This window comes from Cyprinodon tularosa, unplaced genomic scaffold (genome assembly GCF_016077235.1).
Source record: "Cyprinodon tularosa strain WSP-4 unplaced genomic scaffold, ASM1607723v1 ctg66, whole genome shotgun sequence".
NCBI lineage: Eukaryota > Metazoa > Chordata > Actinopteri > Cyprinodontiformes > Cyprinodontidae > Cyprinodon > Cyprinodon tularosa.
Window position 1 is genome coordinate 1,185,136 of NW_024039407.1, and position 144,179 is coordinate 1,329,314.

At 38.7% G+C, this 144,179-nt stretch overlaps 5 protein-coding genes across 10 annotated transcripts; 3 read left to right on the top strand and 2 right to left on the bottom strand.

Annotated features, from left to right (window-relative positions):
* Positions 1-1,411: 1,411 nt before the first annotated feature.
* Positions 1,412-7,988, bottom strand: LOC119799377 (zinc finger and BTB domain-containing protein 39). Its single transcript, XM_038309226.1, has 4 exons — positions 7,872-7,988; positions 5,763-6,992; positions 3,829-4,188; positions 1,412-3,405 (listed from the first exon to the last, which is right to left on the bottom strand). The coding sequence occupies exons 2-4, from the start codon at positions 6,957-6,959 to the stop codon at positions 2,470-2,472; spliced, it is 2,493 nt and encodes an 830-aa protein (XP_038165154.1). The 5' UTR covers positions 6,960-6,992; positions 7,872-7,988; the 3' UTR covers positions 1,412-2,469.
* Positions 7,989-10,666: 2,678 nt separating this feature from the next.
* On the bottom strand, positions 10,667-49,743 carry agap2 (ArfGAP with GTPase domain, ankyrin repeat and PH domain 2). Of its 5 annotated transcripts, none has more exons than XM_038309224.1 (19): positions 49,382-49,742; positions 26,282-26,340; positions 23,100-23,187; positions 22,827-22,912; positions 22,613-22,748; positions 21,681-21,815; positions 21,421-21,539; positions 19,121-19,264; positions 18,931-19,005; positions 18,514-18,618; positions 17,282-17,462; positions 16,553-16,678; positions 16,324-16,458; positions 16,023-16,082; positions 15,636-15,787; positions 14,696-14,786; positions 14,370-14,592; positions 13,730-13,994; positions 10,667-11,749 (listed from the first exon to the last, which is right to left on the bottom strand). In XM_038309224.1, the coding sequence occupies exons 1-19, from the start codon at positions 49,542-49,544 to the stop codon at positions 11,543-11,545; spliced, it is 2,550 nt and encodes an 849-aa protein (XP_038165152.1). In that variant the 5' UTR covers positions 49,545-49,742; the 3' UTR covers positions 10,667-11,542. The 5 variants fall into 5 exon arrangements, with proteins under 5 accessions (XP_038165152.1, XP_038165149.1, XP_038165153.1 ...); XM_038309221.1 differs by lacking the exon at positions 49,382-49,742 and adding an exon at positions 31,027-32,479; XM_038309225.1 differs by lacking the exon at positions 16,023-16,082 and having other exon boundaries at positions 49,382-49,743.
* Positions 49,744-56,389: 6,646 nt separating this feature from the next.
* tspan31 (tetraspanin 31) lies at positions 56,390-63,273 on the top strand. The gene is made up of 6 exons (XM_038309369.1): positions 56,390-56,568; positions 59,244-59,411; positions 59,543-59,623; positions 59,722-59,862; positions 59,996-60,106; positions 61,734-63,273. The coding sequence occupies exons 1-6, from the start codon at positions 56,506-56,508 to the stop codon at positions 61,806-61,808; spliced, it is 639 nt and encodes a 212-aa protein (XP_038165297.1). The 5' UTR covers positions 56,390-56,505; the 3' UTR covers positions 61,809-63,273.
* Positions 63,274-73,806: 10,533 nt separating this feature from the next.
* Positions 73,807-106,354, top strand: march9 (membrane-associated ring finger (C3HC4) 9). The gene is made up of 4 exons (XM_038309426.1): positions 73,807-75,334; positions 99,861-100,016; positions 104,224-104,416; positions 105,038-106,354. The coding sequence occupies exons 1-4, from the start codon at positions 75,002-75,004 to the stop codon at positions 105,358-105,360; spliced, it is 1,005 nt and encodes a 334-aa protein (XP_038165354.1). The 5' UTR covers positions 73,807-75,001; the 3' UTR covers positions 105,361-106,354.
* A 6,361-nt stretch (positions 106,355-112,715) lies between these two features.
* On the top strand, positions 112,716-143,037 carry LOC119799516 (natural resistance-associated macrophage protein 2-like). 2 transcript variants are annotated; one of them, XM_038309454.1, is made up of 17 exons: positions 112,716-112,905; positions 117,033-117,122; positions 119,849-120,030; positions 120,119-120,241; positions 123,379-123,498; positions 126,281-126,387; positions 126,490-126,560; positions 126,658-126,725; positions 128,810-128,965; positions 129,042-129,200; positions 129,291-129,377; positions 129,492-129,611; positions 130,641-130,790; positions 133,535-133,608; positions 133,693-133,846; positions 137,311-137,425; positions 142,531-143,037. In XM_038309454.1, exons 1-16 carry the CDS (start codon positions 112,884-112,886, stop codon positions 137,416-137,418), a joined length of 1,791 nt encoding a protein of 596 aa, XP_038165382.1. In that variant the 5' UTR covers positions 112,716-112,883; the 3' UTR covers positions 137,419-137,425; positions 142,531-143,037. The 2 variants fall into 2 exon arrangements, with proteins under 2 accessions (XP_038165382.1, XP_038165381.1); XM_038309453.1 differs by lacking the exon at positions 142,531-143,037 and having other exon boundaries at positions 112,717-112,905; positions 137,311-138,925.
* The last annotated feature ends 1,142 nt before the right edge of the window (positions 143,038-144,179 follow it).

Consider the following 144,179-nt stretch of genomic DNA (forward strand, 5'->3'; position numbering starts at 1 on the left):
AACCAAAAGCTCAGTGGCAAAAATCTGAGAATCATGGAATCAATATTCAACAGTCCTCTGATGATGTTAGTAACGAACTCTGGTTCGTTAAAAAATTATGAGTCTTACAAAAGCAATGGAAACATTACCATTAATTAAATCAAAATTAATCAGAATAAAAAATTCACAGACCATTGTCGTCTCTGAAGATCACATTTTCAGCATTTATCTAAAATTTTGGGTTTATCTAATAACATGAAGGCTGTTTTAGGTTCCTTTGAGCACACTAGATAAGATTTCTAAATTCTAATATGGTTGAATATGGCTTTAAATTAACCTTTATATTTTATTGCATTAAACCACAGATAGGAAAAGAGACAACATCACTGGATCTGTCACAAGCAATATTACTGATGGTCGCTATTTACTGTGTACCTAGTAGCTACCTACATGACAGAAGAGACAACTCACAGAAGCACTCAGTTAATTTTAGACTTTGATCTAAAAAAATAGAAATGCCACAGAAAAAGCCGTTCGTTAAACATACTTTGAGCTGTTGTTTCTAAAGCTATAACAAGCTTTATTTCAGTAAGGGTTTAAACACTAACATTAACCTCCATGTGTTTCCTCATCTTATTTGATTACCAAAATATGACCAAAAAGGTCATTTTAAGATGAATCCCCTCATGTCTGCTAGCTATTAGCTCAATCAATGTTAAAATAACTGAATTTTATTGGTTTTTGATTAAGCAAACCATTTAACTAAAGACCATTTTGCCAAATAGTGTTTTATTTACCTTTTGTATTATAAATTGGTTTGAAAACATTCTAATAGCTCTAAATAATTAAATAGCTGATTTGACCACAATACAAATTCAAGATAAACTTTGGTTCTGAAACATAAAATCTATACTGAACTATGATAGAACTGGTTAATTTGATCGATTATGGTTTCCAAACATTTGTCTTTCTTTAGCTGAGTTTCACAAGTACAGTCGAGTTTTTAACTGAAATATGTTCGACTTGGAGTTGAAAAATTTCTGTCAAATTGTTACAATTTGAATGGAAGGTGAAATTATTCCATATATGAGCAGAGTCATCCGTTTGATCATGATTTGAGCTCGGTTCACAACTTTACTTGTTGTTCTAAGACATAACCAGTTGGGCTAGTGTTCACAGAACAATGAGTCTGAATATTGTTTGATTAAACAATGTGTTTGCCATCCCTACTGGGGTTAGCATTGAATATATCATAACTTCAAAACAAGAGGAAGGGGGGGTCATCAGTTCATGTTTGGCATAATAGCAGGAAAGCATCTAGCTTTAGGGCAGATGGCAGGAGAGACTGACTTTAAGCACAAGTTTACAGAAGTTCATTTTTAATGACTGACTGGATTTAATCATGCAGGAAATCAGTTAGAGGAAATGTGCATTCCTAGAGGCAGTTCATTTATTTTCATAATGATATGGAAAGATACAAAGACATAAAAACAATAAATAGTTATAAATATAAGTTAAGACAAGTGTATCCCACAGCAACGTGTTCACGGGCACTTCAACATGACAGCCCTACAATATAAACAGGTTCAGTGTTACAAAAGGTGCAACTAGCAGGTAAATAACGGCTTTCATCCTGCAAAGTCAGAAAAATATATAAGAAAGACATTCTCTCATGTTTACTCTGACGTTTAAAGAATTTTACAACAGCATGTTGCACCATAACACGAATAATGTGAAACCATTCACCATGGATGCTACAGGGTGACGCTACACTGAGGACAGTGTCATCAGGTTAATTAAAACCCAACTTTTATAAAGTAGAGATTAATGTTAGAGTAGATGTCTGGTAACAACAGCTTCCCGTTCAGCAGGATGTTACCACCATCTGAGATAAAACCTCCAAGTTGAACCTGATTGGCTTTCTGGAAGGTCACATGTTCACCAGTTAAACCAAAAAATCTAACTCTTACATAGAGCTCAGTGATTTGTTACCATAAATATAAAAAATGTGTTTCTCTTTTACAGGCACATGAGAAATTAGATATTCTGGATGCATCTGACGGCTTTAAACCTCCACTAGTTATTAAAAAATGCAACTTTTCTAAAAAAAAAAAAAAACATCCCACAGAACACATGTACAGAACATAACCAAACAATGTAGTGTCTCTGATTATATCTTATTATTTCTGAATGTTGTGTGTTTTACATCATTTTGCTGTCAAAATATTTGTATTATGAACATAAGATCCAATTAGAAATTATTTTAATTTATTACCAAAATGATTAATTGCTCAAAAATCATTTTGCCAATTTATCATCGTTTCAAAAGTCCTTACTTTTCCCGGCGTAAACATAAATGGAGACATGTTGAAAATGATTAGGATTTGAAGCAGAACAATATAAAGACTGAACGCAGTCTTGAGCTGCTGCAGTAGTTTATGATGAGTTCTTTCAGTACCCAGACATAGAGTGGCGTATTGGGTGAGCCCCTCAGGTGTCCGCCGTTGGGAGCGGCTCTTTGGAGTGATCATTGTACATGAAGGTCTGCTCGATGTTAAAATCAGGCGGCAGGTGGTCCTTGTGAAGCTCCATGTGTGACGACACCAGCTTCAGGGTGGAGAAGTAAAGGCCGCACACGGTGCAGCGGTACATGAGCGCGCCAGCGTGCGTCTTCAGGTGGCAGATCATGGTGGAGCGGCCCCTGAAGAAGCGCAGACACACCTTGCACTGGTAGGGCTTTTCCCCGGTGTGGATCCGGAGGTGGTAGGTGAACTCCCCAGAGTGGGCGAAGCGTTTTCCACAGTAGCGACACCGGTACCACTTCCCGCGAACGCCGGCTGCACCTTCCTGATCCGAGCTGCCGTTGGTAAGGCCCCCAGAGGGAAAACCGTGCGCTTGCCCCTGGAAGAACTTCTCTGACATGTTGAAGCCCATCCCCAGACCCAGGTTGATCTTGGACTGGCTCCCCAAGTCCCGTGGGGATGAGGAAGAGGAAGATGGGGGACACTCCAGCGACTGGTCGGCTTTCCGCTTGCCTAAGCAACCCTGCCCTCCCAAGCCGCCGCCATCGCTCATGGATTCCGTAGTGTGCAGACTGAGGTGGTACTGGAAGGCCGATGAGGAGCGGAACGTCTGTGGGCACAGGAAGCAATGCATCTCCTCCACTCCTCCCGTGGCTTTCTGAGCCCCCAGCGCCAACCGCTCCCTCTCCTTAGCTGCTGCCTCATCAGCATGAGTGGCAATGTGCCTATCCAGCAGGGGGCGCTCTACGAAGCAGCGGGCACAGTGTGGGCAGGTGAAAACCGGCAGAGAGAGATGGGAGAGGGTGTGCCACAGGAGGGAGCACAAGGAGAGCTGAGAGAGGTGACAGACTCCACAGTTCAGGGTCTGCAGACACACATGGCTCAGCAGGTGGTCTCTAAGGGTCTGGGAAAAATGCAAAAAAGAAAAACGATAAAACCTTCATCTCTCGTTATTATTCACAGAATTAAAAGTAAAACATCGCTCCAGAAACAACTTTGAAAGAGGAACACCCAGATTGGACCATAGCTTCCAATAAACATTAAATCGTTAAACACTTTGAGAAAACAGCCTCGGATCACATGCATCCTGGTAATTAGACTGAGAAACAACCTCAGACAATAAGCCGTCTGCTACAAAGGTAAGGCGTCTGCTTCCTCTTGGCCAAACCTGTTGACATATTTCTCTTAAAGATTGTCCATCATCTTTTGGAGAAAATTAATGAAGGGATATATATATATATATATATATATATATATATTTTAGTCTGTGCAGCTTGATTCAAAGTGGGCATAGTTAAGCTAAACTAAGCAGTAAAACCACATTTACCTGGAAGTCTTTGCTGAGGGTTTTGGTACACACCGCACACCTCAGCTCAGAGCCCAGACCTTGGCTGTTGCAGACCAGCGCCCCCTGGGGTATGCTGTAGGTGGAGGCCGTCTGGTGATGGTGACGCAGCAGTTTGCTTTGGCTGCAGAACTCCTGATGACACATTTCACAGGCGAATAGCTGGACGTTGACGTGGGAGAGGGAGTGAGCGACGGCAGCGACGCGGTCCGGGAAGGAGGCCCCGCACAGCCTGCAGAGCCCCAGCTCCGTCAGGTGGCCCTCGGCGTGCCTCTTCACAGCAAGCGGGTTTGCGGGGAGCAGCGCTGCACAGGCTTTACATGACAGCGTCTTTCTGCTCACCTGCAGGAACCAAAAACATTTGTGCTCAGTGGACCAATTACACCAGTCAGACGTCTTCAAACTCTGAATTCTGCTGTGGATGTGATTAAGATTCAGACTTCAACAAGTTTCAAGTCTTTTCAAGATTTGCTAAAAATAAAATTATAGAAGTAAATTGAATGATTTAAGAGATTAATTTTAATATCAGTCTAACGGATCTCGGTATGCGCAACTGATTTTTTTGGGGTTTGATCTTTAAAACAGATATTACTTTTTTTTTTCCTCCATTCAAATGATAAAAATGACTCAATGACAACAAAAGTTACACAATTCTCAATTAAAACAGAAAAGAAACATTAACAAATCAAAAGCAGCAACACAAATAACAGATTCATCTGATCTCAAAGCTTGGCTGCTGGATACACAGATGAATCACTGAACACACACAAGAAAACATTTTTCAACTGGCTCACACGGCTGCCTATCTCTAGGCCAAATGTCTCAATCTTCCTCTCGTCGGATCATAAAACTTTTCTGCGTGGAAATTTCGGTCCAGCCTGAAGGAGTCGATCATAAGCTACAGTCTTACATTTCAGAGCAACAGTTTTGCTCAGATAGTTGGAACTTGGACTCGACTACGTGTTCAACACAGTTCTAAGCAGAAGCTGGAAGAATTAAACACATCCAATGCTGAGTATCTAGAGGAGCTGGTTTGGGTTAAACTAAGGTCAGCAGCTGGTTCTATATGAGGAAACCAACTGATACAAATGGACTGTTTTGATCAGATTTCATCTGAAATCCTGAGGCTGGTTGAATTCTGCTAAAGCTATCTGCCCATTTTATTAGGCACTCCTGTTCTGTTTGGTTGTCAAAGCAAATATGAAATCAGCCAGATGCATTTAGGAAACTAAAGGCTGAAGATAGAGAAAAAAACAGGAATTACGGTAAGTAACTTTGCATGGTTGTCAGTGTCAGACAGGCTGGACTGAGTGCTTCAGAAACTACTGATCTGCTGTGATTTTCACACACGTCCATGTGGCTGGCATTCAGAGCCCGACCAGAAACCAGTGAAAGGTAGTTGTGAGGATAGAAATGCCTTGTTTGCTTCGATTGGAGAAAAGGCAGATGGTATAAAGGTTATAGAAGCTCTAATAAACCCGGTGATGTAGAACACCAGCTCTGAAGTAATACCTTAAAGTAAACGATCTTCAGCAGCAAATATATTGCGTGTCATGTGATGCTTTAGGTATATATTTTTTTCCCAACAATTTGAGCCAATCAACACAACCTGAGCATTGTTTTAAGCCCACTGCCTATCAGGGTATTGGTCCAGACCATGTCCGTCCCTTTATGATCCCAGTGTATCGCGACAGTGATGGCAACATCCAGCAGCATGTTATGTTAAACCTACCTCACCACAAAGTGTCCTTAATAAAGTGGACAATTGAAGCCTAAATTGATAAAATAATCTAAAGCTGTGCAGAAAATTCTTAATAAAATCTATCGTAGCTATGTATTTATTCTCACTCATCATTATGACATTAATCCTAATGGAAGAAAAAAACCAACCTGCTTCACAAACAAAGTATGTTTACCTCGTCACTTGTGCCACCATTCTCCACATACACCAGATCATCTTCATCATCATCGTCCTCCTCCATGTAGGTCTCCTCATCACTCAGCTCAATGATCTCTGCTCCCAGCTGAGGCCACTGCTCCTCCTCTGTTCCCTCCTCCTCTGCTCGGTTACCCTGCAGGTCCTCCGTCTCGTCCTTTCTCAGTCTTGTCTCGACCTCCTCAAACATCAGCGAGGCCTCCCTCTCCTTACTCATGGTTTCCCCCAACGGCGCCACCTGCAGGCTGCCCGGAGCCCCCTCTGATGAGGATGTCGGAGCGCAGGACTCGACTGGCTGTGCGGAGGAGTCTGGGACGGAGCAGGAGTCAGAAGGTGGAGGATTGCTGCGGTCTGTGCTTTCAGAAAGGATCTGACCATGTGTGGAGCAGTCCTCACAGCCTCCTCCTGTCCCTCTGTTATCCAGACTCTGCTCGGTTTTCAGCTGAAGCGCAGGGCGGCTGCTTGTTGGAAGAGAGGCTGCCTGTAGCTGAAGATCTGCAGCCATCTGTCCGTAGCCGATGTGGGACTGGAAATCTTCAGCCTTCAGGTCCAGGATGAGGGTATCAGCATGGGTTTCGCGGTCTATCCTGCCAGTCCTGGTTTGGAACAGAGGTGAAGACGCTGCACCGGGGGTCGGGGCAGCAGACTGACCCACTGATGAGGACAGAGAAGAGCAGGAGGCTGCAGAGGAACAGATAGACGAAGCAGAGGCTGTACAGATAGCTGCCACCGTGGGGGCAGCAGCCACCATCCCCGAGTCCAGGGGGAGGTCTCCATCTTCGCCTGCTTTCGCAGAAACAGACGCCTGCAGGTCTGGAAAGGTTGCATGGCAGGCCCTGACCAGCTCGCCGACGCCGAGCCTCTCAGCCAGCTCGTACAGCACCCCCACGTCTATGAGATCGATCAAAATCTCCCCCGTGTAGACAAAAGTCAGCACCTTCTCAAAATTGGCTGCTGAAACGAACTCCAGTGAAAACACAGGAGGGGATGTGGGTGGAGCCCGGCTGAACAGGTTGCGAAAGTAACTCCCAGCACAGGCCAAAACCACCCGGTGTGCTGCGAAAGTCCGGCTGCCGACCTGCAGGAAGACATCGCAGTATTGACGCGTCTGCCGGCAGCGGTTGAGCTCTGCGAGCAGCTTGGCAGAGTGGCCAGGACCCTTCAGCTGGATCCTCATCCCTGCTGCTGCAGCTTTAATCTTACAGACGACCTGCAGGGAAGAAATACAGAGAAATGGAGACAAAAGCGCTTCTCAAAAAGTTAGATCATCCTTTCAGACATTCCTACCAAAAAGCTGACTTAGTGCAGAATCAGCAGGTGTAACAGAGGACTATATAGAAACGCTTATTGGACAGTTTGAGGGAGATTTATCATCCAGGGGAAGCAGCTGGAGCTTCGAGAGCCATTTAAGAGGAAACAGAAAAGTATGACCTTCAATGTATTAATTGATTAGAGGTCCTTTAGGCTGATTTAATGTATCAGTATAGTCTGGGAAAGAGCTGACTGTGGTGATGCCATGATAATCAACCCATATTTGTTCTTTCTGCAGTGCGGAGAAAAGTTCTGTTATTTCAACACATTTTGCCCATTTCTTTTCCAGAAACAAGAACTCATCTGGAAAACAAACATACAGTACAGCACAACCTAAACCTGCTTCTCTTTTATATAAAGCACGCACTGTAAGCCCTGTCCTGCTCTTGTATGTTTTTTATACTTTTATTTTAAAGTATTAAGTATTTAAAATCATGCTGGAGAGAAGCCATGAATCAATACAAGACATATGCTTCCCTTTTTGAACGAAATGTTGCATAAAATTTACAGAATAACGCAATTGGTTAAAGCGAATGAGCAAAAAGATAATAATATTAACTATCTTGAAATGTATCAAACAACGAATCAAGCAGTGGGGAGGATATAGTGACTATTCGTGCTCTGATTAGCATCAGTACACCATAAATAAAGCTGATATGCAGCTATTTCTATAAAACTATAGGAGCGACAACTTTGCTGAGAAATAAGCTAAAACCAGCAGGTGACGCCGAGTTATTCACGCTTATAAAACCTCCTCTTCGTCATTATCAGGACTCACCCATTAAAAGTGGTTGCAGAGCTAAGAAATGTCGTCTGTTTCAGTTTGTTTTCGTACTCAGGTGGTTCCTCACAATAATCACATTTTGTTGACCGTCGCTTCTTTGTGACGCATGACACCAATGTTTGTCATGTCGCCCCCTACAGTTTGGAGGTGATTCTGCAGAAAAGGGGAAACGCAAGAGATGCAGAACACAAGACAAAAAGAAGCTTGCAGATACACACAAATGTAAAAAAAAAAAAAAAAAAAAAAAAAAAAAAAAGAAGAAAGTTAAAAGAAATATAAAAAAACACAATAAATACGTGTCTAGGCCTACAGTGAGAAATAGTTCAAATAGAAATAAAAACATGTAAAATTATTAAGAGAAGTTGCTCAACATAACGACTTGCATATGTATGGAGTGGCTAAAAACGTAAACAAAACATGCATTTGGTGTAGGAATAATAATTAAAAAAGCAATAACAGGAAATTTAAACTAAATGAAAATGGTTCTCCAACTCTGCAATAAACTTCCAGATATTGTGGAAGAGTGATTTTTTTTTATTTTAACAAATTAACTAACTACCTCACTAATTAACAAACTAACTTTACTAAAGAATGAAAGAAACAAAAAAGAAACAAATAATTGATAAAATGAATGAAGAATGTCTTTTAATTTGAACTGTTTTTAAAATATCAATCATCATCTGTTTCGTTATAATCTAGGCTTTAAATTATTAAATTATTTATTTTTAATTAGAAGTAAATTCTTCAGTTAAGTAAATTATATTGTGGAAGTTTCTTATAGCATTTTTAACTAAAAGAATTAAAACTACAATAATAACCAAAACAAAATTAAATAAAATATATACACCAACCTCATTATTACAATGAAATTGTTTTGATTTTTTTTTATTTCAATTGCATGTGGCTGTTTTACTTTCTTGTTTCTCCATAATGGGTGCATCTTTAAAAGTAAAGGGGGAGGGGGGTGGGGGGGTGACAAATATGGCCCAAAGACTGCCTTAGATAGACACCAAACCTTGACCTTGACCTCATTAGGGGGACATGTGGGGCCACACATGTTTGTAGCACACCTTGTTATCAGACAAGTAAGACAAATAAGGCATGTAAATAATGTTATTTTCAACACCTGAATACAAAAACGAAAAAGAAGTTATCATTTTATGAAAATACATAGAAATGAAAGAACCAATTATTCTAACAGGCATTCACATTTTTTTACACATTTACAGAAATGCTGATATGCCACAAAATAGGAAGTACTGCACAGTGCACAAAAAATGCCTACAAACCACAGGGCCTGATAAGCAGATGGCCTTTTAAAAAGGAAAAAAATATATAAGTATAAGATTTAGACAGTTTGATTAGTGTGATTAGCCATAAACACTGAACGCCCTGAATATCATGCAAATTATGTTAAGATTTTTCTAAACTAATCTGAGTTCCTTGAAAGGAATGGATGTTCGTAAAAAGAGGTAAAACAGTAAAGTTCACTGTAAACTACTGAACTCATTGTTCTGTTTTTAAAGTGCTTAGGAACCTAAATGGCTTAGTTTGACCATCAGAATATAAAACCAAGCCAAAGGTTTTCCCATATGAGTTTGAGAGGTTAGAAAAGGAACACAAACAGATAACCGGTATGTGATTAAAAACTTTCAATACCCTTTAAATTTAAGAATAAAAGTGCATCTTCAGACATTTTCTGATAAAAGGCCAAAGGCTGATGAGTTTGTTAGGATAAAAAATATTTAAGACAGCAAAGGGCATATTTTGGATAAAGAAGGCAGTTCAAATCAGCTCATCAGTCGGAGGCCGTGGTTCTCAAGCAGAACCACTTTGGGTTTGAGGTGGGAATCTGCCTCAAGTTGAAGAAAATCTTGGCTTTAATTTTGGTTGAAGAAGCAATAAAGATAACAATGGAAGATTGCTTAATTTGCTGTAATATAAGAGCTAAACCATGGTATCCTTTTATCGGGAAGCATGAACTCAGCTGAAAGGCTGAACTCTCTTGTTTACAGTCTTCACTTGTGGACAGATTTGGATCAAGACTGAAAAAAACAAGATCTGTGATGTGAATAGTTGAGATAATCCTCCCCCAAAGGGTCATCAGTCTTTGAGACAAAATTAGGAGTTTGGAAAAGAGATGCTGCTTCTCTGTATCATTGAATTATCTTTGGGAATTAGGGGAACTAGTTAGTGTTCACATGGAGGTTTTTGAAGGCAACTAACCTGAACTAACTAAAACCCCTTGAGAGCACCTCAGTATGAGGAACATACAAGAACATATGCTTTGGTAAGGGTACATTTCTTTGTTAAATGGAAAAGCAATTATCCAAAGACTATAAAGAGCCCACATCAATTAAGAAAAATAACCTCATGGTGGTGTGATGGTGTAGGACGGAACCTGAAGAATCGTCAGATTCCTTCCCTCTCCTGTTCGCACACAGGTCCCACAGTGCTGCACACAAATCCCAAGTTACTCCATCAACCAACATCCACCTCGTCCAGATGTCTGGCATTCCCTTTATAAACTCCTCAACCTTCTTTGACCAAGTAAGACATAGTAAAAAACATTCATTTTTTAATCTCATAAATATTAATAAAAAATCCCACAAGTTTCATCTGCTAACTGTCATCTCTTCTTCATGTCCTCACATTTCACTCTACAAAACATAATCGTCAAAACTGCTTTAAACCACTTACCGACTCTGCAAAAACAAAATGACAGATATAACAGCAAGTCGCACACAAGCAGAATTCCAAAACAAAGTAGACATACAAACAAAACAATCTTTATATTGCTAATAAAAAACTTTAATTTTCATTTAAGTCATGAGGAATTCACACGATCCACAAAGTGTCCAAACTGCTTCATACTTTACTTTTAAATCATCAATACACAACAGTGATATAAATGTGGATAGCATCTTCATGTAGTCTCTCAACGATCCCGAATAAATGTTTCAACACATGGTTACATACTGCATGTTCACATCTGCTCACTGCTTCATGGAATGTACGGCAAGAAGAAATTATAAAAGACAAGGAAAAACAAACCTGACTTATTTTTAACAAATTGTTTTTTACAAAGCTGAGTCCTTTTGCTTGAACTTCGCGGGCATTTCATGGATTCTGCATCTGGATCGAGCTGTGTTTTCGCTGCTGAAACTGTTTATTTCTGCTGAACTGAGTGAGATTGCGCCATTTTAGAGGTTCAAGTTTCATTCTTAAAGCATGAGAAAAAACAACAACAAAAATTTGGTCCAGTCACAACAAAATTGGAAGAGAATCATTGGATGTTGAGCGCACTTTCTGCTGCCACAGTCCACACCTTAAACTGTTGCTCTTCATCGTCACAGATGGATTATTGCACTTCATCAGGAGGAAGTGACAAGCAGACAGACGGGCTGTGCTAAGAATGACAGAAGACATTTCTACAGGACAGTATTTCAGCAATATGCTTGTGATGGAATCACTGGATGAATATTGCTTTCGTGTTTGATATGTTCAGTCTTTAGTCTATTTATTTTTTTTTTTTTATTATATTCTTTGTATTATGTTCTTTTAGTCCCGCCGTGTTGTGGCACCACAGCTTGCTCCACTTTTTAACAAAAATCTCTAAACTCTGGCCATCCTCCAGGCTGTTAAAGCGCCGTCATCAGTCCGGGCTACGATACCCACTTCCTGGAGCCGGTTCGCCCCAGGCTGGCAGTGCTGGAACGGCGGGAGAGGACCGGAGTGGCGGCATTGGGGGATGTCTCATTGGAGCATCCGTGTTGGAGCAAAATATCCATGCAGCCTTTGCTTCCTGTTTTTCTGGCAATCATCATTGGCGTCTGGCCTTGGCTGTCCTTTGCTTTCACATCAATTCCATACTGTTAGAGAAGAGAAGAAGGAGATAATGTTTAAACGATCTTATAACAATATCAAACAAAGAATAAAAAGATGAGCAGGGCATACACAGCTCAGCTAAAAATCCACCAAAATGTTTTTGGTTCTCTATATAACTTGATTATTTACATCATCAGTCAAAATCAGTCTGAAAAACATCAACAAACAGCAAAATATTACCAACATTACTTTAATTAATGCACCCTTAGTTAAGAGGAATTTGTTTGTATATGGTCTAATATTGTAAAAAATAAATTAAGAAAACACATTAAATGAGAACCAAAATCTCAGACTTTTAATGAAAATCTAAATTAACATTGGTGTGTTTACCTAAGACTAACATCATAACTGTCACTGTTTTGGTTATGATGTGCTTTACTTTGCTCCTTGTTTTCTAGTTTTATTCGTTTAATTCCTATTTTGTTGTAGTTTCTAGATTTATGTTAGTTCTCAGGTTTTTCTGTTGTCCTCTTTTTCTGTTGTCCTCTTGTGTGTGTTCCTTTCCCCTTGGCCTCCTCGTTGTCTCCACTCACATCTCCTCCTTTTCCGCTCGTTAACCCTGCCTTTGTCTCAGTCAGCTAAATATACTCTCCCTTTCCCTGGCTCCTTGTGTTTGGTTTCCTCTGATGTCTAAATAGTTCTGGTTTGATTTACATAATTAATTGGATTTTTGGATTCCTGCCTTCGTTTACTGTTTTTTTCCCATTAAACTCCAAGAAATCACTTCAGCCTCTCTGCATATAGGTCCTCAACCTCAACCCGAACCCTGACAATAACCATATGGAAAAAGAAAATAGAGCCACTTAAACTCAAAATGTTTATGTTGAACTATTCTGTTGCCTTAAAATATTTTTTATTGCACCACAAGTCCAAAACAAGCCAAAATATACGTAGTATTTAAAAATAGTTTTGTTCAACAAACAAAACAGCACTCAGCGAAACTTAGCTTGGATAAAAAAATAAAAAATAAAAAGCAGTAGTTGCAGAAACATCTGTTGGCCAAATTATTTATTATTTCTTTTTATTGTTCCATAGTGCTTCAGTCTGGGAGATATAACTACAGAGACAATTAGCTTCAAAGACTGAAATAAACTTTCATACTTTAAATGTAAAACAGAGGACCTTGTTTTTTAGGAAAACAGACCAGAAATCTTAATGTTTTCATGTTGATATTTAGTTTTGGGGGAGGAACTATGAGCATGAAAGAAGCTTTAACATAAATATTTATAAATTTTTCAGTCGAAACTAGATTGTGTGCTGAAATTCAAAATTACGAAATATTACATGTAAAAATCCAAATAAATCATAAAGAACTTCAAAATACCAATGATATCAGATAAAATCTAATTGTTCATTCCAACTCTTAATCCAGTTTTGCCTATTGCATGTTTTATGTTAGAGATGGATTAAGTCAACTGGGTTGTCAATATATTTTTGTTTTGTAAGTGAAAGCTGTTAGCTCATAGCAAAGATTTCTGATTGAGGCACATGTGTTCCTGGAAGTAAAGCAAATAAAAAAGCAAAAGGAAGAAATGCATTGATTTAAATTTAGCGGCCTTAATGAGACAAATACTTGGAATTTCTCAAAGGTTACCAACTTAGAAGAAGCTTTCTGTTTTTACTCTACGACTAACATGACCTGAATGAACCATTATAGTTCATTTCTATTTTATTTAATTTGTCTCTCTGTAACAATTTTGATAAGTTAAATGTCCTGAAAATAAATACATGTTAGAGCAGGCAACCCTAAATTTGGTTCTGGAGGGCCACTGTCCTGCAGGTTTTAGAGGTTTCCCTGCTTTGGCACAGCTGATTTTAATTGAAAGCTTATTAACAGGCTTTTGCTCAACTGCAATCATAATCAGCTGTGCTAAAGCAGGGAAACCTCTGAAACCTGCAGGACAGTTGCCCTCGAGGACCGACTTTGGGGATGCCTGTGTTAGAGCAATGGATAGAAAACCCACCCAGACGAGCAGCTGTGTCATGACCACATCTCCCAGGTGGCAGGCAGCGTGCAGAGCCGTGCGAGGAGGCGACGGCGTTGCGGCCAGCTGGGTGTTGATTTGCTCCTTGGTGCTGTGGGCCAGGAGAAGCAGCAGCCGGGGCAGATCCCTGTCGGTCACTGCAGACAGAAGCGAAGCCGGCCTGCTGTCCTCTGAGGCGAGCTGAAGGGGCGCCACAAAGGCCCGTTGCTCATACTTCGCTCGGATCCAGGACTCTCTTTCCTCTCTAGTGACATAAACGAAATCCAGTGTAAGAGTAAATAGATCCACAATAGGAAAAACATCAATGTTTATTTTGTAAGATAAACATACAGGTTTTAAAGGATAAATTTTAAGTGTGTTTAAGAAACTAAGGCTCAGTTTTAAGGTATTAAAACAGACAATAAAATTTGTGAACATATCCAGAATATCTTGTTAAGTCCCACTATATATTTCCCAAACTATCCATTTGACACAATGCTGTGAGGCAAGAGGAAACTGCCACACCAGCTTTAAAAGTAGAAAACTTTAAACCTCTTTAGTTTTCAAAGTTTCTCTATTATAATTAAACTAGACCCTGAATCCATTGATTATAAGGAAGTGTTGGTTTGGTTAGACGCACCGCGTTGCCACCGGTGTGGGTTTGGTTCGGCCCTGGGTGCAGCTCTCCCACACGCTGTTTGCCATGTGGTTTCCAATGGCAGCCAGAACCTGCGTGAGCTCCCCTGGCCAGTCGTCCAGGTCCAGAGAGCGAACGCGGGACAGATGAGTCCCAAGGTTCCGGTGGATCCCCGAGCACTCAATGCAGATGAGGGCCCCCAGGTTGAGACTGGCCCAGGTGGGATCTGCAGAGCAATGAGAGGTGAGTGTATTTGCAGCACAGAAACAGTAAGATAACATGGGAATCATCCACTGTGGATTATTGTGCACAGTTTAAACTGAACTTACTCGATGCTTCGCAGTCCACACACAGGTTGTTTCCTTTGGTGTTCCGGATGGCCTGCAGGGCCACAGCCTCGCTCTGACTACTCCGCCGTGCCTGCCCATACAAAGTATTATATATTTAGAAATTCATCATGTTTATAACCAGGGGATATTTGACCTTTCCTGGTTTAACACAAAAATAATCAAAGCCAAGTTCTTTCAACCAAGCATAAGAACACCTCAGCTTTTACCAGACCTTAACATAAACATAAAGCTGACATTAAATTATTCTCGAGTCCCTATTTATCTGTGCTTAATTGTTGCACAAAGTCACAGGTAAAAACTATTATTATTGCTGACCTCATGTATACTTAGATTTTTTTTTTCCCCATGGAAAGTACTCCTTGTCAGGTGCTTTTGTGTTCCTAGAATCAGCTAATGGACTTCTTCGCTTCTGTGCCTCTCTGTAACATTCCTTCTTTCCTATTTATACACAGAGTACTAACGCTGCAGTGCTTCTTCATTTTCATGCGTCTGTTTGGTCCTGTGTGGCATGCAGGGTAGATTGGAGGACTTCCTCTCTATTGTTAAGTGCTTTCTCAGATTGCACGGAGTTGGCTTTGGCACAATATGACTAATAAGACTTTATGATTCTGATTGTGAAACTGATTATCATAATATTCCGTAATGGGATGAATTCACCTGATTTAAACTGAAGTCTAACATAATTGTGTTGAACTGGGAGTAAATTGGACCTTTGAGTTTGATACGGTGCCTTAAGAAGTCACTCATTGCAACTTGTGATGTATGAATAAATGTATCCAAATAAACAGTAATCTAAAGCTAACCTCCTGTTGACTATAATCCGCTGTTTTTTTAAGTCTACATTGATTTTACTGCCTTTTTTCTGGATAGTTTTGACTAAACAATTGAAATCTGTCTGAAAATAAAAACAGAATTGTACCTTATTTCTGCCGCTCTCACAGGACTGCAGGCTGGCCAGGATCTGGCTCTCTATAGCCGTCACCCATGAGTCCCTCTCCTCCAGGCTCTGAGCCTCAAAGTGCCATGTTTGGCCAGTGAAGGAAACTATAATAAAGTCTGCATTCTCCTCCTCTGCAGGTAAAAGAAAATACATGAAACTGTGGTCAGATATGCACAATTTGTACAAATTTAATGAGGGATAATCTGATCAGCGTGTTAAACAAAAACGACAAACATAAAATGGTACAAAGCATAACTTTGAGAGATGAAGAAAGGGAAATGTTGGGGTTATGTGGATGGAAAAAGGTCCAATGAACACATGCTTGGGAAGGTTAAAATTGCATGATTCTGAACCCTCATGTGTTACCTGTCTTATTAATGTTTCTCAAGCTACCAAAGCTCTTTAATTTCCACATTTTGCGTTTGGCTGCAGAACGAGAGATACGCACAGGAGAAGGAAAAGAGAAACAGAGACGGACGGTTGAGCTGTCAAGAAAGCTTTAAAGAGTAACAGAGATATTTGATCATCCATTTTTAGACTGAAGAGTCAGACAGCAACTCCAACTCTAGGAATAAGATGTTTGAAGTAAAACAAGTCTCTGCTGAGAGCAGTAAAGCACAACATTCCCAGAATATTTGGATAATTTCCCAGTAAAAAGCAGCATTACCCTCAGCTTGGCCAACAGCTGCATCCCCTTTCTGATTCATGCTTTTCTTCCTCCTGTTTTTCTTCCTGTCACTCATGGGAGACGCTTGGCCAGGATCTTTTCCGGCAAATGGACCGGCGGTCCCTTCAAGGCCATCTAACATTTGGAAAAAAAGTAGTCATTAACGCAGAAAAGCACTGTTTTTGGTGGTAGCAGGGGTTCCTAGTTTAATTTGATGTGATACACTTGCCAACACTTTGTGCTTTAGCGGACAGTGATGAAGGGCAGCGCTGAAGTCCTTTCTCGCCCCCTTGAGGAGACAAAGCGCCAGGCCGGTCATCGGCAACAGACAGAGTGGAAGGACACAACTGAGGAACTGCCAACCAGAGAGGAGAGAGAAACAAAGGATTATATAAAGCAGATCTTATGTTATTTGTCAATAAACAGACACTTTCATAACGATCCAAAAGTCTCTCTTGAGAAATAACAAATAAGACAAGAGTAACACCTTTCCCATAGAAAGTACCCTTAGCTCTATTTCTCTCCTGGACATGGTCTCTAATGGACTATTTTAATTCCTGGACGGTATCACAGAACAAACTTCTGCTGTTTGGTTTCAAATTGTTTTCTTCTCCCATAGAAAGAAACCTGAGATTCTTTGTTTAATCACTGATAGAGTTATGGCAGCCATAGAAAGTACTGCTGTAACAATGCTTCTGAGAGGTCATCAGGAGAGGGCATCAGTTCTATAGGTTAATTTTTAGTATTTGTCCCCATTGAAAGTTTTCTTAATCATATTCTGTTAATTCTCCTTTTAAAGGAGATAGCTAAAAAAAAAAAAAAGGAGATAAACATTGAGCTGATTTAAGGTCAAACCTAGTATGCTGTTAAACTCAGCATGGTAGGTTAAAATAGGGGAACCAGTTTTGTGAAAGATTCAATGATGAGGGAACTTTCCATGCGCAGTCAGCAGGTATACCTGTACTGGTGCCATCAGCTGCTGCCGGTTCCTTGCTAAGCCCGTTAACTCCAGGTAAAGCCGCTGGGGGCACAGGTGAGGGGCCGGCAGGTGCCACGGCTCTGGGAGGACGTTTCCCTGGAACTTTGACCGTCACACGCAGTAGGTCGATCTCCTTCCCATGGATATTCTGGGTGTAGTCCTGAGATGAGTGAGAGGTAGCCAAATATTACCTCTACATGTCATGCTTAGGTTCTGTTGAATAGTCCCTACATGGCATTCTAGGAAAAAAGTCATAGTCACATTTTTTAGAGCACATTGAAGAATTCTTTTATTGTCATTTTGTATACGCAAAGTGTATACAAAACAAAATTTTGTTTTGTACAGTTTTCATGATATTTCCATTTCTTAAAGTGCAGCAGTGATCAAATGTAAACAGAGTGGGAGAACAAACATGGTGCGAAAAAAACGAAGTTCAGAGCATTAAATATATAATCATATTTTGTTAATTTTCCTACTAAATAAAAAAACTAAAAAAAGGACTGATTTAAGGTCAAACCTAGCATCCTGTTAAACTCAGCATGGTAGGTTAAAATAGGGGAACCGGTTTAAATGAAAAAAATGGGTGAAAACTTCAACGATGAGGAACAGCCTGAGGAACATTTATTGGGGCTATTTCTATTCGTAATTTTGCTAAATCTTTGTCATTTTTATGAAATTTGCACAAAAAAAATTTTTTTTTAGTACAATACATTTCGTACAAGACTTTCACAGCCCTATTAGATCAGAGTAATGGCTTCGGGACTTTTTACCTATGGTCCAGATAATCAATTTAAAAGTGCTTTAAGGCCAGAACTATGTGCTGCAATATTAAAGCACTGAATAAATTGCAAAAAACTTTTTTCAATATATATATATATATATATATATATATATATATATATATATATATATATATATATATATATATATATATATATTTTTTATTTTTTTTTTTTTACCATAAAATCAGTATGAAGTGTTTTATTTATATGAATGACAAAAAGGACTCTCCCTCCAGTGTTTATGAGAAGAGCCACTTTAGAGCAGCAGCAGAGGAAAAATCTGGAGCTTGACAAACAGAAATGAGAACTGTCCTCTAATGTGTTATAACGTCTGTAAATCTGCAGATAACCCCTCCCCAGTAAGCACTCTGCAGGGCTTTTGCCTCCGCTTTACGGACGTATTGATCAGTGCATGGCTGTTTTTCTTACACTGGAGCTGGAGTGATAAGACAGCGTGCCATTGTTGGACAGGGTGACGTATTTCTTCTTCCACTCCTTATTCAGAGAGTTGCCACTTCTCTTGAACAGGACGCCCTGATGAAAACAGCAGAAGACATTTGCAGTTTTATTATTGGAGACATTCTGCCTACAATTAGAGAGAGAACAACAGACCCTTCAAAGCGCTGCAGCTCAGAGCTCCTATATTAATACAACACCCCGGAGAAAGGTTAGAAAAGATAAAACAATAAACTGATGCTTAGGTAACAATCAAATCAGATCCATTTTGTTCCCTTCTGCCATCTGAAAAGGGAACTGTCAGATATATATATATTTTTTTTATTGCAGTTGCCTGTTCATAACAGTTTTTGTGACTTCTGCATTTTATTTTAACAGAGAAACACAAACCTGTTTTAGAGCAACACCCCGTGCGCTGCTCTGGTCCCCCTTCGAATCACCTGATTTTTTATCTGTGTCCCGGTTCTGAAACAAAACCAATAACAAGTGTTTTTAAAGTTCGACAGAGATGATGCGAGAGAGCAGGAGGGAGTGAAAATGAAAGTGAAATGACATGAGACCAAACAGGGCAGGGACTGACCTTAAACAGGGAGGGCCGCCTGGGGATGGTCCTCAGACGCGAGCTGCCACCCCCATCCGCCTGAGTGGGCCTCAGATCTCTGTGACCCACCACAGGGGTGGAGGGGAGGGAGCAGGCGTAGCTGCTACTGGGGCCATTACTGGCCTGAGAGGACAGGTTGGGAGTGTGGGTCAGGAGGTCAAGATGGGAATAGAGATGGGAGGAGATGAAGAGAATGAAGATGAGTTTGGGATCGCTGTGAATGAGGGCGACTGTGATGAAGGATGTAATAAATCGTGTCTCAGATGTAAAACCAGACTTAGTTCGCTGCTTCCCTTCTAATGAAAATATTTGTTTTAAAAACCAAAACTGTGAATGACATTCATATAATTCTCTTCTACAGATCTTTATCATAAAAGTTCACCAAACGGTGCAACAAAGACGTCTTACAGATCTTTTAGCGCATGTTGTTGTGCTAAAAAAAAAAGTTGTGTTTGCAACTGAGAGTAGAGTGAGGAAATGCATCGTTATTAACAAAAACCTGATTAGTTTAAAGAAATCTCTTGTTTCCTGAATCCTACTAAAATCCTACTAAAAGCACTCCAGCAGAATAAATGGAATTTACTTGAGAGGAAAAAGAAACAACTTCAATATTACTGGCCTTATACTTTAGTTAATTTAGATTTTTATTTAAAAAAAACAATAAGAATGAGACGAGGCAAAAGTCTTCCTAACAAACTGGGAGGATTTTTTTTATTAAACATGTTTTAAAAAGTGGGGCTTTTAAGTTGATTTTCACTTTTCTATACATTTGGCATTGAACCTTAACAGCATTTCTGAAAAAGAACTGTATAGCTAGAGTCAAACATTAGTGTGGATCTGTTTCGCTGCTTTTAGTTGGATCCTTAAATTCTGCTCTCTATAAAAAAGGTGATGTGAAGTGACCCAAAACTCAAGAACATGTTGGGTAACGCAGGATGACAATGATCCAAATGCCACAAGCCTGTTGAAATTAAAATATATCTTGGTCTAGTCAAAGTCCAGATTTGAATCCCATTAGATATTGTAGCATGTTCTTGTGGCTGAACTAAAACAATTCTGCAGAGAGAGCTGGGTTTACAATCCCCTTCAGTGATGAGAAACACCAAAGTTATTGGTTTCAGGTCCGATAACTGTTTCAACACAGAACTAGATTCCTTGGTTTGCTGTTTTACACCTAATAATTAAAATAATTACAGAAAGTTGTGTTTCTATTTTTGTGGATGGGGGGATTATAGTTGTGATCAAACCTGTTGGATTAAATCAGTTTAAAAAAATGAATTTAGCTTCTACCTAAATTGATTTTATTGGTAAAAAGTGACTAGATTAAGAAAGTTTTAGTTTAACAGTTGTCAATTTAAACTATCAAAACAAAATTAAAGCTAAAAAGCTTAAACTTGTTCATTAAAACGATTCATACAAAAACTAAATTCATCTATAAATCAATTAGAATGATGCAGAATATAAGTATTAGTTGATTTTTGATCAAGCTTTACACAAGAATATATATATTGTATATATATATATAATATATATATATATATGTATATAATGTTTTGTAAATCTTGATGTGTCCAAATTATCTAAATATTTACTGGTTAAGATATAATTGACACGAATAGATTCTGCACCCATAAGAATAGTTGGATGAAGTCATGTGAGTTCCCAGAGCCTAGTAGGTCCATGGTGGAACCGAGAAACTGCTTCTCTGCATTGAAATTCTTAGATTAAAGACAAGAACAACAAAGAAGCAAAACGAGGATGAATATTGGCCATGCTGTGAAGCGTTGGTGCTGACTTAAGGAAGCAAAGAGACTCATCTTTCACACAGAGGTCGCTGCTTTCCTTCTGGATGGATAGTTTTTATAATTGTGGTGATTGTGGTAAAATGATTTTTTTATTTTTTTTATTTACATATTTATTTGTTTTTGGATGGGTAAATTAAATATTTGCTAAAGTTAGCATTAGAATTAGCAAACCTGTGGAATGGTTGGTAAATAGTATGGAAAGAGAGTGTGAGTATAAGAGGATTTTAACTTATTGCTACCACTTTTCATTTAATTACTTGTTACTAACTGTAGAAATGTATTTAATTCGGTGCTATATTTTTGCATTAGGGTTAGAAAATATTCAAAAGTTGAAGTTACATAACTTCTCCCTACTCTTCCTAGAGTGATTTTGGTATCATTCTTGCCATTTTCTGCCTGAAGCAGAGAGTTGAGGAAGATGCAATGAATTGAGAATAATGTTAGAAACCACTCTGTATTGATGGGGGGTGGTACCTGTCCAGGAAGTGATGCAGATCCAGGTGTGGAGCCTCCAGAGTGACTTGGAGAGTTGGGCAGAGATTTACAGGCCAGCAGCGCTGCCTGTTTCTTCAGGGCTACGATTTTCTGGGCAGCTGAAAACCACACAGAGCTATGATTAAATCATCCTGCTCCGATTCAGAGCATCATGTAGGTTTTTTGTATAATATTCCTCATCGCTTTTAATCGATCAGTTAAAGGTTTTCTGAAAGTGCTGGTAAAATAAATTGACTCACCCTCTGAAAAGACTCTGTCGACGTTGAACCCATAGGTGGCACAGGTCTCATAAAACAGCGAGTGTTTGACATCGATGCACAGCTGCCTGGCTCTCTGATCCTCGATCACTCGAGGGTTGGTGCTGCTTATTTTATCTTTAAAAAATACAGGACAGAAATAAACAAAACGGCACTAAACAGTCAAGCTTAACATGAACATCAGAATCAGAATCAGAAATACTTTAATAATCACAGAGGGAAATTACTTTTGTTACACGCTCCAGTTGCAGTTTTAGATGATATATACACACATCCAACTATACAATATAATAAAGATAAAATACAATATAATAAAGATAAAAATATAAAAATAAAACATATTTTATTCATCACCATATTTTGCTTGTCTCTACATGGACTGAGGTAATGAGACATGTATGGTTATACAGAAATTAAATGATAGCAGAACTATTATTATAATTTATGTATAAATTATGTAAGTAACCAGACTCTTCTGAGTCTACCATTTATGGTAGAGCAACAACAGGTCACTATGGACGGATGGATTGCACCCCATTCAACCGTTATTCATGATAAAATGTCTTTTCCCTCTTAATAAACCATTTTCTCCACTTTACTGAAAAGCAAAGTAGCTGAAAGCAGTGTCAGGTCGCCTTTAAGTGTTTCCCCACAAACAGTAATTAGTTTAAAAGAGAGGAAAAAACAACTTTGACATCAGATGGAAGCTTGTTATAATTATAGCTCTGGTACAAAGTGCTTCCTTAAGCAGATAGAGGGTGTCTTTGTGCCAAATGAAGAACTGTCTCTTAAAGCTAAACAACAGATATCAGTGCAGTCAGTTTTAACTATGGAGCAGTTATTTATCTCAAATCCATGTAGTGTTTTGAGCTACATTGAGTTAAGCTTCAGGATATGACATTTTTTAGGGGTACCTTGGGTTCCAACAACAATGACTGGGATGTCAGAGCGGTGTGCGCTGAGCTGACTGTAGAGCTGGTAAAGCTCCTGGAAACTAGCTTCATTCTCCAAGCTGAACACCATGATCACTGCATCCACCCAGCTACAGAACTGAAGGAGCAAAGCCAGGGGAGACGTTAACTCCTAACAAACAGTTAAAGGTGAAACAAACGGCAAACAAAGGAGCACCTGTGCATCAGGAGCTCCAGCTTCCTCCCGGATCAATAACAGATGACTCTGACCGTCCACCAGAACTTCCTTTTTATACCTTCCCCCTGACGGGAACAATGAAAGTGACAGACAGGTTATTCAACAGCGTGACAGATGGGGGATGTTGACATGATCGCATGTCATCCTCAACAATGAACACAACACATCTCTGAGGAGAGGAATATAACGGCCAATCAGATAACTCCTTTATGCTTTTCTAAATACACTGAAAAGAATGGAAAAAATAATTACCATCAGGCTTCTCAATAGCAGCATAACTGCCTGTGATGTATTTGTTCACCAGGGCCGACTTTCCACTTTTTAGGCTGCCTAGAATACCCTGAGACAGAAAAGGGAAGGAAACACAACAAGAACAAGTTCCACTGTTTTAGTGATGGGATCATGTTAAACCGAACTAGATTTAATTAAAACATTTGATAGACACTTCCACTTCCTTTCCCACATTTCTTTAGTGTCTTAGTAAATCTGTGTTTTGCTGCATTATATCATTCACATAAGATGTGCAGATGACACAATTGTGTGACCAATGTCTTCTATTGCAGGCATGTTACCTGCTCTCATAGCGGTCTAACATAAAAAATGTTATATTACTGATGTCCATAGAAAATTAAAATATTCACAAAAAAGTGGTTTGAAAAATATTGGAAACTCTTGTTTCACGATCTTGGCACTGGTTTCTCCCGGTTTCTCATTACTGCTCATCTTATCCACCTGCTCCTAACTCTATTTAAGCTGCTTGGTCCCAGCCATCAGTGCCAGATTATTCTTGGGCCTTTTGTGAGACTTTTTTTGGGCATAACTCATTGTGTTCTGTTTACCTGACCTGACCTGTTTCTGTATTCGGACCTTTGAGCCTGCCTGTCCCTGTTCTGATCTGTTTGCCTGACCTGTCTTCAGACATCTGCTGGATTCTTCTTGTGGACTGAACCTTGATCTACCTTATGACTTTGACATGGATTATCCTGCCTTCCGTCATCTGCTTGGATCTCTCCCCCTGCCATTTCTGCAGCCTTCAAGGCTTCAGTGCGTGGAACTCTCTGGCGGCGTGCGCTGCATCCTGTCAGCTGACCAGCTCGATCCTACCATGTTCTCTAGGCAAAAGCCTGAACTGTAAAACCAGGTTAGTGACTCACGCGTTCATGATCATCCTTCGTCAGGTTATCGTGGTCACTAACCTTTGTTTCTCTCCTGTAGAGGTTCCGGGTTTGGACGCCCTAGCCGCTGCTACTGCAGATTCGCAGATCCAGTTTTAAATAAATGCTTTTGAAGTTATCCCACAGTCTGTCTTGCCTCAATACTGGGTTCCTCTCTTCTGAGTCATTACACAAATGCCTGAAAATATTTCCTAAGCCTCTAAATTATTTCCCAGTGTGTGTCAGTATTCAGACAATAATCATACACAGCCCCCCACAAGGAGGGTAAGCTACAAAATATCTTTGTTTCAACTGGTGGCAGTAAAGAGTGAACCAGCAACAGTGATGGGTGACCACAGTCCTAAGAGGATTGTCAAGCAAAATTCAACCAAGGATTTAGGAAAGCTTCACAAGGTGTTTACTGAGGCTGGAGTTAATGTTTTAAGAGCCACTAAGCATAGATTGACCTACATGTTGTAGACACGATGTCAAATGTGCAACTAACTTTTTTAATAATTCATAATTTTATGAAATGATCATTTTATGGAAATGTTGTATTTTTGATCTGTTTATAAGGAATTTAAGATGTAGACATTTCAAAGTTTTAAGATGAAAAGAATCAAACTTTTGCCTATAAGCTTTTAGCCTCACAATTTTACTTATTTGGCGAAAGATTTGGACAGTTCTAATGTTAAGAGATAAGAGATAGAAGACTAAGTCCTCTCCTACTTGCAAAATAGGATGTATAGACTGCAGGTTCACCAACATTTATGGCGGTGTAAAATGTATTCAGATTTTTTCCTTCACTTAAGGATCATACTTTTACACTACCTTACAGAACGACTGGTTTAAGTATTTTTTTACACCTTTTTCAGGGTTTTCAGCTAATGTTTGTATGTGCAAGATTTACAGCAGGATACGTTTTCTCCTCAAATCACTTGCAGGAACAATACAGTATTTAAATGAATGCTAAGATTCAAAGGAAGTCTAACTGAGTAACTTTCAGTTCAAAAGTGGGGTTGCTTGGAGTTTTACATGTAATTATCATTTTTCATTAAGGAAATCTAGGTCTTCAACAATCCCCTGGTTGCCATCAAAACAGCACAGATTATTAATTAGGGCTGAAACAATTAATCGGATTCTTCGTGATTAATTGATTATTGAAACAATCGTTATCTAATTTAGAAATCGATTAATCATTAACTGGAGTGTAGAGCCTCTAAAACATGCTTTTAGTTGACAGAGTCAAATACTACAGCAGTAATTATACCAAAATTAACCAAAAAATATGCTAACATTTTGGATTTGAGATACAAAAGGTTTTTTCATCTGTCAATATCCTCGATCTAGAACTCCTCAAGTGGAAAATTTTTAGTTTCACCTGGTTTATTTGGCAAAAAATCTTCTGTAAGGAACCTTTGGCTTTTCAGTTATTAATCGAAAAAATAATCGACTGATGAATCGATTTGCAAAATAATCGTTACTTACAGCCCTATTATTTATAACATCTCACACAGTCCATACACAAAAATCATCCATGACAAAATCTCTTAATATGTTACTTCCCAAATTCTGGGGCAAAAAGAAAACATTGCAAATCTATAATTATTTATCTTAGATATATTAACTGTTTAAGAGAAACCATATTTCATTGAAAGGAACCTGTTTAAGGCTTTAGCATATTTACCTGTATGTATGTGTATGTATTGTGAAAAATAAATAAATTATTTTATCGCAGGAAGTTTTCTTTTCATGTCTTTTGAACCACACTGTAAAAATGTAGGAATATGAGATCTATTTTTCTCTATATTCATGTTGCTAACCTGTGCAACACACCCCACACAAACAATATTTTTTATTACAAAATTATAATTCAGTAAATTTTTATCTATTATTTTTTAGTTTTGTGTTTTTTGAATTACTGGTGTGAATGCATTATTTTCTTTAATTGGAAGGCATTTTATTAAAAATGCTGCGGCTAGACTTGATAATTAAAGCTAACTTTGGATAAGAATAAGAAAGCAGAACACATTGAATTTGTTCTTAAGGTATTACAAAACGAAATTTTCCCAGAAACTGGCTTCTCCAAACACATACACCTCACCAGAAGACTAACATCATCTTTTTAAATATATTAACTGTTCTGTTACACTGCTTACAAAAAACTTTCCTTTTTTTTGCCGTTGTTGTTTTTCTGCAGCTTTACTCCACAGAACCAGTTCATCATGAAAGAACTGTGAGCTAAAGGTGTGATCTATCATTGCAGTAATGGACACTCACCAGTCTCAGCTCCGGGATGGATCGGCTCAGCATCCACTCCTGACTGTTGGCGATATTTACTATAAAGACAGACAGAGAAAAACGATCAGCGAACTGCAGACACAAGAAGGGATTCATCATGTTGGTTATATGCAGTGAGTAAGGCAGCCATCTTAACTGCCTGTTGAAAGAGGGGAATAAATCACACATCTGCAGTATGGGTTGCACGGGTGGTCCTGCAGGTCACTGTAATGAATATAACCTTTCCTTCACAGCAAGGACTCCAGTACGATGCAACCAAACTGCTCTTCATCTGTTTAGCTTTTGCTATAAAGAGGGGGCAGCTGCGGCAGTACTTAGGTTTTAATGGATTTCTTAAGTGATCTCTCAGAAATGTTTCAGATTTTCACACAATATCCCCTCTTAAGTAAAATAAAACAGAGGCCTGACTTGTAATTTTAACTATAATCTCATCTGATGAACGGAATAACACTGAGTCACTGCAAAGTGACAGACAGGCAGAACTGAAACAGACTATAAAAATGTTTGAAATCTACTTCCTCTTGACAGAAAAAAAATTATCTGCAAAGCTTGGAAGGTCCCTCTGTTTTTTAAAAGATAGAAAGGCAGATTTAGATGCAGTCAATGCCATATCATTATCAATGCACATTCTAGCTTTGAGCTTTTAATCTCAGTTTGCATATATCTTTCAATCCCAAAATGAGAACGGATATTTAAATCCTGCTGCCACCATTCGGTAAAGCTCGCTGCTAATCTACAACATAACAACTGAAATCTAATTTCACAAATTACTGAGTAGAATTGAATAAATAGGCTTATTCATAAATTATGAAACCTGAAAATGCATTACAAACCAACCTTGAGTATGCTTATTTACACTCACACATAAACATGCTACAACTCTGTGCAAAACTGTTGAAAGAATTGTCCAGATGTGACATTTATGACTATGTTAGTCATTTTCATTAGTTTTTCAGGAATCATTTAAATACATATTGTGTTAAAGTTAATGACATTTTCATCTGAGCACAAATGACGACCAGTTTTTCATAAAAGAAAAGATTGGCCTTAAGCACTCTACTTTGTACCACATAAATCTCTGGTTAAGTTTTGTCTGTCCTCTAAAATGAAGTAAAAAAACAGTTTTTAAAATGCTAGATTCTAATTTACCCAATGGCTGTCTAAAGACCTGTGGCAAAAACAAAGAAGAAGGTGAGCAGATATGGGTTAATTAAGCCTGGAGCAGCTTAAAATGGATCATGCTTTAGTTTTATTTAAAGTAAATATTTACAGAATGTTTTTGTTTTTCCAAAATAAAATTTGGATGCTAATTTTCAGTGTTATCACTTGAAAGAATAATCATGTTTATCCACTTTGAGCTAAATAAAGATTAGTTGGAGAGAACCTTCACATCTACTTGTAGAACACGCAATCTCTATGCAGATCAAAAACTTTGTGTGGATTAGAAGCAGGGAAACGAGTGGCAGTGTTTGCTGTGCAGCCTCGTAGCCAAACCGTTACCATCTGTCTTTGTTAAGTTAATTAACTCACCATTGACTCTTTGTTGTGCATGAATGCACCTGGATGTGCCATACCCATGTTATCACCAAAGGGACTGAAAACAGTCTGCTTAAGGTCAGGAGCTTTTTAAATGGAAGTGAACACCAGTTATTAAATTTTGTTACCATGAGATTTCAAGCTGTTTTGAATTGCAGACTAAATACAGAAAATATAATAACTGGCTAATGCAAACATGACGATGGGTTAAATTAGCATAAAAACTTCTGCATAGTTTTATTAGTTTTGTCCTTGCTCTACTAAACATATCTGTATTTACCAGCATGGGTCATTTATTTCCATTTACTACTATAAAGCTGTATATAAACTCTGTTTTTAAAATAAAAGATTTATTCAGCAGTGTCTTAAAAATCTACTTGCACGATACAATGAGAATTATTGGATGTAGACCTTTGGGAGAAAAAAAACAACACCATATATGGAGGGATAATGTGTGTGATCTAGTACGTTTCTATCTAAATTAAAAAACCTTTTAAACTTTGTCACTGCTAGCAAATGCATTTTTCCCATTTTTTTCTGACCTATTCAGGTAGAGACAGTTTAGGTTAGTTGAAATCAGTTTGATTCATTTTCCATTACAGTAGAACATATATCAGTAGAGACGGGGTCTTTAAATCCAAGGCAGCCAGCAGTCCAAAGTGATGTGATTTGCATAGACTTCACAACAACAGCCTTGTCTGTTGCTCCGCTTGTCAGACTCAGAGTAAAAGAGGATTTCTAGAGAAGGCTGTGGGCAGCGAGATGAGACACTCTGGGTATGCACAGGATAGGGAGACAAGCCATACAGTATCAAATGGGAGGATATGAACCAGTGCTTATATGAATGTAAGCTAATGCTACTCTATGGTAATGCTACCTCATGCTTAGTTGCTGTGGCAGTGCTCATAAACAATAACACCAATTTAAACCAATTTAATGGTCAAAGTTATTATTTAGATATTATTCAAATATGCTGTAACTTGTGACACCACCACCAAACCAATCAGTGACCGATGGTCCTCTGAGATGTTATCACTGCAACTCGGAACAGATGGAAAACCAAAGGAAACAGGGACTAACTATAGTAACCAATCCATGTCACTGTTACTATTGGAAATGATAAAATCTTGAGTAACTTTTTCAAAATAATAGAGACTTATTTCAATAGGCATTTATTTGTTTTGAGCTGAATGCAATGAGATTCAAATCCTGGACAAGGCCCCAATATTTACCCCCTGGCTCTATGCTACATGTGCAAACACATGTGAAAACACAACTGCAAAATGTGTTTAATGGATTGAATATAGCTATTTACTTCAGCCTTTCATAAATGTAAATATGCAAAGAGAAACATCAACTATGTTTAGGGTATTTACTGGTCATATGTGCCAGGGACATGATTTTTCTTGTGCCGAGTTTTTTTTCTTTAAACCATCACCTAGGGTAGTGATGTCCTCAAGTGTCCTGCATGATTATGGATTTTTCCTGATTCAACACACTTTCATCAAACTACAGATGGACACCCCTGATCTGCTGGCTATCAGTGGTTTGGTATCTCAAAGAGAATCCACATTCTTCCATGTTAACTAATAGACAGGAACAATGACATAGGCCTTCTGCATAATATATAGAAAACCTTCTGAATCCAAGCACAGTGTGGTGAGTTTTGACTAGCTACATTATGTCTTGCTAACTTTGAGGAGCTTTCAGTATAAAGAGATTTAGAATAATTACTAAAGTACCTTTTTCAGGCTAGAGATCTGGTTAGAAGAAATAAAACATACAAGGTCTGATGTGCTTTTTGTTTGGATTCAGCTTTGAACAATGATTAAAACTGTGGCTGGATCTAATTCTGTAGAGATGCCAGATAAATCCATCCAGGGAAAATGGGATTTTATATGAGCTGTTGCTGCATGTTTCCTCTTTGCATAATAAAGGGCACTTCTTACCCTAAAGATACACTAACACATTGATAGTCTGTCTCGTTGTGTCTCTCTGACTGAAAGCCCTTTTTATGGTCTGATGCTGGAGCCAGAAGTGATTAGACAGTGAGGTCCTTCAGCTGCTATGGTGCACACATTTCCAAAGACAGCCAATTACCTCCACTTCAGCCATCCAGCAGAAAAGTACCCTGTGGTTGACTTTCAGATTCCTAACTCTTTTTTTTTCTTTCTTTCTTTTTGATAAAAAAATGTTCACTTCTTTGAATGCACTACATCTACTCTAACACAGGCTTACACTTCCCTCTGTCTCATCAGGCGCTGCATCTGTAGCAGCAGCGGCACAAGGCAGGCCTTACGGTAACCATGGCAACACTTCCTCCTGCCAGGAGCATGTGCGTGCATATATATGCGTGCATGAAGGGCTAGCCTCGTTACTTGTTCGTGTGCATGTCATACTGCGTGAATACACAATGGGCGAATGAATACTTAAAAAGACGTCTGTAAAAGGCATGCTCTGTTGGACACTACAGCTGCATGAATAAATCTTAAAATCTTTTTATTTCAAATACTTGTAAACCCATGTGTGCCTCTGCAGTATATTTTAAATAAATCCCAACTGAAACAAAGAGGTAGAGAGGGGAGCAATGAAGCTCCAGCTGCAGAAGGTGCAGTGGGTGGAATATCAAAGACTGGATTAGAAACGTTCTCAACTGGATGTGGAGCCAGTAAATATTCTTTGATAGTGAGACTTGCTTGTCTGTTGTATGCCTCCCTTATGAGATTTAAACCCACACAAGGAGAAAGCTGCTGAGGTGCATCTATTTGAGGTGTCAGTGTCAGTGAGTGTGTGGGGGCTGATTACCCCTGTAGCAGTGTGAAATCAGCCCCCGCTCTGAAGGGAATTAGATTAAGACCATTCAAGACGATTCTTTTCTTTTGCACATTATCACAGAAAAGAGTGTTTCATATATCATCGGGATCCAGTGGCACATGGCGGTAGAAAAATGTTTCTCAGCCACGTGATAGAATTACAGCCTGTAAGAGTGTTCTGTATCAGGTTCTTAAAAAAGACCAACCCCACCCAATTCCAGCCTGACTCATTTGAAATGGATTCCTCTGCACAGTGGAAATGAGATGTTCTGATGATTTAATGCAGTAAACCCTGCGTTTTATACCCTAATGGAGGTTGATGACAGGTTGGTTTAGAGCTGTACAGGTGACAGTGATGCGTTCGTGACCTCCTACCTTCCTCCTCACTGGAATCTCTCTGTATGTAGACAGGGGGTGCTGTGGATGTTGGCCCTGCTGCACCTGAACTGCTCTTTGTAAAAATGCCACTGATGAATTTGAGCATTTTTCTGTCCTTAGCCGAGCCCCGTTGGCCCTGCTGCACTTGCTGACAGTCCCTGGCCAGAGCCAGGTCCTCGGAAAGGCTGTTCAAGTCGCTGTTGTCCAGCGTGCGGCTTTTACCTTTGCGTGCTGGTTTAGGGACTTGGTTAGCAGGGGCAGGTAAGGAGGCTGATCCAGTCTTCAGTCGATCCTTCCTAGGGAAGTCTCTCATCACTGCAGTCCCACCCCCGCCAATGTCCAGAGACATCCCAGTCTCGTCCCTTAGATCTCTCCAAGCTTCGGGCCTACTTGTCTCAGCCCATGAGGCCCTGCAAGGGCCTGGTGACCGTGTCGTCACACGGCAGTCCTTGCGATCGAGGCTCTGGGCCGAGGTTGGGCTGCGCTCTCGACCATCCCTGGAGTCTCGGCCTCGTGTGGCCACGCTGCTGTGAGACTTTAGCAGGCTCACAGGTCGCTGTCCTACTGGACGGATGGGTAGGCTTGTCCTGGTTGGAGTGCGGCAGGGTTCGACCAGTTCTGTTGGCGTCGTGTTCAGTGATGGAGACCGGCATTGCATTGAAACAGTTGCATCTGCAGATTTTGTTTGCTGAATTGTCCCCCTCTCAGCAGGTAAGGGAATCGAGAGGTTTGTGGATCGTGGTGGTTTTTCTGGAGCTTTACCTGCAGCATCTATGACATCTCTCCGAGGACTGAGAGGCTTTCTCTCTTTACCCTTAGATTCATCAATCTTTGTCTCCTGATTTCTTTGTGGTTCCCCTTCAACCACACTTGCTCCATTCTGAGCTGGTATTGAAACTTCAGCTTCAGACTCGACCTCTTCCCCAGAGCTTCTCTCCCGGCTGGCTTCCACCTCCTTTTCCTGGGTGCTCTTCTTGGCCTCCCCTCCATTCTCCTCTACAGCCTCTACCTTAACCAAGGTGAGGGAGATGAGGTAGGTGGTGCGCTGCTGCAGGGTGCCTCCTCCACTCATGTGGTCAGGCTTCAGTAGATTCCAAGAAAATGAATGAAACTAGACAGAAGAGCATGAAGAAGATGGCCAATTTGTTGAGGTATGAAGGATTCCCAAAGCACAACAGAGACAAAAAAAAACTTACATTGAGGAAGAGAAAGTTTCTCCTTGGAAGACTCAACAGCAGTTTCATCCATTCCCCAAAATTCCTGATTCAAAGTTTTTTTTTTATTATTTTAGCTCCAGATTTTTTTGCTAAGCTTCATCTTTCTTCGATGTTTGAATGAAACTCTATCCTCTCTCTGGCAGCACAGCCCAAGCAGCTCTTTTGTTCCTGGAAACAGCTAATTTAAAGCTATCACTGCAGATGCAAACCGCTTCTCAGGCACACATCTTCATCTTCATTAGCACTTGATGGCAGTTCTCTGCCCAGCCTCGTTTTCATTTTCTGCATCCCATACTTGAGTGCTGATCAGTCCATCCTTTTGAGTCCATTTAATTGCAGCAAACAAAAAAAAACCTTGATTCATATTAGAATAAGAAGTGCCCTGAAGATTACGTCATCAAGAATGAGAGGAAGAGCTGCTCTTTAATGGGCAGGTGAAAATTCATTAGCAGCATGGCATGGGAACCCAAAACCATAATGCAGTCAAGCCAAAATCAAGGGAGAGCCTCACATGCGTATGGACGGCACCATCCGTTCAGAGAGCACAGCCTCGCTGATGAGGAGGGCTGGAGGGGATCAGGAGGAGAAGCAAGCAGGAGCCCGGGTGGATATGAGGAAATGTCCATCACGCCCCTGTCTCTGACTCCTGGGGCACCTCTGTCCTCCAAGCGCATCAGGCATCTCTGCTAAGCATGGCAACACAGAGGAAGCACTGAGACGAGTCACCTCTCCAAAGCCCTAAAACCAAAGCGCCGTCACTCAGGTTCAGTGGATCCTCCGCACATCACACACCCACCCTCCTCCTGTCTCCTCTCCCTCACTCTCTCTGTATTTCACCAGGAGTCTCCAGTGCCCCTCCCTCATCAAGCCCCTCCTTGAGCCAATATGGAATCCATACAATGCAGAAGGAGCCTGCTTCTCTTTGCTTTCCCCACTTTTATTTTCTCTCCCTATCTCTCTGTTTCTCTTGCTTCCCTCAGACCATCCCCGTTTTTTATTGCTCATCCTATCTCCATCCCCTCCCTTCTGTCTTCCTCCCTGCCTGCCAGGGAGGAGGGGGGACGTGGCGGGTAACGGCTGGTGGTAAAACAGCAGTGCACACATCCACTCACACACACATAGAGAGAGGCTGGAAAAGCTGCTAAATGAGGGGACACAACGGGAGGAAGCATCGGTGACAGGGAGAGGAAAGCAGGCAAGGTTAAACGAGAATGACAGAAAGAAACAGGAAACCATGCATAGGGTTTTTTGGAGGAAAAAAACAAAGTGTGTGTTTTTATTTTCTTTGTGCTGCAAAAAATGTTTTATCACCATCCTTCATATGTCTACAGTTGCCTCTCTGCGTTTGTGTGAATAAGTGTGTGTATTATTCTGCCTTTGGCTCTACGTGGCTCCTCCTCAGTGGGAGGCTTGGCTTATTTGTTGCTAAGGTGTTACAATCTTCCTGGCTCTGGTGGCACAATCATCTTCTCCGTGTCCTTCATCCTCCTCCTGCTCCTCATCATCAGGCTCCTCCTCTCCACCCTGCAGTCGGTAGACTGGGTTCTGATTTCTCCCAGGGTGGAAAAATGGTGTTTGTGTCTGTGAGCGAGTTGCGCTGCATTGGTGAATGAAAGAGCTTTCCGGAGAGGTTATTGATCTGTAGTCTGTTGCTTACTACGGCATGTGTTTGCTAGCCAAAGTCGGTAAGCTGTGGGCTCTCAGCGTGGGCTGGGCAGCATGAACTGTGAGACAATCACAACATATTGAACCTAATTTTAAATCTACATGATGCAAAATGATGGTAATAAAGCTGCATATTTCATCCTGTTTGCTTTCTCAAAACTAATTTGTTTAAATCAGTGTATGTGAACTTTTCATACCACACTTAGCAAAAGTATATTTCCCCCTTTAAGATTCTTCCACTTTTCTCACTTTGCAACCAAATAGTTCAGTTTGTTTCATTAAAAGGTGTGGCAGGCATTTTTATGGAGCCTATACCTGCTGTGAGAGCCCCGAATGAAATTCTATGCAATCACTCTCCTTTAGAAAACATGTATTTTCAAAGTAGGTATAGATAATTTTATTTCAGAAAAAATGTAGCCTCTGAGGAGGTTTTCCAAAGTGTTGCCCATGCACCGTCTTTGGCCTTTGGCAAACATTTTATTGTTACTTATAATAGATTCAAAAAAAAAAAACAATCAACCTTAAAAAACTTTGGAAACTACTCTGTTCATTTATTGTCAAGTAGTTTTAGTAAATAAAAAAAAACAAAAAAAATGAAAATGTTAATTTGATGTTAATCAAAACCGCATTTATTTTTGGACTCTGAATATGTTCAACCAGCCAGTTTTAGCTTCCATGATATTAAAATTGTTTTGGATTTTTCATTCTAGCTTTGTTTATTTAACTATAGCATTGATTTGGTTCATTTTCATTCACTTTATGAATTGCTTTACTAATTTTGGTTAGTTACTATAATTTTAATGATGTTTGATGTTACTTTAACACTGAGTCTGGTGCTGCTGGAGGTTTACCTTGTTAAAAGGGAGTTTTTTTCTTTCCACTGTTGCTGCATGCATGGCCAGTTGAGGGATTGCTGTAGAGTCAAGACACAATATAGGCAAAAATCTACTGTTTTAACAGTAGATACTGTTTTAACTCCTGTAAAATCAATGAGTCCATGCGATCAGCTCGTTTCCCTTAGATAGAAATCTTTGAACAAATCTAAAGTGCCTTGAGATGACATGTGTTGTGAATTGGTGCTATAAAAATAAACTGAATTAAATTGATTCATTGTTTTATTGCTTTGTACTTTGGTTAATTTTTAGGGACATGATTCTAAAGAATTTCCATATATACGTAAGAAAAACTAAACTTAAAATACCATTTAAAAAGAAGGGATCAGTTAGAGCTCACTTTAACAGAGCCCTGTTAAAAAATAGCAACAAACATTTAACATTGGTTTGCAAAACCAAGGGTAAATACCTCTATAATTTTAGTATGTTTTATTTGGTTTACCACAATACACTTTCAGTTGTCTGGGCTGCTCAGTGGCGCAGTGGGTAGCATTGCTGCCTTGCAGCAAGAAGGTTCTGGGTTTCGATTCCCAGCCCGGGGTCTTTCTGCATGGAGTTTGCATGTTCTCCCTGAGCATGCGTGGGTTCTCTCCGGGTACTCTGGCTTCCTCCCACAGTCCAAAAACATGACTGTTAGGTTAATTGGCTTCTCTAAATTCTCCTTAGGTGTGGGTGAATGGTTGTATGTCTTGTTTGTCTCTGTGTTGACCCTGATGAACTGGCGACCTGTCCAGGGTGTACCCCGCCTCTCACCCATAGACAGCTGGAGATAGGCACCAACACCCCTTGGGAGTGCTGGTGCCTGTGGTGTCAGATAATGGATGGATGGCATTTTCAGTTGTTGTAGTGTCTTCCTTTTAATTCAAGTTGATATCTATGCCACATAAAAATATTGTCTCATTTTTAGTTGTTTTTTTTTCACTCTTTGTTGATCTTCCAAAAGATGGCACAGGATTAACCAGAGAATTAGCTAAAAGACCCATGGTTACTCTGGAGGAGCAGTAGACAAACACAGCTCAGTGATATCAATCTGTTAAAAGAAAAACTAATTTAAACCTTTTCATCTACTCGATGTAAGACTATAAACTAATGCTGCACATCACCATGAACACCCTGATGCAGCCGTCGGCATAGTAGTGGCATTATTATGGCTGAGGCAGGAAAGCTGCTCAGACTTTATGGACGTTAGAATAGAATTAAATACAGAACAAGCCTGAAAGAAAGCTCCTCCTCTGCTAGAGGCAGAGAGAGTTGAGACTGGGGCGGAGGTTCAAATAGACCTACAATGGACTGGTTTAGATGGAAGAATATTCATATGTTAATACGCTCCACTCAAAGTACAGGTTGAATCCAGCTCACACACTGCAGCTTAAAAATTGATATTTAAAGTTGCTGCCTCAATCAGGCTGAGCTTTAGTATTTGACAAATACAAACAGGAAAATATGTCCATCTCTGCAGAAGATATAACCTAAATACGAGAAGCTGGAATTGAAGCTTAAGGTTGTTTTGCCGTTTTATCACCTAAAGTTGTAGAATACAGACGAGAAAAAGAAATCAAACCATGATTAATTTTCCTTCTGGTTCACATTTAAGTTTGTGTCTGTCACACTGTAGTACTGTAAAATACTTAGAGGGTTTTGGTTTTTATGATGAAAACAAAGTTATAAGCTCAGAATATGTGACAATACTAAATAAAGGATTATTCAATATTCTTTCATAAAATCATGCATAATAGGTAGAAATTCAAAAAATAAACAGACCAAATACTTGTCTTTTATAGAGCTGAAATTATGCAGCCATTTTTAGATTCCTTTTAATGATTGAACAAATATTTGAAAGGTTGTTTTTTTTAAAACTTAATATAATTACACAAGAGGAACTGCTGCGATTATGCACTGTGCAACAGCAGACACACAGCAGCAAACAGGATCACACACCCATCACTTGAGTTATTACCGGCGGTAAGTTCATGCTAATTACTCTCAAGGGAAGAAAAGAAAACATTTGATGTGAAATATTTCCTACACACCAGGGTACACCAGCCCCAGCCTCCTGCCATCTCCTCATAATACAGGATGTGGCTGTCCACCTGCTCAGCCTGATCCCCCTCCCTCCCTCAGTCAGGGAGGGCATAACTACTACCACAGAATACAAAAGAGCTCTGAAAAACTGTCTGTGGCTCAAGGGGAAAACACACATTCTCAGAGGAAAAGAGCTGCGAGTGAAAAGAAAGCAAAACTGCATTTCTTGTTTTCAAAAATCCCCAAACACTTTCAGGGTAGTTGTATTTCCCAGTGTGTAAAAAAATAAACGGTTTTAATAGGGGGTGAGAACATGTCGTGCATGCTGTAGGTTCTCCTAATTGTGACACTCATCACTACATCATGCACACAGGCTATCCCTTGCATCCAAGCAAAGCTGCCTTCCCAGCACACGTTTGCACGTTTGGTTGGGAGCTGTCAGATGGCTAGTGGCCAGAGACTCTGGTCATGCTGGGTGATTTTTCATTTCTCCTTCACTGTGAGCTGTCCACGCCATATTTCTCCACTCTCACCAAGCCGCCATGCTGCAGTAAGCAGCTCACCACTCAGATTCACATTTAAATCTCTTCATATAGATCCCAGGAGAACCTTATTTAATATCTACTATCTCCATCTTTTTTTCACCCTACCTTTGACATTTAGCCGCTTCACAGCATCTAAGAGAGCAGTGGTTGTCTTTTTAGCACCGGTGAAAGATGAATGCACAGAGCAAAGTCCCATTGAGGATAATCCAGCTTTGATCACAGAGTGCTGACACTCCAGCAGTCTAATTATACAAAAACAGCTTTTTTACATAGGGGAAGTGGGGACTTTTACAAAGTATAATGATCAGCCAGATCCTAAATAAAACCTCAAAGATAGCTACAGCTGACCTTAATTTAAAGCAGACAAGTAGAACAACTTAGAAAGAAAAGAAAATCATTGTTTTGACAAAGCAAGCAGTGTATTAAGCTTCTTAGGCCCAAGCACAAGTCTTGATATTGGGACTGACTCTTTTAAAGGAAATGCGATGAGAAGAACCTGCTAACTTATTTTATTATCTTTCTTGGAAACATCACCTCCCTTTAACTGCTTTAAAATGCTAACTCTTGAGATTCAACTTTAAACATCAAAGGAATCACTCTAATGTTTCTAATGTTTTTGTTTTAATTGTTGTCCTTTTTCCCCACCATGATGTGTGTTGCTGCCATTGCTGGTGACACTGATTTAAAAGAGCGATCTCAATGGATCTATCTGGTTCAATAAGGTTTGATGAACATCAGTTCATTTGTTTCTGTTTTATGCAGCCTGATTTAAATCACAGTGTTTTATTTGGCTTTCCTTCAATAGCCTTCTAAGAAACCAGGGGTAATTTTGATTTTCTAGAAAACACTGACAAACTTGCTGCTGAGTACTGTATCATCCTGTTAAGGACCTGCCCTTTTAACAGTTATTAAGCTAGCTGATTCGGTTATCCTTACATGTATGTGTGGACTCTAAGAGGAGCCCATGCATAAATTAACTGACCATGCAAACGCCATAAAAAAAGGCTTCAGTCTGGAAAATACTGGTCTTGCTTTATTTGCTTGAAAATCTACTGCTGCCAAATAAAAACATATTATTTCTTTGTTGTATATCTATGTTTGGTTCTTTGGTTCTGCAAAGAGTTTGATATTTCTTTTAAATCTGATGTTATAATTATCTACATAATGTTATGATAAATCATTTATTAAAAATAAAACAAGTTATCTGCATGAGTGGAAAACACAAAGGAGACGTAAAAAAGTATGGAGAACAAAATGAGCAACCGAAAGCTGACACAACGTGACAACAGAGTTAAAACAGGAAAAAAACCAACAGACAGAACTGGCTTAGCAAAGGAGTATTATAATGCAGGGAAGTGATCACTGGGATCAGATGAGTCTGGTTACAATGAATGCACTGAAGCATTGTTGGGATATGAACTGAGGAGCTGTTTGAAAACATTTAGTTAAATAGGAAAACAGAACATAATGAAAAAAAAATGATCAAAAATGGTCCCAGTTAATATTATTAAAATTATAACGGACCGATTAGATTTAGCCTAAAAAACAACATCTATAAGATGTCTGGTGTTTGGGGGGTTGCTCCTTATTTCACTAGTGCCTAACATACAGTATGGAAGAATACAGCAACAATTAGAAAAATTCAATACAGCCACTGGTTTTAATGCAGAAAAGGACAATATGAATTATGCACAAGGCTGGTTATCTTCACCATACAAATCATTTGTCTTAAATCGAAAATGACTACAAATGCATGATCTTTTTAATTTTTTAAGTGTACAACTCCTGTTCAAAGCATTTCTTTCTCAATAACCTGCAAAAATTTCAAATCTTTGATTTGAAAGAGATAAGTTGTATAGTTTGAAAGGTGTTGGGAACTTGTAAATGTAAACCACCAGCATAGTTTTTAGAGTCAGTTTGTGGCTTTAAATGGTGGAAAAAGTTATGGTGTTAACTAATGTAATGTTATAAACAGTGTATCTTGTAACATATAGAAATTGTGAGGTAATTAGCATCAGTGTAGCATGAGCATTTAGATTGTTTTCTACCTGAGGGTTATTTCCCTAACCATTGTTGGTATCTGAAAATAACTTGTGGTATGTTCTCAGCTATTGTTGGTATGTATTTATAAAACTTTGTTACCTGAGGAAAAAAATCACTGTACAAGTGTGTGCACATATGTATGTGTGGTTTCAAAAGCGCTTGCACTTCCTGCAGAGGATGAGGAGAGCACACCTGCCCCCACCCATCCTCACCACCTTCTACAGAAGCACCATAGAGAGCGTTCTGACCAGCTGTCTCACTGTATGATGTAGAGGCTGCAGCGCCTCAGACTGGAAGAACGTGAGAAGAGTGGTGAGAACAGCAGAGAGGATAATTGGGGCTCCTCTTCCCTCCATAAAAGACATTTCACCACAGCGCTGTGTCCTGAGCCCGTAACATCATCAATGACCTCTCTAAATCATGTCACAGACTCCCACTGATATCCCACTGATAACACCAAACCAAAAATACTGCATATTTTCACCATTTTTATTTAATGCTCTGAAATTCCATATCAATGCATTTTTTGCACCATGTTTTTTTTCTCCCACACCGTTAACATTTAATCACTGCTGCACTTTATGCAATGGAAATATTCATTTAGTGTCTGGAAAGCTGTACTAAACAAAATTCTGTTTTGTATACACTCTGTGTATACAATAAAAGAGTTCTAAGTCTTACACTAAGTCTTCTCTGTGAAAAATATTTTCCATATAAAATAAGTAAATAAATGAATTATTGAAAATAATTTTTTTTTTATATTATTAATAACGTGTCACTATTCTTGGAGTCACCTTTATGAATATATCTGTTTATTTAACTTCTGCTTTAAATGGCGAAGTTTCTGTGTATATTGTGTTTCCTCTTAGTGACTGACTAAATGCCAGTTTCTTCATTTTGAAATTGTGTAAGAATCCACATTTTTAAAAAAACCCATAAACAAACTCTTTAGCTAGGTGATGATCTAAAAAGCTTCGCTATAAAGTATCCTGTCAGCGCTGTTATTTTCCTGTTTCTATGTGGTTGAAAAGCTTTTAGTAATATTCTTTTTATTACTATTTAAGCCCCTTAATGTTGCTATTGCTGAAAGTTATGTTGTGTTAAGTGCTAAAAATAAGTTGTTGTTTTTTTATATTGCAAAAGCATTTTGTGTTGGGAGCTGGAGAAATACACCTTTTCTCCAGCAGAGTCCGCCCTGGATCCTCCCTGCTGAGCTGCTCTGCACACCTGCAGCTGATGATCTCATCTGGAGGACCTGGACTACTTAAGCTGCCTTCAGACCTTGCCTCGACGCCGCAGTGTCTTAATCAGTTGGTTAGCACTTAAGCCATAGATCCCTAGTGAACCAAGTCTCCTTTGAGTCCAACCTGGATTCTAACCCTTTTGTCTCTGCTTCCAGGTTTCCTGTTCTTTCTCCTGTGAAGCTCTGGAAGAGCTTAACCTGCCGAGCCAGCCCTCCGAGCCAAACCTGAAGACTCACTCTCTGGATTTCCTAGCAGCTCTGGATACCGAGCTGGAAACACAAGCCAAGGTCAAAACAGCCTTTAGAATTAAGACGCTGAAACAGCTTAAGGACTCTGCCAACCCAAGCTTTCTCCGGACCCAACAGTTCCGCTCCCAAAGCCACCTCTACGTTCATCAAGGTACAAACCTGAACACAATCAGTCAAGTCTCAACCAAGCCTTCGCTAACCAAACTGTCTTTCTCACAGACGCCAGTGAACCGGTCCCAGCCCAGAACCATTGCATCAGTCTTTATTATATGTGTGAATTTGCCAATAAACTCTGTTAAACTTTCCAACCGTGTCGTCAGTGTTCTGCATATTGGGCCTCCCTGATACCCATCATGACAGAACACTGCGGCCAAACACAAGGCCCAGCAGATGATCTCCTCCGCCGATTGCAAGAACAAGATGTCCAAATACAAGGACAAACTCAGACCCTCCGTGAGTTGTACCGTCTGGTTGATATGCATAATCATATGCTTCAAAACTACGCTAATTACGTGGGTAATGCTAATCCCGCTCCAGTAACCCAACCATCCAGTTCCTCCGCCGAGGTCACCGGCTGTGACGTCATCCGAGCTCCGCCCAAGTCTCCCAGAGAAGTTTTCTGGTAACGTAACTGATTGTAAGGGATTTTTATTTCAATGTCGTCTCATTTTTCACAACTCTCCTGCCAGTTTTCCCACGGACCACAAGAAAATAACGTTTATCCTTTCCCAGTTAACAGGAAGAGCTCTGGCTTGGGCTCAAGCCAGATTTGCCTCAGATGAAAGCTTAAGCTGTCACTATTCAGATTTCGTTTCTGAATTTTCCCAGGTATTCAACCAAGAAACTGACCAAACCCTTGATTCTCGAGCACTGCTTCATTTAAAACAGGGAAATTCTTCTGTGGCCGAATTTTCTATAAATTTCCGGGTTAAAGCAGCTGCTTCCGGATGGAACCAGGGTGCATTAAAGAGTGCTTATTTCGAGGCATTAAACGAAAATATTAAGGATGAGTTGGCTACCCGTGATGAACCGGCTACACTCGAAGAACTAATCCAATTAACTATAAAACTGGACAACCGGATTCGGGCCAGAAACAGCCGCAAACATAAGAGTTTGGCGTTATTTTCCTCTGCCCCCGCCTCTAATAACGTGACTGTTGTTTCTGCCCCCACAGAACAGTTATCCAGACCAAAGCCAAAGAGCCAGCCTCTCCCTTTGCCTGTTCAGGCTACTCATCCTGGAGAAACTGAGATGGAGCCGATGCAGGTTGGACACACAAGGTTGTCTCCTGAGGAAAGGCAAAGGAGATTTTTGGGCAGACTTTGCATTTATTGTGGTGAGAGTGGACACTTCATTGCTTCCTGTCCAGAAAGATCTAAAGCCGGGGCCCGTCAGAGGTTTTGAGGAGTCTGACGGGCCATGAAGAAAATGAAAAACCTCCTCGTCTTTTGCTTCCTGCCACGTTGTTTTTCCTCGACCAGAGCCTCTCTCTTTCAGCCTTCATTGATTCTGGATGTGAACGTAATTTAATAGACTCTGATCTCGTCCAACAGCTCCAAATTGCTACGGTTCCTTTAACCCAGCCTCTCAGAGTCTCTGCGATTGATGGGAAAAAACTTCATCAAGTCACCCACCAAACTCAACCCCTTGAACTTCTAATCTCAGGTAACCATCGAGAGTCCATAACCTTCTTTGTTTTTTCATCCGCATGTTCCCCACTGGTACTGGGTTATGAATGGCTGGAGAAGCATAATCCCCATATTAATTGGGCCGATCGTCATGTGGAGTCCTGGTCCACATTGTGTCACGAGACCTGCCTCCGTTCTGCAGCTCCCGCTGTGGGGTCCCCTAGAGGTGGGGGGGAGATGGACGTCCCTGACCTTACTCCGGTACCCCCTGATTACCATGATTTGGCTCCTGTTTTCAGTAAGGTCAGTGCTTCGTCCCTTCCACCACACAGACCATACGACTGTGCCATCGAGTTATTACCCGGTGCTCCGTTACCCAGCAGTAGACTTTATAACATTTCCAAACCAGAACGTGAAACAATGGAAAGATACATTAACGAGTCGCTAGCTGCAGGACTTATTCGCCCTTCTTCATCCCCGTTGGGCGCAGGATTTTTCTTTGTTGGAAAAAAGGATGGTTCTTTGAGACCCTGTATAGATTATAGAGGCCTGAACCAAATCACTATCAAAAACAAATATCCTCTTCCTCTTCTCACCTCAGCCTTTGAGCCTGTACAAGGAGCTACCGTTTTCACAAAGCTCGATTTAAGAAATGCCTATCATCTCCTTAGGATACGTGAAGGAGATGAATGGAAAACGGCATTTAAGACTCCTTTGGGCCAGTTCGAGTATTTGGTCATGCCTTTCGGCTTAACAAATGCCCCCGCATGTTTTCAGGCCCTAGTGAACGACGTCCTCAGAGACTTTCTCAATGTGTTTGTATTCGTATACATTGATGATATCCTGATCTACTCCAAGAATCTATCTGAACATAAGAGACATGTCCGCCTGGTTCTTCAGAGACTTCTAGAGAATAAACTTTTTGTAAAGGCTGAAAAATGTGAGTTTCACCAATCTTCAGTTACCTTTTTGGGGTTTGAGCTCGAGGGCGGGCAGGTTAAGCCTTCTGAAGAGAAGATAAAAGCTGTTTTAGAATGGCCCGTTCCAGAAAGCCGTAAGCAGCTACAAAGATTTTTGGGCTTCGCTAATTTCTACCGGAGGTTCATCAGAAATTATAGCCAAACCGCCCTCCCATTAACTGCATTAACTTCTTCCAAGAGAGTTTTTCGATGGTCCCCCGAGGCACAAGCAGCTTTTGACAAACTCAAAACCTTGTTTTCCAGAGCTCCAGTCCTAATCCAACCAGATCCATCTAAGCAATTTATCCTAGAGGTTGATGCTTCTGACTCCGGTGTAGGGGCAGTTTTGTCTCAGAAACTCGACTCTGATCAATGAATCCATCCCTGTGCCTTCTTTTCCCGTAAACTCTCTCCCGCAGAACACAACTACGACGTTGGGGACCGAGAACTTTTGGCCATTAAGTTGGCTTTGGAAGAGTGGAGACACTGGCTCGAAGGAGCAGAGCATCCAGTCCTGGTGTGAACTGACCACAAGAATCTCGCCTACATCCAGTCCGCTAAACAAGCTACTCCTCGACAGTCAAGGTGGTCTCTCTTCTTTTCACGTTTTAATCTCATTATCTCCTACAGACCTGGATCTAAGAACACCAAGCCCGATTCTCTCTCTCGTCTCTACGCTGTGGATCAACCTGAGTCACCCCAACCTGTCCTCCCTGCCTCATGTACCGTTGGAATGGTCACTTGGGAGATAACAGATTTAATCAACGCTGCCCTGGCCACTGAACCTGACCCAGGTAATGGACCACCTAACCGTACCTATGTCCCCTCGTCTGTTAGGTCTCGTCTCATTCATTGGATGCACTCGGCAAGATTCTCTGCTCATCCGGGAGTGAGCCGAACAGTTTCACTGATAACTAGACGGTTTTGGTGGCCCACTTTGCATCGAGATGTAAAGGAATATGTGTCTGCCTGCTCCACCTGTGCACGGAACAAAGCCTCTCATCAGCCACCCTCCGGTTTGCTGCAACCACTCCCTGTGCCCTCACGTCCTTGGTCCCATATTGCCATCGATTTCGTCACTGGTCTCCCAGAGTCTCGAGGTATGTCAACTATTTTAACCATCGTAGATCGTTTCTCCAAATCTTGTCATCTGATCCCTCTCAGAAAGCTTCCTACGGCCTATCAAACCGCCCAGTTGCTGATCAAGCACGTCTTTCGCCTCCATGGTATTCCCCAGGACATCCTCTCAGATCGTGGTCCCCAATTTGTCTCACAGGTTTGGAAGGCTTTCTGTTCTGCTCTAAATTGTAAAGTGGCTATCATCCCCAGTCAAATGATCAAACTGAGAGGATGAACCAACACCTCGAATCCACCCTCCGCTGTCTCACCTCCAATAATCCCACCGATTGGAGTCAATATCTCACCTGGATAGAATACGCCCATAACTCACTCAAGTCTGCATCTACCGGTCAGTCTCCCTTCCAAGTTAGCCTCGGCTACCAACCACCTCTCTTCCCTGCTAACGAGAGAGAGATATCGGTGAAGACTGTCAATCACCACATCCGTCGTTGCCAGCGTGTTTGGAGAGAGACCATCCAAGCACTCAACCGTTCCTCTGAGTCCTCTAAGAGGTTCACTGACCCCAAGAGACGTCCAGCCCCCGAGTACAAGGTCGGCCAGGAGGTCTGGCTGTCCACCCGGGACATCCCCCTGTCCCGCAAATTATCCCCGAGATTCATCGGCCCATACAAGATCACTCGAGTCATCAACCCCTCCGCCGTCCGTCTTCAACTTCCCCCGACACTCAGGATTCACCCTACGTTCCACGTCTCCCAGGTTAAACCAGTCATCTCTAGTCCCATTTGCCCTCCATCCGACTCCCCTCCACCCGCCCTGGAAGTCGATGGACATCCGGCCTTCACCGTTCGCCGGATCGTGGACTCCCGTCGGCGAGGTCGCGGTTGGCAGTACCTCGTCGACTGGGAGGGCTACGGTCCGGAGGACCGACAATGGGTTCCTGGTTCATACATCCTCGACCCTTCTCTCATCAAGGAGTATGAGCGTTCCCTCCCGTCTACCTCTTCCGCACCGCCAAGGGGCGGTCGTTGAGGGGGGGGTACTGTTGGGAGCTGGAGAAATACACCTTTTCTCCAGCAGAGTCCACCCTGGATCCTCCCTGCTGAGCTGCTCTGCACACCTGCAGCTGATGATCTCATCTGGAGGACCTGGACTACTTAAGCTGCCTTCAGACCTTGCCTCGATGCCGCAGTGTCTTAATCAGTTGGTTAGCACTTAAGCCATAGATCCCTAGTGAACCAAGTCTCCTTTGAGTCCAACCTGGATTCTAACCCTTTTGTCTCTGCTTCCAGGTTTCCTGTTCTTTCTCCTGTGAAGCTCTGGAAGAGCTTAACCTTAATCACTCTCTGGATTTCCTAGCAGCTCTGGATACCAAGCTGGAAACACAAGCCAAGGTCAAAACAGCCTTTAGAAGTAAGACGCTGAAACAGCTTAAGGACTCTGCCAACCCAAGCTTTCTCCAGACCCAACAGTTCCGCTCCCAAAGCCTCCTCTACGTTCATCAAGGTACAAACCTGAACACAATCAGTCAAGTCTCAACCAAGCCTTCGCTAACCAAACTGTCTTTCTCACAGACGCCAGTGAACCGGTCCCAGCCCAGAACCATTGCATCAGTCTTTATTATATGTGTGAATTTGCCAATAAACTCTGTTAAACTTTCCATCCGTGTTGTCAGTGTTCTGCATATTGGGCCTCCCTGATACCCATCAAGACATTTTGAAATTAAGATCCCTGCTTTTTTTTCTTTTTAAGAGCTGTAGGCTCAATATGACTTTTCAAGTAACATGAGTTAATATAAAGCTCTTCTGCAACTTATTCCAGTTTCAAATTATAGTCTACAGCCTGTGTCATGAGTCACTGCATTGATAGTTTCAGTCTTGAAAGATTAACAACACCAAGGTCTGTTGGATTTCTCATTCTTGTGATATGTCACATTCCTTTGGAGAAACTTTCAAAAATAAATTAAAGTTGATAGCATGGTTGGTCAGATAAAGATATTCTTATGAAAGGTCAGCATTAAAGTGTAAAAAAAATCAAAAGTTGAAGTATAGCACACAGTCAACTTACAGTTGTAAAAGGCCTTTACACGTGTTTACACCAACTGTAGCAGCCTGATTTACTAATACATTTCAAAACCAAGTATAATAAGTATTTTGAGTATGTGTTTTGAAATGCTAACATCAAAGCTGGCTTTTTAACAATAACCCCATAAAAACTGGCTAATATATCTCTGACCAGTTAAATATGATACAAAATATTAGCCTAGCTAGCTAAATTAGCTTTCTTGTCCTGGTAGTCTCTTCCAACAGACTTTGGTTTTGTTTATGTTTCACTTTTTATGAATTTTTCTGTTTTAAATTACTTATTAGGTTTAAATTTCCTTGGCGTTTCTCTAATTACCATTTTATTTAGAATTCTTGTGTGTTATTCTGTAGTAGCTCTAGTTTTTTGTCATCCTTTGTTGCTCTCCTTGTCCCCTCAGTTTCCTTCTAGTCCCTTCTCCGCCAACCTGCTCCCAGTTATCTCATTACTCCATTCATTGCTTCAACATTCTCCTCAACAGTATTTAAGCCCACCTCATTCTTTCACTCATTGTTGGTTCCTACTCTTTGTTTCCCTGTTTGTAACCTGAGGTCTGTACCATGAAGTGAGCCCAACCTAGTGGGATTACTCCAAGCCTATTCAGTTTCACCAATCCACAACAATAGCAATCAGGATCAGCCGTATCTCCAACACTGGTTATTAACTCATTAACTCAATCCAGCTTGAATTTATCATGATTCTGTGAACACAGTTGTATGAAATGACGGGTTTAAGGGAGCAAACCAATCAAAATAATGAGCTCAGAAGGGAGAGTGCCATACTTCTCCCATTAAATACAAAAGCTCATCTTACAGAAGTACAAAGAGGAAAAAAATGTCTCAATAAAAAGTCAAAGATGGAGGTAGCATGAAAGAGACGCCAAATATCATAGCAAATGGGTTCCTGACTGGGTTAATGAGCAAGATAAACATCAATGTAAATTAATACAGCCTGCACCCCAATAACTGCTGCATAATAATCACATTTCCCCTCTGGAGTAAAAAGGAATTGGGGGCAGATAAAAACAAAACACAAAAACATAACTTCATCTGCTTAGTTGGACTTTATGCTTCAATAATGTCTATGTAACAGTAAAGCTGGACGCTGATGTCTGAATTAATTCACATTAACACAAAAGGTGATCAGTCTGAGGGAAAAAAAGAACCTTCTTTTTTTACCTGCCATTTTACCATTAATCCCTAATGGGAGCATCTTTAGAGTAACATCTACCCTTCTCGTTTATACTGCAACAAACAAGAAAATGGTTTTGGGCTTCTTTAAATCGTCATCTGCTTGACAAATTCATGTAAGTAAGGGAATCCTAAATTCTACTTTTCTACTCCTGTAGAAACTCCTTATGGAGAACATCCACACATCTCTTTGTTACATGAAGTCCAAACACACTTGAGTAAGGCAGCAGGACTATGGTTGAAAACAAAACAGCAAGTCCACATTTAAACGACTAAAAATAAATGATAAATAAGGCTTTCTGGGACTTTTGAAAATTCTGATGTTGAAATCAGTTTTGGCTGCTTTGGCATGAACTTAAACAGAATTCCTATCATTGAAAACCTTCAATCTGGACAAATTTAACCACTTATCCAAAGAATTACTTTCAAAATGTAGTTTTGCATCTCCAATAATAAGCTTTGACACAAAAAACAAAAACTGATTTATTTAAGGAGTAAAACACATTTTGCAGAACTAAGGTGCTATAAAAGATAAGAAGATTATAGTAAATCTTTAAAACATCGCATTATAAAGTTGTTCCACCAAATCCTGCTGTTGAAATGACATTAAAATGAACAAGAAAACTATTTTCTTTAAGAAGAATTTCATCCCATTTTCTAGGATTTCTAGGATTGTAAAGTCCAAATTAAAGTGAACTAAAGCTTAAAGAAATTGAAAATTACAGCCAACGATAAATGCTTATGAAATGCAGAAGATACGATGACACCAGATAGCCCCGAGACCTTTTCAAACAAATACTCTAAGCTAATTTTTTCATCTTTACTGTATAAATTTAGCTTTGTGCTCTGAGAACCTTTCTCATCTGTAATTCACACATATGCTGCCTCTTTACGCAAATAACTGACATTCAGTTCTTAAGAAGCCGCCTTTCTCGCATCTTGTCACTTTAACAAGAAAAGTAGGAAGTAGCGATGCAAGGATGTGATGTAAAACTGATCAGCTTCGAGTAAAAGCCCTGCATGTATGAGAGGAAGTGGCTTTGAGGGCAGTTGCAGATTGGCAGACAGGAAGTAGGCCACACAGCAGGTTTCATCTGGCAGCCATAGTGATGACAGCAAAAGGATGTTGCCGTTGGTTTGTCTATGTCCAGAGCCCGACTGATGTCTAACACCACTGCCTGACAGGTACCAAGACCCTGCTTTTTTTACCGACATGGGGTTATGAGCACCAAAATGAACACCTTAACCTCAGGAAAAAACACGCAGTGATACAGAGGCTGACAGGAAGCTGAAAGGAAGATATCAATCACCCACACAGTCTTATTTCCTTGCAGCATACCAAGAAAGCTTTTTAAAAGAACAATTAATTTAAGTTATGCATGACATTTTTCTCTGATATTGTGTCAGGTAATAAAACCAATGAAATTCTCAAGTAGTCAGAACAGCTCTTAATGTTCTTCATTAGAATGGGATACATGTTACTATGTATTTCATACACAGGATAAAAGTGAGACAGAGACCCATTAAATATGAACTCACCCTGAATGCTGTGGAGGTAAACTTTAAGGCCCGAGCGCAGCTTTGGATCCTCCACCCTTTCAAACTGCTTGAAGAGCCTGTTGATTGCATTCTGGAGGGTTTCATACCTCTTGATCTCTGCTTTTATCGCAGAGGAGAAAACCGATTTACTGTTGCTGGTCATCCTCACGCACAGATAAGTCGTGAACTGAAGCAAAGAGATGCTTCAGCCCATTTGAACTCCTGGTTGCTGGTTCCACATGAAGAACTCGAACTTGAGACAAAGAGGCGCAAGAAGTAGAGGTGAAGGCAACTCAGGGTGTCGCTCTCGCTGTCTCTCTTGCTAAACCACAAAAGTCACATCACGACAACGTGCTCAGTTTCCTCTGCAGGTCTGAGCTGAACTGAAATCACTTCCCTGTTTGAAAAAAAGTGTTGTTCACTGCACGCCATCCCTGACTGCAGTCAGTCAGTAATGAGTCTGCAAAAAAGAAGAAAATAAAACAAAATAGTACACTTGGAAGATAAGTCTAAAACTGAATTATTTGAACACCAGAACAAAGGATATGTTTTATGTAAAAAATGCAACTTAAAAAGAAAATAAACGTCATATCCCCCGTCAAGCATGCCGGTGGAAGAGTCATGGTTTCGAGATGATTTGCTGTAACAGCATCTCATTATTGAATCCACCATGATTTTTACTATGTATAAGAGGGTACCTCTAAAAAACGTGTGACCTTCTGTAAAAAAAAATAAAAAATACAACTGAAATAAATTTAAAACTAAAATACACATGATGAGATTATCAGTCTTTCACATCATAGGGAAAATTTCAACCAGATTTTATATTTATTATATAGCTTCGGCATAATGATATTCAGAAAACCTCTTTCCATAAAGTCTTAAAATCAGCTTGCTTCAGTACACTTGTGCATTATAAAATCATATCTTTTTTTTCTGTTAGGTTGCAAGTAAATATGCAAATATATTAGATTTAAGGTTAACTATCAATAACCTAGTGGGTGAAAAGGTTTCTGTATCAGCAAAAGTTATAAATCCATCTTTGCTTGACCTTCCATGCTACTTTCTCAGGTATTACATCCACTTGTGGCACCACATCTTCACAATTAATTGCACTGACTCCATGGACTATATGAAGGGTCATTCAAAGCATTTTTCCAGGCGCATGATTTCCAATTAGAGATATTGATTAAAATCTGTCTTAATAAAATTCATATTGTTTCTCCAAACTTATTGCTTCATGCCAGAGAGACTCTAATCCTGATCAAAAAACATAACCTTGGTAAAAAATATTTTTTAAATAAAATAGAAAAACAGACTAACTAACATCAAGCATAGACCCAGTTATCCTTCTTTATACCATAATTTGTCACATAAGATCACATAACGGTTGACCTTTGTTTCACTGATCATAACTGATGATGCAAACAACTTTCACATTGCACAGACACAGAGTGATTTCTCTTAGCGTTAAGGAAACGTAGCTCTACATAGTTTCGAACATATCAGAAAGAGAGAAACTACCAAAGAGGGTGCTCTGTGATGAAAAGGTCACTTAAGGTAAAGCTGAATGAATCTGCACACATAGAAGCTTTTTTCAATCTTGATTTAACCAGGGCTACCAACTAAAATTGTGGCATACATTCATGTATTAATTGCTTAAATGTTTATGGCAATTTTAATTTGCACAAGCACTGGACTGTTTACTAGCCAAGCTGCATAATATTTAAACTACCCATCTTATTTATGTTTTTCTTGGTATCCCATTGGTAGTAAGTGGTGGAAAGGAATACATAGATTTTCTTGGTCAGTACATCCACTGACTGTGAAATTAGCTGTGAAACGTCTTCCCACAGTCCCCGGCCGCCATATTGGGACTCCCCACTCTGTTGTTTTCAAAAAACAGTTGCTAAATATCTCAGACACCTTCATCCTAGGTAGCCATGTTTGTTGTGACTGTGGCCGGTGGCTGCTAACCAACCAATGGGCAGAAGGTGACCCTCTAAAACACACCCCTCATCATTTGCATAATGAGGCAGAAATGTAAAAACGACAGGCAGAAATAAATAGCATAACATGCACATAAATAAATACTTAAAAAAATAAGTAATAAATAAATAAAGTTGAATTGTTGTTTGGCTGTGACGTCATCCAGGAAAGAAACATCAGCTGTGCTGCTTCCATCAACATCCTTGTTTGTAGATGTTGGAGATCGTCCTGTTTTCCAGTGTGGTCCTGTTTCTCTGGCCGTGGCTGGGTGGATGTGCTCTCTTCATCCTCTGGCATGGGAGCTGCCTTGGAGCTCGTCTGCCTGGCTGTGTGTTTCCTGGACGGGGCCGCCTTTTACAGCTGCTTTTTGTATCTCTGCTTCTGTCTCCTTGAACCCCAGTCGGCCTCGGCAGATGGCCGCTCACACTGAGCCTGGTTCTGCTGGAGGTTTCTTCCTGTTAAAAGGGAGTTTTTCCTCTCCACTGTCGCTACAAGCATGCTTAGTGTGAGGGATTGTATTTGAGTCAATGAGTCAATGCAATCAACTGGTTTTCCTTAGATAGAAAACTTTGTATCAATTTGACTGTATGATCTGGTTGAACTGTAAAGTGCCTTGAGATGACATGTGTTGTGAATTTGGCGCTATATAAATAAACTGAATTGAATTGAATTGAATATTATAGCGGGCAATAAATAAATTAGGTTATTATTACAAAGGCAAAAAAACAAAGAAGCTAATTAAAAGAGATATATACATGAATGTCTCACTGTGTAATCTAATTTCTATCTACATTTATTTGTTTATTGTATTTTTAGGGGGGAATTAATTGTATGCTTATTTATTTTTGGAGAATTTATTTATTTCTGTATGTATTTTTAATTATGGCAGGTTTGGTCCTCCATAAAAGCCTGTTAATCAACTAGCAATGCAAATCTGGAGGACAGATTCCTATTTCTTCAATGCTTTCTGGAACAAAGTGGGCTGAAAGTTACTGCCGTGTTGTTTTTCTGCCCACGGAAGGCAGTTTGGAGTACAAGTATTTCAGACTGGAGTTTTATATAGGCAACATTTTCCAGGAATTGGGAATAACCTCACACTTTCTGAAAAAAAAAATAAAAAATGGAACCGAGCATTAAGACCTGCAGTAGGAAGGTAGCCTTTGTGAAAAGAAACAGGCTTCCAACACCACTGGCCTTCCAGCACCCGTGAACGGATTCATTACTTCTCCATAGTAAAGGCCAGAGGGTCCTTCCTACAAAAGCATGCACAGTTTGTTGCACGAAAAGAGCCACTTCAGGTAAAAGCTAATAGAGAATTTAAACTGTGAATTTATTAGATGAAGGAACAGTCCCTCACTCCCTTACCAGCAGTCTGTCATGGTGGAAAAATTGCAAATCTTCTTTTAGAAAGTTAGCTTGTATGAGCGATGCAAACAGCAACTTTTAAACAGAGCGTGAACAAGGAGAAATGGGCTCGTGCACGCTCTTGCACGTGTTTAATAGGCGTTCCCTCTGGGTACAGGGTTGTGCATGTGCATTTTTTTTTTTTAGTGGAGGGGCGGGTCTTTTCAAAAATTCGCCAAAAACCTCACTATACCTCTCATAAAACGGTCAAACCATCATCAGAATCTCGTTTTTTGTATTTTATCTATTTATTTATTATTAATGTAATTATTAATGTCGCTTTACCTGCCATCTGCTGGTAAAGCGATGAATTTCGGCGGCCGTTAAAAATAAAAACGGGTTTTGCAGATAGTTGAAGGCAGTAGCTTCATATATCACTGTCCAAATCAGTCCATTTAACAACACTTCAAAGTTAATCCGCAGCAGTGCTTCAGTAAACATGAATGTACAAGTCAGTTACTAAAAACACAAGGATTGCAGAGCTAAATGTTCTTGGCAGAACATGCCAATTTTACAGACCCCCTAGTGCCAATCAAAATGATTCGCGAGGCGGGAGGCTTACATAGGAGGGAAAAGAGAAATATGTGAGGGACCGTACCTTCATCTAATAAATACAGTTTCAATTTTCTATTAGCTTTTACCTGAAGAGGATGACGGCAAACACGTTCCGCTTTGTTTAAAAAATATATAAATATAAAAAATATAACCACAGATGTCTGGGGGACAGTGATTGGCCTACATGTTATGAATGCTGGCGTACCATAAATAATAAATTATGAACAGTTCAGTTTGTGCCTTTAACTCATTGCCCATAGGAAGACGTTACTTGGATATAACCTAACGGAATATCTTCAGAACAGCTCCAAATGATACAAAACTAATATGGGTGAGTAGAACATGATGTTATAACGTAAAATCAAGGGGCCAATGTAAAAAAAAAACGGTGTTCCCCTTTAAAACACAGAGAGCACCACGGTTTGGTGCTCCACATGAGAAGGTATCTATACCAAGGCCTTGTTTTGCCTGATGTACTGGCAATTCAGTGTCTGGAGGTGATGCTCCTTGGCTCAGTGTGCAGCATTCAAGGGTAAGATGTTTGGTCATTTAAAATTCTACAATAATAGTTCCACTTACAGTATTGGTATTCATAGTCAATTGCACACTGCAGTGACAGTTGCAAGTCCTTAGTGGTTTTCTCTACTAATTTTGCACTGAAATTCTGCCATTCTTCTTTGCATAAACTCTCAGACTCAGTCCGATTGGATTACAATGAATGATAAAAACTTATCAAAGCATGCATTTAGCTCTATTCATCTGCCAACAATAGTGGCTAGCTTCTGTAATTATTTGACTCTTGGTTTTCCTCTAGCAAATTCTTACTGCTACTGTTCCATCAGGGATAAATTATGAATATGGAAGGCACAACTTAATGTTATCCTGTCTACAAATGTTCCAGTATGAGATGTGGATTTCTGCGGGTCCTATAGAGTTATGATGAGCCTCCTCTCTGCTTCTCTAATGAAAGCTCTCCCTAACTGACCAGTCACTTCAAGTAGAATGCTGCACTTTTGTATTTCTGCACACAGTGCATGCTTTTTCTATTTTCTGATGATGGAATGAAAGTTGCTAATGTGAAATGTTAAAAATGTTAAAGCACTTTATTTTTCTTTTTAGGAATTCTTTACATTTCTCCACAGCATTATCTTTGACTTGCTTTGTTTGTTTGCCTTATTCTATTTTTGTACACTTATCTTCTCAACTGACCTAAAGGCAAACAGAGAACACCTGGATTTAAACCGACTCTTGATTGATCACAGAAAAATGATTTTCATTAAAGAGGGAACCTCTGAAGGTTGAAGATTTAATATTACCAGAGAAAATGGAACTTCCCTTGGATGAATGCCACTCTGTTTCTTATTTTTTTGAGAGAAAATAAATTGAAAAACACGTAGAATTTTCCTTTGATTTCACTGCTTTTTGTTGGTCCTAAACATAAAATCCAGATAAAGCAAATTGAAGTTTGTGATAGTGAAATGACAAAATCAAGAAAAAAAGGTCAAGGTGTATTAATAGTTTTGCAAGGTTTTTGTTTTTAATTCAGTAGGAAAAAATGTCTGACTTCATTAATGTTTCAGGTATGTTCTGGATGGCTTTCCAGTGACTCTTAAGCAGGCAAAACTCATGAAGTCTCAGAGTATTATCCCAATGATAGTATTTGAGCTTAATGTCAATACAGTGAAGGTTCTTAAGAGAAGTTGTGTTAATAAGATGAACCCCAGAACATAAAAAAACCTTCATTAATATGAGTAGTTTTGTTTAGACACTGTAACTGAAACCATAACAAACCCTGCTTCTGCTTTTTTTTTTTTTTTTTTACATTATCTTAGGCCCTAAGATCTTACATTGTTGGTTTTTTTTCTTACAAGAAATAGACTGGACATGTAAGGCAATTCTTTCAAGAGTCAGCATCAGAATTGGTTGGTCATTGATGGCTTGAAAAGCAAATGGTGGATCTGGAATAATATTTTGAAGGAAGTTAACATCAGTATGAAATGCATGCATTCCTACCTGGACAGAGCACAAAGTGGTAACTGTTGGAAAAACTAGAAGAAAATTACTAACATAAAAAAAATTGTTGATTTTTGTTGTTGTTGTTTACAAACCTTTTAATGGCATGCATTGTTGTTTAACAGGGAAAGCTGCCCTCATTAACAAGTTTTGCATCACACCCAAAGGGCATAATTGCCACCTAGGAGAGTTTGGTCACTACTGTCCTGTTTGTCTCGCTCCACTACACCGCTTGGTGGATTGCTAAGAAACCGCAGCCTTGACTCATGCTGCTGAGTACAAAAGGAAGTATTATCGAATATGTGGCGAAAGCCATCTATAGGTTAGTGTTCTATCATCATTGATTACGGACTCTTGGTTACATTCTTGTTTACATATATTTTTTTAACAAATTGCATGAATGATTGAAAGCTTCCAGAATAGTTGCATTATGTTCATATAAACATTCATCTATTAATTGTTTAAAGGTTTATGACAAACTTAATTTGCACAATACTGTTTACTGGCCAAGCCGCATAATATTTAAACTCCCGATCTTATCTATGTTTCACTTGATATCCCATTTATAGTACGAGGTGGAGGGATATATGGATTTCTTGGTCAGTACATCCACTGACTGTGGAATGTCAGTGTGAAACGCCTTCCCAGTCACTGGTCCGCCATATTGGGACTCCCCACGGAGCACTTTTTCCGGGGATATTAGCTATATTCTCGCGATGTTTCGTTGAAATAGCGCGAATTCGACAGGCGCCGGGTTTGCTCTTCCAGCTACTTCAACCAGGTAAGAAGTGGTTTCATAAGCTATTTTCTTTATTCTGTCAGTCACTTTTAATAATATAGAGCCAACCATAACCTTTATGGCTTCTAATTGAAATCCCAAATCTCATTTTGATCAAAGATCTGTTTTGATAAAAAAAAGAAAAAAAAAAGCAACAAATAACAAGAAACATCTAATTGCGATCCCTCCTGCAGTAATGAAGCCTCACAAAGAAGGAAGGAGCTCAGAATGGGCGTCGAAGTGAGAGCCTTGACGTCAGTCGTCAGTTTGACGTAACCGGTTACGCCCTCTCCACCAATCGAGTCCAGTAAACGTCGGCGTAGCTCATAGCCGGGATAGTGGACAATATTCTTCAGGTCATCTGAAATCAGTAGTGTTTTCTAATATGGTTTGTGGCGGATTCACCTGTTCGAAAAATGCCCTCTGTTCCCTGAATGTTGTTTACATGGTGAGTGGTGATACAGATGCTAAGTTTTAGCCAAATGCTAAGCAGCAGCCGCTGAATGTAGTGGCGTAATGCTTAGATAAGGCTAGCTAGCTACTTATTCTAGCTAACAGCGCAACTGAAAGTACTCATGTTGTAAACATTTTGTTCACATGCACTCTGCTTCTATTTCACAAAGGAACGGTATGTATTTAACTCCTAGACGCCAGATGGTTTATATCTCGGGCTTCTGAATAGCACTGTAGAATAGCGGCTAACGTTAGCACGTTAGCTTTAGCCGTTATGTGAATTAAAGCTACCGTTAGCTGCGAGGCCATCAGCTGAGCGAAATACTGAAACTGGTCATGTAAAATCTGTTATCTCTATTTCTACAGTGCTTACAGTCACACTGGTTGATCTAGATCTACTCATGTGACAGCTTTGTTTACTAAACGGAGTGTTATGCTCAGCTGATGATCCTCACTTTAATCATTTCGATGTGTAGGAGTTACAATGTCAACAAACAATTACAGCAAATAGATGAAAAATTTACAAATCAGCATTGAAATTGTGATAAGATTCTGGTAGAAAAAGATATAGTGTCGATTTCGTATTCAGACAGCCAAGATTAAATAAATGTATCCCTAAATAAGCCGAGGTATGGCCAAAGTAAGGTTATTCTCGTGTAAATTAATAATATATATTATTTATATCAGATGTATTTAAGGTCAACAAGTAAATTGTGAAAGTTATATTTAAAAAAATTTAATGATCCGATCCATTACTTCTATTTTGGAGCATCCTTCAGTTTAGATATCACTCGACTCAGCTTTATGTACAAACAGGCATACCCAAATGTAATCGAAAAGGTCACATGCAGAGCCAACCCTTCAACAGCACCTAAGATAAAGTTCCTATTTCTGAGAAGATTTACTTCAATAAGAATTAAAACTTCAATAAACGTTCAGGAAACAATTATTTAGCTATGGCCTGCTTTTTTTGCTGCAAAAAGGCAAAGCTAATTGTCTTTTAATCATTCTTAAATCAGCCATAATGCCCTGTTCATGACTAAATAATATGGTATTTTAATGAAAGTACTATGAAATTAAATAATTAAATACTTTTAATCCTGTAATAGCGATAGTAAGTATATTGGCAATTATTCAAAACTACTGTATGTAAAAAAAAAAAAAAAAAAAAAAAAAAAAATACTATCTAATCTAAAAGAGCAAATCATATTTATTAAGAAACCAACGTGATATATAGTTCCCAAGAGCTGGTGTTCTGTGGTATAATGCAGGGCCTAATTGGAGCTACATCCAAAAGAAGTTGAATAAGGTTTCTGCACAGAAAAAGCATAAGAGCACATCCGAATTGAGAAAATCTGTAGCACTTGTTTAGCCAAAGCAAAAAATGTCAGCGATCACCATGAGTTCTGTCCTAATGACGCTGACAGATAGGAAGCTAAATGCTGAATTAAGTAGCTTAGGGACCACCGGATATTCCTATAGGCTTAGGCCACCTCACGGAGTGAAATAAAAATAAATATCTTCACATGTATTCTGTGTGACTCATGCTTATGTAGTCATATTTCTATGTTTTGAGTTGGAAAATAGAGAGATTCAGCCATCCACATTTGTTTCTCCCTTTTATGTGCTTCATTTCTTGAAAGTTCTAGTCCTAATTTACACATTAGTGTTGCATAATAATCTCTTCTTTAATTTGATGAATTTGGATGGAGCCTAAATTTAAAGATGAACCTACTTGAAGCTAAAAATGTTGTAATAAATGTGTCATACTTATGCAACTCTAGTGGGTGGCATGCTAGTGCTTCCACAGCAGAAAAGAAGGTAGAAGAAGTGAATTGTAGGATTTAAACAATGAATTTAGAAGAGGGGAAATAAAAGGCTGAGTGACTGAAGAGCAGCAAAAAAATTGTGAGTGTAAAGTGCACAATAGATTTAATAGTTTCTCATTAAAAAAATGTCTAAAATGCCATGGCTGTCATGTAACAGTCACGACATCCATGATTGCATACTAACATAAAACGTGACAGTCAATCTTAGACTGTGACTATATTTTTGTTGACCCTACATCCTTGTTATTCAACCCCATAGGTTCTGTTAGCCATTTAGATATTACAAATTGGAGCCAAGTTACCTATAAATGCAGCATAACGCTTGTTACTAATCTGGTTTTGCGTAACTAATGCACATTTCAACAGCAGATCTGCATCGAGCTGGATGTTGCATTGCATCCCAGAAAAAAAAAAACTCTGACACGGTGAGACACGTGTTTAACTCAAGCATGTTGTTGATGACTGAGTCACTGAACAGCTAGCTGACTGAGTCACCACTGATGTGTTCAGAAGCCACAAACTTGCTTCCTGATGATACCTCAGCTAATTCCTCCGAGGAATTTTTGAACAGAAATCATTTGGTTATGTTATCTTAGAAAGGCCTATGTACTGTATGTGTTTGTACAAGAAAAATGTACACCATCAAGGCTAAATGAAACTGATCTTTGTGTGACTTTGTGTTAAATATTGACCTTATGTTTAGCTGTTCTGACAGCTTAACTTTGAAAAGGCTCAATAAAGGCTGAAGTGCGGTTTGTAAGATAAGTTGTAGGGTAACTGTAGTTCCAATGCACAGAGCCTCAGCTGATCGTTGTTAACTTCTTTCCTTTTGTCCCTCCAGCTGGTTGGGCTCCTGCTCATTGGAGTTGCAGCATGGGGGAAGGGTTTCGGCTTGGTGTCGAGCATCCATATCATCGGAGGAGTCATAGCAGTGGGCGTCTTCCTGCTGCTTATCGCCATTGTTGGACTCATAGGAGCGATACACCACCACCAAGTCATGCTTTTCTTTGTATCCTTTCTTTGATTGGCATTAACTCAGACTCACAGGGAGGTCCCGGATTTTTCCACAAATCTCAGTTGAATGTTTGGTGTAATTCAGATATTTGTCAGGGCTGCTTTGATTCTTTAACTTGTTGCCAGTACATGGTGATCCTGTTTATTGTTTTCCTCTTCCAATTTGGAGTTTCCTGTTCCTGCTTGGCAATGAACCGAGGACAACAGGTTAGCTAACGGCTCGTTTTATTTAGATGATTTATCTCTGTGCGAATTGATCCAAATCGTGAGGTGGAATCCTTATTTTTATTTTATTTTTTTTCCAGGTGGCTCTTCTCAACTCCACCTGGGGGATTATGCTGAATGACACAAAGACCGACCTGGAGAGTCAACTCAACTGCTGCGGGCTGCTGAACACCACTGACAGCAGGCAAATGTTTGAAGCTGACGTGGAAAACTGCCGCGCTGTGAGTCTGAAGTATCATTTTATTGATGTTTTCATTTATATTTTTTATTATTCTCTTCTAGTGTTAGTGTCAAATTTCCTTCTACAAAAGAAAGCTGTGTCAGGCTCATTTTTTTTTCTATGTTTCACTCCAGCCATGCAAAAAGGAAGACCGCTGTCAGTCCTGCGGGGATAAGATGCTGAATCATGCAACAGAGGCTCTGAAGATCCTTGGGGGCGTGGGGCTCTTCTTCAGCTTCTCAGAGGTGAGAATCTGATTCCAAAACACTCAGTGGTTGCTGTTCAAAGATACCCTGTCTCCACTGCTGTGTATAATTAGATGAATGGATTTGTAGCTTTTTCTGTAGATCTGCCCTGTAGTGTATTGGGCTGCTAAAAGCTTAAATGTTGGAGTTCATTTGGTAAAACTACGAGATGACTTTTTTTTCCTCTCCTAAATGTGTATGAGATTATTACATTAGTTGTTAAAGAGGGAATAGATGCTTTCAGTTTTTCAGAAGGCTGATTTATGTAGGTTTTTTTTTTTTTGGGTCATCTTTTTGATTGTTTCTCTGTGCTTTTTGCTAAAGCAAAAGTTATTTTTGTGTTTTTTATTAAATTTGAGGAAAAAATCGATCTTAAGGGGGAAAATCTTTTTCTTAGTGAAATAAATATATTGGAGAGAAAATGTTCACACTAATAGCAAAATCTGATGTTATTTTCTCGAAGTGAAAACTGTCATAGGCGAGCCTGTGTTCCTATTGGCCAGTCTAAACAGAATGGACAGCTGGGTGGTGGTATTTAGTGCATTCAAGTTTAACAGCGCCTCGGCTGAAATGTAGACGAGAGCTCATGGGTGCTATGATGGGCGGGGCTTAAAGTCTGTTGTGAAGCTGGAAGAGCTGCCTGCAACTAAACCAGATGGCTGGCATCTTGTTTTTTTAATATGTAACTTAGTGTTCAACTCAAACACACCTGCTGGTGGAGCGAAGCAGCCATGGCAAGCGAGTGTTTCTATTTAAAGTTGTATACACTCATTAATAATGTGAAGGGGAATAGCGTTTAAGCTATTTTCATTCTAATTTGCTATGATATTTTAGTTTCTCACATGTGCTTTTAAATGCATCAATTGAATGTTTTCAATTGAATACAGAAACAAAAAAAGCTGGCCAATGGGAATTTTGAGAATAGCTAAATTAATAGAAAAGACTTTGTTTAAGAAAGAACACGATTCTAATCCATTAGGCATGGCTTCAGGTGTCAGTTGTTTTTACTTTATATTCTTTAATGGATGTTAGGTAAAGCCGTCTCTAAATAATAAAGATGTGATCTCATTTGATCTTCACGTCATGTAGGATTTTGGGTCTTTCCAGATGGGTGAAATTAGCTGCGTTTCCATTAGCCATAGATTTTTGCAAATTGTAATTACAAAAATAAATTTGCGAAAACAAGACACTGCAATTTGAAAAAGAAAAAAAAAGTTTAATGAATAGTTTTTATGATTCAATGAGTTTTTATTTTTTTTCTTTCGCACCTAAATTCTTATATTTTACAAAACTGCAATGGAAACCAGTTTCGTTTCACACTGGTCACATGATCTGCAACCAGAACTTTCGACCTTATCAAAGAAGACTGAAAGTAGTTGGAGGATTATGTGGATGTGCAACTTGAAATAAATTTATTTTATTTCTTATTTGATGGAAATATATGAATTTCTAGAATTAGCATGTTGGAAATTAGCAGAATATTGAACGTTATTCATGTTTTAATGGAAATGCATCCATTGTCCAAAAGCTCCATCTATTCATCCTTCCCTGATCTTACATCTGTACTGTAGAAGTATTTGTCATAAAATCATAGAGGTGCATTAAAGCATCTGATGTTTAATCACAGATCCTGGGAGTGTGGCTCGCCGTGCGCTACAGGAACCAGAAGGATCCTCGAGCGAATCCGAGCGCTTTCCTATAGTCTGTCCTACACATCCCGCAGCCGACACTTTTCTTCTTCAGACACACTGGTCCAACACAGATCACCGCACACACCCAGAGGCAGACATTGAAAACCACACAGAATGGATGAGGGCACCCAGCACCTGGCCTACACTGAGAACCAAACTGCACGGTCGTATATCAGCAACCACAACAACCCTTCTCAGAGCTGGATGCTCGTGCATGAACGGATGACTGGTAACACCGGTGAGTTTTACTAGTTCAGCCTTGATTTGAGTCCCAGCGCTTCTGAATGCAGCCTGTTAATAAAAGGTCATGAGAGATTTCTGCATGTGCGCCCACATAAAAATCTCATCCGCACACCAACCAAGGACTCCATATCTACTAACCTGTATGCACCTTGAAATGTTCCTCTTGTCTCTAGTTTAGTGACGCCGTGTAACAGCTGTTTCCCTCTGCTCACTGCTGTCAGTAATATGCACCCAACATGTTCATCGTGATCAGGAGAAACAAGGCACTGTATTGAAATGGTGATGTTAAGTAGTTTTTGTTTTCTTTATGAATTATTTTGCTCCCCACGCTTTGCAGATATTGGGAGTTTAGAAGGTAGATTTTAGGTAACAGTTGCTAGTCATTCAGTTAGTTTCTAATGTTTGTGAACTGTAACTGAGCCAGCTAACTTATGAGTCTGCGACATCCACATGCCACAGACTGCAGCCTCGATGTTGTACATATTCTTATTTAAAAATAGCTCAGAAATCGCTGTGTGGATTTGCAGAAGTAGTCGCCGCCACGCTTCCCTGTGTTTGCCCCGTTCCTCCGTGTGGCACAGTGTTGATTTGTAGTAGAGAAGTGGATTCCGGTACGATCCGTGAGCTCCGCTGCAACCGTAAGAAATCACACAGTAAAGCCTTTTCACGTGCCGTTTGTTTCAGAAAAGAAAAAGAATATTGCCGAAGCGGCTTGTTATAATTTTTTTTTATTGTGTTAATTGTGATTCTCTCCCTGTTGCAATTTTAAAACCTTCATAAACAGCGACTCTTATTAGTTATGTTTGTTGCTCCATCAAGCTTGTATTCATCAGTGTTAAATGCTTTGTGAAAAAAATAGAAATAATGCTTGTTAAATATTTTAGACTCTATTTAAGTTTAGTGCACATTAAGTGGAAGTTGATATAATTTTTCTCTGTATTTGACATTTCCTGTTGATGGATACTCAACTGCTCATGAGTTTTAATTTTCTCCTATGAATGGATTTTAACCTAAAGGACTAACTCAAGCTGTAATGAATCGTCTTACTTGAAGCCGTCTTCTTTGCTGATGTGGAATTCTCGCTGCTGGTTTGGACTTCTTGTCGATGTAAACATTCAGACAGATCTTAATTCCAGATATTACATGTATTGACTTTGAATTTGTGTGCACATGTTATTGAAATGTATGACTTTTTGAGACTTAATTTTCCAAATAATAAAACTTCAAATTGGACAACTGTTTCCCGTTTTCTGTGTTCATATATAGTTTTTAAAGACTCAGAAAAAAGATCACTGCAATATTTTTGAAGTGGACAATTTTCAAGCATTTGGATTGAACCAATCAGTCAGGTTTTAGTCAAACCAACTGTAGGACCTGCTCTAGTACTTTATTTTCCAACGTTTTCACATATACAGGTCAGACACTTTGTCGGTTGTCTTCAATGTATCCTAAACTCTTTCCGACTGGATGGAGGAATAGTGAAATGGATGGATCCTCACTGATTTTGGCATGGACTTTGACAAGACCATTCTGTTTTTATGTAAACTAGTGGTTTTTATGTAAACTAGTGGTGTCCAAAATCTTGTTTTTTAAGTAGATCATAATTGAGAGGAATTTCAGACAAAAGCTCAAATGAATTAAAAGTTTTATCTGCTCAACAATGAATTAAACATGCAATATTTTATATGAAATAATATTTTTTTCTTTTTGTAGAAACCTGTTTATTATTGATGTATGTCGGGTATGTTTGCCTTTAGTCGAGGGATTTACAAAGTCTTTACTTTTTTCTTCTGTCAATATCGGGTTTGAGCAACTTATTCTTAATAGGAAGCGTAGCTGAATGTTTGGTTTGGACAGAGACATTTAAAGCTTTGGCAATTATTTTATAACTTGATTTCCTAAAACATCTTCCCTGACTTGTTGGTGTCCCTTTATGTTCATGATGCTGTTTGTCCACTGCTGAGGTAAAATTTCACACACTCAGTTTACTCATTAGACTTCCTGGTGGTAAATATTAAACTATAGATATAAAAACAAATGTGGGCTTTAGAAGTCTATCATTTTAATCAGTTTCCACAACATAATGACACAAAATTAAGTTTTTAACTGTTAAGTAGAAAATTTATTTACTTGTTTTTTATATAATTTGTTATTCTTAAGAATTGATCTAGATCCTTAAATCCTATCGTAGGTTTTTATCAAAAATTTTAATATCTCTTTTTTAGTTACCTTTTTCAAAAACTGGTTAGTTTCTTAAGATGGACTGAGGGTAAAAAGGGCTTTTTAAAAACTGCAGACCTCTGACATAATTCACATATAACAAACATTATTATGTTTAAAAGTTAGACATTCTGTAAACACTTAATGGATTGAACATATAGAAGTTATTTTAAATATTCTCTATACATTTGGGGAAGAACATCAAATAGCACAAGAATTCCTGTTTCCTAAATCCAAATTTCGCAGACATTTACATAAAAGAAATGGCACAGTCTCATTTTTGTCAGAATAAAGCAATTGGACAACAATAAACCACAAGATGCTCTTTATTATTTGGTCTATTTGCTTTACAATTAAATGCAGTTCAGCACGGAAGATGTGAAACATTAAATCAAAAACAATCCTAGATAGAAATGAAAAATGTAGTTCTAGACAAATCTGTGTTTTAGACTGGAAACATGGCCAACATCTGACATTTCCCCCCTTTGCCCACATGGTGGCAGCAGAGGGCATCCATCTGGCATGTGCTTGGACTTTGGCTAAATACCCACAGAGACACAAAGTACACTATATTGCCAAAAGTATTTGCTCACCTGCCTTGACTCACATATGAGCTTAAGTGACATCCCGTTCCTAATCCATAGGGTTCAATATGACGTCGGTCCACCCTTTGCAGCTAGAACAGCTTCAACTCTTCTGGGAAGGCTGTCCACAAGGTTTAGGAGTGTGTTTATGGGAATTTTTGACCATTCTTCCAGAAGCGCATTTGTGAGGTCGCACACTGATGTTGGACGAGAAGGCCTGGCTCTCAGTCTCCGCTCTAATTCATCCCAAAGGTGTTCTATCGGGTTGAGGTCAGGACTCTGTGCAGGCCAGTCAAGTTCATCCACACCAGACTCTGTCATCCATGTCTTTATGGACCTTTCTTTGTGCACTGGTGCACAGTCATGTTGGAAGAGGAAGGGGCCAGCTCCAAACTGTTCCCACAAAGTTGGGAGCATGGAATTGTCCAAAATGTCTTGGTATGCTGAAGCATTCAGAGTTCCTTTCACTGGAACTAAGGGGCCAAGCCCAGCTCCTGAAAAACAACCCCACACCATAATCCCCCCTCCACCAAACTTTACACTTGGCACAATGCAGTCAGACAAGTACCGTTCTCCTGGCAACCGCCAAACCCAGACCCGTCCATCAGATTGCCAGATGGAGAAGCGCGATTCGTCACTCCAGAGAACGCGTCTCCACTGCTCTAGAGTCCAGTGGCGGCGTGCTTTACACCACCGCATCCGACGCTTTGCATTGCACTTGGTGATGTATGGCTTGGATGCAGCTGCTCGCCCATGGAAACCCATTCCATGAAGCTCTCTGCGCACTGTTCTTGAGCTACATGAAGTTTGGAGGTCTGTAGTGATTGACTCTGCAGAAAGTTGGCGACCTCTTCGCACTATGCTCGTCAGCATCCGCTGACCCCGCTCCGTCAGTTTACGTGGCCTACCACTTCGTGGCTGAGTTGCTGTCGTTCCCAAACACTTCCATTTTCTTATAATACAGCTGACAGTTGACTGTGGAATATTTAGGAGCGAGGAAATTTCACGACTGGATTTGTTGCACAGGTGGCATCCTATCACAGTTCCACGCTGGAATTCACTAAGCTCCTGAGAGCGACCCATTCTTTCACAAATGTTTGTAAAAACAGTCTGCATGCCTAGGTGCTTAAATTTATACACCTGTGGCCATGGAAGTGATTGGAACACCTGATTCCAATAATTTGGATGGGTGAGCAAATACTTTTGGCAATATAGTGTATTTATATGCACAGGTGCCTTTTTTTCCTCTGACCTATATCATCCCAGCTGAGGTGTGGATTCTATCGACATGCGAGGCGTAGAATGAATCTACTCTGTATTCCCTGTGATTTTCTTTTTGAGAGGCCATTAATCCTCTCAGCTGGGATGGGTCCAGGAATGTGTGGAGTCGACAGAAGGAGAGCTCAAGTGCACTCTGATAGGAGGATAGAGACGACGGCAGGGAAATTATCTTGATACCTTTCAGCTAAGGTTGTTCTGAATAAGGATAAACCGCCACTGAGACGCTCTGCACCTTTAGAAACGGCCTAATCTCTGCTGTTGCATCCACCCTGCCAAACTGAAGGTTTGTCTGAGTGAAATGTGCCAGCTAGAGCTGTAAGTCGTCTGTGTTTCCGGTGATATGGACCAGCTCTTATCCCCTGTGCTGTCAGCATGCCCACCTGAGGGCCTGATGCCCATCCACACCTTGTGATGCATGCCCATATGCCGGGTGTATTAGTTTGGAGGAGCTGCGGAGAGACACACCGACAGGGATGGCCATCTGTCCTTTCACCAATATAGCTTGAGTTCTGGAAGCACATGAAGACAGGATCTTAAAACATTTGGTCTCTTATATCACAGTGATGGAACGAATAGGCTGGTTCCTATAGGCTGTATTAATTATGCATCGCTGGTTAACAAGCAAGATTCAAATCTGCAAGGACAAGCAGGATGTTTTCTGGGACAGATAGTTAGGTTCCTTACAAAGCATTTAAATATTGAACTGCAACTGAAGTGCTACTCAGATAATTGTCATTCACTAACACCCGCCTGCACTCTGCAATTAACACTAGAAATCAATATGTGTGCTAAACTTGCAAATATAAACAGAAATGTAAAGTTTAAAAACGATAGGTATCTAGATGACTGAAGCACCAGGCTTAAAACGATTACGTTTTCAAGCTAGTTCAAAAGTATTCTCTGGCCTTAGATATATAACTGTATGCTTTATATAGATTTTTGTGTGATTATCCTGCAGAATGTTGGACATTTCAACCTGGGGAAACTCACACAGAGAAAAGCTGCAATTAGAAATGTTTTATTCAATTCAGTTTATATAGAAACACAGACATATTGGTCAAAAATGTTCTATCTAAGCAAAACCAACTGATTGCAGTTGGTTTTCTCTATCCAATCCGTCACACCAAGCATTCTTGTAGTGACAGTGGAAAGAAAAACTCAGTTTTAACAGGAAGCACCTCCAGCAGAACCAGGCTCGGTGTGAGCGGCCATCTACCGAGGCCGACTGGGGTTTATGAAGACAGAAGCAGATGAAGACATAAATGAAATAAGTTATTTGGCGCTCAGAAAACTTTAATGCTGTAAATCAACATTCCATTTAGTGAATAGCCTAGAAAAAGAATTGGAGTAATTTTATCCCAGGGCCCAGACACTGATGGTCGAATAAGCCAGACGGTGAGAGGGACTAAGAACAGTCTGAGAGTGAGGGAGGAGATGGGGTGGAGTTATGTGAAAGTTTGCTTACATGCTGGAGAGAGGCTAGAACAGGAAGGGGATCTTGAAAGATGATCGGCTTCAGAGAAGATGTGGTCCTGATGTTGATTGGCTCAAGCTGAACAAGGGACATCACAGATGGTTCAGTTGAAGTTGACAAGAATCTTCCAGATTGAATTTTCAGCGTAAGCTTCATAATGGTAAAATGAAGGAAAAAGAAACATATAGTTTTATTGCTTTTCTGTATATTAGAGAATCATGGCCTGTATTGGTATTTACATTCCTTAAATCAATACTCTGGATCCTTCTGTTATCATTACAGCTGCTGGTCTGTTTAATTATCTGTTCATTTTTTTCCCATTCAGTTAGACTTGATGGAAAGCATCTTTCAGAGTAAATCGTCAAGAAGTAAGATAATAAGTTTAAGTAAAATGCTGCCACCATTCAGGAGAAAAATAAAGTTTTACTTTATAAAATCATAACACATTCATTAACAAAACATTTCAATAGTAGTTAGAGTTAAAATAACACAGAAAGAAAAACAAAGAAAACTGAAGTCTCAGTGAAGCACACAAAAAAGAAAATGAAATAAAAACAATATGGTCACCTGAGGTTTGCTTTTTTGTTATGTTTCAGCTACAGGCATGTTGTGGTTGTTGCCCCATCTCTTCTATGATGCATCTTTCCATCACATTATGCATGAGGAAATAATTTGCTTAAAACAGGCAAATATTCAAGCCTATTTGTTAGACAAAGTGTTTTATTTTGTAGCTGTTGTTATAGCCGATATGTTTTTTTTTTTTTGTTTAATGGTCGTTCTGCTCGTATGAGACTTTAATCGGCTGAAAAAAGGTCCCAGTTAAGATCATCCTGAACTTCTAACACCTGGTTGGTGTTTAGCTTATCTCTTTCTTAGACCTCCAAACATTAAATGAAAGTTTCATTAGAAAAAAAAAACTTTACACCAATCTCCTTTCACTTCTGTCCTCAAGCATCCTGCAGAAACTCTGTCTGTTTTAAATGTTCTCAGTTGGATGTAGCGTCTTTTCTGCAATCTTGGTCTAAAGTGCTTATTTTATTTGCAGGCAGATTTACTCATATCAACCTGCTGCCATAAGACTCCCCATGGATTTTCTAGAATGTCCCAAAAATGTCCTCATGGCAACCAAACATCTCCATTTCTATCCTCCACCAATCAGAAGAATTTTTTCTGAACTTTGCACCTATCTTCTGCTGTTTGTTCTTTGGGAGAAATTCTTGTTTTCACACCCAGTTGCCTCCAAAGTAGAGCCAGCTCTGCACTGGCGGTAAAAGGAATCTTACAAAGAGATTTTCCTGTAGGCCGGCTGGACGATCTAAACCCAGCAAAACATTCTTTCTACTGCATGTTTGTGCAACATCTGTTCCTTAATTACATAGAAATGATTGAATAACCTTTAGCAGCTGTCTCTCAGACCTGTTAAACTGTTCTTTTAACAATCTAAGGTTGTCCTCTTTACTGCCAGTGTTTTAGTCCCAACCACAAACATCTGTTTTCTCACTTGCTCTCTTGGATTAGGTCTGCTTTAATCATCTGTGTTCCCTTAATTGCTAGCCAAGGGACAATCAATATTTCTTAGCTGTTACTTTTATTAGCCCTAATGGATAAAATCATGCTGGTTTTGTTTTTCACTTTGTGTTTAATTTCATTTAGTACTTAGAGCGTCACACTTTTTCATTTGTGCTTTTCCTGCAGTTGTTTGGTTGCTTTAAATATGCAGAAAACTAAAACAGTAGGAACATGTCAATGACATTTCAGTTGCAGCTCTTTCAAGCACAACTGTTCAGATAATGTCAAATAATGAATGTAGGTTGTTTAGAAATAGGAAATGTGTTTTTGTTATGGTCCGTCATGTTTTGGATCAACAATCAGAATCGAATTTTAATAGGGCTGTGTCGGATTCCTTCTTGCAGCGCTGCAACGACAACGTTGTTTGTCTCTCCTCATCATCGGTGAAGAGAGACAAACAGGTCAATACAGCCTATCAATAATGAAACTAAGCAGAGAGGCAGGTTACCAGGCATCTTTTGGATCGGCCTTGGAGTCTATAAAGTTGGTCAGATGGTTTAAACACTTTTCAACAACTTTATATGCAAATTAAATAAAAAAAAAAGAACAGGCTGAAAATGTTAGCATCAAAAAGTGCTTTAATCCTTCCACTAAGATGCTGAAATGCAAACCAAAATTTGCAAATGCACACAAGCACAAAGGACTTAAAATCTGGAGACATGTGGTATGATGATAGTGAATAGGGATGGTTGTCATAATAGTTGAAAACTGAAGTACTGAGGTGGAAGTATCATGTGTGAGTGTTTTGCTGCTGGAAGGACTTCTACACTGTGGAAAATGTATGCACTTATGAAGAAATAACGTTCTGTGGAAACATTTAAGCAAAACCTAAGCAAAGAATTTAGGACGTTAAAGGTCAAAATTTAGATAAATTAGTTTCAAAGTATCAGAGCTACAGTACAATAAAGTTTAAATAAAGTGGAGTCCAAACCTGATCCATTTACACCACATCTACCAAGAGGAATAGGCCATAATTCCCAGGAATTATAGAGGGAAACTTGTGGAAGGAGATATAAAACATCTGAACACAAAATATCAAAAAGTACAGTTCTACCAAATGTAAGAGTTGTGTATGCAAACCTTTCACTTCAGTGGAGAATTATGTACAAAAATCTGTCATCATTCTGGCATCTATTAACTATGAATTATTTGTTTTATTCTAACTGATCTAAAAAAAGAAAGCAATTGTTCTGATTCAGTGTTTTAACAGTGAGAAGAATGTTTATATGCAAAACTTTATTTGAGGAAGACCCTATACAGGTCAAAAACCACATAGTGCGTTATAATTAAATTACTTTTGAAAATAAACTTAATTGACCCTACACATAAATGTTAAAACAGAAGAGTATTGAGGCTGATTTTTCATTTCAATTCAAAAACACTTCATTAAACCCAAGTGCAATATTAAATGTTATTGTAACTTATTTATCCAAGTCTCTTCAGAGTTGTTGTTGATGTTAAAGGCTGTTGGCAGCAAAGATCTTCTGTAGAGGTCTGTATTACAGCGGTTCTGATCAAGCCTCTGACTGAAAGCTGCTGTTGTAAGACAACCTAATGGAGAGGATACTCAGGGTTCTCTGTAATGCTCTTTGTTTTAGAAAGAATCTGTATTTGTGCAACATCTGTTCCAACTATCAAAAAATAAAGGACTTTGATGCTGCTACTCCAACACACTTATAGAAGAAGTCTGCAGACAATCTACTCAGACTCCAGTCCTCAAGGACCAGTTTGCTGTGACTTTTATATGTGTCTCTGCTTCTCCACACCTGGCTCCAAAATGAGTTCATTAGCAGAGCTACGTAAAGCTTGGCTGCTTGCTATGTTCTCAGATAGTAGCTCCTAGCTCCTGTCCCTTTATCTTATAAAGTAAGAACACTATCCAGTGCAAGAAAGAGTCTCCAGACATGGATGTCATTACATTACGGATAGCCTTCCAGAAAAGAACTACAAAATACAAAATAAACATAAAGCAGAAACATGCTTTCTATTGCGGCAATTTGGTTCATTTTTGTAGGGCAGAGGTAAACAATTAAAAGCTGCAGCACAGGGTACTTAATGACTACTAACCTAAGCAAATACTGTGCAACCAACATATATATTTAAAGCATTTAAAATCAGACAGTGAGGCCAAACTTCTGTACAGTTAAAACTTAACAAAAAATTAAGAAAATATATGGACATAAAGCAACAGTCTATCCTCTCCCTTCTCATAGATGGCTTTGCTGTTGCGTCTCCTGTATAGTCTGTTGCCACGGTGAACACCAAGGTATTTAAACTGATCCAACATCGCCACTTCTTCTCCCGTGATAGTAATAGTGTTTGAATGGCGTCTGTGTTCAAATGGCAAATTGGAATTCATCAGCTAGAAAAGCACATTTTTAGTTGTTGCTGGTGACTAATAGGAAGGAAATGTTAATGAGAATATGCAGGAGATGAAGTATTAACGTGGAATGAAGGAGGAATTTTTTTTTCCCCACAACATTAACCACAAATGTTGCAACCCAAACACCCAAAGCATCATCAAAGACTAAAAAAAAGCCCTCCAACTCAGAAAAAAAAATAGTTACTCACACTATTGAAGCTGTTTATTTCTATATCATGGAAAGCAGTTAAAATCTCCCATGAGAACATTGTGAGCTGAATGAACTCATCGCTTCTCAATTTACATGGTTGAAGGTCAAATAAACCATCAGGTTAATCCCACAACCCATGTTTCTCTGGTTTAAAGAAATGTCTTAGCACAGCATCACAGTTACAACATGAGACCTGCAACAGCAAGACTTTTTTCTTAGTGCAAATTTAATGCCTGAAACAAGCAGAATGGGAGAAATCAATCAGGATCAATGAGGCAAGGGATTTTGTAGGAGGTGCTGCCATGGTGGGGAATACAGAGTAAATGAAAAACAGGCAGCTGCATCACTTAAAATGCAAATGAAAGTGACCTTTTGACCTGGATTTTGGGGATCTGTTCATTACTGCCCTGCATTGGCAGATACAATAAATGATTGTTATCTCTTCATATTTTGTGTTATTAAAATGTCAGATTTATATTTTTTATCATGGAATATTTTTGGTTTCCAGCACCTTAACTTAGATATATCCAGGCCGAGCAGTTGACCCATGACAGCAGATAGAGCTCACACTTAGAAAGGAAACAGAATATGCCATTTTTCAAAAATAAAAATCTGAAAAGAATTTCTAAGGTTCAAAGAAATTCAAAACTAGAACATAGACAACGCTAGTTAGTTTCTAAATGGGTTCATTTGGATTTATTTAAAATTAAAAAAATAGAAATTAGACTGACTGTCCACAGATTAAGATAACCCAGAACAATAGGGAGCCCTTTTTAGAATCTCTTTCTAAATAACCCTCAAAGCACATTGAAGAGAACTCCAGACAATATCTAAACTCCTGCAGGCCCTAATTCCCTCACTGAACTTTATTTTTTGATGATTCAACTGATACTGAGAAAAGAAAATTGCCGAACCTACTGCTTTCAAAGAAGCAACCAAAGACTTAGATAAAAAGAACTGGAGTGCTAGACAAAAGCAGATTACATTGGAAGGTTTTCTCTGTGCTCTTTTAATACCTGGAAACTTGAATTTGTCTCTTTCTAGAAAACCCTAAAGGGCCATTAAATGGACAGTCAGTTGTGATCTAAAGTCCATGGGGTAAATAGCAGGGCAACAATATGAAGCAAAACAAAAGTCAGTTTTCTAAAATGTGTCTACATTTTGAGAGTCTACCTCTTTTTTTGACATGAAAACTGTCTCAGAGTGCATCTGCTCAACCCAGATAGAGCCCCCTGTGGAGCTAGTTTGCAATTACATTTTCTAACATAGAAAGTATTTATAGATCAGTGCTTCTATGTTCTTCTATCTCCTTGAAATCTTGTTGGCTTCAGCACAAGCCCGCTCACACTGAGGCTGGTTCAGCTGGATGTTTCTTCTTGTTAATAGGGAATTTGTCCTCTCCACTGTTGCTGCATGCATGTTCAGTGTGAGAGATTATGAGTTGATGCAATTGGTTGGTTTTCCTTAGATAAACTTTAAACAAATCTAACTCTATGATCTAGTTGAATTGTCTCTGTAATATGCTATCTAATTAATAATTAAATGGTGGACAGTAGTTTGGACTTCAATTGGGTTTCTGTCTTGTAACCTTCAGTAGGCCTTACATACACAACTATACTTGCTATTTTTCACATAGAGACAGTTTGCTTTGGGTTGATTTATTTACTTTATGAATCTAATCATATGAAACTGGGTTGTATTGCGGAGCGGTTTCATCGCAACAAGAAGGTGTTGGGTTTGAATCCCAGCCTTTTTGCAAGTGTGCATGTCCATGCATGTGTGGAGAAGTCCAGCCAAGTGTTGAATTAGCGTTTCTGAATTTCCCGTGGGTAGGTAACCCATCCCCCAAACCCCGTCAGGACATCTGTTAAAAAACAATGCATGGAACAGCTTTTCTTTCTATTGAATTTATGTTAAGGTGACAAAAAAAAACATTAAACGTTAAATTTCGGTAAGACTGTAAATGCTTTTCTATAACACAGCGATGGAGCATGTGGAGGGAGGGGGGATATTTCGCGCGCTCTTAATTCATGTGGCAACACGTCATCAACGAGGAGGGGTTGGTGGCAGGGGGCTTTCAGCACCCTGGACAGCGGCAGCCGGTCAATAATAGAGCTTCTCCTCCTCTGCTCAGCTGGGAGCGCAGCGAGAGGCGCTTTCACCCACCGGAGGATGGAGGGATGACCACGGAGACACGATGTCCCACTGTTTACAGGATGACAGGAAGATTTCTACCCCCCTCCCCTTCCCGGAAGTAGTGGCTGCGTTCCGTTCAGTCTCCAAGCCGACCATTTCGAGGAAGAAAAACCAGCGCCAGCAGTCTCATCAGCACCACATATCTGATCCAATAATCACGCTGCGTGATTTCACCGCGCGTCTCCTTTTTCCTCTACAATATTAGAAGCTGCCTTTTGTCTCATTTGCTTCTTTATCTTCTCTTCTACGTGGATCGCTGAGAAACCCTGATGGACATCGAGCTGAGACGGAAAACATGGGGCTCCAGAAGATGGGAACGCTGAGGGACGTGTTTTTCAAATTTACGTGGATCGTCGAGGGGAATGGTTCCGATTATTTGTGGATCGACCAGGAGCGTTTCAACAAGAAGATGAAATAGGGGGAAAGGACAGGAGGAAAAGAGGGAAGGGGGTGGGGGGACATGATCTGACACAGAGGGACATTAGAAAAATAAGACGGTATCACATTAGAAGAAAACTTGCATTTCATCGTTTAATTTCCCCCCTTTTTTTGGATTATGTTTCTTGACGGGAGTCCCAGATGTGACTGTATGGATGGCATGTCGTTGTTTTTTACACCCCGTCCTCGGTTCCCTGCCTCTATCCTGCTCTCTCTTCCTCTAGTCCGCTCTCTCGCAGTCTTCTGCTTCGGGTAGCAAAACATGTAGGCTCATTTGTATTTATATATATAAATATTAGCTGCTGCAGACCCCGGCAGTTTTTCTGAAGGAAGAAAGGAAAAAATAAGAAATAAAGACAGAAGAAAGAGGAGCAGTGAAGAAAATGGACACCAGTTTGTGATGTTTACTGGGGTGCGGTGGGAGATGCATATAGACAGTGTTTGCTGAGTTGTTTGAGTGATGAATATTGAAAGAGTGTGTCGGTCAGCTGAAAAGGAAAATTTTTCATCCGCATTGGCTTAGACACACATGCCATCAGAGGCGCCAAAAGTGATGATAAACGATTAATAATAATAATAATAATAATAATAATAATAATAATAATAATAATAATAATAGGCTAATAATGTTCAAGTATCGGATCCGCATGTTTTTCAATGAACTGAAGGTCCTGGTGTTTATGCGATCCGATTCACGACAGTCCGGCTCAGACACAGATCGACGCTCCACCGCCATGCGGGGTCTGGGGATGGGCGGCTGCGGCTGGCCGCCTTTCGTCGACTGCCATTCCCGGGACGACGAGGAGGAGTACTACGGCAGCGACCCGAGGCCCCGGAGCCTGGCTTTCGAGGAGAAGGAGCCCAAGCTCCAAGTGGGCCTGGACGCCGTGTCCCTGACCAGCACGGCCAGCAGCCTGCGGACCCCCCAGTGCAGGATCTGTTTCCAGGGGCCTGAGCAGGTAAAGACGCGTCACCGTGGTATGGGGTGGGGGGGTGCATGGTTTCATTCTACATAACCTACATCTATTCTATCTTTCCATTTTCATGTTCCTGTCAGGATTGAGCTCTTACAACCCTCCTGTCCTACATTCCTCCTTTTAACGCCCACCTTCTCCTTAAATACCCATTCGACAAAAAGAAAACAGGATCCTTTCTTTGTTTCTCTTGTTTCTGACAAGCAATTTGTCTTTTTTCTTTATAGCTCACAATCATCACATCTCATTTCGCCCCCAAAGCTTGTACAGTCTGTGCCGCTCAGCTTCACTTCACAGGCAACTATTGTGCTTTTTTTTTTTCATCTTCATCATCATCCTCCTACCCCCCCCCCCCTCCTTCTTGTCCTCCTCTAATAACATGATCCGGTTATCTCAATAACACTGTTTTCATAAGTAATCTAGTCAGCGGCGGAGAGGCAGCATGTTTCCCACACAGTCTGAAATCTGGCCAGCATGGCAACAAAGAAAGTTAGCCAATTAGGTCTGCTGCAGGATAACAAACAGGGTGCGAGGGACTGAATACACATGAGTCACAATATTCCTCCAGAGTATTGTTTCTGCATGTGTCACGCAGCATGATAAACACATGATGGTCACTCATGTTTACAGTTTGGGCTTAAAAGACAAATCAATTCGATATATCTTTTGATTAGGCGTCAGGAGTGTTTGTGTAGTTTTCACATATTTGTAACCAATGCAAACCTTGAATACCCTTTAATAAGACCATCAACCAATTGACATACTGCTAGACCAGACTCTTAAGCAAGCGACAACTGCGGACACAGAGGCAGATTTAACAGTTTATTTCCTAGTTAAATGGAGAAGAGCTCAGTCAACTTAGACAAAAACAGGGAGAGAGAGTCTGAGTTCTGGATCCTTATCCAGAGGATTGTCCTGTGTTGGATTGAGGGTGGACAGGCAGGCTGATTGTTCCAGTATGGGCTCCCCAGAGAGGAGACAGTTCCAGAGCAGCAAGGAGGTGGAGGAAACGGACCTGATCCTGGTGAGCGTCTGATCTGGTTCTGTGGAGAACGAAAGCAAGGAGAGATTAGAGGAGACTCTGGGAGCTTAGTTCACTAGCAGAGCTTGACCTGTTTTACCACTGAGAGAGCGGAACCAACTGGCAGCATGCTCCAGGAAACTGCTCCAATATAAAGGCCACCACTGATTGTCATCAAGGAGTAACAGCTGGAACCCATCAAGCCTGCCAACCTGAAATTAAGGAGAAACACAAAGACCTAACAGTACCCCCCCCTTCAACGGACGCCGCCTGGCGGACGACCTGAAGATGAGGCTGCTGAACACTCAAAGTCATTGATGAGGGAGGGATCCAAAATGAAGGAGCTCAGAACCCAGGACCGCTCCTCAGGACCATATCCCTCCCAGTCCACCAAGTACTGCCTACCCCGCCCACGAGGCCGCACATCTACAATGCGCCTAACTGTGTAGGCTGGGTGACCATCGATGATACGGGCAGGGGGTGGGAGCTCTGGAAGAGGACACAGGGGACTTGAGAGGTAGGGCTTGATCAGGGAAACATGAAACACAGGATGCACTCTGAGGTGGGAAGGCAACTTGAGGCGAACAGCAGATGGACTAAGAACTGACTCAATGATGAATGGACCAAGGAATCTGGGGGACAATTTGCGGGTGTATGATTTAAATGGGAAGTGTTTTGAAGACAACCAAACCCTTTGACCAGGTGTGTAGATAGGAGCCGGGACTCTTTTGCGATCAGCAAGACGCTTATTTTGGGCAGATGTCCTGTGAAGAGCAGCCTTAGTCTGATTCCAGATTCTTTGGCAGTTCCGCATATGGTGTTTGACAGAAGGGATGATCTTATCTGGGAAAGTGTTGGGTAGAAGTGAAGGCTGGAAACCCTGAGATGCCTGAAAGGGAGACAGACCTGAGGCTGATGATATATGAGTGTTATGGGCAAATTCCACCCAGGGTAGGTGTGCACTCCATGAGGTGGGGTTGGAAGCACAAACACACCGAAGGATATTTTCCAGCTCTTGATTAAGGCGTTCACACTGTCCATTAGATTGGGGGTGAAAACCAGAAGACAGGCAAGGACGTGCACCAAGAGCTGAACAAAAGTTTCTCCTGACCTGGGAGATGAATTGGGGTCCTCTGTCAGAGACAATTTCTGTTGGGATTCCATGAAGGCGGAAGACGTGATAGAAGAGAAGCCTAGCTGTTTCTAATGCTGAGGGGAGTTTGGAGAGTGCAACTAGATGACAAGCCTTAGAAAAACGGTCAATGATGCTGAGAATAACCCTTTTATTTTTGGATGTGGGGAGACCAGTAACAAAGTCGAGGGAGATGTGGGACCAGGGCCGACTGGGGATGGACAACGGTTGCAGGAGACCAGAGGGAGGACGATGGGACGTCTTGTTTCTAGCACAGGTTGAACAAGCAGAGACATATTCAATAACATCCTTATTAAGGGATGGCCACCAGAAATATCGACGAAGAAGACCAATAGTGTGACTTACTCCAGGATGGCAGGAGAATTGTGAAGAGTGTGCCCAATGGATGGTGCGAGCACGAATGGAGGTGGGAACATACCGACGGTTAGGTGGGCCTCCGCCTGGGTCTGGTTCAGAGATCTGTGCCTCCTGGATAGCCCCTTCCAGATCCCAGGTGAGGGAACCAATGGTACATGTGGAGGGAAGAATGGGCTCAGAATATTCTGGGGGGTCATCAGGAGAGTAAAGTCTGGAGAGAGCATCTGGCTTGGTGTTTCTGGAACCTGGACGATAGGTGATATTAAGATTGAAACGGGAGAAGAAAAGGGACCAACGATACTGTCTTGGGTTAAGGCGCTTGGCAGACTGAAGGTATACCAGGTTCTTATGGTCTGTCAAAATGATTACTGGAAGTTCAGTACCTTCTAGCCAGTGCCTCCACTCCTCGAGAGCTAACTTAATGGCCAAGAGTTCTCTGTCTCCGATGTCGTAGTTCACCTCAGCAGGAGTAAACCTTTTAGAAAAGAAGGCACAGGGGTGAAGCTTGTTATCCTTGGGGAACCGCTGTGAAAGGACCGCCCCAACGCCAGTATTTGACGCATCAACTTCAACAGTGAACTGAGCAGAAGGATCAGGGTGAATGAGAATGGGTGCTTCCACAAACCTCTGCTTGAGTTCTTTGAAAGCGGAGGCAGCTTCAGGAGTCCATAGGAAGTGTCTCTTGGTAGAGGTCAGAGCAGTGAGGGGCGCAGCGACAATACTGAAGTTCCGTATAAAACGTCGGTAGAAGTTAGTGAACCCCAGGAAACGTTGAAGTTGCTTCCTGGTAGGGTTGGGAATTGAAAAGATTTTCACGATTCCGATTCCCTTTTCGATTCTATGAAATGATTCGATTCTTTATCGATTCCAATTTGGGGGAAAAAGGAGAACAAACAGTTTGATTATCAGCATCAACTTTGTTTACTTAACTATTGCACAATCTTACAAACTCAACAAGATCAAGATGTCCACAGGAAATGTGAAACTGGAGTAACATCTGTGTTTAAATGAAAAATAAATATACAAGAACAAACTTAATAACCAACAATGTCTAATAACAAATGATGGGATAATAACCTATTTTAAATAACAAAAAATACTAATTATAAAAGAGTAGTAGGGAAAATTAACAGTCATTTTGCAGAAAGATGAGCATATCTGCTTTTTCTGGAAGGATACAGGATCTTTCAGGGCTTATGGTGTCTCCAGCCGTGGAGAACACCCTCTCAGATGGGGTGGAGGAAGCCTGCACACAGAGGTAGTTTTCAGCCAGTCAGATAGCAAGGGCAGCGTATCTTGCTTGTTCCACCACCACAGTGTGGCGCTATCCCTGCAGGGGATGGAGGGCAAGCTTTTATAGAGCTGGATTTCCTGATCTACCCTCTGGGCTAAGGAAAGACGGGGCTTTGATTCACAAAGTGACCGCAGCTCGTTGTCTTCCTCCTCGAATAGTTCTTCCAACTTGCGTAACTTGCGTAACTTACGTAAAAAACGTGACGTAAGTCGTGCTCCCCAGAGCCGGCGCTCTAGGCTCTGGTGCTGCGGGAATCGAAAAAAGAATCGTTCAGTGAGCTGCCAAACGATGCCATGGAATCGGAAAATACGGAACCGGTTCTTAACAGGAACCGGTTTTCGATTCCCATCCCTACTTCCTGGTGTTCGGGACTGGCCACTCCTCAACAGCCTTGGTCTTAGCTGGGTCCGTCTTCACCTGTCCACCCTCAAAAACATAACCCAAGAAAGGGATAGATGAGACATGGAACACACACTTTTCAGCCTTGACAAACAGACGGTTCTCCAAAAGTCTTTGGAGAACCAATCTGACATGTAGCCGATGTTCGTCCAGGCTATTGGAGAAGATTAAAATGTCATCAATGTAAACAAAAACAAAAATATTCAGAAAATCACGAAGGATATCGTTCACCAGGTTCTGAAAAGTGGCAGGGGCATTGCAGAGTCCAAAAGGCATGACCAGGTATTCGAAATGGCCAATATGGGTTTTAAATGCGGTCTTCCATTCATCCCCCTCTCTGATACGAACCAGATGATAAGCGTTGCGCAGATCCAGCTTTGAGAAGATGGAGGCTTGGTGAACTGGTTCGAAAGCTGAGGACAAGAGGGGGAGAGAGTATTTATTCTTGATTGTGATCTGATTGAGCCCTCTGTAGTCTATACAGGGGCGGAGAGTGCCGTCCTTCTTGGAGACAAAGAAAAAACCAGCACCAAGGGGAGATGAGGAGGGGCGAATGATACCTGCATTAAGGGAGTCATAGATGTATTGTTCCATTGCCTGCCTCTCCGGTCTGGAGAGATTAAACAAACGCCCAGAGGGGAGAGGAGCCCCTGGGAGGAGATCAATGCAACAGTCATATGGACGATGGGGAGGCAGAGACTGTGCTAGATCTTTACTGAACACCAGCTGTAGATCATGGTAATCCTGTGGAACATTGGTGAGGTCTGGTTTACGGGTGGCTAAAACAACAACAGAGGCTGGAGTAGTTTTAGCAGATTGGAGACATTGGTTGAGACAGTATGGACTCCAAGAATCAATGCGGGCCTTGGACCAGTTTATGTGAGGATTATGCTTACAGAGCCAGGGAAACCCTAGAACCAAGGGAGCTCCCTTAGTAGGAAAAACAAAACACTGAATGAGTTCCTGATGGTTGCCTGAAACGTGGAGGAAGACTGGATCAGTCTGGTGAGTAATAAGGGCCATAGGACTGCCATCCAAAGCAGCCACCCTCAAAAGAAGTGGTAGTGTTTTGACTGGTATTTGAAGTTGGTCAACTAGCGAGGGGTGTATAAGGTTCTGTTCTGAACCCGAGTCCACCAATGCTTGGAAGGAGTGAGTACAACCCTGGACATAGAGAATAGCAGGGAGGGTTAAGTGGAGATTGTTTGTCTCCTTGGATCTGCCCGCCAGAACTCCCAGACTTACTGGCGGGCATAGTCTTTTGGGCGAACTGGGCAGGAGGAGATGTAATGTTGGGATGATCCACAATAAAGGCAGCAACCTGATGTCAGGCGGCGGTGGTGCCCTTCTGAGCTTAGCCTAGCTCTTCCCAATTGCATGGGCTCAGGCTGATTCAGATTGGGGGAAACAGATGGCTCAGGTCTGGCAGGAGGCTGTCTGCTGGCAGTTAAGGATGGACGAGAATTAGAGGGCCAGTACCTCTCTCTAATTCTATGGTCCAATCTGATGGCGAGATTTATCAATTCATCTAGAGAATCTGGTTCGTCACGGCATGCCAGCTCATCTTTGAGCTTCTCATTTAATGAGTGTAAAAAGGCACCCTTAAGGGCTGGTTCATTCCAACCTGACTCTGTTGCAAGGGTCCGGAAGTCGATAGCAAAGTCTGCCACAGATCTGCTCCCCTGTTTCAGGCTCCAGAGCTTCTTTGAGGCAGACTCTTCACTGACCTTGGGGCAAAAAGTTTGTTTGAACAGGTCAAGAAACTCTTGGTAGGAGTAATCTGTAAGAGTACTCTGATCTATTACAGACTCAGCCCATTTAAGAGCCCTATCTCTTAGTAACCCAACTATGTAGGATATTTTGCTGACATCATCTGTGAATGAACGTGGTGAGCGGTTAAAAACCAAGGTGCATTGAAGCAAAAACCCCTTACATTTCTCCAACTCTCCTGAAAAATAATCGGGGGTGGGCGTGATGGCGTCACGGTGCACCGGCAGGGGAGAGGAAACCGGAAGAGGATCAGAAGTAGCAGCAGCACTAACCTGGGGAAGCTTGTCATGTAATCCTTGGATCTGTCTGGACAGCTGCTCAAGATGTTGGCACATCATATTAATAGTCTGATCGTGCTTACCCAGGAGGACTCCTTGTTCAGAGAGCGCGGTCCGTAGCTGCGCTGCAGAGTCGGATTGGCCAGTTGGTTCTGACATACTGCTAGACCAGACTCTTAAGCAAGCGACAACTGCGGACACAGAGGCAGATTTAACAGTTTATTTCCTAGTTAAATGGAGAAGAGCTCAGTCAACTTAGACAAAAACAGGGAGAGAGAGTCTGAGTTCTGGATCCTTATCCAGAGGATTGTCCTGTGTTGGATTGAGGGTGGACAGGCAGGCTGATTGTTCCTGTATGGGCTCCCCAGAGAGGAGACAGTTCCAGAGCAGCAAGGAGGTGGAGGAAACGGACCTGATCCTGGTGAGCGTCTGATCTGGTTCTGTGGAGAACGAAAGCAAGGAGAGATTAGAGGAGACTCTGGGAGCTTAGTTCACTAGCAGAGCTTGACCTGTTTTACCACTGAGAGAGCGGAACCAACTGGCAGCATGCTCCAGGAAACTGCTCCAATATAAAGGCCACCACTGATTGTCATCAAGGAGTAACAGCTGGAACCCATCAAGTCTGCCAACCTGAAATTAAGGAGAAATACAAAGACCTAACACCAATCAGTTACCTCCTTAATGAGTGTAATTCAATAAATCTCAGTATGAAATCCTGTAAAGGCCTCTGAGGACTGTTGGAGGAAATTCAGGCAGAAAGTTGTGAAATGGTTACTGCAGGGTCAGGTAGAACATCACTTGAAAACCAGAAAGAAAAAAATAATAGACAGCAATAAAAACCTAAGTTGATGTGGACATTGAACTAAACTGATATAAGTCTGAGACCCTAACCCCCCCATAGGCGAATGATAGCTCTCTAGGAGCTCTAGAGATCCAGGTTTGTGAGTCTGTCAACAGAACCAGCAGGATCACACACTCCTGTTATCTGCCCCTTACGGAAGAGTGACAAGAAGAAAGATTGCTGGAGGGAGCAAAAAGCAGGCCTGTCCACAGTTTGCTGCAAACGTGTGGGGAAACAAACTTGTTCTGGTCACACTAAAGCTGTAACTTTTTGTTATATATTATGATACATGCCAAAAAGTTATGAATGGAGGCAAACTAACACATCAGATTCTTGTTTTTTTGGTTTATTTTTCTTATTCTTCACAATTGTATTATTTTTATACAATTTTCTAAGTTCCACATTTGTGTGACCACTTTTGCTATAATCCTTTTTTGCTGCTGTAGCATCAGAATTTCCCCATTGTGGGACAAGAAATGGATTTTCTCTTCTACTCTATTCTATTCTATTCTATTCTATTCTATTCTATTCTATTCATTCAAATCACCCTGAATGAGCTGTTTATACAGATCAGGCTGTGTTGCTTTTCTCTAGCGGGAACTGGGTATTGGATCAGAGCTTATTGGGCAGTGGATGGAGAAAAATGTATTTAAAATAAAAAATATTAACATGATTCTTGACCTTTATCTAACTTCCCATTTATGCTAATGCTAGCTCGCTATTGAAATAATCCATTTTATAAATGATTTAATGGTTCTGTAATGGTGGATTGTTTTTTAATATACATAATGCTCAACAAACTTATGTATTTAATAAAAGTATTAAGATCTACCTCTCAATGAATAAAGCATATTTTCATTAAAATATCTATATATATCTAAAAAATAAATAGACAATTAATGCCAGAAGCTGAAATGAAGAGCCCAAAAGCAATATATATATTGTATATCCTTAATCAATAACAGTTACCTCTTTTGTTTTGTTTTTTATTTTTTGTTAATAAGAATAATGTTATTTATGTTACAGCTACAATTTTTCAAGAATCTATTTTAAACCTTCAGTAAAGCAATGTCAACAGATGAGACTGCATGGAACATTCATTTTACAGTGAACAGCATCTGTACTTACAAAAGCTGTAGTGAATACAGTCATTTTAGTGTCTACTATTTTTATGCGTAATTTACAGCAAATATGTTTCAGTTATCTTTCTGCTTATATGTGAAAACAGAAAGTAATAAGAATTGATCCATTCATTGTCTACACCAGCCTGTCCCTATAGAATTACAATTACTCCTCTGATATTTACAGTTACCTACAAAATGTATTGATTATATACAATTTTTAATTGATTATAAAGCTTCAGAAATATAATCTGATAAAAATGTGATCATTTATTGTATATATTTTAATACAGTCTTATGCAAAAGTATATAATATGATCTGCTAAATTAATTAGTAATTTTTCACCTAATTGTATTTTTGCATGGATAATTTTGCTGTGTACTCATTATAGAATAAAAAGTAGATGGGGCTTGTTGGGCCATCTGCATTAGGCTGCTTGATATACATCTCGCTCATAGCTTCAGTGTTGGGTGTCTTCCCCTCAGTTTTTCCAACAAAGACTGTTTGTAAACAAGGTTAAAGAGCTGTAGCCTCCTGTCTGCACCCCGAAACAGGCGGGAAATGAACAGAAGTCACTGTTGTGCCTTATGTTACATCTCATTTCAAGGCTTTTCCTTTGTAGTCATGAATATTTAACCATGATGTTTGTGATGCTTCCTGTATCAAGGTTCACCAAGGTTTTACAAAGGTGCAGTTTCAAAACTACGACATTATAATATTATATTGTTATTCAGACAGTTTAAAGCTGAAAAAATAAGTTTTCTCTAATGCAACACTACCCCCCTTCACCCTACCCCAACCTATTGCTGTGCCCTGCCAGACAGCTTATTTTAAAAGGCTCCTACATTATGCAGTAAAAACAAAAATAGATGTTCTTTGAGAGCAGTACTACCAAAACACCACCTGCCAGTCCTTTCAGGTTAGTGCTGTTTAAAAATATTACAGTTGGTTAACAGCATGAAAATAAAAAAACATGATTTTGTCACAATATGATGATGATACTGTTATGATAAAACTGTTAATAATAACTGTAAAACAATTTTCAAAAGAATAATAACGAAGAGCTTCGAAAGAGGTTTTTTTTTAAATAATGTTTTTTAAAGAGAAAACAAGTAAAATCAGGTTATGATAAACAAAATGCTTTTAGCAGGTAAATTAATACAATAAAATCAGGTAAATAAAAGACACTAACTAAAATATTCCAAAAGGTATGAATGGGAAAAGCCTGCTTATGACAAACGTGTCTGGAAATTGATAAAAAAAATGTAATAATTGAGATGTAACATTGTTTTAGTGATGGTAGAGAAGATTAGCTTCTAGCATTAATGGTGTTTTCATACATTTTGTGGAAAGTTTCAATATAAATATAAGGATACTGTGATATTTTTACCCTGAATAATCATGTTGTCAGTATCTCACAGCAGCCTGAGCCTCCTCAGAGCTCTTATTTTTACTCTGTGTTGTGTAGGAGTCTGAAGAAAAACAATAATCTGTGCGCGTCTTTGAATTGCGGCCAAATGTTGGTCGCACCAGATGTGCAGAAACCTGCGCCGCCTGGACGAGCAGGTAGCTCTGAAGACTGAGATAATTAGAAACACTGTAAATCCTGCAGGAGCACAGATGGATATTACCATTTAGTCACCTCTCAAAGATAGGCATAGAGTGTTATTACAGCCCATGTGCTAATATATGACATCTGCCCTAGAGTTTGAATTGTGAAACAGTAAATTGTAGAGCTACAAGACACAGAGGGGAAATCACTGCAGGCTGGCTTCGAATATACAACACAAGTCTTGTGATGTTACAGACAGGAATCAAGCCTAGATTGCTTCCCCTGCCCACTCACACATATCCCCTCGGTAAAAAGGTTCATGTTTTTCAGGCTTGGGGCTCTCTGGCAAGGTGACTCACCGAGCAACGTGGCTCTGAGCTGCCTCTTTTAGCTTCACAGACAAAGAGAGAGAGCAAACAAAGCACTGAGGGCAAACCCAGAACCGCACTACTACGACATCAGCTCCTGGCTCTCATTTAGCCTTTGTTTCTGCCACCACAGCACGCAGTTTTCTTGCTGTTTCCCTCCTTGGGTGCGAGTATGAGGGAGCTCACGTTTGCCATTTCGTTCGTATTTCATTATTCAAGTAGGTCACTACAGGGGCTGGGGATCATGTTGCTGTCAACGGGACAATTACCTACAGACGTAATCTCCCGGCTCTGCCGGCTACATTGAGCATGGAGGCCTTATTAATTGTCTGTCAGGGGTGTCAGCATGTGGCCTGGATGGTTGGTGGCAGTGATACTGAGCCTAAACCCGGCTTTGTCGATGATAACAGAAGCTTTTCAAAAAGGCTTAAAGGGAGTAAAGACAACTGGAGTAAGGCGAAGTAGAGTGTAAGATGCCCTTTTCTGCCAGCAGCTTTTTTCCAGACTAGCGTGCAGTCTGGAACTCATGGGGGCCACTTCCACACAAAAGTGTCTCGGCTAAAGGTTGCAGACCACTGTCTTAGTCATGAAGTGACACACCAAATTAACACCCTTGTTCTCTTGGAAGTGGCCTCAAGGGACTGGTTGCACGGTCCAGTGTGGGGGTTTATCGATGTGTAAGGGTCAGCATTTGTATTTTCTGCTATTTTGAGGTAGATTCTATGTTTGGGTTTCTTTGTTTTTAATTTTTCCCTGTAGACTCAGTAAATACCACATGAAGCACTCAATGGGTTCAGGAATATCTTTTTATAGACTAATTTTCTCTGCTCCATTTTTGCATTTTAGAAAACACAAATAAAGTGACTGAAATAGGAAAATAGAGGAAAAAGATCACATTAATAAAATAATTTGGCAGCACAATTAAACAGGTTTCAGATGTATGTTTAAATTTATGTTGAACCAACCCTCTAATGTAGCTTTACAAAGATCCGCTGTGAACTCCTCTTTGGAACTTGTTAGGATCAACAGTAAAATAGATCATGAAAATAACTGTAAAAAAGGCAAAATAAGGAATTAGTTTAGTTTAGTTAGGAATGTTAATATGAAATTATAAAGCATGATGTTAAAAGACTGCAGTAAAGAGTTGGATCTTCACCAGGTCTCCATAATAACATCATATGTACCTATCTGACAGTATTTAATGAGGCATGGCAGGAAAGAAAGTATTTTCTTACCTATTATCAAAAAAGATCAGTCCTTGTAGAATTTGCTTTTTTTTTTAAACCTTTTTTTTTTTTTTTTTGCTTTGCTGTGGCCTGGATTACTGAGAACCTCCACCAGCATCCTAAATCACAGATGGTATGTGAATTTGTTCAGCTCTATGGGAATGTGGCCAGAACAATGTGCTTTGCTCAAATGAGACCCAGATTAAATTTTAAGTTAAGTTTGGAGGTGAATCCATAGAAATCCATAGGATGAGTTTTATGTAAGGATGCACCAATTAAGAAAAATCTGTCTATATTGATATTTGGTGTTAATATTGCTTCGTGAAAAAAGCCTCCATTCATGAATATTGCTTAGTTGAAGTGTAACTTCGTACTTCTGCCTACGTATCATATTTAAAACTGCTTAAAAATAAACAGCAGAACACAGCGACACTAACATGGCGAGCAGAACAAACATGGTAATGATCATTTTGTGAAAGAGCAGTTGGTTTGCTCTCCAGTTTTCACCACAAGCAAAGTATCCGTGGAAGAGGCCAGCAGCCCTGAGTGGTACCAGTTTCAGGAGCTGGATCAGAGCTTCTGTGTGGTTGCTCCCATCAATTCATATCTAAAACAAAACACTTGATTACCAAAAATTCATAACACACGTCTTGTGACCTATCGGCACAAAATTAATCATCATTACTTAAGACAGTCCTTTTGTCTAATTTGAATGCATTATTTAATTTTTTTTTTTATAATCACTCTTAAAAATGAATGTTTTATTTTTTTCCAATAGCTTTTAGGTCATATGACAGACTGACATAAATATAGAATCTAATCATTATACTGGAATGGAAAGATGATGAAAACTTTTTTCATTCAATTGTAATTGCTTTAATATTTTTTATTTATATTTAAGATGCAGAATACTATAATATAATGGCTGGGACATCTGGACAGCACTGTAAGACATCTATTTTTACAGTTTATTGGCAAAAAAAAAAAAGAAAGAAAGAAAAGTTAAGTGAAAAGTAGTACTTTAAACACCCTGCAACCCTGAGCGTCATCACCATCACACGACCCAAGCAAAGACTACTTGGTGTCCCCTCCCGTTTTCCCCCTAGAAACATGCGTGTAAACAGCAATAAGATGAAAATAAAGACCTGTCCAGTTTTACTTATTATATTGGGACCAAAATGTGAAAAGAAAGGATTAATGTAGTCTAGCACTGATGTAAATGTTGTCACGGATCAGAACAGAGGACCCAGTATTTAAGAAAAGACAGACAGTGGGATTACTTTAAAAAGCGTTTATTAGGCAAACAGGCAAACAGATCAGAACATGTCCGGATTATTATCAGAACACAAAAAGTTTGCTAGAGAACTTTCACTGAAGGCTCGAGAATAATCTGGCACTGATGACTGGGCGAGGGCTGATTAAATACAAGCTGAAACAGGTGGATAAGATAAGCGGTAATGAGAAACTGGGTGGAGCTAGGCAGGAGAATGAAATGAGTAATCAAGCCAGTCATCAGTGCCAAGATAATGACAAATGTACCTACAATATATTCTATATTGTTATTCTCTATCAATGATGCTGTGGGCCTGTTTGTCTAATTAAGGTCCTGTAAAAATTGTTAGAGAGTCATGAACTCAGAAATATGTGTCCATTTTTAATTCAAGTAGCCTTTGAAAAAAGTTCACTCTGAACCAATTTTGAAAAATGACTTTAATCTTTTACAGCTAATTTTAACTTTAAACTAATCCTTGGTTTAAACTGATCTTTCTCATTTACATTAAGTCTAAAATAAGATCTTCTGAACCATGGATGTATAATGACAAAAATTTCCTATTTATCCTAAATATTTTGTATGATTCAATATTTCATATTTATTCGATCCTACTGCATTTATTTATTTACCCCAGATTTATAATTCATGATAACTCTGAGCTGAAGCTTTAGATTCTACAATTGTAGCGATGAGCAGGAGACACTTTATCCCATTATTGATTTTTAACAAGCTCAAGAACCTGACATGCCTGAGAGTTTTTAAGATTGTCTCCATTTGATATCTGAGACATTTCACTTAATGACCACAGCATCTACACATCATAATCATTCCTATTCTGAACCTAAGTAGACTGCATTAGTTGTAAGAGCAACCTTGCTCATGGTGGTGCAGCGATGGCCACACCTATTTTGAATTATAATCAGGGTCACAATTACATGAGTGTGAAAGAATAAACCTTAGTAATACTATTACATTTGACTTGTATTAGTGTTACCCTGCAACTAAATGTTTCAGTTGATTTTTTTCCACAATAAGGGATTTTCAATTCCAGGTAAAGTGAAATTATTGGTTTCAAACCATGAATATAATTTTTTTTACCTGAAAAAAAAAAAACAATAATAATTTGACCAAATGACATGGATATCTAACTTCTTTCAGTGTGGCTCAGTGCCAATGTAGAAGTACAACAGACCGTTCAGTACCCATGCATTTAATATGTGTCTCTCCTAGGGCTGGACGCTATAGAAAAAAAGCTTATCAATAAAAAAAAAAAATGCATATGGATCGATATCGATAATTATTGAAAAGATTTGAAACCATATTATGTGCAGCTCTGCCTGGACATTTAATTTTAATAAAGAACACAAACACAGACTTCCAATTAAATATTTATTTAACCAACTTTTTTAACCATAACAGAATTGTTTTAAAGAAAAATAACTTAAGAGACCTGAGTTATGTTATTAAATACTGACAAAGAATAAACTAAAGTGACCAGAAAAGTGACCAAAATAAATATAACAAGTAAATAAATAGAATACCCTATTTGGGTGGGAATAGTACATCACCAGCTTGTGGTAATTAAAAGATTGTAGGACTAGGCTACCATGTAAACTCCACTCAACAAGAACAAAAACCCAAATCAACTCACCCTTTAGCCTAACATTTCTATGGGGTATTTTTTCTCACCCCTATTCTTCTAGAGGTGCTGATGGCACCTCCTTATGGTTCAGCTTAGTTTCATGCTTTAACCTGAGTTATTACTTTGCCCCTCAGCATTTTTCTCTCAATTGTTAGAACTATGTGGGAAACAGCCCAGAACTGAATATATATATATATAAAAAAAAAAGAAAGGTTTTGTTATCAGACTTCGTCCGACTTGCCATGACCGAAATACTGCCAAACTAGCGAACTACAAAAACCCTTCTTTGGAACAATTTCCTCTGCCTCTCCTTGCTGCGACATCTTCATGTGCTCTGTGTTGTGGTTTGAGAGGGCGGTGCTTTGTGACGGCGTGCAATTGCGATTGGTTAGGAGGAAGTAGTGACTAGCATAAACCTACATGATAGGCTACAATGAGAAGGAAGGAAAACGGCATTTCTTTATCGGACTTTTATTTACCCTCTTTTTTTCTATTGCGCCACACGTCTATCGATCGATATATATCGTTATTGAATTATCGCCCAGCCCTAGTCTCTCCCCTTTTTCCTGTCCACTTACTTATAAAAACAACTCATAATGACCAAAAACTAACAGAAAATTAAACAATGCCATGGTTGCATTTCAAAAAAACATATGTACATTTAATTAGTGAAGAGAACAAGTATTTGGTAAACAGATGCGAAAACCCCATTGTCTCAGCAGCGTATTGATTCCTATTCAGAAATTAGCTCGTCACCTGTGATCACAACGTGGTACAGATGTTTTATGTTTTACCCTTCTGTGGTGTATATACATATATATATATATATATATATATATATATATATATATATATATATATATATATATATATATATATATATATAGTTTACGTTTCAATTACAAAAATATATAATGAAAAGGCTTGTTCCATTCGAAATATGGATATTTACTTTGCGATTACAGTGATCCATAATTGGAGACGGTGAAAAGTGTGTGTGTGTGGGGGGGGTTAACAAGTCCCACTATTGTAGTGGGTGACATGTTCCCACATCACAATGAGCTCCCAGTTTATTTTGAACGAGTGCCACGTCCACCATCCTGCTCAACAGAACACCAAATGTTGATTTCATCGCAGCTGAAAATAGTCGCTCAAATTCTGCATCTTCTGTTTTGGATCAAGCTTTTAAGGAAAAAGGATTTTGTGAAAATGAAAGAATGAAGATGACTTTTTTAAGATGTGGTCTTTTCAGTACCGATAAGAAAACACAAGCCTTGTCTAAAAAAAACTCTAACAGCTCGAGTCTTTTAAACATTTCACTTTGCTTTCTGTTTAGTTGGTTTAATAGCTACATGTTGATGGAGGCAGACGGGATGTGACCTTTAATGTGCTGTTTTCTGTTTTTACAAGTTGTCTGGCCTTTCAGTGCAGGAAACAACTATAAATGGAAAACAAACAGTCTATTAACACAACATCTCTGTGATGGCTCAGACTCCCCTTTATTTTAAGATTGTAATTGATTAAGATGGAGTTTATTTTCTTCACTTACATTGGCGATCAAATCTTTACATGAACTCATCATTAGTATCGGTTTTGCATTCATTTTGGTCTTTTTTATTGTGTCTTTTACATTAATTTTAAGGATGGAAAGAATAAAAACATATTTAATTATCTTTTAAAAAACGAGAATTGTTGCTAGTTTGGGCTTAAAGTAGATTTTATTTAATCATTTCTTTAATTGAATTAATTGATTTATGTATTTAATAACAATATGGTCAAAACATACCTGAAATATATTTTTGAAAACATTTGAAGTATATTTTCAGAGAGCGGTGACAACTGGATAATGTAAAACCATAAGCGAAATGATCTGTTTGTAAGAGGATTTTCTTAATAAATTTACGTACCTCTGTTATTGGTTTGCTGCAATCGTGTGCACTTTACAATAATCAGATTTTTCTCTTGAATAATCCTCTTATGCACATTATGTTTGATATATTTTCAGTCTTAGGTTATGACATATTCTGCAGCTTTTAAACACTTGTGCTTTTATTACAAAGTCTATGACAACTTGACATTTTAGAAACGTTTACTTTCATAAGCTTTTTGTATTTACTGCCCCATATATACTATGACCTTCTCTGTATTGTCTTTATAATGTCAGCAGGCAAGTTATTTTTGATGTTCATGAGCAGCATTTGGCTCATCTACCAAAGTCTTTCCTTCATGCTTTGGGACATGTACGTGTTTAATTATATGTCATAAGGTCAAATGAGCCAGATGGGAAAACATCAAGACTGCAGACAATCAGAAAATCCCCTATTTTATCATCAGTGCAGGTACAACCTGTCTCAACCAGGTGACTTTTATGAGATGCTGCTCTGAATTACTGTCTGTCAATTAAAACTTTATACATATTTGGCTTAGACAGAAATAAACAGAAGGTAACCTTAATTAAAGATACATTTTTATTGGTCATTTTATTTGGAATTAAAAATTCCAGTTAATTAGTTTAATCATTGCTCAATTTATCTTGTCTATAGAATATTGAGTGATTTTTTTTAAATAACCTTTAGTCGTAGTACGTCACTGTACAGTGTGAGTTATCAGCAGTATAACAGCATTTGTTTGGTGTGCTTGTGTCTGCATTAGGTGACAGGAATTTAAAAAGTCATGAATGTTATTAGGAAAAGAAATTCCTTTTTAGTTTAGATAACCTCGCACATTTAAAATCAGTTCGGTTTCATTCAGTTAACCTTTCCTTGGGGTTGTTGCAGCTTTGCCCTGAAGCAATATGTAGAAGAATTAAACTTTATTGTCATTCCACGTACAGAGTGACAAAATTAATTCTCTGCATTTAACCCATCACCTTGGGGATAAGTGGGCTGCCATTGTGCGGGGGCTGGGGTCAGTAGTCTTGCTCAGGGAGCCAGAGTGGCAGTCTGTGGGACTGGGGGATCAAACTCACAACCTCAGGATTCAAAGCCCTATGCCCTAACCACTAGGCCGCCACTCCCCTATAAGTCTAAACCAGGTCTTGAACAAACAACCATTGGAATGGAAGGCGAAGTCCTACAAGTGACTCCACTTGCAATAGTGGCAAAATGCATTTGGGAGGCCTTTCATGTTTCTGAAAGTTTACAAATTTTTATTTTATTATTTAATAAAATTATCTAATCATAAAGCATGCGTAGAGGCTGAAAGAAAAAGCTTTCTAAATTACAATCAGAGCTGGTAATAATAAAACAAATTAGCTGATCAGATTCATTACAGAAACAACAGCAAAAAAAAAATCTCATCCATCCATTTTCCGTCACGCTTATCCCTGCTGGGGTGGCGATTGGTGCTGGTGCCTATCTCCCAAAAAAGAAACCAAAGACAATATATATTAATGTCACATTTGAAACAGCTCATTGAATAGTCCATATAGAAACAACAAAGTGTCTTTGAAAAGAAATCCTCCTGCAGTTCAACCATGCAAGACCTCTCAGTCAGTCACAAAAAGTCTGTCAGAAGTCAGGGGATTACGCTTTAAAGTCCCTGCCCTTGTTCTGATCGTTTCTGAAACAAAACTTTTACATAAAAGCCAGAATTTGTACTTTTTTAAGCAAACTTTGGAGCTTTACCAGATCAGACAGCGTTCTTTCACGAGTGATAAACGAACATTAATTATATTTAGTATTTTTATGTTTTTTTTATATTCATGCAGTAAAAGTTAATAGTGAAAGCTTTAAAATGACTTCTGGAGGCGGGGCTTCTTGGCATAAATCCAGCAGACTGGGCTTATAGAGTAGAAGGAGGAGTGGAACCGTCCATGGAAAGATTTCACTGACCTTCTTTAAACTGGGGCTTGATGTGTTGATTTTTTCCAACATTTTAGCCTGCTGAATGCTGCCAGAGAGATTCTATTTAAGTCTTAATTGCACGTGTAACATTAAATAACCAATACAGTTATTTATGAATAAAAAAGGGGAAGTTATGGTCTATTTTTTGTAGTAGGGAGGTTGTTTTGAATCAATTTCTCTCTTTAATAAATTTAACTGCATTCATCTGATTTTATTCATTTAATTCATGAGTGTTACTAAAACAAAAACATAGAAACTATCTATAAAGGTGAAGATTAATGTTATTATCTTACTTTGTGTGACATTTTTTTCTAATGTGTAAATTCACCTGTCCTCTCTTTGTGCTTGTACCATCTGGGAGTTGTTGTCAGTTCTGAATTATACTTGCTTTCGTTTTTTATGAATCAATGTCAGGTTTCAGAGCCGCCTCTCACCTCCACCTGCTTGCCCTTGAAGCCTCCATACTCCCTGCTGTTGATGCAGTGCGCTAAGTTGCCCCCTTTGCCAAATTTACTCCACATCAAGCTGTGTCCTTTCATTGACTCACTTATGATTCATAATGAGTTTTTTCCCACAACAATGCTCTTTTAAATGGTTTTATGCGGCAGGCCTGGGAATAAAGTGAAAAGAAGAAGTGCCATGAAAGCAGAGCCATCTGAGGACATTGAGAATGTGATCTGAGTGGAGGTGGCAGCTTGAATGCAGTCATCCTTTATGTGTTTGATGGGCCAATAGGCTTCAGGTGCTGCTGTGGTGTTGAAGAGACAGTTTGATCCTAAAGACTCTCCAGCCTGCCTGGTTTTTAAAAATAAGCTCAAGCTTTTTTTTTATTTATTTTTTTTATGTTTGTTTGTCACTACATTTCCATGGTATACTGAAGAAACACAACGGATGATTTAGTATTGCCAAATATATCATATTTATATAAGGAAATAGTTTTTCCAGTGTTTACCCTCAATAATAATTTGTGTTATTTCCTCTGGCTTGATGGATATAAACTTCTGGAAAAAAATCCTAACTGATGGTGACCAATATTTGTGAATATTTGTTATGGCTTCTGTTTCTTCAATAGGCTTTAAACCTACTTTATACATATGCCTCTGCTATCTAGGATGACATAAAATGTGCTGTTATACAGTGAAGAAAGTAAGTATTCTAACACCCTGCCATTTTGTTAAAATTCTCCCACTTAGAAAACATGGAGGGGTCTAAATGGTTCATCTAAGGTGCATGTCCACCGTTAGAGACATAATCTAAAAAACATTTTGAAATAACAATATATGATTTTTTTAACTAATTATTTTATTAACATGATCCAGCTGCAAATAACTATTTTTTTTGCATGATCAAGTTGAAAATAAGTATTTGAACAACTGAGAAAATCAGTGTTACTATTTGGCAGACATGGGCAATGTGGAGTCAACAAGTTATCTCCATGTCATGTATTTGTTCTACCCAGCCACTGAAGCAGGTGAGTCCAATCTTCACCGTGAATTAACCTGTGCAGATTGGACTCACCTGGTTAATTGGCTGGGTAGAACAAATACATGACATGGAGATGACTTGTTGACTCCACATTGCCCATGTCTGCTATTTGGTAGCCCTTGTTTGCAATTACAGAGGTCAAATGTTTCCTGTAGTTTTTCACCTGGTTAACATACACTGCGCGGGATTTTGGCCCACTCCTCCACACAGATCCTCTCTAGATCAGTCAGGTTTCTTGGCCATCCCTGAGACACACACTTTGAGCTCCCTCCAAAGGTCCCTCCAAAGGTTTAAGATCTGGACATCTTCCAGAGCCACTCCTTGGTTACCCTGGCTGTGTGCTTTGGGCCATTGGGATGTTGGAAGACCCAGCCTCCACCCATCTTCAGTGCTCTAACTGAGGGAAGGAGGTTTTTCCCAAAATCCTCCCCTTAATACAATGAAGTCCACCTTTGCAATATGTCCCATTCTTCTTTCTCCAAACATGGTTAGTGGAATTATGACCAAAAATATCTATTTTGGTCTCATCTGACCACATGACGTTCTCCCATGATTCCTCTGGTCATTGGCAAACTTAAGATGGGCCTTGACATGTTCTGGTTTAAGCAGGGGAACCTTCCATGCCATGCATGAAGTCTTAGTGTATTACCAACAATAACCTTGGAAACGGTGGTCCCAGATCTTTTCAGCTCCCCCTTGGTAGTTCTGAACTGATTTCTCACCTTTCTTAAGATCATTGAGGTTTGAATGGAGCCCCAGTCCAAGGCGGATTGACAGTCATATTCTGCTTCTTCCATTCCTAATGATTGCTCCAACACTGGACGTGCGTTTAACGATCTCGAACAAGTGCATCTAATTTAGGATATTAAAATGGAGTGTAGGTGGAAATTTTGAAGGCAGTCTAACTGGTCTTTAAGGGTCAGAATTCTAGCTGTTTGAAAGGAGTTCAAATACTATATATTGCAACTCAATCATACACTGTGAGTGGACATGCACCTACGATAACAATATCCGACCCCTGATGATTTCTGAATGGGAGAACTTGTAAAACAGCAGGATTTTAAAATACTTATTTTCCTCGCTGTATAATTTAGTTGTTGGGAATGGGAACCAAACCTGATCCATTTAATTAATAAATTCAGTCAATTGTCTAAATCTATGTATAAAACAAAATTAAAAAATAAATAAGTAAATAAATAAATACATATTTATTACCGTCTTTTACAATGATATATAATAATGGGCTACATCTGACCAACATTTTTCAAAGTATTTCCGATTTGGTGTTTGAAGCTTTTTCGTTTTACCAGGCAACTAAGTAATGGTGGTAAAATCAGTTTGAGTGTAGTTGCAGAAAATGCCACTTATATGCATTTATTTATATTATGGTTAATTCAAACTAATGATGACAAAAAATTATTAAAAAAGGAATTAATAATGAATCATATCATTTCATAACATAATGAAAGATTGATTTCAAACATGGAGATGAGTTTTTTTTTACTAAGTGAAGTGATTTTTTAATATTTTGCCAAATTTATAAATACTGAGTCTGAAAATGCAATGGCTGTCAAAAAACAAATGTTATGTTCATGTTTTTAGCACTTATTTGTCATTGCAAAAAAGCCATAGCAGCTCACAGGAAAGCATTTGGAAACTAATTTTATAGGATTTCACTGAATCTGAAACACTTCACTGTAGAAATGCATTGCTTTTTTGAAAACACATGCTGTAGATCAAGCTCTAACACAGTTGAATTTTTAACACTGTTTTCTCATTGCCAATAATTGCCTAACAGCTCCTGGGAAAGAGTGGAGAATTAACCTACAAATTTGGTCAGTCTGACACACTAACATAAAAAAATGCTTGTTCAAAATGATAATAGTTTCTAAGCAATAAAGGAACAATAAAATAGTCAACATACAAAGACTTAGGTTTTTTGTTATTCTTCATTTTAGATGCCTAATGTCGCCAATTAGCTTTATACCCAGTTAACCTAATTTAAGATGCAAAGTTAAAATTGATAACTTCTATTTGATTTAACATCTGATGGACCAGAAAAAGACACATTATAAAAAAAATATACAGCTTATAAATTCAGGCATTAGGGGTGACTGACCGCATGTAGTTATTCTTTTTGGTTTAATATTCATGGCAGCAGTTTCCTTGTATGTCAGAGTTAGAGTCTCGTTTTGATGGTAGCATTGCAAAGAAAAACAGGACAACAATTTAATTTAATCTCTCTCTAATATAGAAAAAAAAGCCTTTTAATTAGATGGGATAAGGATTTCAGCTTTAACTGTGCTGATATGGTATAAAATTAACTTGGATGATCACTTCAGGCAAAGTATTAAAACTGTTTTTGCATAGAAGACATTTTTTTAAGCAATTAATAAATTAGCTTAGAATCAGTTTACACAATTATCTAAAGCTAGTTAAACAACCAAAACAAGTAGCATGATTTCAGAAGCACAACATAGATGCCCCCGCTTTAAATTTATAGATTATTAATGACTATAAGGCATAAATTCTGTTTTTCATAAAAAAATAAAAATAAAAAAAACAAAGCTGAAAAAGCTGTAGAGGCTCAAATGTAGTTTTCTAAAAGGATTTCCTGTAAGGGATTACTAACCTAATTCTGATTCTGATTCCAGACAATTGTGTTTAGCAAACTAAATATTTTCTTAAATGTATGTATAACCCTTTTTTTTACTACGTATTAGGATATTTATTAAATTTATTGTAAAGAGCATCTGTACCATGCAAAAGTGCTAATTCAGTTTACAGCAGTTTTCAGTATTTACTAGATTTGTAGTAAGAGTAAAATATATTCAATAATTTTATCTCCTTATTTGTGAGACGGTTTATTATAGTTATGCGTTTAGAGTTATAGATTATGTTGTTGGTACTCTTTCTCTATGACGAGACGTCTTGATTTAACCACGAGACATAAATCAATGTGACAAGTTGTTTACAGACATCCTTACTTGCACGATTACGCCTTAAAGCTGCTGGCAATGGCCTGCAGCTTGTGGCAAAAACTAAGTGGCCAAATGTGCTCATTTGTTGGAGAAAAAAAAATCCAAGTGCTGATTTGGTCTTTTTCAATAAAAAAAAAACCTTAAGTAAAACCACTTTATTCATGCAGAGACTGAAGGAATAGTTAATCACTCCATTTCATACCATATTTTAAACAATAATAAATGTTTTCTTCTTTTTTCAACGTAGGCTATTTGCTTGGCAATCAGACAAAAGAACTTTCCGGCTCCTTCCCAGTTGTGCTAGGTTAAACTAACCAAGCAAATAATGGCAAATACCTCTCTTCTGTGCAGGTCTAAGCTAACCAAAGAAGCAGGCATTTCCCATTGTTTTCAAAGTATATAAAGCATTGCTAGGCTAACTAAAAATAATTCCCACTCTTTTTAATCTGTGCAAGGCTAAGCAAATCAAAGACCTGAAGCCATTTCCTGCTCTTTCACTGTTGCCAACTTAGTAAATTTGTAAATTTAGTGATTTTGTTCCATGTTATTGGAGACTTTGAGAGCAGAGAGTGAAAGCAACGATTGCTTTGATTTTATTCCCTTCAGTGAGCAGCGACTGATGCTGCTAGCCCCTCCCTCCGCCAAAGCCATGACAGGCAGTCGGAACTTGCAGCAAACCAGCAAACTGGGCCTTATGTCAGAGAAAGCAGAACAACTCTGTTCCCCCTTTGAAAATGAGGCGCACATCTGCAAAGCTTTTACCCCCCTAGGGGATTTAAAAGCTACGTGCAAATACACTATTTCTTTTTTAATTCATGTTTTTATTCACGTGACAAGGTCAAGTACTAACAAAGAAAAGTAAGTATTTTTTCCTTTTTACAAAAACAACAACCACTCATTCCCTTTCTTCCCCAACCCTCCCCAATCCTACAAGATTATGTTACAGATCAGTAAGAACCCACATCCTTCCTTCTTACCGTACACAAAAATGTGAAAAAAAGTATATAGACAATTTAAAAACAAATAACATAAATAAGTAAATAGAAAACACCACAAAATAAAACTGAGAAGTGAGATTTTCAATGGGTTGAGATTAAGCAAGTGGGAAAAGGAAATGTAATCAAAATTCAGTTGACAGAAGTGGAAATTTCATTGTCCTGTAGTGTCTTTAATCTAGCTATGTAACTAATCATGCAGCCCCAAACTGAAACAAATTTTCCAGGTGCCCCCCTCAGATCATATTTAATTGCCAATACACTATTTAAAGTAATATGTTTTTCCTTTCAAACTGTTGCAGTAGAATAGATCCCTCCCTGAAAATAATTCATATGCAACATCATCCATTGCCTTTGCCTCTGCTAAGCTAACCAAATAACTAAACAACATTACTGCAATTCCTTTTTGTTACCATAATGGAATTTCGTAGTTTAAAGCAACCTTCAGTTGCTAAAAAAAAACTTTGCCAGCTGCTGAAAACATGCCATGATGCTTCTGCTATAGGCCTGAGTCAATAATAATTCTTTAGGTCAGAAAGATAGGATACATTTTGAACCCTCTGTACATTGAATTTTAACTTTAATATATGTAGGGTACACCGAGGGGAAAAAAAATAAATAAAAATCCAATAATGCAAGCAAGCATACCAAAAATGTATCATTTATTTGAATACAAGATGATTTTTATTTTCTTAAAGTCACAGACATAGTTTTGTATTACTCATGACTGAAATTTGACGGCAAACAGATCAAATAAAATCTGTAGGAGGTAGGAACCAAGTTGTGACATCATTATTACGCCTTACTTCATATTTGCTCAATTGAAAAAAATAGATATTCATATTTTGTTATAATTCTATAGTAAATCTATTTTCTAAGTAACTCTTGTTTTCTATGTGTGTTCTGCAGGGGGAGCTACTTAGTCCCTGCCGTTGTGACGGCTCCGTGCGCTGCACTCATCAGCCTTGTCTCATCCGATGGATAAGTGAAAGAGGCTCTTGGAGCTGTGAGCTCTGCTATTTCAAGTACCAGGTCCTGGCCATCAGCACCAAGAACCCACTGCAGGTAACAATAAATATTTGCTCATAAGAATTAGAATTTACCAAGGCACATTTTACAGAACATTTTGATTCTAACCAGTCAACAAAGTTTAAATGTTTAAAGCAGATGTTTAACAGGAGTTCCAGATTATAAAATAGGCTGCAGTGATGCAGCTGGTAGCACTGCTGCCTTGCAGCCAGAAAGGTTACTATCTTTGTGTCTTTTTCATAGTGTTTGCATTTTCTCCAAGTGGATAATTGTGTTCTCTCTGGGTACTCTGGCTTGCTGGTCTAAAATCATGGCCCCTTCCCCCATAGATATTCACCAGGCAATCTGAAAGGACCAGTTGCTATAAAAAAGGGAAGAGGATGGATGTTGCTGCAGAAAAAGAAAACAGTAAACATATTTAGAAACACAACTTGTAAAACAGAAGAAAAGGCTGTTCTGTAAGATTTCTTCGAATCGAAAAGGAAACATTCAGGAAAACAAGGTTACATAAAAAAGCTGCAGATAATCCTGACCTTTTATAATAAAAGACGCAGCAGAGCCATTAGTGTTTGCTGGAACAAATCATAGGCTATTGCGAATGTGAGGACTGTTTGCCATATTGTGCTGACCAATTTTCCCTCTGCGTCACTGTCCGTCTGCCAGGCTTTTCAGACGCACAGAACAAAACCTAATGGGAAGACGTGTGGTTTGGTTTGGATGTGCTGGTCTGAGAATGAGTTGATTTATTCAAATTATTGAAAATTAAACAGCAGCTAATAAACAATTTTCAGAACTTCTACATCAAAACGAGACTACCTGTGGCGTTCGAATGTATAGGGGGGTACAATTGCCTAACACAAATAATACGTTTAACTTTAGAACATAGTTTCATTTACTAATTTTGAGCTTCCTGACATTTGAAAAACAATCAAAGTAACACATGGAGCATTTAACAGTCAGTGATGCTGAAAAGTTTCAAAATTTCCTTCAAGTTGCCAAGGCATCTTTAGTTCCTTTAGTTATTGCTCATGAGTGATTGCAGCTGACAGCAGCTCTGTGCCGATATGAAAGCATTTACATAGCCATACTCACTCGTCCATCCAAATCTAAGAAAGAGAAGAATTTCAGACGGGAAGAATATCTCTTAGAGCCTTAGAAGAATATTTGCTGCAGGGATCCTTAAAGCTGTTAGCCCCAGGCTTTGCACTGTAAGCAGCTCCTATTGCATAAACAAAAGGCAGGAATACCTTTCTTTAGTCAGTTTAGAGAATGCTTGATTATTTGGCCCTAATGAATTAAAGGTGAAGCTTTCAACTCAACCCATGGCATCTATAATCAAGATAAAACACATCTAATTTATTTCTTTTTTTTCAGTCATTCTAATAACAATCAAAAATATTTAATCCATACAGATTTATTAGTTCTTTTTTTGTTTTTTTAAACCAATTTAAATCATCAAATTCAGTTGGACCATCAGCCAATTTTTTCTGTTGCACAAAAATGTTAGTTCTAGCAATTTTTAACAAATTAATTTATCAAAGTGGAAAATCCAAACCAGTCTGGTCGTATGCCAAAAATGAATAACATAATTTGTATAAAGGGTATTAGGGGTGAGGCCTGCATCATGCCTTCCATAGAGGGTATCTCATTGTTTGGTGTCATGTCTCATCATCTCAGTAAGCTCAGACTTTGATTAGGCCACTGCAAACATTTATTTTGTCTAGTTTTCTAGCCCCTCAGTGAAACACAGAAAAGAAAAGACAGTTGAATGTTTTCATATGAATGAATAAATGAATGAATGAATTGATTACTTTCAGACAATCCAGTGATATAATGCATTATATATATGGCAATGTTAGATATAAAGTAAATATAAGGTAATGTTAGATATAACTATGTTATATGTGTAATTTAGTGCTTATTTCTGCAAAGGTGTATAAAGAACATAAACTTAATTAATTAAACCTCCTCTCTTTCCTATAGTCCTTAACAACAATAATGTTCCATATTCCTCATTATATAAGTCCATACAAATCAAAAAGTCCACTTGTTGAGCAAATATATAAATTTCAGTAATATGCATATATAAATATATATGTACCTGTGTATATGAATGCGTAACATATAGGTGGTCATGTCAAAAAGCAGAACTCATGGATCCAACAGCCAAGGAGTCCCAGGCCAACAACCAACTACCTTTGTGTTGTGATGTCCACTTTATCTCATCAGTCAGAATGTTCTACTTTGAAGGTCTAAGGCATCATGAAGTTTATTGAAACAGGCCTTTATGATGTTTTTGCTCGGTAGTGTTTTAGATAAGTTTTCATTTAATCATTTGTCATTAAGTCATGAACATTGACCTGAAGCAACTAGTCCTGCATAGCTTCAGATGTTCTGCGTTCCAGTTCGACTTCATTTGTTTAATAATTTGTTTATGTTGGCCACTCCTGTGAAGGTTCTCCACTGTTCTGTTTTATTCATTTGTGGATAAAGGCTGTAATCGTTGTTGCAGGTGTCCTAAATGCTTAGACATGACCTTGTAACCCTTTCATTGTTGATAAATGTCAGCAAATGTATTCATTCCCCGTTCTTTCATTCCTTAGTGTTTTTAGTCTACTTCGTGTTGTCAGATAGGCTCGAATGAAGTGGTTTGCTGATTTTTCATGTCTCACATTAATCAGATGTGAGTGGTATAATTATGATTTCACCCAGAGCAGGTTGGTTTAGAAAGCCCTTCATCCGTCATCCATCCATCCATCCATCCATCCATCCATCCATCCATCCATTCATCCGGTTTTGGGGATAGCAGCTTCAGTAGGGAGGCCCAGTTATCCCTCTCCTCAGCCACTTGGGCCAACTCCTCCTCAGTTAAAATGGAAAGCAGCAGAGAAGTTTAACTGATGGATCTATGTCAGCAGCCCCCCATGCCTGGAGCCAATTGTTTTTTTGTTTTTTCTTTTAATGTAAGAAGAAGTTTTGCAGTCGCTGGACCTCTCCTGTTGCAAACTGATCCACAGCTGTTGAAACAAGCCCTCGAGATTTCACCAAGTAGCAACTTTTTGCACTTGGCACCATGTTGGGGAGTCATTTATCCTATGGACATATGAACTATTTGTAGATGAGCACTGTTTCTTTGAGACACTATGACAAGGTTTTGGGAAAGGTTAGGAGTTTAGAGGAAGAGGGTTCAGGGCAATGCTGGGTCCACCAAGTCCCTACCAGAGGTGATGGAGTCATCTCCATTGGCTCCAACACATCATGATGCCGGGAGTAACTTCCATGTTGCTCTACAACATCAGATTTATTCCTCTCCACCGGATGTGCCAAAGAGGATTCATGATGGTAATTTAGGGTGACATAGAACAGAGATTCAGTGCTTAAGACGATATGAGGAGACACATGTCTTCTGTTTATATTCCTCCTGGTCACCATGCCTCTCCAAAGGCAGCTGTCTCTTCTCTGGAGGTAAAGGAAACCTGGGTGTAAGACAATGGACCCCGTTTTTGACCTCTGGACAGTTCTTCAGTCAAGTTCAAGTGCGGAGTCTAGACGGCAAAACACAAATCTTCTGTAATGTTCTGTGATGCTTTCTGCATAATATAAAAAATTTCAAAACAATAATAACTTGTTTGCAACCTCTGGGTCCAGCATTATTCAATGCACACATTACTGCACCTCACATCCCAGGCAACCAGAACACTTTTTGCAGATCTGCAATGTAATCCTTATTAAACTCAGATTCATCCATCTTCTCCTGCTTCATCCACCAGGGACATGGTGGGGCTGGTGGGACCAGCAGCCTGTGGGTGAAAAGGCAGGGTACACCCTGGACAGGTTGCCAGTCCATTGCAGAATTCAGATTCAGTGCATATGATTCTGTTTGGTCCCACGGTTCGTCTTCTGTTTCCTATGTCTTGCAGTTTTAACTCACTGTTAGGTGCTTTGGAAACTTTCTGATCTAGCTATCTCTGCAATTAAAACATCTCTATAATTCTTACCAGCCTCCTCAACACTCTACAAACTGAGTCAATAAAAATGATTGCTAGTCTGAATGTGTAGCAAAGAATCGTTCCTTGCTAGTGGTTTGGTTTCTTGGTTAATATACAGTATATGGTCAGCTTAGATCACAAACAGTGTGTTTCCTTGCTGTACACATTTATCGGATAGATTTGTACTTTCTTGAGTAAGGGGTCTGATAATTTTTTCACCTAGCTTTACACTTTGTCTCTCCTTTCTTCCGCAGTGGCAGGCCATCTCCCTGACAGTGATTGAGAAGGTGCAGATTGCAGCGATAATCCTGGGTTCCCTGTTCCTCATCGCCAGCATTTCCTGGCTCATCTGGTCCTCGCTCAGCCCCTCTGCCAAGTGGCAACGTCAGGACCTACTCTTCCAGATTTGCTATGGCATGTACGGCTTCATGGATATCGTCTGCATAGGTAACTGAAGGCATGATGCAAGCCTGACCCCATACTGTGCAAACATATAATCAACCTCCAGTGTCTCAAATAGCCTTTGCAGCAGGAACTTAGGGACAAAGGGAGAAAGCTTAGTTGACTGAGCCATTGGGGCTGCATTTTTGCAACAAGAGCAGCGTAGTTTACAGGAGCCACAACAGAAATGTTAATAAGCTGTGGATGCATTATGCAAGGACAAACTAGCATGATGAGACAAAGATGTTCTCAATTTACATTTTGGTGCTTTGCAGAATTACGCAAGTGAGTTGGCAGATGGTGCAAGGGAGGAGACAACAGGCGCACTAAAAGCCAAACAAATTTTGATGATGTTGCAGAGAACAAGAGACTGTTTTTAAGGTGTGACTGGGTCAACTGTTCTTGCGCGATTATGAGTCGCCTGAGTCAGACAACACTGAGAACAGATGGCATGAGATGTCTGCGCCATGATTTTTGCCAACTGTCTATTCTCATCCACAGACAAGATAAAATGTTTCTGCCCATGATGCTGACAGCAGCTACTGAATCTATTGAGCAAAATGTACGAAAGTGAGAATTTCAATGCTTTGTCCTTCACTCTGCTTTTGCTTTTTTTCTCTCACCCAGGCCTCATCATCCATGAGGGATCGTCTGTGTATCGAATATTTAAACGATGGCAGGCTGTCAATCAGCAGTGGAAAGTACTGAACTATGAAAAATCGAAAGACTTGGGTGACCCGGTGAGCTCGAGCAGTAAGACCGGCGCCCGCGGTAACCCTCACGGCCTGGCCAGCGGCAGCGGTGGGCGTCAGAGCAGGAGGCTAAGAACTGTTCTGAACCACCACTGCGGGTACACCATCCTGCACATCCTGAGCCAACTCAGGCCCAATGACCCACGGATCAGTGCCGCCGCTAACCGGGAGGTGGTGATGAGGGTCACCACTGTATGAGACAGACCTAAGTCATGCAGAAATGCATGTTTGCTCGATGTGAAGCAGTGGAAGGACATATGGACCTAATATGAAAAAAACTAAGGACTCGCCTAGGCAACAGGAGCCCCGCGTGGAGGCGAACGGTGCCTGGAGCATCAATAGACTGAAAACACATGAGGATTTCTCCTCTTGTTTCTTACGACAAAAGAAACCAGATGCTCATTTTCAATAATTAAAGAACTGTTGAAAATGAGGACGAAAAACAATTAAAAGACATCAATGATGAAATGTGTGACAGTGGGGGTGGTCAGGGGCATTGTTAACAGGCTTTATTACCTGAAACAAAACGACAAAATGTTTTTTTTTCCGACTCAGTATCAGGATGCACAGGAACATCTAGTTTTTTTTTTTAATCCTACTTGTTTGTTTTTATCTTTTCTTTTTTCTTTTTTTTTTTTACTCACTTTGATTTTGTACTGATGTATGATTTTAGAAGAAACCATGTTCGGTAACTTCATACATGCCAAACATTTCCAGACGATGTAAGGAGCTTAACATTTCTACAAGCCAACTGATACTGGTAAATAGACCGAAAGCTGAGAATACAAACATTCATGAGGGCAAAATAACTTTCAAAGAACAATAAGTCATTGTTAAGAAAAGAAAAGAAAAAGAAAAAAAAAAAGAAGTGAGAAATATCTCAGTTATACTTAACCTCTCTGCAATAAAAAATACGTATGTACATTTCACAGGGAATTTTGCATGGGTATATAATTTTATTCTCCATCACATAACATAAGTACATGACAAATTTGCTCTATTTCGAATGGTGCTTGCCAAAATAAACACTTTTAAACATCTGTTTTCATTGCACCACCTTTTTGTCAGAATGACAAATGACAGTGTGTTACAGCTATTTCAGCTAAAATACAGATTGTTGCTGCTGAGTGCTGATTCAGATTTGATAATAAGTTAACTATTGGATTAAAAATTGGGGTCGGATGATCTCTAACCTCTGGGTCTCATTGCGGTCTCTTCTTTTGGTTTAAGTCATGAATGTAAAGGCAAATGCTTGGTGCTGAAATGTAGTGTGGTACTGGAATATCTAAATGATTAACTACGGAAGAGGATTGGGGCCACTGGAAGAAAAAAAAAGTTCACTGATTTTAAAAAAAAATTTCAGTTTAGTATGGGAAAAAAGTCAGAATTCTTACTTTTTTCTCAGAATTCTGACTTTTTTCTCAGAATTCTGACTTTAATCTCAGAATTCAGACTTTTTTTTATTGTCAGAATTCAGTCGGAATTCTGAGATTAAAGTCAGAATTGTGAGAAAAAAAAGTCAGAATTCTGACTTTTTTTCCCATACTAAACTGAAATAAAATTTAAAAATCACTTAACTTTTTTTTTTTTTCCACTGGCCCTAATCCTCTTCCGTAATTAACAGACTTCTAATAGTAATGTTTTTTTTAAGCTACCGAACTCAGCCACTAGATGGCAATATTCCCAAGATAATGCTCCTCTAAAACAAGACAAATCTTGTTTTTTTCTCTGCCAGGTATCAAGAAAGGAAATCTAAAAACGATAGATAACATTTGAATTATAGTTTTCACAAACACGTTTTTTTTTTCCATTTGAGTTTTTCTGTTTTTTGACTATGAATTTGGAGCATCAATCTCATACAATACGCATGTATTGTGATTACTTTAAATCCTTAAGGTAACATGTGAGGTGTTTTAGAAACTTTAAAGCAACAGTTAGAAAAATTAAACATACGCTTTTATTCTGGGATGACTAATAGAAATGCGCCCTGTCCAATTTGTCCTAATCTGTTCACCAAATGTAGAAACAGCAGTTGGTGTGAAAGCAATATAAATTTCAAGGAGCTACATGCATTAAACAATGTAACGGGGGATAGGTTTTGGTTTCAAACGTTGAGCTATATGTTTTCAATCTGCAACCCGATTACCTGGCTGTCAGAACAGGAAGTAAAGATCACCTGAAACAGAAGATCACTGGTACCAGACAGTTTAACCATCAATTGATGGCAGTTTGCTAGAAGTCTATGAGATGAGCTTAATAATGTGATCCCTACTCATTGTTAAGATTCTAGGCTGCATGTTATGCATTGCAACCATCTTTGCAATGTTTACTAATGCGTCTGAGTCATTTCTGTGTCTGGTGGAAATTTGGAGGGCTTCTTAAAAGAGCTTGTATGCAGCCTGAAAATTTTGTTTCTCAACTTATGATACCAGCACTGCCGTCTGGTGGCCATTCTAGACATAGCAGTTCTTTGTATGCTTTCATTTGTGCCAAATTATGAACAATTTGTACCATTTCTTTTTTCCCCCAGCTAGATTATAAGTGCGTACATTTTAGATATGAAGCATACACTTGCCATTCACTTTCTTGGTTAAACATCCCTGGATGGATCCTTCAGAACTGGCCTGATTATCCCTGGCATAGATTCAACAATGAATCATAACGATGCCTTAGAGATATTAGTTCACATTAACATGATAGTAGTACATGTTTTTTACCTGTGCATAATTGTTATGTCCATGTCCATTATAGCCAAAATGATCTATTAGATTAAGATCTTAATGGTAAGGAGGCCATTGGAGTACAGCAGGCTCTGCCATGTTGAGGAAACAAGGTGGAGTTAAGCCAGGCTTTCTGACATGGCGTACCACCCTGCTGGAGGTGGGTACTCTAGTCAATTAGGACATCGTAATCAACAAGGCAAAATTGCTACTTTATGGGAATAAAGTGTGCCTAGAACATTTCCAAATTATGACATTATTAGCTTGAACTGTTGACAAAAGGCAGAAAATATTGAGATTATGTTCTTAGGCTGCAATCTGACTCAATTTGTAAAGTCTGAGGTGTAGCCTTGGATTTTGTTATTAGCTGAACCCATTGGTGTCTTCTGCTTTAGAAAATCGATGGCCATCATCCTGCAGCAACATCAAACTCAAAAGGAACTTTGAGGTAAGTTGAACAGGTATGAATTTATGGTAAAAGGCTACTTCAGATATTTCTGGTTAAATTTATATTATTATACCCAGTCTACCTGGTTAACATATGTTCTCTTTAAAAAAGAAAAGAGAACATATCCAGAGAGCAGGGGTTGTGGATGGAAAAATTTCCTGCAGATATCAGACATCAGAGGTGAATGAACATTTTGGTCCCCAGTAACCTCTCGTGACAAGCAGGGTAGGCTAAATCTCTAAAACACTAACAGGTTGGTGTAAACTACATAAACAAACCTGGTATAAACTACATAAAATCTTGGATCCATCCAGTTTTGGGATAACAGTGGTGGAATAATTGTGTGCCTATACTGTATTTTCTGATTTTATGCAAGATGTTACCAAGATCAAAGTAAGCTCAAGCTGGTTTAGATCAGGGGCAAAAATAAGAGGAGAGAAAAAGAAAAAGACTAAATAATATAGAAAGAACAAAACACTGATGCCACTCTTATCTGATGGCCTCCACAATCAGTATATGTCAGTCCATCAGAATGTGTTGGAACTCAATTTTAACCTCATCCTGGTTAAGCTCACAAAATCTACACCAACTTTGCAATTTTATTCTGCCAATGTCGGCCATAATTAAGATAAAGCCATAAATAATTTTCCTGGATGTGAATAACATATGAATACCTTGAGCTCAAGACTTTCTACCTTAAATTTGTGGACCTTGGGCGGATCTAGGATTCTAGGAGGTCAGTGGCTTAGCCCTGAGGGTAAAGGTGAGAGTGTAGACCTTCTGGTAAATCCCATTCTGATGTAAAATATGACAGATTACTGGATTAAGGACATTTCAGGCATATGACATGCCATCACATATATTTCCTAAAAATATGGGAGGAGGAGGAGGATAGAATGGATATTTCAGCTGCCTGAAACAATCTGTTCCCCCTCCATAACATCGGAAGAAATTAATTTACCTGCAAGTCTTTAACTGTGTTTATTCCTCTCTTCCTCAAAAACAGATCCTGTGGATTTGGTGACATTTGATCATTATTTGCCAGAGTTATGAGAGGAAAATAAAAATATTTTAGCCACCTGGACTGAGCTGGGCTGAAGTGGCAGCAGCAAGAGGGAAACACTTCTGCATGCTGCCACTCTCTGGTGAATTCCAGTACTGCATATTTTACTCAGATCAGCTTAGAAGCTTAGATCAGGGGCTCTTGGGAATACATCAGGGGCTGTAGCCCAAGTAGCCACCCCCTACATCCGCCACTTTTGTGGACAATGCATGCTTGGTCTATATACGTAGATTTTCTTTTCTCCAGTCTTTTCTTTTGCACTGTGTGTTTTAAAAAGCAACTTTTTTAGAGTACAATTTATGTAGTATTATTAGGTTTATGTACATACTGCTATTAAATAAGGAAGTCTAGGTAAAACTGGCTTGTTGCCCAAAATTCAATTCAGTTTTCAATTCAGTTTATTTATATAGCGCCAAATTCACAACACATGTCATCTCAAGGCACTTTACAGTTCAATTCATTAAAACATTTAAATAGTATAAGGAAATCTAGGTAAAACGTACTTTTTTCCCAAAATGTATGTACTGTATTACGTTAAAAAAAGTGTTATTTTACTCCTAAAACTAGTTTTAACCAAAGCTTAAAAATACAGAGTAGAATTTACGGCAAATACTCTAATAGAGTTTACTGCACCAAAAAGTCACTTTTTTCAGTGCAGAGTCAATTGATTATAAAATGATTGTGTTTGTTACATGTTTGTTCTAAATAAGAGCAGTTGTCAGCATCATTTTTTCAGGTTTAAAAATTCCACCGCTTCCATAATATCGAATACTTTTTAGGATAATGGATGTAGCATTCAGGAAATAAAGCCTCAAATCAGTGAAAAAAGTGTAAATTTCTCTAAATGTTTGTACACTGGGTGGGTGTCAATCAATCAAGAATCTACTGAAATATTCTGATAAAAGTCAATGTCAATCTATTCACATAGCACAAATGAAAGCTGTGGCCTGAGGATGATGCAACAAAAGCTGTCAGTCTGAGTCTCAAAAATCAGTTCAGCCGTCACTGGTTGTGTTTCAAGTCTAAAACTTCAGAGTAAAAAAGAGATTTAGCCAAGATTCCTGTGTACATGATAAGATTATAAACTGCTATCCACATCCCAAAATTTTTTCTAAACTGTCATGTTATTGCATCACTTTCCAGCGAGTCATCAGAATTAGAAGCTTCATGTCATACCGTTTGCGAAAAACCAGGTCAGAGTTACAACCGAGGGAAGGATTAGGCGATGGAGAAACAAGGAGTTCATTCACAAGCCAGAATATTTGGTTTCTAAACCCCTTGGCAACACTGTAAATCTGATCTTAACCTTTCCAGAGTGGTGAGTGCTGTGTGGACGCTCACATGCATGGCTGTGGAATCCTGTGGAATTTGTCACCACCTAGTGGTTACTTTTGTTTTGGTCAATGACAGGTTAGGAAAAAAGCAGTTTTATTGAAAAATATCTTAGGTTTGTCAAGATTAATTGTCCGAAAGACAAACTTAAGAATATGATACTGCAAATATAGGGCAGTTTCAAAGCATCAGAAAAACTAAATAATACTAAATTGTCATTGAACAATATACTATGTAATGTGATGCTTTTTTGAATTACAGAGTTTATATTTATTTTTGTGCATAAAAAAATAACAACAGACTATTCACAATATTTCGGGGGAACATTTCCCCAAGAAAAACAACTGATTGGCTTGGTTGTTAGTGATGGTTGTCGTCTAACAGCTGCTGGGAGGATCGATCTGTGATAACGCTCCTCTGTGCATCTAGAATACAGCAGTCTGATGCATTTTTCAGCTAAAAGAAAATAAAAACATATTTTTCTATTACACCATAAACCAAAATAGGGGAAATATAAATGTACCTCATTGGATCACTTCATGTACTTCAGAAAATAATTTCCAGCATTGGTAAAAAAGTTTTTATCCTGGTATTCTTTTATCCGAATAAGCTGTCTGTTCTAGATTAAGACAAATTATCTAAAAATTAGGATTTATAATGGACCCGTAATAATTCAGTGATGAAGCCATTGAGGAAGCAAATCCAGCAGATTTCTCCTGTTATTGAATGGGAAATTAACCTGCAGATGAATCGAAAGTAGGGATAATAATAATTATAATTGTGAATATAAGAATTATAGATAAGGATTTAGACTTGACATTAGCAGTTATTATATTTTCTTCATTGGATTGTCAGTTAATTAGATAAAAAAAAGGACTCGTGGAATGTTGGTGCTGCTTGAAATGACAGCAAAATTTAGGACTTATTTTTTGAAAGGAGCAAATAAAAGATCTTATTTAAGTTATACCCCTTGAACTTCACAATATTCACCTTAAAATCACAACCTTTGTGTTTTTTTACTAGGATTTTAAGTGATAGACTGAACAGAGAAATGCATTGGTGATTATTTTTATATAAATGTAAAAAGCATTGCCTACATTTTTATCTAGCTACACCCAGAGCCAGTGTTAAATTAGTTAACTTATAAACTGCTTTTATAGCCATTTCAACCACCCTAAGTGCTTTATATTATAGCCAAATTCACCCAAAAGCACCCTGTCAGATATCAATGTGACAGGAGGAAGCTGGAATCCAAACCACAACTCTCAGATTGCTAGATAATGACTCTTTCCATTTAGAAACCCTTTATAAAATCACTCTTTCCTGCTTTAGCAGAACTTTTAACCCTTTTAAACCTGTTCAAAATCTCATTGTGATTGTCCTACTGGTAGACGAACCTCCAGCCTGGTCTTTTCCAGCCTCTAACTGGTTTTCTCCAAATATTGCCCTTAATTAATTTAGCTCATCCCTGTCCCTGCTGGACACAAGCATCCCTGCAGCATGATATTGCCACCACCTTGTTAAAACACAGCCCTGTATTTAGAGTGATGCTTACAAATGTTTTAAATATTTATGTCTAACTAAATTTTATTCCTACCCACAATAAAAAAAAAATTGGTCTATCATATAAAATCCCATAGCATGATTCTGCCAACACCTTGTCTAATGGAGAGGTTCTTTTTTTTTTTTTGGTCTCATCTGATTTTAAGTTTTTTTTTGTTCTCTGTTATTTAATAAAGTGAAATAAAAAGTTTTAAAAAATAAAAGTAAAACACTGAATACTTGTTCACTGTGCCTGCTGATGACTCATTAAATGCCTGGCATCATAAAAATGTCTTAGTTGATATTTTTTATTTCTCTCTTCATGTGAAGAACCAGTCGGTTAACTGTCTCACCCGCTGATGAAGGATCTGTCCAGGAAAACTGGGTTACAACAGGAGAAACTGGGTCAGAAAGGCTGAGCCTCCCTATTTACCTTTGTTCTCAGACAGTTTCCTCCTCCTTCACCAGTTGTGTCATTTCCTCACCTGTTCATCCACCTGCGCTGCGCAAACTCTCACACAACCGGGAAGTTTGGAGGAAGAATATCGTGCTTTTCAGCAGGTTAAACTCTGTGGTTCTGCTGATGGCAGCTTTCTAACTAATCCAACAGAGCAACATGTTCTCCTTTCTGCGCTCAGGTGAGTTTTTATTAAACAACTCAGCGATCAAACGGACCGACCTTTCTTTATGTAGGTTACGGGATATCTCTGAGCCGCCTTCCTGTCATTGCCTTATTGTTAGGAATGTTTAACAGGAATAGATGGGGTGACGAAGTTCACACTGCTTTCCTCTATAAATGTCTCCAGATTGCTTCTGCTTTGCTGTCCGGTGCAGAAAATGAGTTTCGATGGTTCCATTAAGCGACAGCAAACAAAACGAGGCGTGGATCATAAACAGCCCCATTACAGCCTCATTGTAACACAGTTATACAGGGGTAAATGAAAAGTTTGTACTAAATTGATTTAAACTTTGATTCACAGCGATTATATGCTTTTAGCAGCAGTAAGCAAAACTTTTATTTCGGGGCATCCAAAAGGGGCAAACCATTCTATCTATCTATCTATCTATCTATCTATCTATCTATCTATCTATCTATCTATCTATCTATCTATCTATCTATCTATCTATCTATCTATCTATCTATCTATCTATCTATCTATCTATCTATCTATCTATCTATCTATCTATCTATCTATCTATCTATCTATCTATCTATCTATCTATCTATCTATCTATCTATCTATCTATCTATCTATCTATCTATTATTATCTACTGTTGCTTTGAAGGAAATGTGTAGAATCAGTTCCTTGATGTATAAATATAGATTCTCCTGCTTCCTTTTTTAAAATTATCTTCCTTTTCTTGCCCCATCATCATTTTTCTGCCATTTTCTTTTCTGTTTTTCTTTATAGACGATACCCCTTCTTTTTTATTCACTTATATGTATTGATAGGTTATTCCTCTAGTTTGTCTCATTTAGAACCAGGGCTGGAAAGTAACTAATTACATTTACTAGAGTAATTGTAACTAAGTACAGAGTCTCTGTACTTTTTTTTAAGTTGTAACCAAAGCAGAACTTTTACTTTTGGTTAAGTAGATTTTAGATGTGTGAAAAGTGAAAATGAATAAAACTAAGTGAAACTATATATATACAAAAAGAAAAACTCAAAATGGAAGCAGTGACAGTGATCCACTAACATGGAGGCCCATCATTCAGCCTCTGAGCCACTAGCAAAAATATGTTGTGTTCTTATAGTTATTATTCAGTCTAGACTTAGTTTGCATAAGTACAGTATACTGTCTACATTTAAAAACCCAAAATACAGCCAATGAAAGGAAGTGGAGCTAATTAAAAATACTTTTTCACTTCGAAAAAACATTTTTATTTTCTTTGACTGTGCAAGATTTGCTTTGTATTTATTTTTCTCCAAAATTACAGCAAAACATAAAAAGTACCACCATTAAAGAGATTCATATTTATTTACTACACATAGGATTCAGTGGGTGGATGGCATCTGGTATATGCCTCAGATTAGGACTTTTTAGAAATGCTTCATAATATTTAAACCGAAGATTTTAATAATATCAGTTTTATCTGGTGAATGACATTAAACTTCATATTGACTTAAGCTGAAATAGGTTCTTAGATTTTGGTTCTGTTATATAAAAGGATTAGATCTGAGCGACAGTGGATCTATTTTAAAAAGGATGTGTTGAAGATCAGAACTACCAGGTTCTGAACAGGAGGAGGAAAGCAGCAGACGATGCAGTGGGTTTGATGTGACGGAGAAAGATGCTGAGAGGAGAAAATGTTAAAACCATATAGAGACAGCAACTGACAACAAAACACAGGAAATATAAACAACTTCCTGTTAAAAGACACACAACAGAATTATAATGTTTAAAAAGTGACTTGAGATAACTGGTGTGAATTAGTGCTATGGAAATACACTGGTTGAAACGTTTAATTCCTGTGCTGAACTTTCTTTTATAAAGGTGCTTCTTTAATTGTAAATAGGTTCAGATCAATATCACATCTTTTCCTTCATGCGATAAACAAGAGGGATTTTATTCTACACACAAAAAGTAACAAAATAATTTTTACTTGAAGAAAAAATTAATTAAGCCTTTTGTCTTTTATTAGAGTGACATCTTACACCGGTAATCTTACTTTTATTTAAATAATGTTTGAGCACTCTTTCTACGGCCACAGTGTAGTTTGCCACTATCAGTTTGTGAATGTGTGAATGACTGCATGCAGTAGAAAGTACTTTATGTCAGCCCCTGTAATGGAAAAGCACAAATACAGGCCATTAACCTCTACATAACATCTGTACTTGAGTGATCTAATGCTGTGACATGTCAATACAGAAGTATTTTAAAGTATATTTTCTGAGATACAAGAATGCAATGGATGCAAGAACTTTAGAACTGGGCTGATGTGCTCTACTCCCCTAGCTTTGGTGAGGATGCAGGCTGCAGCTGTTTGATCCACTTTATGGCCAGGCCTGTGAAGACACTTTTGCAGTAATAAGTACTGCCAAAGATGACCTTGCAAATTTGTTTTTGAAGTTCTGCTGAGATATTATTCCTTTAATCCTGGAGATGTTCTTTCACCTGACTTTATCAGCCTCTGAAGGTTCAGGTCTGAGTCCATCACTACACCAAGAAGGACTGATTTTTAGGGTTACCACTGTAACAACTAAAACTTTTCATCGCTCCTTTGGTCAGGAAATGATTACCTCAGTTTTCTTTTTATTCAGCCAGAAGCAAAATTATTGGGTGTTTGTTGATTTCTTTTCCACAGCGCTTTAGTGGGTGCATAGTCATCTGGTTACATCATGTAGTAGAGCTGTGTGTCATCTGCATAGTTAGAGTTTGTTATCTCGCTGGTTATACTCTGAGCTCAGGAACACATGCAGATATTGTATAGCAAGGGACCCAAGAAGGAACATTGAGGAACGGCGCATGGGGATTTTTGTTGTCTTTGAGGTTTGGTTTATTTAACTGAATTTGAGGCATCATCAGGTTTCTGTAGAGCATGATGGCCCTATCAGTATTTTATTCAAAAAACGCCTACATCACTAATTTATCTGTTGTTCCACATTTCCACTGTGACTTGGTGCCAGAAGCTTTAGAGCCCAGAGAAGTCAGTCGGGGACAGAAGTTTTCAACACTCCAAGCAGTTCATGTTCTATTCTTTGATTAAAGAACTCCCCTGTCCAGTTCAAACCCTTTTAAACACTGAAAATACTTCAAATTCCTCAAACTGTTTCTCAATAGTCTGCATCGTAGAAGGAATCAGCAATCCTGTACTGCACTTCTTCTGGAAACATTTTTTTTATGTTTGTCTCAGTTTCCCTGGAAAAGTTTGAGCAATGGAAGTGAGACCCAGACATATTAATGTGGCTTCCATGAAACAGTGGACCACATCATTACACCCTGACATAGTCTTCTTCTTAAAAAGGCATAACTCTGTGTCCCCCAAATCTTTCAATGGAAGGTTTCTTAAGCTCTCTGAGTCTCTGAGTCACTTCTTTCAGATTTGTTGTCCTGAGGAAACCAGAGCAATAGTGTGCAACAAATCCTTTGGTTTACATCAGCAAACATTTAACTTACCTTACCTGTTTTACTTCTTTTTTATGTTTTTGGCTCAAATCATTACTTTATTCTGCACCACTTTAGACATATCTTTGACCTTCAATACTTCTGCTTCTCTAAATATGTTAATCAAATAAACAAAAAATGTCCAAATTCTTAAAGTATAATAAAATAAAGTCTGTATCCATTTTGGACACTCAAATACAGAGAATCAAATAGAGCAAAACAATCACAAGAAAGTATATAATATTGTTAATTTCTTCAGTAATTAATTTATTTACCACATTAAGCTTTCTATGTAGACCTTTCACTTTAACAGTACAAGAAATGTGATCTGTAGCAAAACCTTATAATAAATAGTGTTTAATAAAATTGAATTATTATTAGCCATGTCGATAGCACCAACCTTATCAAACCATGATGCCCATAATATTAAAAAATCTATTGGTGGCTCTTAGAAAAAACGTGGAATGGGTGATAAATGCCAGTTGTGGAAATCTTTGCCCAGAGAACATTCTGGAGGGATAATCCAGCTCTTTTCTGCCTGTCTAAACAGATCAAGTGTTTCTCATGGCTCCTTGTTTGTTTTGGGTTCTGTTTTCTGTGTGCAGTGATTTTTATTAATAGGTTTTAAATCCTGTTTAATTACCTGTTTGCTTCCAGTCAGAAACCCCCCGCCCGAGAACATCCACATATCCTCTCTACCTCCCAGTATTCCCCTGGATCAGGAAACGAAACTATCAGGTCAACAAGGTGAGGACTGCTCTTTTAAAGGACCCAAATCTTGGATTTATTTTAAAGTCAGTCATGTCAACAAGGTGACACCTTCAGATCCTACTTAGGTCTAAAAAGTGTTTCTTTTTTTCTCTAAACCAAAAAAAGTTGTTCATATTTCTGCTCCTATTCCAGAGTTGTGAACTCTCTTTCATTTGACGAGAAATCATGTAGCATCTTTCCAAGGCCATAAAGAAAAAAGATCTGCTTTTTATTAATATATCTTATTTCTTTAATCATTGTTGGCTATTTGGCTGCTAGATTAGTTGATTTTGAAGCAAGGCCTTGGATAATTTTAGTGTTAGTACCAATGGCGGCCGGCCCATAGGGGGCGCTGGGGCACCGCCCTCCCTGATAAAAAGAGAGAAACGTAAAATATATTTTTAGAAATTAACTCATAAATGTCAGTTTTACTCTCTAGAGTGTTTACATATAAGCAAAACAAATTATATAAACTACATTTCCCTACCTACTGTCATTCATTTGTGGATTTCCACAGACAGACTCCTACCGTCTCTGTTCTGGGGGCGCTGATCAGACTGACCCACATTTGCAGAGAATCTGACAATCATGTACTATTGCTAGGTGAATTTAATGGCCAATCAGCGTCTCAGAACTTTATGGTATTGGGGCGCTGAAAATACTGCGCTTTAACAGGCTTCTGAACCCAAGCGCAGGTGCAGACAATTAGAGGGAAGATGGCGAATGTAACGAACGAGATGCAGCTTCCACCAAATTCGGTGAGATCCTTATTTATCTACCCGTTTGCCAGAAGAACATCCCTGTTGTAGGATATGAAAATTTCATGTCATGGTTATTGTGACTGTGACGAATCCACATCCTCTAACTTTGCGCGCCACACACACATTCCTGTTATACTGTGTTTGTGAGGACTAATACACTCGCGCTGAGCCCTACAGTAGCGGTCCATTAACTTAAAACACACAAGCTGTCCTGGTTACCTACTGGCATATTGAGGGTGCACACTTAATATTTCAGTGGGGTTAGCCGTGTGTGTGTGTGTGGGGGTGTGGGGGTGTACGCGTTTATGCTATGGGGAGTTCTCATCTTCAGTCTGGCTGCGTCTGCTGGTTTCAAACCCAGTTTGGTGTAATTGAATAAGTCAATGAATCTGTGTAAAATAATTAAGTTGTAAAAATTATTTGTTTTTGGATATCAATTATTTGTGGAGGTGATATATGGACAAAACTGATTTATGAGAAGAAATCAGAAATAAGAGAGCCTGAGGGGAGGGGCTTAAACTATTTAATGAGGGCTGTGGGAAGAAAAGCGGCAATTTTTGTTTTCTGTTTCTTTGTTACATTGCTGGTAACTGGAGGGAGGCTGAGGCCCAGAGGATCTTGTACATGTTTAGTTTCTTTTGCACCCTGTTTTTAGTTTTTGAGCACAATAAATCACCAACACCAGTAACCAGGGGCGGATTTAGGAAATTTGGGGCCCTAGGCAAAGACAGGCACGGGGCCCCCTGAGAAGAAAACCCATAAAACAGACCCATTCTGCAGATAGAGAAATGTTAATAGAATAGACATCCATTATTTGTTCTAGGTTTTGTCCCTCTCTTCTTGTCCCTTTTTCCTCTCTATTTATCAGTGTTCTGATGGCATTTTAGCCAAAGGATTTTTATCAAAAACATAATTAATGTGCACAAATAAGGATTAGTTGTATTAACCATACATGGAAACAGAGTTTTATGGGGCCCCCAGGAACTTTGGGCCCTAGGCAACTGCCTAGTATTGCCTAATGGTAAATCCCCCCTTGCCGGTAACCCGACTGAGCCTGGATTCTTGGAGGCCAAAGAACCCCGTCACAGTGACCCAAATCATCACTGTTACTGTTATTATATAGTAAATTAAATCATTACTGTTAAATTGTATGTATTGTCCAATTGTTTATTTGAATTCTTATTCCGGATTAGTTAGAGACATACACTAGGCTATATCAGCCCCACCAAAAATATTTTTCACCAGCCGCCACTGGTTAGTACTACAGTACATTCGGATGATCATCACAAATGAATGCATAATTGACTATAACTGCAAAAACTAAAGAAAAAGCATGCATCATTTTCAAGTTGTTGGAAAATAAAACTTGGAGCTGCTTTCCTCCCATGTGCTTACCACAATGTAGAGCTACAATTATAGCAACAAGCCTTTTGTTTGCACATCTAGAGGATGGATTGTTTGCCTGTTCTTCTCAGGCTCAGTGGGATCTGATGGGGATCTAAACTATTCTCTACCTGGAAGTCCACCCAATGAAAAGTCATTTGCAGGTTTATGCTCTTTATATAGGTTACTTATTGTCCCTTCTAGTCTGTGACGATAAGGATTAAAAGCACCTCCACAGCATAATGCTGGTTTGTTCAGGGTAATATGTAGTATTTGTAGCAGGCAGGCATGTGGAGTTTAGCACTTAAAGCAGTCCTGTTCACAGATTCCTCAATCTGAATTGTGGATCAATACAGCTAAGTTGGGTGTTCATGTATTGGCAGCACATATATATATGTATGTATAATTGTTTGCATGCATGCATGCATGCAGGCAGGCAAGCAGGCAGGCAGGCAGGTAGATAGGTAGGTCGGTATGTACCGGTAGGGGTTTTTAGCACTTAACCAACCTCTAACATTTGTATTAACTGCCTATGTTCTCCTGGACACTTTTTATGCTGATATGTTTTGTGTTCTTTAGATGCACCTTATGATGTTTCAGCAGAGGACTCTGTGCAAAACCAGGAAAAAGCAGTAATCCAGACCACACACACTCACAGGGGGTTGTATGCACCTTCAGTATTCCTCCAGAACCATAGTAATGAACCACCTCCATCTACATACTTCGAACAGAGGGTCCCCATTACTGTGGAGGACAATGAGGTAATCTGAACCTGTACAACTTAGATTTGCTTATTCAATTTCAAACTGGTGTTGCTCGCTCTACAGCTTGTATTTCTGCTTGTTATAGAGGTTGTTTAGTCTGCGTAAACTCTGGGCTTTCACTGGACCTGGGTTTCTGATGAGTATCGCCTACCTGGACCCAGGAAACATCGAATCTGACCTCCAGTCAGGAGCTAAAGCTGGATTTAAGGTAACAGACATTCAGAGGTGGGTGGAGTACCCAAATAATGCACTCTTACCCCACTGTCATCATACTGCTCAACCGTTGAAAAAAACTCTAAATCAAGTCACAGACTGCATCACACTGATAACACCAAACCAAAATACTGCATATTTGCACCATATATGTTTGTCTTGAAATGCTCTGAACTTCAATATAAATGCATTTTGCAACATGTTTTGGTCCCACACTGTTTACATTTGATCAGTGCTGCAGTTTAAGGAATGAAAATATTCGTTTCACTGCTAAGCTGCTGCTCATTTACTGTCTGAAAGGTTTACAAAACAAAATTTCGTTTTGTATACACTCTATACAAAATCACAATAACAGTTGTCTAAGTCTACTTAAGTAGGAGTAGCATTACTTTAACATCTTCTTGGTCAAGTAAAATTAGAAAGTAGCCATCCAAGAAATTACTCAACTAAGGGTTAAAAAAGTCTGAGGCAAAATGGCTACTCAAGTACTGAATAATTGCTGGCTCATGACATCTGATTAATTTTTTGAAATTATGTAAACATTATGGTGTTTAAAAGTATAAAATCAAATATAAATTAGAAACAGAAAACGGTGAATAATTTAAATATAACTATTTTTTGCAGAAGAAACACTTTTTCACATGGAATTTCTTAATATAAACTTTTCAAACCAATATTTACAGTAAGTAAAGCATATATGTTAGAAAAGAATAAAGATTAAATCTACTGTTTAATTAATTTAAACCTGATCTCCTGATAGCTATTCATGAAACAACAAAAATTCAAATGTCTTGCAGCAGGGTTATGAAGTAAATTATTTTCTAAATTCAGTTTGTGTTAAAAAAAAAATATATATATATTTTTGTCTTTGTCCCACTTCTGTCTAAATGTAAAGTAGAACTTTTTTCATTAGGCCACAGTGTTGAATTATGGCTCTTTTCTTTAGATATCAGAATTTTATCAGCACCTGCTTAAAAAAAAGTTAGGTGTGTAGGGGAGGCGAACCATTAGCAGAAGCTATAGCCGTTACATTACATTAAAGCTACAGTGTGTAATAATTACAGGGATATACAGTCAGAAATGTAATATATTATACATAACTATGTTATTTATCATCATCTACGAGCTCAGCCTCTTAACCTTAATATTTGCGTTGCCTTAGAATTCGTTATTTATAATTACATAGGAGCGGGTCTTGCAGCCATGGAGGCAGACATCTTTGCGCTACGGCAGCCCAGAGCCAACAAACTAGCGATTGCGAGATCGCCAAAACGTCACAACGATGTAGAAAAAATAACGGGTATATTTATTATCTTAAGTCTACATAAAATCTATACCCTACACAGACTAATGAAATACTATCTGTAAAATTATCTATGTAAACAAACCTCATCACTTGAGAAGGTAGGTGATGCGGACGCAGTGGAAGACATTTTGTCCCGTAACGCTCGCGGTACTGTTGGGGGGGAGAAGCGGTGGGGGGGAGATGTTCATGTTGCTGCATTCTGCAGTGTGACTGCTAGATGTCGCTAAAATTACACACTGTAGCTTTAAAATGTAATGTAATGTAATGTACCTTGGAACATTCACTAATACTAATTGGAAAGGGGCTTAAAAAAACTCTATGTCAGAGTAAACAACACAGTCAAAAGTATATTTCAAGGGAAAAACAAAAAATGTTGAGAAAAAAGCTATTTCTTTCATTGATTAAAGTCAAAATATATAGAATAAAGTGGAAATAAAGTTTGAAGAAAGGTGTCATCCTGAAACTGCGGAGTCATTTTCAGTTAGTCTTTATAAGCCAAAAGAGAAAGATGCACTAATGTATGAAATATATTATTCTGTAGAACATTTATGTCATTAACACAAGGCAAGGCTTTCACAGGGATTTACATCAGTGTCATTTGGATGGTTTGTAAATGTTTTGAGGTTTTTTCTCATCAACTTTGACTATTTTCTACCCATGTCAATCTTTCTCATTATTTGGTATTTTTTGTAATTATTTACTTGTTTTTCCACTTTTCTTATCATTTTCACTTTTCTTTTGTGTGTCACATCATTTCCATTATTTTTTCTTCCCAAAATGACCGTCATGCTCATTTTTAAATGAAGCAGAATCATATTTGAATGATGCAGAAACAGAGGAAATATGTGGAAAAAAATTTAACAAAATATTTGTAGATTAAAGCTGCAAGATCTTTTTTTTTCAGAGTTAATTTATTCCAAGATACAGATTGTAAAAATATATAGAATAAAATAAGTTTAAATCCACACATTTTTTGAAAACATGTCTCATATTCTCAGAACTTTGCACATAATAAAAAAATTAAAATTTACAAAAACAAGAATTTCTACAATATTAATTCTTCTTAGAGAACTGTTTAGTTTTATAATGCTGCATGCAAACCATAAAATGGCAAAACATATGAATATATATCTGAAGAGTCAGGAGCTCAGTGTAAAACCCTATTATGGAATGAAAAGAATGAATGGAAATCGCAAACCAGTACAGAAATGTCTTACTAGAATGTATTTTTTTAACCTTTTTTTTCCAACTTGCAGAGCCAGAACACACAAAAACACTATATCTTACAAACTGTTTGGTATATTTTATTTTTCCCACAAAAAACATGACATTCCACCAACACAAAGGTCGAAGACATACAAAAAAGCTTAAATTTACGGCAGGTTGCACCTGTGGCTGTTAGCAGATTGCTAACTGAAAAACTTAGAGACAAAGTTTTACCCAGTTTGCTCTAAGAACTTTGAATGACCATGTTCCTTGTCACTCATACAAAATGGGCATCAAATATGTGTGTATTGTTTTGATCAAAGTGTATTTTAGTACTAAATGTCAAGAGGAGAGAAGAAGCTTATTTTATAGTACAGCAGAAGAGGTTTCATGGATTGGTGCATAAATTAAATGTCATCATATTTCTTGAAATACCAGTTTTTGATGAAAACCACTGAGAACAACTGTAATAAGAAGAAGGGATATCAAAAATAATGATATTAAATTTAAGAGTACAGGCTAAACTATATATTTTTTAATGTTATATGGTTTGATTGTTAGTTGTAGTTTGTGTTATGTAATGGGACTAACAGATGCTTTCTCTGCTTTAATCCCATCAGCTCCTCTGGGTGCTGCTGTTGGCCACCATCATCGGCCTGCTGCTGCAGCGGCTGGCGGCTCGGCTGGGCGTGGTAACTGGGATGCACCTGGCTGAAGTCTGCCACCGCCAGTACCCCACTGTGAGACATAACCATACATCCTTAGCATTAACCTATTCCATACCTTTTATCTGGGCTGTGCCTCAGACACAAAACAAATCTGCAGCGTTTTTTTGAGGAGCTCAGAAATCTGACAGAGAGGTTTCAAAGAGGTTTTCCTACTTTACCAGGCGCACTGACAGAGTCACTGTAATCCTTGGATTAAAGTTGAAGCCCATGACAGCTGAAGCATATAACAAGGAGGGTAACTGAATGCATTTATCCAGCAGGAGACATTTCTTATTCAGCTTTAAATATTTTTTTCCACATGCATCTAAGGAGAAGATCCAACTATTTACACATATGAGCTACCATCTATAACTGGTCAACCGATGCTTAACGAGGGTCTGTAAAAGTGTATAAAACCCTTATTAAGAACTTGCTCTAATTTTGTTCCATAAGGTTAAACCTGAAAAACAATGTAAACTTGATTGATACTCTAAACATGAACTCTTAAAAATTTACCCATCACTTTATCTTGAAATGAGCTCAAATATTTAGATCATTAAGTCATGAACCAATTAACATATTAATATTGTTGTCATAGAGCCTTTAGCAGATTGCAGTTTGAACGAGAAACCTTTTAATGTTAATGTTTATATACAGAAAAAAGATAATGTTAAAATTAGTGGGAACGTGTAGAGCATTCATTTGCCAGTTAGCCTTTGATTTAGATTTTAGATTTAGATTTTACACAAAATTTTAAATGTTTGTGCACGTTTAGTTTTGATTAAGGAAAATTAATTAGACAAAATAACAAAAACATGCATTACAGAAAGCCTTGGGCACTACCTCAAGTGTTTGGGAATAAAAATGCTCCGACTCGTACAGTGGTGTAAAATTATTTACGGACGTTTTAAAGAATGTTTTTGATATAATCACATATTTTAGGTAAAATTAGACAAATAATAAGGTCAAATCAAACTCAGACGAACAGCAGCAATGATAATTTTATGCATATGTTTTTGTTCTGATTGATTGTTAATACCTGGAAAAAGTACCTGAAAAAAAGTTTAATCATCTGTTGAACTTCAAATTTTTTCACATTACAGCTTCTTATTTTTATGTAATTTATCAGCATTTAGAGGAACAGCCAAACACTACGGTGTACATAATTGTGAAGCAGAAGGAAACAGCTGGTTTTCAAGTTTTCTGATGTTAAAATCTAAAGAGTGAGTCATGCATTTTTCTTCCTTCTGATCAGTGGTTTGCAAAAACCTTTCATGCAGATAAGTCTAAAGCCCCGCTCTGAGCCAATTTCCAGCCCCTGAACTAATTTGTGCTGCTTCTTAATATAATTCAGGAGTCTTATAAAATTTGTCAGCCAGGGCAACTGGTTGGCATGTAACAAATAGCGTCTTTGAATGGAAAATTTTTTAGGTAAGAAAAGACTTTGTCTTTAGTGAACCAAAGTTTTTGAATTAGATTTTATTTCATATTAAATATATCAAGCCTTTCCAGGAAAAGAATGAGCCAAATCCAGTTTTTATTTCCTGGAAATAGACATTTTTCTAATATTGTTTAACACTGCAAAACTTTTTTATGCAAACGGCCAAACCCCTCTTTAGGTTTTGGCTCTACAATGATTAACACACCATTCTCCAAAAAAAACTAAACACGTTAAGTATATTCTTAAGTTTATTTTTCTCAACTATAGCTGTATATAATCTGTAAATATTTTATATGCTATTATCTGTCATTTTTTTACTCTGTATTATAACCCCACTTACATATATATATATATATATATATATATATATATATATATATATATATATATATATATATATATATATATATATATATATATATATATATATATATATATATATATATATATATGTATATGTATATATATATATATATATATATATGTATATATATATATATATATATATATATATATAAAATCCATATCCTAACTATCCTGTTTAATGAAACTTAGGCGGAAGTTCAACTGAATAAATGGATAATTCGCCTTCATTTCCCCTACGACACAGCCAATCAGCATTGAACCATGCCTCTATGAAAGCCAATCACAATCCAAATTTCATCTTAAAAGGCTTCCGATCCGCAACTCGTCTGCTACTTAGTGTGCAGGTGGTGGTTGAGCCGTGTGATTTCATTCAGATGACCCCGTTTCAACCCACCTCCATCCCCTCCTCCACCATTTCGCTGAAGGAGTTTTTCAGATTGAAATCTGTATATACCTTTTATATTTCTTTGTTTTCTGACTTCTTACAATTACTCTCTGTTTATATATACCGTTTATAATCAATACATATATAGTCTCTGTGCACATGTAAATAAATATTTATATTCTTATAGCACTTCTGGATAGATGCAAACTACATTTCGTTGATTTGTACTTGTGACTTGAATTCTACTCTATTCTATTCTCAAAAGTTTGGAAACCACTGCTTTAGTAATGTGTGTCCATCATTTGATCATCTAGAGGCTGGCTTGTTTCCCATGCTTCTTTGGTAAATGAATTGATAGATGGCAGCAACTATAAACATTTATTTCTAAAGTCTTGCAACAAATTCTGATCTGGAATTAGTTCTGGACTTCATGAATATGCTCTGATCTAAACTATTTCTTTGCATCCCAGGATATGTTTTATATTTAGGACATTGTTCAGCTTTTTGGCAAGGGCCTCTCGAGTGATTTATTGGAACCGTAGAATATTTTTAATTCATTATCAAAAGGTTCTGTTTTTATGATTAAACTCACTCCCATGTGGGTTTTTTTCTTCTGCATGAAGGTACCTAGAATCATCCTGTGGTTGATGGTGGAGCTGGCGATCATCGGCTCAGACATGCAGGAAGTCATCGGCTGTGCCATCGCTTTCAGCCTCCTGTCCTCTAACAGGTGTGGTATACAGACACAAAGGATTGGGTGGATGGCTGCTAATAATTACGATCAGAGCTACTTTCGTTGTCAACATTTCTGCCGTGTGTGCTTTAATGACAGGATCCCGCTCTGGGCCGGTGTGCTCATCACCATTGTCGACACTTTTGTCTTCCTCTTCCTTGATAAGTACAGTAAGTCATATTACTGGTAAAGCTGTAATCACATTATTCATAAACACTTTATATATTAATAAAGGAAGAGTTAATTGGTTTGTGTGTTTTTCTGCAGGCTTAAGAAGACTGGAAGCCTTCTTTGGTTTTCTTATTACTATTATGGCCATAACCTTTGGATATGAGGTACTGATGTTAGTTTGCTCTTTTGTCTTCACTTTATTGGCCAATCAGATCTATGGAATAAATATAGAAACAAAAGAAACAGCTCAGGATTTCTGTAAATGCTCAGTGTGTGTAAATTGACATTCTACCTCAGATAATCTGATGTCACATAAAGCCTCTGCATGTTATTTTCATGAATCCAGGTTTATTTATGTCCACTAACCTTTTCTGTTGTCTTCGTGCTTTTTATCCCCACAGGTAGTTCCATCGACAATACACTCACAAAAATATTTCAGCCAAATTTTAAGATGCATCTAATTTTATTACATAGCAAATTCCCACTTTTTGGGGATAATTTTATCACAAACTTAATAAATAAAGTTATATATTATTTATTTAAAATACATAATTTTCAGTTTTATGTAGAATTAATCCAATTTATACATATATATATATATATATATATATATATATATATATATATATATATATATATATATATATATATATATATATATATATATATATAAAATCAAATATACTGACTCAAAATTGATACTAATGAGTTTATTTATTTCAAATGCATAAAGTTTATTGTTTAAATTGCATACTATTCAGGGATACCTTTATGCATTTCAAACAACTACATTTATTTAACATTTAAGTAAAATTCAGTAATTAGTATTAATTTTATACTTTATTAATACTAAACACATAAGCCCGATGATTGTGCATTTTAAATAAAAGGTATGTAGTCTTTCTCTATTACAGCCACTCTTCTTATCACATGCCCAAAACATCTATCCCACATCTCTCTAACTTTGCCAGTAAGGCACTAAACTAGAGTTATCCCCCTAAAAAAATTTTTAATCTTGTCTAATTTGATCGATCCCATCTTTGTATTGGCATGCAAAAAATATTTACAAACTAATCAGGTGACTTTCTTCTGCAGTCAGTTGCTAGTTTTTTTGCCTTTTTATTTATATTTTTTTGCATATATGCAATGATGTCATCTGCATATATTTGAGATGTTGCTTAGTTCTTTTCTGCAGTCTTGGAGCTAAATGTGAAAGTGACTGTCACCTCCATATGGTCTTCTCAAGAAAAGAGAAATAATAATTGACTTTATTTATCTAACACTGGAGAAATTCAACTCATTGTTCCATCCCCTTGGGGAACAGTGGGCTGCCATTGTGCGGTGCCCGGGGAGCAGTGTGGGATTAAGGGTCTTGCTCAGGAACCCAGAGTGCAGGCTATCGGGTTCTAACTGGGTACTTGCACCCTTCCCAGAGCACAAGCACATGTTCTATTTTTTTATTCTACATTGGATTTTTGTGATGTGGTTTTTATAATCTAATTTCAAATTTCCATTGAGGGTTTGTGTCATTAACTAACTGAAGAACATTTGTACTTTGGCTGATTTTGAGACATCAGGAGACATTGCATTATAGAGATGTTTTTGTCAGCACAGAACACAGATGATCTCATGTGTTATTATGTTATATATAGGCTTAGATCTTCTTGGATCTAAAGCTGAGCCGTGTGTACGGAATCCTCCGCTCACATGAAATAAGTTATCAGGTCTTATGAAAAAAGCTGTTAGGGCACAGATTTCAAATAAAAATTTTGCAGGTCTCATTAAAAAAAAGAAACCATCAGTTCTCAGGTGTTTGGAACAGAGCAGATTTTTTAGTTTAACAAAGCTACAACTAAGCTGCTCAGGTTGGTCAAGATTTCACTGTATTTAAAAAACCTTCAGAGATCATACCTTTCCTTTTATAAGTTTATTCCTAAGTCTGATGACTTATTTCCTGAAACCTGAGGATGTCCTTAAATGTACGCCATACTTTTGTCTCTCTGTTGTTTGTATTATAAAGTTTCACCACAGAGTTTCCTAAATGCACTATTAACTTTCTGTCACTGAAATATGAGTTAGATCTGAGTAAATTCAGTTTGGCTCTTGTAGTAAACTCCAGCAACATGCCTCGTCCTTCTGACCCTCTCTGCCTGTCGTTGTCTGGTTGCACCCTGTATTCATGCTTTAAATGTGGATATAAATATTTTTGAGTAGTTCTAAAGTCAATGGCCTTACTTTTCTGCTGCAGTATGTGACGGTGGCTCCTGACCAAGGACAGCTGCTGAAGGGGATGTTTGTGCCGTACTGCGAGGGCTGTGGACCCGTTCAGCTTACTCAGGCTGTCGGCATTGTGGGTGCCGTCATCATGCCTCACAACATTTACCTCCACTCTGCTCTTGTCAAGGTCAGACAGCACCTGAAGTCAGTCTATCATCAGCCCCATAAAACCTAATCACTGAGTGACCAAATGTGCTTTAAAGTCTCGAGAGGTGGATCGCTCAAAGAAGAAAGAAGTAAAAGAAGCAAACAAGTATTTCTTCATCGAGTCGGCCATCGCTCTGTTTGTCTCATTCCTCATCAATGTGTTTGTGGTCGCCGTCTTTGCTGAGGCGTTCTACCAGCGCTCAAACATCGAAGTGGTGAGTATCTCTCCATTTGCTCTCATTGTTTAATAAGAGCTTCATATTACAATGTTCTCTGAAACGTTTTTGGTTGTTTTATGACATCAGTTTAACACCTGCAACCAATCAGGAAGTTATCAACCCGACCTGTTCCCTCTGAACAATGAAACTCTGGAGGTTGACATCTACAAAGGGGTACGTCTTGCATTCACATCATGTACAGCAGTTAATCAGTACATCTATAAAAGCATTTCATGGGATGGACCTGGTTTTTATTGTCTGTTCTTTGTGTGTGCACGTCTGTAACAGGGAGTCGTCCTGGGCTGCTTCTTCGGCCCAGCAGCGCTCTACATATGGGCGATTGGGATTCTTGCAGCCGGTCAGAGCTCCACCATGACAGGAACATACTCTGGACAGTTTGTCATGGAGGTCAGTTAAGGGGGAGTGAGCGACACACACATACATACAAGATAAGAGCCTTAGCTTTACCCGAAACTACTCCTGGCATCTGTAAAGCTCTGGTGTGTTACTATCTCCTAAAACTGTACCTTGTTAGTGCAACTTCCTTTTTAGCAGAGGTGGGAAGAGTACTAAAAAATTGTAATTAAGTAAAAGTATCTTTACCTTGCCTAAATTCTACTCAGAGTAAAAGTAAAATTACCCATCTCAAAATTTACTCAAGTAAAAGTACAAAATTACTTCATTTCAAATGTGATTTGAGTAAAAGTTACTTAGTTACTTTGAGTTATTTAATGCTAAGAGTCATGAATCGAATTAAGCACAAGGTGTTTTAATCGATTTCAAGGCGTATTTCAGTGGACATCCACACTTGCAAAAGATCACCTGGGCTAAGGAACATACTTCCTCACAGCACAAGGACAGTCACAACCTGTACCATAAAGTGCAAACAATTTTCAATCCTACTGTCCAACAGACAACACCATGATAACTAACTTACTGCCACATTTTCTCATAAATTGGATGTTGATGTTTTAAAAGCCGAAAGCTCAGTTTTGCTGGGCAGGCACATGTTGCAATGCATTATCACATTGTTCCCTTTTGTGCATTTGAAAACAAATAATCCTTCCAAAAATGGCCAAGGGTTTTTTCTGGCTTTCGTCTCCAGAATATGTTTCCTCTTCAGGCCTTTCCTCATCCATACTCCCTAAATTGTGATTAGCAACTACCATCTTCCGAAGCGCAGCACTGGATTATGAGACAATACAAAGGGTAATTGCAAGGCAGGGCCACATTAAATTTTTTCACCATTTAAATGTAGCAAAGTAAAACTACTTAGGTTAAAATTTACACGAGTAAAAGTAAAAATTACATATTTCAAAAACTACTCAGAAAATTAGAAATTACTCATAAAAAATATTTAATTACAGTAACTTGAATAAATGTAATTCATTACTTTCCACACCTGCTTTTTAGTTGATGCATGATGTTCGTTCTCAGGGTTTCCTGAACCTGCGTTGGTCCCGTTTTGCTCGAGTGTTGCTGACTCGCTCCCTGGCCATCATTCCTACGCTGCTGGTAGCCATTTTCCAGGATGTGCGGCACTTGACTGGCATGAACGACTTCCTCAACGTGCTCCAGAGCATGCAGGTTAGATAACAACTTAAACTGGTTCAGCCAGATCCAATTACCTGTTTTAAATGTTCAAAAAATAAGGGTGGAAATGAACTAAACCCAGGTACCAATACCTAGTTTTGCATTTTATTGGGGAATATATTAATTGAAATTGAAATATTAGTTAACAATAGTAAGTGGATGACATGAGTTCCTCAGTGATTTAATTTTATTAAGGAACTTCAGCAGATTCTACCACCTAAGCTGTGAATCTCTGCAGCTCTGACTTCATATTCTATATTGTTATAATATGAATATTATAATAATATGAATCCATTAAAATGCAATGATTAGTAGAAGCATATTCATATGTAGCTTTAAGGTTTCATTGTTTTCATGGCCTTTAATGGTCTCTTGTTCAGAGTTGTTTGTCATGGGAGTTTTCTCTTTAGTGGGAAAGTGCTAACACTAGCTGTAGCTGTCTCTTCCCTTTTCTGGGGCAACAAATCCACTTTACATGTGTTACTTTCAGCAAACTAGGTGGAAAGAGAAAGTAAGTCTTTCTCTCACCAAATGTTATTGGGTGTTTCTGCTTTTTGGGAAAAGCTCTTTTTTGGAAACATTCTAAATGCAATTTATTATCAATTCCCACCTTCAACTCACAATACAAGCAGATTTTTAGACAACTTAAAGACACATGCTAAAGAAGAAATCAACTGAAGTGTTTTTCCCCTTTGTAAAATAAGATCTGTGCAGTTATAGTGCCTCCCACTGGATTATTTAGGTAAAGATTCCTGCCACAGATAGACATAACCCCTTGAACCCTACGGACCCACCGGCGGGTCCAGCTGCTACATGACCTCGTAGTTTTACCAAACCCCCAGTATTGATGTAAACATATTTGGCACAGTTTGGTGACATTTATGGATAAATGTGCCAAAATGGCCTCTCCGCCTAAGAAATTTCTCACTAATACCATTCTAAAATAAATATGATTCATCTGATTGAGTCCAAATTTGGTATATTTTTACACAACATTTAGATTTGAAAGTCTGTACTACTTTTTTGTGCTATAAATAATATTTTGGTAGTGTTTTGCAATGTTTATTTCAAAGAAAATTTTGGCGAGGTTCAAAAAATGCAAAATATTTTGTATTTTGTCCCTAATATTTCAGGCAGGGTCAAAGCTACAATGGTGCTGACACCAGAAAACCATTCTATGACATCTTACCTTTACAGACGTACCAAAAGTTTCTTCTTAAATCTAATAGCTTTGAGGCTATAGGTTATTTACTTTTGTGTGTTTTTGTCAGGCAGAAATTTATTTATACCCCCTTAGGGTGTAAGAGGATAAAAACACACACAGCCTAAGCTTAACATTTGTTTTAAGAGATTGCCTAATTTAAAAGAACAGTGTGTAAGATCTACCTTCATCTAGTGAATCACAGACTGGTGCCTCCCTGTATGATTTACTTTCTACTCTTTCTGAATGGAGGGGACACATCAGCTTATGTCAACCTTGACAGATCAGTTAAAAAACAATGAAAACATGACACATTTCTCTGAAAACAAGATTGAAAACAACCTACGCTCACAAGCTGGAATTACTTCTATGAAGAATGACAGCAACTATTGTATCGTAGCTCGCCCAATGTACAGTAGGCTAACAAACAAACTAGCTGTCGCTGATGGGGGGGAAGATTGCTTGCTTTCTATCATAAGGCCAAAGAAACTTTACTAATATACTGACTAATATTACATCATAAATTGTCTCAACATGGTAAAAGCTGGCTGATGTATATGATTTTTTTGGTTTGTAGCTTTTTACTCATTCTGGATGAAGGGTACCGATGGTTCTGCACTGCAGCAGAAAGTGGAATGTTGAATTATATGTATTTGTATTGTTGCTTGTTTTAAACACGTCTCCCAATGACCACATGTTTTCAAATACAGATAAAACCTGTAAGGCTGAGAATTTTGTTCCTTTTCACTTTGATCAAAAATGGAGACACAACATAGCATCTTTCATTGGGTGCACCACCCCCTATGTATCTAATAACAACTATCTCTAAGCCATGAAAACACTTTAATTATTCAAGGGATGCAATTAGACATTTGCAGAATATGTATTATGTGTTTGTTAATGCTAATAAAGCAAAATGTATTACACTGTCCCTTTAAAGAAAAAAAATGTCTTTTAGCTTTAATTGAAATTGTCACTATTATTCTAAACTTTTTAACATAACATAAGATAATATTACATAAATTAAAAGCAGCTTTGGGTGCACAACAGTCCAACTTTGAGAAAAGATCATAAAATAGATGTTTTGTTTTAGACTTTTTTTTTTTTGTTGAGGAGCAAGGGTGTGCTATTGTATGTGGTGTAGATAGGCTAGTGTTTCTAATTAGTTATTAAGGCCCTGCGGGGGACTTTTATGGACCTTTTTAATCCAGTGTGTTTAATATTTTGGGTTGTAGTGTCTGATTACAGGTCACTAGATTTGAAATGGACATATCTATAAGTGGACTGAGTGCTGTCTGGTGACAGATCACTACCACTGAAAGATTTTAACTCATCTGCAAAAAAAAAAAAAAAAAAAAGTATTTTTTCTATATTCGAAGTCTCCATTTCTAACTGCCTGTGCTGAATGGCTACATTTCTATTATTCTTGAGTTTGCAGTCAGATCATTGCACAAAGCAGCCCCTGGGTGACACTTTGGACACCCCTGGTATGACCTAACAAACACCACAAACCTAACCTCAATCTTTCTCCCCCCAGCTGCCATTCGCCCTCATTCCCATCCTCACCTTCACCAGCCTGCCTTCTCTAATGAATGACTTTGCCAACGGACTGTAAGTGGATCACAACATACCCAGAGTTAAATCAGTTCCTCCTGTTCTGTATCCTGCTCACTGTATCTTTGCTTATCTCTGCAGGACGTATAAAATAGGAGGAGGGCTGGTGATCCTGTGTGTGTGTGCCATCAACTTGTACTTTGTGGTTGTCTACGTGACTGCACTGAAGAGTGTGTGGCTCTACGTGCTGGCTAGCTTCCTCTCCATAGCATACCTCACATTTGTGGGCTACTTGGTGAGTGGCATGGAGCTGCAGGATTGATTCTTTGAATTTCCAATATTCATTTAGATTTATACAGGTGCTGGTCATAAAATTAGAATATCATGAAAAAGTAGATTGATTTCAGTAATTCCATTTAAAAAGTGAAACTTGTATATTATATTCATACATTACATACAAACTCATATATTTCAGATGTTTATTTTGTTTAATTTTGATGATTACAAATGACAACAAATGAAAATCTCAAATTCATCATATCAGAAAATTAGAATATTGTGAAAAGGTTCAAAATTGATGGCCCCTGGTGCCACACTCTAATCAGCTAATTAACTCAAACCACCTGCAAAAGCCTTTAAATGGTCTTTCAGTCTAGTTCTATAGGCTACACAATCATGGGGAAGACTGCTGACTTGACAGTTGTCCAAAAGACGACCATCGACACCTTGCACAAGGAGGGCAAGACACAAAAGGTCATCGCTAAAGAGGCTGGCTGTTCACAGAGCTCAGTGTCCAAGCACATTAATAGAGAGGCGAAGGGAAGGAAAAGATGTGGTCGAAAAAAGTGTACAAGCAAGAGAGATAACCGCACCCTGGAGAGGATTGTGAAACAAAACCCATTCAAAAATGTGGGGGAGATTCACAAAGAGTGGACTGCAGCTGGAGTGAGTGCTTCAAGAACCACCACACACAGACGTATGCAAGACATGGGTTTCTGCTGTCGCATTCCTTGTGTCAAGCCACTCTTGAACCACAGACAGCATCAGAAGCGTCTTGCCTGGGCTAAAGAGAAACAGGACTGGACTGCTGGTGAGTGGTCCAAAGTCATGTTCTCTGATGAAAGTAAATTTTGCATTTCCTTTGGAAATCAAGGTCCCAGAGTCTGGAGGAAAAGAAGAGAGGCACTTCATCCACTTTGCTTGAAGTCCAGTGTAAAGTTTCCACAGTCAGTGATGGTTTGGGGTGCCATGTCATCTGCTGGTGTTGGTCCATTGTGTTTTCTGAGGTCCAGGGTCAACGCAGCCACATACCAGGAAGTTTTAGAGCACTTCATGCTTCCTGCAGCTGACCAACTTTTTGGAGATGCAGATTTCATTTTCCAACAGGACTTGGCACCTGCACACAGTGCCAAAGCTACCAGTACCTGGTTGAAGGACCATGGTATCCCTGTTCTTAATTGGCCAGCAAACTCTCCTGACCTTAACCCCATAGAAAATCTATGGGGTATTGTGAAGAAGAAGATGCAATACACCAGACCCAACAATTCAGAAGAGCTAAAAGCCACTATTAGAGCAACCTGGGCTATCATAACACCTGAGCAGTGCCACAGACTGATCGACTCCATGCCACGCCGCATTGCTGCAGTAATACAGGCCAAAGGAGGCCCAACTAAATACTGAGTGCTGTACATGCTCATACTTTTCATGTTCTTACTTTTCAGTTGGCCAACATTTCTATAAATCCTTTGTTTTTATTGGTCTTCAGTAATATTCTAATTTTCTGATATGATGAATTTGAGATTTTCATTTGTTGTCATTTGTAATCATCAAAATTAAACAAAATAAACATCTGAAATATATGAGTTTGTATGTAATGTATGAATATAATATACAAGTTTCACTTTTTAAATGGAATTACTGAAATCAATCTACTTTTTCATGATATTCTAATTTTATGACCAGCACCTGTAATTGACTCAAGTCTCATATATAGGTTGGCTTGTTTTGTCAGCAAAGATTGACACTATACTTCATTTAACCATTTTGTCACCATGAAGCCCCCTTAATTTGGTCAAAATGGGAGCATTTTGCACTTATCAACTTGCTAATTAAATTATCTTGATTTTTTTTTTATTTAAATCCATAAGTATAAGGTATTGAAATCCAGTAAATAAAGCTACAAATGCACAGCATTTGTATTAAGTAAAAAAATGTGTACTCTAATAATATGTTTTAAAAAACATATCTTGATAAAGTGCATAAAATGTTTGCAATAATCTTGATTAAAACATAATTTATAGTTCGGAGTTATAGTTTTTGTGGATCTACAGGTGTTAACCTGATCATTGCAAAGAGAAAAGAGCATTTAGTTAGATTCATTCTGAATTTAAACATTATTCTATTGTTATAACATATTCTAATGTTATATTTTTTCTAGTAGCATAAATGTTGGTTTTATATTTACAACAGGGAAAATAACACATTTAATAATTTTTTTTAATGAAAAAGAGCAGCGTTTAGCTTTTATTAAACCAATGACTAATGGTTTAATGGTCATGGTGGGTTACAGCAGTGCACTTGTGCTCTGAGAAGGTTGCAAGTACCCGGATCGAGACATGACACTGTAATGGTCTATAGTTCTGGCTGAAATGCAAACTGACGCATTCATTCTGAGATTCTAATGACGAATTTGAGGCAGATGAACTGCAAACAGGTGAGGAGACATGGAGATGAACTAAGGACCTGCTGCAACCTAATAACTGAATCAGAGCTTCAGTAATTGGGGAAAACAGGTGCAAACGTTAAAACAAATAGGAAAAACAGGTTCATAATATAACCGGATAATAAGGGGAGGAGCCTGGCTGAGGGAGAGATGATGCATGGATAAACCTATCCACAAATACAAACATACAAGTAAAGATAAACAAATTAAAACATTAAGAAATACACAAAATAAATAAACTAGAAAACACCTGATAATAGGTAGACAAACAGAACTAATAAAGGAAAAACACCTGAACATCTCTCCTGTGTCAGTTTCCACCTCTTTAAAAAAAGTAAAAACTTATTAATGGGAAGGAAAGTGGAAGAAGATGGATGCAAAACACTTAGGTTGTAAAGACAGAGTCCACATGATTGTTATTGATGGTATGTTCTGTTCACTTGTTAAACTTTTGTTCTGTACCCACTACCATTGCCTTTGATACTGTAGTTTCCTGAGTAGCGAAGCCATAAGCTTGACCCTCTTTTCTCCTCTGTAATCCACTTGATGGTTAAAAAAACCCAACAAAAACAAAAACAAATGGGATCCTCTCCGTTAGGTTCTATCATTTACTTCAAAAATAAAAAACAATATAGGTATTACATTTCCATTAAAAATTAAATAATAAAAGAAGATTAGGACAAATATAAATGAGGTCAAAAAACTGTGTGGCTCCACTCCAATTACCTGAACCTCAGTACTATTAGAAATATTGAACATCCTTACATATGAGAACCTTTAAGTTTCTGATATATACTGTAACCTTTTAATGTTTTTTTCTATTTTTTATCTTAACTTAATCTAAATTTAGGCTCCTACAAATCCAATGATAGTAAATATGAAAGGAATTAAATTGGACGTGCTACGCGTGATCGCATAATCACTGCAAAGCAGGGACTACGTGACCTCATTAAACAAGAAATGTTCTCTGTGTTATCGGCCACCTTCATCTGACAGATACGACCTTTGACATGTGTGCGTGTGCTCCCGTGTCACAGGTATGGCTCTGTCTGATAGCACTGGGAGTGTCCTGCCTGGATCCAAGCACCAGGAGAGGAAACGACACGACCATCCTCATAGACCAGCAGTCGGAGTTTGACACCTGAGTCAGATGTATGTTAAAGTGGCTCATCGGTGCAGCTGCTAACAGGGATCTGGACCTTTATCTGGGTCTCTAATTCTACAGTTTATTTACATCAGAATGGTGCTTAAGATGTTTTTACTATTCTGTAATTTATAATGTATTTTTTATTGTCTGTGTCTTTAATGAAGCAGAGTTGGAAAAAGTTGAAGGAAACAAATTTTCCAGTATTTCAAAGCACCAGGATGGAATTGTCAGGGTCAAATCGCTTTAAAAACAGCTATGACTCATCATTGCATGGACACGAGACACCCCATCAGTGTAGATGTGCGGTAGGAGCTCTCTAGCTTCCTTGCTTGTATACAGCACTTTCTAGTAATCAAAACCTCTGAATGTTTCCACATCTTGTCACCTTAACACCAGAACACCAAAGTATTTATTATAATTTTATTACTTTATAATTAAGGGATAAGTGGTTATCAGAATATTATCTGTTGAGATTCATTTTCAAATCTCCACTTTGACTAGACCGTTCTGACACGCTGTCCTGCTGGAAGGTTAAGTGTCGTCCATCCAGCAGGACAAATCTACTGCGTAGATATTTCCCAGGATTAGTTTGTTGTTAGTTTCATTTGACCTCTAATTAACTCTGGCCTATTTTCCTGCCCACCTTGATTAATCGAATCACCACAGCATCATGCTGCCACCACCGTGCTTTACCACAGGCACCCTTAGATAGATAACCTTTGACCCACTGGCTTTAAAGTGAATTGGACGTGCCTGTATTACATTCAGGCCCTGAATAATATCTGCCTATAGAGGTGAACTGTATTAGTATGAGTTTGATTTAACATGGATTTCTGCCTGCCGGTTTAGGTTAGTCATGTTTTGACTGGAGCAGTTCTGCCACATTCTTTTCATGTTCAGATGATGACTTGAACTAATGTGAATTGAAATGTTCAGCTTCCTGTATCATTTCAGAACCCAGCCCTTTTCTAAACCTCTCCACAACATTCTTCCTGACCTGCCACTTGTGTTCCCTGGTCTTCATGGTCCTTTATTCACTGATTTTCTCTAACAAAGCAAACTTGGTTGTAATTTATTTAGGGATATCAGAGTTAGGAGGTGGTATAATGCTTGCCCCACTTTCCTGACCTGACCCGCCCTCTCCACAAAAAATGCACCTGCACCACCTTGTACCCGCTTCCGAGAGGGAACGCCTATAAAACACGTGCGACAGCATGCACGTGCCCATTTCTTCTCGTGCAAGCTCTGTTTAAAAGTTGCTGTTTGCATCGCATATACAGGTTTACTGTACCCAAACATCCACCCTTAATCCCTCAATCACTATATAGAGCAGGGACTATTTAGTGAAATTTATAGCGAACTCAGTTAACTTACCGTTCGAACAGATGATCACTGCTTTTTGCTCCCCGTGGGTCATATAACTCGGCCTCCATCACGCAGTGCCTACGCCATCTTTGTTATTAGTCGCCGCTGTCAGGTCAGCAAACGATTCCGGGATATATCTGCTGCTTTCTTTTCTTCTCATACACTTCGTAGAAACTTTTTCTCTTATGACCCTGGGCCGTTTTCAAAGAACCACGGTGAGAAAGGTGAGCTTCATTGACTGTCTGAAACCATAGCTCATCACTGATATACGCCTGAAAGTGCACATGAGCAGAAAAAGATAGCTAACGGATGAGCATGTGGGACGGCCTTTACGTAAACATATCACCAGAAAGATTGACAATTAGGAGGACCACTTTTTTTGATGATCCATCCGGAAATAAAAGATCGTCCTCTATACCTTTGAGTGTTCACTCTTATGCACTACTTTATGTTTTGAGACATGATCCATGCATGGTAAAATATGGAAAAGTGTAAAGGTAAAATAATCTTAAATAATGTTTATGTGATTGCCAATATTCATTATTTTCTATCAAATTTGACATTCTAATAAGAAGATCAGTGTTATTAACTTGAAAGGTTTGAAAACACACCCAGATTTTTGGATTTTATTATACCAATTTCATTCTGGGGTAGAATCATGCTGTGGATTTACTTTTAATTTGATGAACAAATTAGAGGGATTAACAGCTAAAGCAGGTCCTCAGTAGTATTAGGGGGAAAAAACACTAGTAACACTAAGTAGCTTCATTTATAGCCACAGGGAGGCAGTGCAGAGCACCACAGAGAGATGCCATGAACATAAACACAGCTTAAAACCAAACCCAGCAGATTAAAGGGCATGTTTGTGTGTTGTGACAGAAGCTGCCTTGCTTTGCCCAACATACCAGACTGCAGGGTTGCAGTTACTGGATCAGACTGTAATATTTAGGGTGTTTATCCAAAGGTGCTGCTGTTGCACATGCCTGTGGTGGCGGCATGTCTGAGAAGCAGCAAACATTGTGTAACATGGAGCAGGCGCTGTTGGTCTCAGTGCTGCCTGAATTCCAGCCTTGGAGGGATTCAGTCTTTACAAGCTTGATACACAGAAAGGTGGAAGGACAGGTTTTCCTTTGGACTTAGATGAGGAACTTTAATCTCTGTTTAACGCTATCTCTCTCTCGCTGTCTCTGGCTCCCTGTTATGGAGGCCGGGTTATGTAAGAGGGGAGAGTGTTCCCACCTCCCTTCTCTGTTTTTGTTTTTCTCAATGAGCCAATGTCTCCCTGCTTAGGCCTCACAGCCGGTCCAGTCCTGTAGGCCCCTTTTCCTGGAAATACAGCCTTAGCAGAGGCCAGTTAGGGGCAGGCCTGTGAGGGTGGTGGTGGTGGGGGGGTTCTTCCAGCAAATCACATGATTGTTCACCCTTCAGTCCCTGCCTTACATGAGACTCAGATGCTGCAGCAGTATGCTACCAGCTAGATTACATTCAACAAGGCTGAATGTTTGCTGTTGTACAGCAAAGAGCTTAAATGTGGAAGTATATGCAGGTGGGAAGGGTAATAGAAGATTCTCAATCATTAATTAAAAAAAAATATGTTTATTAGTTGTTTTTCTTTACTTTATTTATCTGGGACCATGCAAAAGAACACTGAGCTCTGAGGGAAAAGATTATCTGGATCATCTTTGCAGCTAATTTCCATTTCCAGTGGTTTAAACATTACTTTCTGAAGCTACTAGTGTCAGGAACAAAATGTTTTCTTGTTATGAATACACAGAAATGCAGTGGTTTTGTTCAACCATTTTTTATTTTATGTTTTTCGTTTTGTTCAGTGATCAAACAGTTTTGAATTTGTACACTGCGTCACCTTGTGGCTGATTTAAATCTCAAATTTCTCTTTTAATGCTTTTTAGACAATTTAAATGTTTTTTATGTTTTGCTGGAGCGTTTCCTAACAAAAAACAAGTAGTTTTAATAAATTAAACTGTAAAAAAATGAAACATGTCAAAGTGTTATCAACAAATGTATTGACCAAAAATGGAATCTTTGTTTGCATTTTTTTTTTTACATTTTTTTTTTTACATTTTTTTTTTTTACTGAGCTTTAGAAAATATGTTTATGCCTCACAGTGGGGATAGTCAGGTTTGATGGTTACAGAAAGCAGCTTACAAGAAGAAACAAAACTTGTGAAAAAGACTGGATGTGAAAATACTTAAAATTAAAGATGTAAAGTAGAAAAGAAAAAAAAGATATAAATACTGCACTTATATTAATCACATTTTTTGATGTAAAACAATAGAACTTATTCACCTTAAAAGAAAAACAGTAGTTAGTTTAAATAATGGAGAAAACTGCAGAAAACATGGTTGTGGAAACTGAGACTTTCAGAACAACGAGAAAACTGAATAAATATTAATTAGAATCTGTGTACCATAACATTGGTAAGAGGCATATTAAGCAGATTACAAACCAGATCAAAAACCAGTGAAACCAGTAGCATGTTTAAGACATTACTTGGCCTGTTGGGAGCAGGAAAGATTATGAATTCTAACAGCAGCTGAAAAATATAGAATCAATGGAAGCAAAACTTTATGTGTCAAGGATGCAACATTCTGTCACTGAGTGATTGACAGATTTTTATCTAAAATTGTTCTTTTTAATGTTTGCATCAGTTGTGAACTGTTCGTGCTATAAAGATGCAAAGTTTTCCCACCTCACATGTGCTGTCCTGTAATATTTGAAGCATTCAGTCATCCAGCTAATTTGTGAAGGTTTTGGTAACTATATACCCTTTAAAAAAAAAGAAATTACATAAAATGTCACTGCTTATAGAAATTAAAAGATAGCCGTAAATACAATCACCTTTTTCTTCTATTTTGGTGGTCAGGAATGGATGATTGGAAACTTTCATTTTAATTTGACTTTCATCTTTAAAGAAAAAGTGAAATCACAGACAAGAAACGATGCCTAAATCTGCCTTTCCAGCCTTAATGATGTGTCCTAAAGATGTCCATATGTGATCAAAGTTAAACTTCCTATATTCCTATATATAATGTTAGAAATTAAGGTGGGAATCTAATCTTCATGGTTTTCTCGGCTCTGTAGGCCCATAAGGCTTCCATTTCCATAGAGCACTGTTTTCATTCATGTTTTTGTGGCCAAAAAGGGCATCCATTGATGCATTATTTTAGTAAATTTTGAGAGATATTTTACTGCATCAGTTGTTTTATACTTAACTTTTTGTACAGAACATCAGTTTAAAACTTCTAAGATATCCAATAAAAAGAAATTTTGATTATTTCCTATGTGTATTAAATTAGGAAACATTTGACTGTGGGAGGCGCTGTTTCTGGGAGAGACTAATGTAAATAAACAGAAGTAATTGAAATGAAAAAAATCTCCAAAATTTATCAGAGCTTTAATGAGGATAAGTAATTAAATTATGTTTAGATGGCAGGTAAGACCAGTGTTACTGACAGTCATGGCTTGAAACATATACAGTGTAAGGACAGTTTGAATATCAGAGAAAAAAGGCAAATTTTTGTTATTTGTTCCCAGTGATTTTATGTTTCCATCATTTTTTTTTAGTTGGAAAATTAAAAAAAATCAAATTAAACTTAAATTTTAGATTTCTTGTTATGATAAAAAAAAAGGTCAAACATAAGCTTTTATTTCATTGTAATCTTTTGTATTTGAAAGTAAAGATGTAATTTTTGTGTTTTCATTTCTTTTTCTGTTTGTTGCACAGCTGGGCTGACGTTTTCTGAATGAGAATTATAATCAGCTCGACCCAAAAAAACAGCAAATTGTAGCCTCTGGTATTTCACCTTTAATGTGATCAGCACTAAGATCACTATGTAGGGTTGAAGAATCTGGACAATCCTCTGCCTTACAGGCGTCATTACCCAATGGACACACATACATAGTTGATGCTATTAAAGCTGGGACTACAACTGTCTGAAAAAGGACTACAAAAATGTAACAAACAGCCGAATTTGCCTATACACAAACCAAAACACATTAAGATACGTACATTTGCATGTGTCTCATTAGTAAAACAGTAATGTATTTTTGTTAATTTCTACATGATGGGCTGTGCTCACACACTCAGTCACACAAAGGATTGTGGGATTATTTGATGCTCCTTAGCCCCAGATAAGAACATTGGGGGGCCTCTGCATACAGAATTGTTTTCCTGCCTACTTCCTTCCTTTTTTTTCAACACTATTTTGACAGCTCCTATCATGCTATCACTGCTGCACTTCTGCTTAGGCCTAATTGGTCCTTACCGTTTTGCTGTATTCCGATCAAGCCATCATCTACTACTCTTTATGGGATCCATTTTAAGGCCCGTACTTCTTTCTCACCCAACTGTACCTCCTTCTAAAGTCAAAATATTTCCTTCAACGTATTTTTCTCAGCCTTACTGACAAAAGATGATGGATTAAGTCTATCTTTCCTTAACTAATTTTAAAATCCACTTCTTCTGCTAGCTGCTTGCTAACAGATGTAAAATCCATGTCCAAATCTCCATCAGCTCCATCAGAAAAACCTGGAATTAATTCTAGATTCTGATTTCCAAGTTTAGACCAATCAGTTCCTAAAAATATCAGAAATAGTTTTCTGAATCTAACAATCATCACAAATATAAATCCTTTGTAATAGCCTATAAAAAGACATTCTTACCTTCATTACTTTTTTGGTTAATTTTACTTTCCTTGTTGATCAATTATTACTTATCTTGATTTTAAGGTTTTGTTGATTATTTCTAAAGCCCTAACGAAGCTACAGAAGCAGTCCAATGTTTTCTGCAGCCCATCGTCACCACAACACCTCTTAGGCCGGCCAGGAATAGTGATGTCGTTCATCTGTGTCCAGTTTTTATTCCTTTTGTTGTGTTTATCTATGCATTTGGACGTTCCTGATGGGCATGTCATTTTTTTTCTCTTGCTGATCTTGTTAATATCCAGCCGTCACAGAGAGCTTTTCATTCCGCACAGAGGTCCTACATGTACCGGGGATCAATTTGCAACCAGTAAACAGACAGAGCCTTTCATTTTCTGTCCTCATTACATCCCTGCCTCATTCCAAAATCTCCTTTTTTTCTCTAAAGTCTGTTTCTGTGTCTGATTTACACAATGCTTTCCGGTGTATGTTTTTTCAAGTTTTAATTTTAAATCTCCATTTGTTTTTGATGATTTAGAGCACTCATGGGCAGTAAAAAAAGTACATTTGAAAAGTTGTTAACGACCTGCTTACTTTGAGAGATGGGTTTAACAGGTGTGTGATGTTTAAGGTGGCTTGTTTTGATCAGGTTTTCCAGATCCCTCCCTGAGCCTTCAGCCCGGGGGCCCTCTTCTACGGCGACTGACCCCGGCCGCCGTTCTTTGTCCCCCC

Coding starts and splice junctions, on each gene's coding strand:
- LOC119799377 (XM_038309226.1), bottom strand. CDS start 6,959: ATGAGGATCCAGCTGAAGGGTCCTGGCCACTCTGCCAAGCTGCTCGCA. Junction 4,189..5,762: donor ATGGTGGCACAAGTGACGAG/GTAAACATACTT, acceptor TGGTTCCTGCAG/GTGAGCAGAAAGACGCTGTC. Junction 3,406..3,828: donor CCCTCAGCAAAGACTTCCAG/GTAAATGTGGTT, acceptor CATTTTTCCCAG/ACCCTTAGAGACCACCTGCT.
- agap2 (XM_038309221.1), bottom strand. CDS start 32,101: ATGAGTGGAGGAGGCACCCTGCAGCAGCGCACCACCTACCTCATCTCC. Junction 18,619..18,930: donor GGGGTGTTGCTCTAAAACAG/GTTTGTGTTTCT, acceptor TGTTTTCATCAG/GGCGTCCTGTTCAAGAGAAG. Junction 14,787..15,635: donor GTGAGAGCGGCAGAAATAAG/GTACAATTCTGT, acceptor TTGTATGGGCAG/GCACGGCGGAGTAGTCAGAG.
- tspan31 (XM_038309369.1), top strand. CDS start 56,506: ATGGTTTGTGGCGGATTCACCTGTTCGAAAAATGCCCTCTGTTCCCTG. Junction 59,412..59,542: donor ACCAAGTCATGCTTTTCTTT/GTATCCTTTCTT, acceptor ACTTGTTGCCAG/TACATGGTGATCCTGTTTAT. Junction 60,107..61,733: donor TCTTCTTCAGCTTCTCAGAG/GTGAGAATCTGA, acceptor GTTTAATCACAG/ATCCTGGGAGTGTGGCTCGC.
- march9 (XM_038309426.1), top strand. CDS start 75,002: ATGTTCAAGTATCGGATCCGCATGTTTTTCAATGAACTGAAGGTCCTG. Junction 75,335..99,860: donor GTTTCCAGGGGCCTGAGCAG/GTAAAGACGCGT, acceptor TGTGTTCTGCAG/GGGGAGCTACTTAGTCCCTG. Junction 104,417..105,037: donor CATGGATATCGTCTGCATAG/GTAACTGAAGGC, acceptor TCTCTCACCCAG/GCCTCATCATCCATGAGGGA.
- LOC119799516 (XM_038309454.1), top strand. CDS start 112,884: ATGTTCTCCTTTCTGCGCTCAG. Junction 120,242..123,378: donor GAGCTAAAGCTGGATTTAAG/GTAACAGACATT, acceptor TAATCCCATCAG/CTCCTCTGGGTGCTGCTGTT. Junction 126,388..126,489: donor AGCCTCCTGTCCTCTAACAG/GTGTGGTATACA, acceptor CTTTAATGACAG/GATCCCGCTCTGGGCCGGTG.